Raw genomic sequence first — 138,968 nt, forward strand, 5'->3', positions numbered from 1 at the left:
AATTGGTAAAAGACTTAGAATGACGTTTTAAAGAACAAGATTTCAGAATTATCAATAGACACAAAAAAGGTACTCAACTTTGGCTGCCAGGGTGGCTCAGTCCTTAAGGGGCTACCTTCAGCTCAGGTCATGATCCTGGAATCCTGGTATCCAGTCCTGCTTTGAGCTCCTTGCTCAGCAGGAAGCCTGCTTCTCCCTCTCCCACTTCCCCCTGCTTATGTTCCTTCTCTCATGGTGTCTCTCTCTGTCAAATAAATAAATAAAATCTTCAAAAAAAAAAAAAAGGTATTCAACTTCATTAGTCATCAAAGAAAAGTAAGTTAAACCCTGAATGTGGCACCTACTGTGCTCTGTTAATGAAAAATCAGACATTAATATTAAGTGCAGTTGAGAATGTATAACAGCTATATGTGGTGTTATTTTTAAATTATTTTTCTGTACTATTTGAATATTTTTTCTTAAAAAATAAATGTGTTGGGGCGCCTGGGTGGCTCAGTGGGTTAAAGCCTCTGCCTTCGGCTCAGGTCATGATCTCAGGGTCCTGGGATCAAGCCCCACATCGGGCTCTCTGCTCAGGGGGGTGCCTGCTTCCCCCCTCTCTGTCTGCCTGCCACGCTGTGATCTCTGTCAAATAAATAAATAAAATCTTAAAAAAAAAAATTGCTTTGACATTACAGCTATGACTCCAGTACAGACAGTCTTGAGAATTCAAGCAGTCTGTCACTATTTTATGGGAATGCAGCTAATTGTTAAAGAAAATAAATTTGGGGAAATGTAAGTTTCAGTTGACCTCTGCCGTTCTTTTATTTTATTTTATTTTTATTTATTTATTTTTTTAAAGATTTTATTTATTTATTTGACAGAGAGAGATCACAGTAGACAGATAGGCAGGTGGACAAAGAGAGAGGGAAGCAGGCTCCCTGCTGAGCAGAGCCCGATGTGGGACTCGATCCCAGGACCCTGAGATCATGACCTGAGCCGAAGGCAGCGGCTTAACCCACTGAGCCACCCAGGTGCCCTTTTTATTTTATTTTTTTAAAGATTTTATTTATTTATTTGAGAGAAAGTGAGAGAGAACATGAGCGAAGAGAAGGTCGGAGGGAGAAGCAGACTTTCCATGGAGCTGGGAGCCCGATGTGGAACTCGATCCCGGGACTCCAGGATCATGACCTGAGCCGAAGGCAGTCGTCCAACCAACTGAGCCACCCAGGCACCCCTCTGCCGTTCTTTTATGATGGAGGTGGACTACTGAAATATGTAATAGCATAGCATAGAAACAGTTAATTTCTGTTCATATATCTCTCTCCTTTGTCCCTTTTTGAGCTAGAAGGGTAAGTGTGATTAGGTATTTAGAGTTACATGCTGAGAATTTTGTAATGTTGTTGGGTCTATATTATGAGAGCTGCCTTCTTCAGAAGGAAATTCCAGTCATGATGCTCTTATCAGAGGAGAGGTTTGACACATTCTGTACCAGTGTGGTGAGCGTTTTTGGGTCACCTACACTGGAATGTCCTTCTCTGAATAGGTTAGAAAAGGATGAGTTGCTTGTCCTTTGTGGTGGTCTTCTCATTTGTGCTATGACATCACTGAGAGCTGAATTTTGAAGTCTCATAGACTTCGAAAGACCTCCTAATTTTCAACTCTGAGAGAAGAAGATATCTGAATGCAGCTGTAGCAGAGAGAAGAGAGAACTGAGCAAGGCAGATGGTCCGAAGAGAAGTGAGAAAGGGACAAACGAGTTAAATTTCAGATTAGAGGCTGTCAGCAAAGGCTTTAACCTTGCCCTCACCTGACCTGCACTTGCTGTTCTCTGCACTTCATTGTGCTTGGAGTTTTCCAGAGAAATAGAGGCTCTTCGGAGAGTAGTGGCCTAGGATTTGACTTTAGGCAGGACAAAGTATATGTGGTGTTCTTGTGTGTATGTGTGTGTGTGTGTGTGTTGTTGTTGTTGTTGTACTTTATTTATGGAAAGATATATTTAGAATATATTATTTGCATCATTAAAAGAATTACTGTTGGGTCTCTTCTCTTTGAAAGCACCCAAATATAGCTCATGTAGTATATTTACAGTGTCCCACAGAAATGTTGCCAGTGTTAATAACTTAGTAGCAGTAAGAATTAAATGTTTTCTTCGGTCTCACACTTGTCCCAGATACATAGGTTCTTTTCTCAAGATATATACTAACCATTTACCAAGAAAAAGGGTAACATTTATGGTTGTAAGTTAGAGATGTTACAGGGACAAAGAGCCATAATCCTTCTTTATACATTCAGTTGCAAATCCAACATACATGTACATGTATGCATATATGTACCTACTGTGTGTCAGCCATTCAGAGCGTATTGGGACACAGTCTTGTCGGCCAGGAGTTTAGAGTCAAGTGAAAGAGATGAGATGATTACCCATATGCCTTTTATCTGTAACATAAGGCAGAACACCTGGGCAGTGAAAGAGACTGGCCTTTCTAGCCTTGATGCCCTTCTAGCCTTTCCTTGATGACCCAGGGAGACAAAACACTTTTTCATTTGCAATTGACAGAGAGCCCTTTTTGGCAAAAAGGTTGACATCGTCTGTGAGACCCTCCTGTCCTGCTTCTGCTTTTGTTCTGGAGGTGGTTCTGATCCAGAGAGGAGGGAACAGTATGAAAGTAGCAGTGGTAGGGCCCTTAGCAGTCCATAGATAGATTGTGTGGTTGTCCCCCAGGTAATTGAGAATTACTATCTACCCCTGCAGATTCATTCTTAGGGTAAATACCCCAATGAAGAATGTGACAAATTGATCTCTGAATCTTAGTAATGACCTAGTAATTTAAAGTGCTATTCAGCTCCCTCCCCCAGCTAATTTTAATAATACCAGCTAGTACTTATATGGTGTAGTCTATGTTGGATTTTCTTCCAAGGACTTTACTTGTGAAGTGTGTTTAATCTTTATGTCAATTCTGTATGATAGATACTATTTGTCCCCATTTTATATACAAACTAAGGTTAACTAACTTGTCCAGGGTTTCAGAGCTAAGGAGAGATCACGCTGGGATTTGGACCCTGGCAGTCTGGCTCCAAAATCCGTGCTTTTGACCAGTAAGCTGTGCTGTAAAAGAATGTGAGCAATATACGTCAAGCGGATTTTTGGTGTTTCTGGTGGCAGATGAAATATAAGTATATACTCCCTTTCTCTAGGGTCTTGCTACAGCTAGATGGCATGTGTATTCTTCACTCGCGGACATCGTTGGTCGCAGAAATTGAACATGTCAGTAGGAATCCCTGCTCCTAACTTCCTTGGTTGTCCTCTCTGTGATGGTCACAGAGTAATTTTGCATGTGACTTTTGTTGTCCGGTGCTTGGCTCTGCAGAGAAGATGGCATTGGCCTAGAACTGGGTGGAGAGTGTGTTTTCAGCCTGTTTCATCCAGTACTGTGACGCATGCCTTTGTTTTTTGTTTTCACTGTGATAGTTTGATTTAAGAAATGTTTATGGGAACAATTTCTAGATGCTGTTAACTAAAAAAAGAATAAGGTGGTATAATAACTCTATTTTGGATTCTAGATGTACACAGCTACCCTGAATATTCCACTCTGATGCAAGCATGATTGCTCTGCATTTCAGAATATGAAAACAATAGCATAATTTTGACTTCTGACCATTTATTTTATTTCTAGGAACCCTAAGGACTCTGCAATATGAATAATTCCCTGGAAAACACCATTTCCTTTGAAGAGTACATCCGAGTGAAGGCGCGGTCTGTCCCGCAACACAGGATGAAGGAATTTCTGGACTCACTAGCCTCTAAAGGGCCGGAAGCCCTTCAGGAGTTCCAGCAGACAGCTACCACTACCATGGTGTACCAACAGGGTGGGAACTGCATTTACACAGACAGCACCGAAGTGGCTGGGTCTTTGCTTGAACTTGCCTGTCCAGTCACCACCAGTGTTCAGCCACAAACCCAACAAGAACAGCAGATTCAGGTTCAACAACCACAGCAGGTTCAGGTAAAAGGGAGATGTTGAGGTGCATCCTGTTTAATAGATTTTATTTGCCATCCGGGTTTTGGTTAGTAGGAACATCACATCACAAATGTCCAAGGTTATTTTTACTAGGGGGAGTACTCTGGTTTTTTAAAACACATTTTATTTAACACAGAGGCTTTCATAGTATAGACTAAAAGTATTTGCAACTACCATAAACTAAAAAGATTGCAGATACTTGCCATTTGCTTTGGAGAATTGAACAGTATGGGAATTAGTGGTCTTCTGGGACTGGGTTTGGATGTGATACAGCTGTGTGTAACAGAAGGCTCTCTTTTATCTGTGTCATCCTGAACAGATCAAGAGCAGAGGAGGGGTTCATATTACCTCATTATTTAAAGCATGACATTTGGAAGTTGTTTTAAAAGGATATAATATATTTCAGTGATCTTCATTTATTTTTATTGTTCCCTGACTTAGGTCCCTTGTAGATTTCTAGGTCTGCATTTACTATTTGTAATCCTCAGGAAATAATGCTAATTGTAATAAGCTTACAGAAAGAGAAGAAGCTTCATACATTTGCTGAGAAGGTCAAAGTGCCTCTTTAGGGCTTCCTCATCTGAGACTAACAGTATGCTCCATTTACAAATGCTGCTTTCTTACCCCTGTCTGTTGTGATTCTGTTTCATTTTGTCTCAATGTTTTTTACACCAAGAGAATTGGAAAGGGTAGAACTTGATGGAGGGGCAAGGACTGCAGAGAGGTATGTTTGATAAGATAGAAAGACTGGCCTCTTTGCTTCCTAAGAAGCATTCTTAGGAATGCAGGCAGATATATTGGAAGGATCTGGGCTCTGGAGTTGCATTCCTGGTTTTAAGTCTGGCTTGACCTCCTATTTGTTGACATGATTTCAATCTTTTTAGCCCTAGATTTTTCATCTGTTAAATAGGGATAATACTATTTAGTGATACTGAATGAGATAATAAACAAGAAAACATCTGGCACGTGGAGGAATGCAGTATTGTTTTTTCATTTTTGTTCTTTTTTTTTTTTTTAATTTTTTTTTAAGATTTTATTTATTATTCAACAGAGAGAGTGTACACAAGCAGGGGGAGCTGCAGGCAGAGGGAGAGGGAGCCGCTGACCTCCTGCTGAGCAAGGAGTGGGATGTAGGGTTCAATCCCAGGACCCTGGGATCATGACCTGAGCTGAAAACAGACCCTTAACGACTAAGCCACCCAGGCACCTACCTCTATTTTTTCCATTCTTTGTAAGGTGTATAGGAAAGGTAGACTGATTTTTTGGTTCAAGAAATTATTCTGCTGTTACTTAAACCGTGGACTTCATTTTTCAAAAGGTTAAAATGGTTTGGGATATGGTCGTGTGACTAGTCTGTAGAGCATTCAGTGTGACTCTTGATCTTGGGGTCTTGAGTTCAAGCCCATGCTGGGTATAGAGCTCACTTTAAAAAATAAAAGGGAAAAAAATGGCTTGAGATTTGAGTCAAAAATGTTGTTTAAGATGGTGAATTGAGGTCACCTATTAACGCTCCCACCACTTGAGCGGGCTCTCTCTCTCACTTAAAAATAAAAACAAAGGGGTGCCTGGATGGCTCAGTGGGTTAAGTCTCTGCCTTCAGTTCAGATCATGATCTCAGGGTCCTGGAATTGAGCCCCCGCATCCTGTCTTCTGCTCAGCAGGGAGCCTGCTTACCCTCCTCTCTCTCTGCCTGCATCTCTGCCTACTTGTGATCTCTGTCTGTCAAATAAATAAATAAAATCTTAAAAAAAAATTAAACCTCTTTTTTTTTTTTTAAAGATTTTTATTTATTATTTGAGAGAGAGAGAATGAGGGAGAGAGAGCAAGAGAGGAGGGAGGTCAGCAGGAGAAGCAGACTCCCTGTGAAGCAGGGAGCCCAATGTGGGACTCAGTCCCAGGACTCCAGGATCATGACCTGAGCCGAAGGCAGTCACTTAACTGACTGAGCCACACAGGCACCCAAAGCAAAAAAACTCTTAGGGCAAATCTGTTTTCATTAATAACTGGCTTAAGCCAGAGGGATTTAATTTTTCTAAAATTTTCTAAAATTTTTCTAAAAGTTGGCTTTGTAGGGACGCCTGGGTGGCTCAGTTGGTTAAGCAGCTGCCTTTGGTTCAGGTCATGATCCCAGCGTCCTGGGATCGAGTCCCACATTGGGCTCCTTGCTCAGCAGGGAGCCTGCTTCTCCCTCTGCCTCTGCCTGCCATTCTGTCTGCCTGTGCTCTCTCTCTCCCCCTCTCTACCTCTGATAAATAAATAAAATCTTTAAAAAAAAAAAGATTTAAAAGTTGGCTTTGTAGATTTAATTTAAATAAAGATTAAATTGATACTGTTACTTACAAAAATTGATACTGTTAATCTAAAGTTACCAAAATCATAAGCTAGACAGTATTAATAAAAATACGACTGAAAATACAACTTTATATAAGACTTTGAAAAAAAATTTTTTTCTGAGTGACATCAGAGTCAAATATATGCCTTGCAGTTATAAGATTATTATGCAGGGGTGCCTGGGTGGCTGAGTTGGTTAAGTGTACAATTCTTGATTTCAGGTCAGATCTTGATCTTGGGGTTGTGAGCTCAAGCTCAGCTTGAACATCCAGCTCTATGCCCACTTAAAAGAAAAAAACCTGGAGTTACTATACACACATGTTGGTTTCTTGGTCTCTTTTATTGGCCTATCTATACTTAGTTTAAAAGGATAATTTTTTAAAATTAAAAATAGCGCATGAGGCATAGGGGAGGTAGGTCCTGTACTAGCAGATACTGTTTGCACCCAAGCTGCTCTGACTGGAGCCTGTGCTTCTGCATAGTGCTGCTGATACACGAAGAACTCCGAGAAAGTAGAAAAAATAACCTAGTAAAAAAATGAACAAAGGATATAGTAGTTTGTGAAAGAAGAAATACATGTGATCATATGCATATCAGAAGATATTTCATACTACTGGTAATTATAGAGGTATAAATTTTGAAAGTGAAATATATTTCATTTAATAGATAGGAAAACATTTATAAAGATTTTATCCAGGACAGCAAGGGTATGGAGAGGATAAATTAGTGTAACTCTGGGGCACGTAGGTGGCTCAGTCAGTTAAGCGTCTGCCTTAGGTATAAATCATGATCCTAGGGTCCTGGAATTGAGCCCTGCATCGGGCTCCCTGCTCAGGGGAGAGGCTGCTTCTCCCTCTCCCTCTGCTGCTTTTGCTCTCTCCATTACTCACTCTTTCTCTCAAATGAATAAATCTTTTTTTAAACAATGCAAAAAAAAAAAATTAGTGTAACTTCTTGGAAGTGGTTTTGGTAATACTTGTCAAATGCTTAAGTGTGCATACCTTTGACCTTGCATTTGTGTTCACAGGTATATATGTATATGGGGATATTCACTGCTGCACTCATTATAGTAGTAACACTAGAAACAAGTCGCTCAGTAAGGGAAATGGCAAATAATGGCACTGGTACAATTGTAGTATATTGTCCTATGTAGCCAGAAGAACGAGGTAGATCTACATGTTTTGACAGGGTAGGATGTTTAGCCGATTGCTGAGGGTCAAAACCAGTTTAGTATCTCTTTTTTTAACATGCAGAATGTAGTAGTTCTTGAACAATAGTAGTAAAGTTCAAAACAGTAATTGGGCTTGGGAGTGGGGTGCTAAGGAGAAGAGCTCAATTTTTATTTGTTTATTTATTTTTAACTGGGCTCCATGCTGGGCTTGAATTTTATTTTAATTTATCTTTTTAAAATTTTTTTATTAACATATAATGTATTATTAGCCTCAGGGGTACAGGTCTGTGAATTGCTAGTTTACACACTTCACAATACTCACCATAGCACATACCCTCCTCCCCAATGTCCATAACCCAACCACCCTCTCCTTACCTCCCCAGCCCCAGTAATCCTCAGTTTGTTTTGTGAGATTAAGAGTCTCTTATGGTTTGTCTCCCTCCCAATCCCATCTTACTTCATTTTTTTCCTTCCCTACCCAGCAAACCCCCCACATTGCCTCTCAAATTCTACATATCAGGGAGATCATATGATAATTGTCTTTCTCTGATTGACTTACTTTGCTCAGCACGATACCCTCTAGTTCCATCCATGTCATTGCAAATGGTAAAATTTCATTTCTTTTGATGGCTGCATAATATTCCATTGTATATATTGAACACATCTTCTTTATCCATTCATCTGTTGATGGACATCTAGGTTCTTTCCATAGTTTGGCTATTGTGGTTATTGCTGCTATAAACAAACATTAGGGTACACGTGACCCTTCGGATCACTGCATTTGTATTTTTAGGGTAAATACCCAGTAGTGTGATTGCTGGGTCGTAGGGTAGCTCTACTTTCAAGTTTTTGAGGAACCTCCATGATGCCTTTCAGAATGGTCACACCAGCTTGCATTCCCACCAACAGTGTAGGAGGGTTCCCCTTTCTCTGCATCCTCACCATCATCTGTCGTTTCCTGACTTGTTAATTTTAGCCATTCTGACTGGTGTGAGGTGGTATCTCATTGTGGTTTTGATTTGTATTTTTTGTATTTCCCTGATGCTGAGTGATGTAGAGCACTTTCACGTGTGTCTGTTGGCCATCTGGATGTCTTCTTTGCAGAAATGTCTGTTCATGTCCTCTGCCCATTTCTCGATTGGATTATTTGTTCTTTGGGTGTTGAGTTTGATAAGTTCTTCATAGATTTTGGATACTAGCCTTTTATCTGATGTGTTGTTTGCAAATATCTTCTCCCATTCTGTCTGTTGTCTTTTGGTTTTGTTGACTGTTTCATTTGTTGTGCAAAAGCTTTTGATCTTGATGAAATCCCAGTAGTTCATTTTTGCCCTTGCTTCCCTTAACTTTGGTGATGTTTCTAGGAAGAAGTTGCTGCAGCTGAGGTGGAAGAGGTTGCTGCCGGTGTTCTCCTTAAGGATTTTGATGGATTCCTTTCTCACATTGAGGTCCTTCATCCATTTTGGGTCTATTTTCGTGTGTGGTGTAAGAAAATGGTCCAGTTTCATTCTTCTGCATGTGGCTGTCCCATTTTCCCAACATATTTGTTGAAGAGACTGTCCTTTTTCCATTGGACATTCTTTCCTGCTTTGTTGGAGATTAGTGGACCATAGAATTGAGGGTCTGTTTCTGGGTTCTCTATTCTGTTCCACTGATCTATGTGTCTGTTTTTGTGCCAGTACCATACTGTTTTGATGATGACAGCTTTGTAATAGAGCTTGAAGTCTAGAATTGTGATGCCACCAACTTTGGCTTTCTTTTTCAACATTCCTCTAGCTATTCGAGGTCTTTTCTGATTCCATATAAATTTTAGGATTATTTGTTCCATTTCTTTGAAAAAAATTGATGGTATTTTGATATGATTGCATTAAATGTGTAGATTGCTTTAGGTAGCATAAACATTTTCACAATATTTGTTCTTCCAATCCGTGAGCATGGAATGTTTTTTCATTTCTTTGTGTCTTACTCAATTTCTTTCATGTATACTTTATAGTTTTCTGAGTACAGATTCTTTTCCTCTTTGGTTAGGTTTATTCCTAGGTATCTTATGGTTTTGGGTGCAATTGTAAATGGGATCGACTCCTTAATTTCTCTTTCTTCCGTCTTGTTGTTGGTGTATAGAAATGCAACTGATTTCTGTGCATTGACTTTATATCCTGACACTTTACTGAATTCCTGTACAAGTTCTAGCAGATTTGGAGTTGAGTCTTTTGGGTTTTCCACATAAAGTTTCATATCATCTGCAGAGAGTGATAGTTTGATTTCTTTGCCGATTTGGATGCCTTAATTTCTTTTTGTTGTCTGATGGCTGAGGTTAGGACTTCTAGTACTATGTCGAATAGCAGTGGTGATAAGGGACATCCCTGCAATGTTCCTGACCTTAGCGGAAAAGCTCTCAGTTTTTCTCCATTGAGAATGATATTTGCTGTGGGTTTTTCATAGATGGTTTTGATGACATTGAATGGGCTTGAATTTTTAAGTAAACACAAGGGGCGCCTGAATGACTCAGTCAGGTGAGCATCTGACTCTTGGTTTCGACTCAGGTTGTTGTATTTGGTTTGTGGGATCAAGCTCTGCACTGGGCTCCCTGCTTAGTATGTGCTAACTTCATGTACTCTTTTTCTAAAAATAAATAAATCTTTAAAAAAAAGCAAACTAATTTGCAATGAAAGAAAAGTGCTGTTTGGGAATATTTTGCTTTGAACTTGTAGGTATAGGGCAATGTTTTTGTTTTAAGATTTTATTTATTGGAGAAAGAGAGAGGCCACGAGAGAGGGAATCCAAGCAGGGAGTGGGAGAGGGAGAAGCAGGCTTCCCACTGAACAGGGAGCCTGATGCAGGGCTTGATCCCAGAACCCTGGGATCTTCACCTGAGGTAAAGGCAGACACTTAATGATTGAGCCACCCAGACGTCCCAGGACAATGATTCTTAATCTTTTCTTCTTTTTGAGACATCTTATGTCTCTATGGATAAAGCCCTTTGCTGTAGATGCTAGACCGAAAGCTCCCTGATTTGTGGAGTATAACATTATACCTGGAAGGAGAGAGATGGTTACATAAGAAAAATCTTACCATATAGTGATGAATGCAGAGGAGTGAAACAAAAGCAGGTGGGGGGATCAGGATAAGCTCAGTGTGCTCTTAACATTGAGTTAAGACCAAAGTGTTGGCAGATGAACCATCGTGGTTATCTGAGGAAAGAGCATTCCACATCAGAAAGCCCTACGGTGAGAGCCTGCTTATTTTTTTTTAAATGGCAGAAAGACGGGGGTGCCTAGGTAGCTCAGTTAGTTAAATGATTTCAGCTCAGGTCTTGAACTCAGGGTCATGAGTTGGAGCCCCATGTTGGGCTCCACACTGGGTGTGGAGTGTACTTTTAAAAAAGGGCAAAAAGGTGGGTCTAACTAGAGTGCATTGAATGACTGGATGAGGCTAGAGGGGTGACATATGTATGTACTGTCATGTACGTCTAAACAGACCTGCCTTCTCAATTCACATGGTTAAAAGACTCTTTGCCCCATGGTACAGTTGACTCTTGAACAATGTGGGGTTAGGGGTGTTGGCTCCCTGCACAGCTGCAAATCTTCATGTAATTTTTTTTAAAGATTTTTATTTATTTATTTGTCAGAGAGAGAGTGCACAAGCAGGGTTTGCTGCAGGCAAAGGGAAAAGCAGGCTCCCTGTTCAGCAGGGAGCCGGATGCAGGACTTGATTCCAGGACCCTGGGATCATGACCTGAGCCAAGGGCAGCCACTTAACCAACTAAGCCACCATCATCCCTCTTCGTGTAATTTTTGACTCCCCAAAAACTTAATAGCCTACTGTTGACTAGAAGTCTTACTGACATTAGCAGTCAATTAACAAATATTTTGTATGTTACATGTATTATATACTGTATTCTCATAATCTAGACAAAAGAAAATGTTAAATCATAAGGAAGAAAAAATACATTTTCCTTTTTCAAAGATTTTATTTGAGAGAGAGTATGCATGCGCATGTGAGGGTGTGGGGGGGCAGAGGCCGAGAATCTAAAGCAGAGTCCACAGAGCCTGATGTAGGGCAGGGCTCAATGTCATGACCCATGAGATCATGACATTTAACCAACTGAGCTACCTAGGTACCCCAAGAAAATACATATTCAGTACTCTGCTGCATCTATCACAAAAAACCTGCATATAAGTGGACCCATGCAGTTCAACACAAGTTGTTAAAGGGTCAGCTGTATTGTGTCTCAGTGTCTCAACCTAACCCCCCCCTTTTTTTCTTAAGATTTTATTTATTTGAAAAAGAATAAGAAGGGGGGGGGGGTTGTGGGTAGAGGGAGAAGCAGACTCCTTGCTGAGCAGGAAGCCTGATGCCAGAGTCAATCCGGGCACTCCAGGACCGTGACCTAAGCTGAAGGCAGTTGCTTAACCAGCTGAGCCACCCAAGCACCCCTCAATCTAACTCTTTTTTAATAAGAATTAAAAATTATGTCTGTATTACTGTTACTTAAATTTTCAGAACAATTTATTGTCTTGAGAACCTAGGCTGTTTTCTAAATTGCTTTTTTAAAAAATTATGGCAAAATTAGATTGCTTTTTAAAAACCATGTGTTAACCACCTTAGAGAGTTTCCTCTGTCAGACTTCCGCATCCGTCCAGCCTAGAAGCAGCACAGACATTGTTAGTTTTGACAGTAATTACATCCTTAGAACAGTTTTAGTGAATTGATGGGAGACAAAGGTACATGTTAAAGGTTAATCACAGAAGTAGCCATCTGAATAAGCTTCACTGTGTTCCTTTACTCTCTACTACTAACACAGTCACACTTCGGGCCACCAAATGTGTGGGTTTTTTTCCCACATTGACCAATTCTCTGACATCAGCTAGCTGTCCTACAATTCAGTTGATACTGTCTACTTGGAGTTAGTGTCAGGTCCCACAGGTTAAGGGATCTGTCCCACAAGACTGCCCTCCAGCTCATATACCAGTCAGGTCCTAGGATATCATCTGTACTTCTGATTGACTAGCTATCAGTTGGGGTTCTTACTACCCCTCCTTAGGTTTCATAATTTGTTGGAACAACTCACAGAACTCAGGGAAACACGTTTGCTGGTATATTATGTAATAAATGATATGATAGAAGATAAAAATGAATAGCCAGATAAAGATATATAGGAGCTTCTGTCCATATGGAATTGGGGTACACCACATTCCTGGCATGTTCACCAACAAATCAGTTCCCTGAACCCCATACTTCTGGGATTTTTATGGAGGCTATATCCCATAGGTACAATCCATTAGTATCTCAATTTCTATCTTCTTTCTTCTCCAGAGAATGGAGTGTGGGGCTGAAAGTATCAAGCTTCTAATCATGGCTTGGTCTTTCTGGTGACCAGCCTCCGTCGAGGAGCCCACCAAGAGTTGCCTCAATAGAACACAAGATGGATCTAGCATTTTTATTATCACTTACAAAATTATAAAGATTTTAGGAGCTCTGGCCAGGAGCCAGAGAGAATAAAATACATATTTTTTTATTATACCACAGTATCATACATCTAGGTAAGATAAGGAGGCAACTTCTAAGGACAAAAACAAAAGCATATAAATGCCTTGATAGTGTGTATAGTACTAGGAAAGGTCCAGGTTTTCTGTTCCTGGTCTGTTAGTCTGAGCTGGATAAAGGGGATTTATTTGGAACTTCTCTTTCAAGAACCCTCTTGAGTTGGGTGCTTCCTAAAGCATCCACATGGAGTTAGATGCATGTGTTAGAAAGAAGGCCTTCTTTTTTCTTTTTTCTTTTTTTTTTTTTTTAAATATTTTATTTATTTGACACAGAGAGAGAGAGAGATCACAAGTAGGCAGAGAGGGAGGCAGAGAGAGAGAGAGACGCGGGCTCCCTGCCAAGCAGAGAGCCCGACACGGGGCTGGATCCCAGGACCCTGAGATCATGACCCGAGCTAAAGGCAGAGGCTTAACCCACTGAGCCACCGAGGCACCCCGAAAGAAGGCCTTCTGATGGTGAATCCCAGGGTTTGGGTTTCATTTCGCATCCATGAAATTGCTTGTTCTTCTGCCCTTTTACAGGGCAGGAACTGAGGCTTCACACAGGGCTGGTTGGTCAGTCTGGCTGCACTAAGTGAAGGGTACTTTGGGGAAGGGGACTTCTCATCACTTGCTCCTTTTGCAATTCTTCATTTGTTATTTCAACTCTTGTCCCTCTTTCTCTTTTTCTTCTTGCTGTTGTACATCCCCTTCGTGCTGGATGGTTCGTAACCCCTCATCATAGTGTGGAATTACCAAGAATGACAAAGAGTTAATCAAAAGCCAGACTTGGCTCTGAGACAAACAGGATTCTGGTCTGTCTCTGCAACTTTAGATACGTCATCTTAAGCAAGTGATTTAACCACCGAGTCCATTTCCTTATCTACATCATGAAAATAAAAGAATTTATGTTGTAGTTACTTTGAGGGTTATATAAAATATTAAGTCCTAAACACATTCCCTGGCACATAGTAATCCTTTAATAAATAAATAATAGCTGCTGTTGTTTTCTTCTTCCTCTTCTCATTAGTGCCATTCCTACCTTGGGCCTCAGTCGCTTTTCAAATATTTTAAAAGTACCCAAACATTTATTCCCACACTGTTGGTAGTGCCATTTTTATCCTTTTTTTTTTCTTTTCCTTTTTTTCTTTTTTTTTTTTAAGTAGGTAGGCTCCACATCCAGCATGGAGCCCAATATGGGGCTTGAACTCAAGATCGTGAAATCAAGACCTGAACTGAGATCAAGAGTCAGATGCTTAACCAACTGAGCTACTCAGGCGCCCCATTCTTTTTTTTCTTCAATACATAAACTTAACAGATGCAATTCAGATCTCTAGTAACTCCCCTGAACATCCTCCTCTCCCAGAGTAAATGCTATTTTAAGGTTTTTAGCTTGGTGTGATATTTTCTGTATCCATCTGGGTATTGATTTTTAGTTATAAATATTAGACATTCCCCCTCACCCCCTTTTTAATTCCGAAAGAAAATGACTAAAGGATAGTAGTTAGCTCAAGGAATTTGTGGGAGGGCTGGAGAATGGGTCTTGGAGATTGCAGCCAGGCACAGGACTCAGGTCACATTGCTGGCCTGCTCTGGCAGAGACTTTCTGCCACACCCATGGGCACAGGTCCTTGCTCTACTACAGTCTCATTGGGATCTATGCCATCCTGCTCCATTTCTGCCATATTCCTCCACTCTCACCAGAAAATGGAGGTTGTGGTTCTTGCTGCCTCATGTTGCTCCCTTCTGAGTCCAAATTTCATGCAGTGTGTCTAATTTGGGAAGCTTTGGTCACATGCCCGCACTAGCTGCAGGAGAGGTTCGGAGAATGAGTCTGGCTTCTGCCTTAGAGAGGCAGCGCTCGTTTTATGATGTATTCTGCAAACATGGGTGTGCAGCCAAAAACGGGACTGCAGTCAGCTACTCCCTCACTGGCACATTGTGGGCCGATTGGGATCCTGATCATCACTTGGATCAGTCAACCACGTATTGCTCCTTTTCCTGGCTCTTCATGTCCAGCCTTTTACTCAAATTTAAATCTCTTCCCTTACCGTATTTCTAAGTTCATTCGTATAAGAGTTTGGTAAATGTTTAATACGTGAGTAGAGACTTTACCATTTTCAGAAGAGTGTTAGTTGAATAGGAATTCTACCAGGGCCCCTAAATTTTTGCTAGACTAGTTGTTAAAAGGTGCAGGTAGGTTCCTGCGTGTGTGATTCCTTACCTAGTGGGGTGTTCTTCTACTATGTTGAGCACTGTCCTCAACCATCCCTCCTCAGTGAGACTCAGAACATGAAATGGAATGTGAGCTACATGAGTTTCCTAGTACTGTTTTTTAAAGGGGACAAAAGAAAGGTGAAATTGATTTTTTAATCACATTTAATCTAATCTAATACTTCAACATGTAATCAGTATAATATTAAAAACCATTTTCCCCTTTTTTGGTACAAATCCTTGAAATCTGGTTATGTTTTGAACTTGTAGCACGCTATAGTTTGAACATTACAGGTGATGGCCAACTACAGGTAGAGGATATTGGACCAGCACAGCTTCAGAGGAATGTGAGGGAAGAATTGTTTACTCTATCCTGTGGAAATAAAGTAATTTTAAAAGTTGTTTATGAGGCAGAATGTGGAAATTGACCCTACACGTTCAGTTTATTTTCTTATTTATTTATTTAAAGATTTGTTTATTCATTCTGGGGGGGGTGCTGAGGGAGTGAGAGTCTCAAGCCGACTCTGCACTGAGCAGAACATCACGTGGGGCTTGATCTCATGACCCTGAGATCATGACCTGGCCTGACAATAAGAGTCAGCCACTTAACTGACTTGACTGTGCCCCTAGGTGCCCCTTTTCTCCTTTAAATGAAATACTGATTTTATTTTACACTTTACCCAGAAGAAGAAGAAAAAAAAATCCAAGAAGTGGTACTAGATACATTTTTTTGGTTTTGTTTGAGTTTCAGTGATTGGAAGAAAAGATTCCTAATATTGGTAGTACATGTGTTATTTCATGGTTTCTCATTGTTCCTTAGTTGGAATACTTAGTCCTTATGTGTTGAGCTTTGGATTACTTAGGTTATGAATGACACTGAGGAAAAAGGAAAAGATTTTCCATCTGTAAACTAATTAAGAATGTTGACAAGTCAGGGCCAATAAGACTGCTAGACTAGTGGTTATCCAGGTGAGTAGAATCACCTGGAGAGGTTTTAAGATACTTATTTTAGAAAGAGAGAGGCTCGTGGAGGGCAGAAGGAGAGAGAGAGTCCTGAAGCACACTCCGAGAGCACAGAGCCCAACACGGGTCATCTCTGCCACTCCCCCCGCCGATATCAAGACCTGAGCAGAAACCAGGAGTCATCTCCTTAACCATCCTAGCCATCCTGATGCCCCTCACCTGGAGAGTTTCTTAAAATGAAAAATGGCTAGGGCACCTGGGTGGCTCATCCTGGCTCCATGCTCAGTGGGGAGTCTGCTTGAGCGTCTCTGCCCCTCCCCCAACTCCTGCGCTTACGTGCACTCTCCCGAAGGCCCGCGCTCTCTGTCAAATAAATCTTTTTTTTTTTTTTTAAAGATTTTATTTGTTTATTTGACAGACAGAGATCACAAGTAGACAGAGAGGCAGGCAGAGAGAGAAAGAGGGAAGCAGGCTCCCTGCCGAGCAGAGAGCCCGATGCGGGACTCGATCCCAGAACTCTGAGGTCATGACCTGAGCTGAAGGCAGCGGCTTAACCCACTGAGCCACCCAGGTGCCCTGTCAAATAAATCTTAAAAAAGGAGAGAATGGCTGCTTCCCTCACCGCATGCCCTGAATTCTGATTTAGTGTAGGTAGGACTGGGGTCACTTCTAAATGTTTGCATTTTTCCCCAATTTTATTGAGATCATATAGCATGTATAAGTTTAAGGTATACACCTTAATGATTTGACTTATATATCATGAAATGATTACCACAATAAAAGTTTGGTTAACTTCTGTCACCTCATATAGATTTAAAAAGGTTAAGAAAAAGGAAGTTTTTCCCTTCGTGATGCAAGCTCTTAGGATTCACTCTCCTAACAACTTTTCTCTATACCATGCAGCCATATTAGCTACAGTCATCCTGTTGTACATTATCTCCTTAGCACTTCTGTATCTTACAGCTCTGAGTTAATACCTTTTGACCACATTCATCCTGTTCTTCCTCCTCCCTGTGCCCACTTTTATTAGTCATAAATTGATGTCTTTATCTATGAGTTTCTTTTTTTTTAGATTCCATATATGTGAAATCATGTAGTATTTGCTTTTCTCTGACTTACTAGCATAAAGCCATCAATGTCCATCTGTTTCACAAAGGTCAGAATTTCTTCATCCTTTGGCAGACACTCAACCATTTTCCTGTCTTGTTATAAATAATGCTGTGAACATGGAGTATAGATGTTTCATTGACATGTTTTAATTTCCAGAGAATTTTTATTTTTATTTTTTTTTAAGATTTTATTTATTGGGGCACCTGGGTGGCTCAGTTTACTAAGTGTTTGCCTTCAGCTCAGGTCATGATCCTGGGGTCCTGGGATTGAGTCCTGCATAGGGCTCCCTGCTCAGCAGGGAATCTGCTTCCTGCTTTCCCTCTGCTGCTCTCTCTCTCTGTTAAGTAAACAAATAAAGTCTTTAAAAAAAAAAAAAAGATATTATTTATTTAAAAGAGTGCATGAGAGAGAAAGCAGGGGGAGGGACAGAGGAAGAAGCATACTCCCTGCTGAGCTTAGAGTCCAGTGATGGGCTTGATCCCCGGACTCCGAGATCATGATCTGAGTGGAAGGCAGATGCTTAACCAACTGAGCCACCCAGATGCCTCGAAAATTTTCATTTCTCATAAATTTCCAGGTTGATGCTGAATATGCTGCTCCATGGATCACATTCAGACATACCTTCTGAAAAACTTAATTGGTAATATACTCAGTGGAGTAAGGAATCTGAGAAAAAAAAAAAGTCATGAGAATAAAGAAAACAAAACCAGCTCAGAATTGAGCTCTAATTGCAGTGTCATAGCTGTACAGAAGACCCAGAAAGCAGTCTTCCCAGGTTGAAATATAAAGTCAGAATGCTCAAGAAGAAAGTAGTGCCGTACATCTTATGTGATCAAGAGCCCAGAAATACAGTTATACTTCTCTTCTGAATAACGGGGTGGGGGGGGGCAATTAAGCCTGGAAAAGCTGAGGGGAGCTAAATGAGAAGGTTAATGATTTAATTGTGTGAAGAAAACTAAAACTGTGATTTATGAGGGATTGATAGAAGGTGGAAAATAGTGGTTTTTGAAGGAAAAAAAATCATTCCCCTCAAAATGTCCCCCTCTCCCATTTGATAATACAACTTTTCTAGGATACGCAAGCTTAGAGATGATCTTTTTCCTTTTTGTACCTATTGAGAATCATCTTAAATCTAGGCTTAAGTTTCAAAATGCTTTTTAATAATCTGTGTATATTTTTTGCTTAGTTAATCAGTCTGTCAGTTTGTTTGTTTTTTTCTTTTGAGACACTTGACCGGAGTATTAAAACCTTGAAAATTATAGCTAAACCTGTTAAAAGCATAGAGTTGATCAATCACAGTACTAACTTCTGAATGTCTACCTTAGATTTTTGTCTTTTCCTCTTTTTTAAAAAGATTTTATTGATTTAGGAGCGCCTGGGTGGCTCGGTGGGTTAAGCCTCTGGTCATGATCTCAGGGTCCTGGGATCGAGCCCCGCATCGGGCTCTCTGCTCAGCAGGGAGCCTACTTCCTCTTCTCTCTCTGCCTGCCTCTGATCTTTCTCTCTCTGTTAGATAAATCAATAAAATTTTTTTAAAAGGTTTTATTGATTTATTTGAGAGAGAGACACAGCGAGAGAGGGAACACAAGCAGGGCAAGTGGGAGAGGGAGAAGCAGGCTTCCTGCCGAGTAGGGAGCCTGATGCAGGTCTTGATCCCAGGGCACTGAGATTATGACCTGTGCCAAAGGCAGCTGCTTAACGACTGAACCACCCAGGTGCCCCCCCTCCTTTATTTAAGAGAACTCTTTTATAGCAACTCTTACTACAAAGAAATACTTGAAGTTGTACAGTTCTTTCAGTTCACTTCATTTTTGCTGCTTTTCTGAGTAAAATTTAATTTTTTGTGTTTGTTTGCTGAGTTTCCAAATTCTTACTATGACCATGTAGTTGTGATTAGCCAGATAAAAAGTTAACGTTTTTATATAAATTTTAAAATTGGGAGGTAATATAAATAACAATCCTTACTGACCTATGATAGTTATGAATAAAGATGATGAACGTATAATATTTGATTTTTTATTCAGTATGTTGACATTGGTAAAGAAATGTCACAAAGTGCTTTAACTCTTACTCCTCTAATTTTAAATTCTAACTACTTTGGATCTAAAATGGCATCAGATTGGGCGCCTGGGTGGCTCAGTTGGTTAAGCAACTGCCTTCGGCTCAGGTCATGATTCCCGGGGTTTGGGATTGTGGCCCACATCAGGCTCCCTCTGCTCTGTGGGGAGCCTGTTTCTCCCTCTCCCTCTGTCTACTACTCCCCCTGCTTGTGCTCTCTTTGTCAAATAAATCTTTTAAAAAAATAATAATAATAGGGGCGCCTGGGTGGCTCAGTGGGTTAAGCCGCTGCCTTTGGCTCAGGTTATGATCTCGCGTCTCGGGATCGAGTCCCGCATCGGGCTCTCTGCTCGGCAGGGAGCCTGCTTCCTCCTCTCTCTCTCTCTGCCTGCCTCTCTGCCTACTTGAATAAATAAAATCTTAAAAAAAAAATAATAATAATAATAATAAAATGACATCAGATTATTTGTACTTTATTCTGGAGTGAGGAGTATTCCTGTCCCCCACTGCCCCTGCAGTTCTGATTCCATATTACATATTAAACAGTTATTGTGATAACTGTTTCCATTTCTGTTGGAAGATTGAATGTTGATAAATGGTTTCTAAGAAAAATCAATTAAAAGAGATACAGCAGGAGCAGTAAGTGTCCAGCTGTTGGTTTTGGCTCAGGTCATGATCTCACTGTCAGGGAATTAAGCCGCTTGTGTGCTCCTCAATCAGCCCGGAGTCTGCTTGAGGTTTTCTCTCTCCCCGCCCCTCGCCCCCACCACCAGGTGCTTGCTCACTCACTCTCTGACTCTCTAAAATAGATAAATCTTGGGGTGCCTGGGTGGCTCAGTGGGTTAAATAAAGCCTCTGCCTTCAGCTCAGATCATGATCCCAGGGTTCTGGGATCGAGCCCCGCAACAGGCTCTCTGCTCAGCAGGGAGCCTGCTTCCCCTTCCTCTCTTTCTGCCTGCCTCTCTGCCTACTTGTGATCTGTCAAATAAATAAATAAAAATCTTTAAAAAAAATAAAATAGATAAGTCTTTAAGAAAAAAAGATACAGTAAACTTATGAAGCATATAGGCTAGGATTTAGTGATAATAGCCAGTTTTTTAGTTTACTTATAAGATTTATTTGAGAGAGAGAGTGTCGGTAGGGGGAGGGACAGAGGGAGCAACTTCAGGTAAGCTCCCTGCTGAACACAGAGCTCCATGTGTGTGCTCAATCTCTCCAACAAGGAGATCATGACCTGAGCCTAAACCAAGAGTTGGAGACATAACTGACTGAGCCACCCAGACACCCCAATAGCCAGATTTTTAAAATTTTGTTTTTAAGCAAGTAATAATAATTATAAATAATATATATATAATAATTATAATAATAATAACTATTATAATAATTATTATAAATAATAATTATAAAATGTCTATGTATTTAACTCTAGCAGTGGTTCTTTTTTTCCCTTAAGATTTATTTAAATATTTCTTTATTTATTTGAAAAAGAGTGAGCATGCAGAGGGAGGGACAGAAGGACACGCAGAAGATCTCAAGCAGACTTCCCAATGAGTGCAGGGCCTGACCAGGGCTCAATCTCACTACCCTGAGATTATGATCTGAGCCACACAGGTGCCCCTATAGCAGTGGTTCTTAAAGGGTGGTCCAGGACCAGTCCTCACCAGTACCCTTGCAGGGTTGCTTAAAGCTGTTGCTTAAAGCTGCAAAGCTGTTTTTACTATAATACTGAGATGTTATTTGCCTTTTTCACTGCCAATTTCTCATGAATGTACCAGTGGTGATTTTTAGAGGTCACGTATGATATGTGCACAGCAGACTGAATGCAGAAGCAGATACGAGAATCCAGCTGTCTTCGATTAAGTCAGCTCTTAAAGAGTTTTGCAAAAACATAAAAAAGGCAACTCTTATAAATTTTTTGTTTTGGCAAATGCAGGCATACCTCCACGATATTGCAGATTCAGTGCTAGACTACGGCAGTAGAGTGAATATTGCAATAAAGCGAGTCAAATGAATTTTTTGGTTTCCCGGTGTGTATAGAAGTTATTCATGCTATACTGTGGTCTGTTAAGTGTGCAATAGCATTATGTCTTAAAGAATGTCCATGCCTTAATTTAAAAATACTTTATTGCTAAAAAATATGCTAACCATCATCTGAGCTTTGAGTGAGTTGTAATCTTTTTGCTGGTGGAGGGTCTTTCCTCGATGTTGATGACTGCTGATTGGTGGTTGCTGAAGGTTGGGGTGAATGTGGCAGCTTTTAAGATTTTACTTCTTTGTCAGAGAGAGAGAGTACAAGCAGAAGGACTGGCAGGCAGAGAGAGAAGCAGGCTCCCCACTGAGCAAGGAGCCTGATGCAGTACTTGATCCCCGGACCCTGGGATCATGACCTGAGCTGAAAGCAGATGCTTAACCAATTGAACCACCTAGGCACCCTCATTTCAGCAGTCTTTTTTTTTTTTTTTTTTTAAGATTTTATTTATTTATTTGACAGAGATCACAAGTAGGCAGAGAGGCAGGCAGAGAGGGGGAAGCAGGCTGCCTGCTGAGCTTAATCCCAGGACCCTGAGATCGTGACCTGTTGCTGAGTCACCCAGGTGCCCCCCGTCATTTCAGCAATCTTAACAGCATTGTCACCAGGTGTAGATTCCATCTCTAGAAACCACTTTCTTTGTTCATCTATAAGAAGCAACTCTTAATCCATTAAAGTTTTATCATGAGAATGCACCAATTCAGTCACATCTTTAGGCTCCGTGTTGTAGTTCTCTTGCTCTTTCCACCTGCAGTTACTGTCTCCACTGAAGTGTTGAACCCTTTAAAGTCATCTGTGAAGATCAGAATCCATTTCTTTTAAACTTCTGATAATGTTGATATTTTAATCTCTTCCCATGAATCATGAATATTCTTTTTTTTTTTTTTAAAGATTTTATTTATTTATTGGAGAGGGAGAGAGAGAGAGAATGAGAGGAGAGAGGTCAGCGGGAGAAGCAACTCCCTGCTGAGCAGGGAGCCAGACGTACTCGATCCCCGGACTCCAGGATCATGACCTGAGCTGAAGGCGGTCGCTTAACCAAGTGAGCCACCCAGGTGCCCGAATCATGAATATTCTTGATGGCATCTAGAATGGTGAATCCTTTCCAGAGTTTTCAGTTTACTTTGCCCAGATGTTCAGAGGAATCACTCTCTATATCCAAGCATATATACCTTAGAAAATACATTTTTTTAATTATAAGACTTGAAAGTGAAAAAATACTCTCATCTTTGGGCTGCAGAATGGATGTTGTATTCGCAGACATGAAAACAACAACAATCTCGTTGTTCATGTCCATTAGAACCGTTGGGTAATCACATGCATTGTCAGTGAGCAGTAGAATCTTTTTTCTGAGTAGTAGCTCTCAACAGTGGTCTCAAAATATTCAGTAAACCATGTTAAACACATGTGCTGTCATCCAGCCTTTGTTGCTCTGTTTATAGAGTATAAGCCGAGTAGATTTAGCATAAATTCTAAGGGCCCTGGGATCCTTGGAATAATAAATGGTGAACATGAGCTTCACCAAGAAGTCACCAGCTGCATTGAGTCCCTGATATTGTGTCAGCGTTTCTTTTAGGCTTTGAAGCCAGGCATTGCTTTCTCCTTTCTAGCTATGAAAGTCCTAGATGGCAACTTCTTCAAATATAATCTTGTTTTATCTACACTAAAAATCTGTTTGGTGTAGCCACCTTTGTTAATTATCTTAGGTCTTCTAGATAACTTGGCGGTAGCTTCTACGTCAGCACTTGCTGCTTTACCTTACCCTTTTATGTTATGGAGATTGCTTCTCAAACCACATGAACCAGCATCTGCTAGCCTCAAACTTTTCTTCTGCATGTTCTTCACCTCTCTTCAACCTTTGTAGAATTGAAGAAAGTTGGGGTCTTGCTCTGAATTAGGCTTTGGCTTAGAGAAATGTTGTGGCTGGCTTGATCTTCTATCCAAACCACTTAAACTTTCTCCTTATCAGCAATAAAGCTGTTTAGTGTTATCATTCATGTGTTCACTGAAGTAACACTTTGAATTTCCTTCAAGAAGTTTTCCTTTGTGGGGCACCTGGGTGGCTCAGTCATTAAGTGGCTGCCTTCGGCTCAGGTCATGATCTCAGGATCCTGGGATCAAGTCCAGCGTTGGGTTTCTTGCTCAATGGGAAGCCTGCTTCTCCCTCCCACTCACCCTGCTTGTGTTCCCTCTCTCTGTGTCTCTGTCAAATAAATAAATAAAATCTTTTTTTTTTTTTTAAGATTTTATTTATTTGTCAGAGAGAGAGGGAGAGCGAGCGAGCACAGGCAGACAGAATGGCAGGCAGAGACAGAGGGAGAAGCAGGCTCCCCGCCAAGCAAGGAGCCCGATGTGGGACTCGATCCCAGGATGCTGGGATCATGACCTGAGCCGAAGGCAGCTGCTTAACCAACTGAGCCACCCAGGTGCCCCTAAATAAATAAAATCTTAAAAAAAAAAAAGAAGTTTTCCTTTGCATTCACAACTTGACTGTTTGGCATAAGAGGCCTAGCTTTTGGGCTACCTTGGCTTTTAGCATGCCTTCCTCACTAAGTTTAATCATTTCTAGCTTTTGAAAATGACTCTTCCTTTCATTTAGAAATGGTTGTTATTAATTGGCCTAATTTCAGTATTATTTTTGTCTCAGTGAATGGGGAGGCCTAAGGAGGGGCAATTGGCCAGTTGGTAGAGCTGTTAGAACAAACACATTTATCCATTTAAGTTTGCCATCTTCCATAGGTGAGATTTGTTGGGCCCAAAACAGTTACAACAAGTAACTTAGTAACATCACAGATCTTGTTGTCCAGTCACTATTAAAAAATATAATGATAAAATTTGAAATGTGAGAATTCCCTAAATGTGACACAGAGACACGAGGTGAACAAATGCTGTTGGAAAAAACAGTGCCAGTAGACTTGATCAGTGTGGGTTACCACACATCTTCATCTAAAGAACAAAAACAAAAAACATCATGTGGTGAGCACAGTAAAGGGAAGCACAGTAAAACTAGACAGGCCTTTCAGCTGTTATTTATGTTAATGTGACTGGTTTGTGTGATACCCAGGTTTTAATTTCTAGTGTGGCAAATATCAGTAACTATACCCATGTTAAAAAGAAAAAAAGAGGCTATTGGGAATCCTCAATAATTTTTTGAGACCAAAAAGCTTGAAAACAACTGTTCTGTAGTAACTGGTTTCATAAGTTTCCTTTACGACCTTATGTAAAGCACTGGTTCTAAACTTGAGCATGCATTAGTCACCTGGAAGACTTGTTAAGATAGATTGTTGGCCTGTTCCCCAGAGTTTCTGATTCAGTAGTTCTGAGATGGGGCCTGAGAACTAGTGTTTCTAACAAGTCCCTGGATGTTGGCCTGGGTGTTGCTGTTGGCCTGGAAACTGTATTCTGAGATTCACTGGTATAAAGAAATATTGCTTATAATGAAGGAAACCTAGGTATTGAGTACCTACTTAATTTATGCTCATAACAACTTTGTAGGGAGTTAGGTGTTCTCCCCCTTTTTATTTTTATTTTTTTAAGGTTTTTGTTTGTTTTCCTTTTTTAATTTGACAGCACGAGCAGGGGAGCAGCAAGCAGAGGGAGAAGCAGGCTCCCCACTGAGCAGGAAGCCTGATGAGGGGCTCCAGGGGCTCAGTCCCAGTACCTGAGGATCATGACCTGAGCCAAAGGCAGACACTTAACTGACTGAGCCACCCAGGTGTTCCTCCCCCTTTTTATTATACCTGAGGAAATTGAAACTTGGGGACTCCAAGCTAGAAAAGTACAGCAGCTATTCAAGTCTAACTTCAGGCCTATTCTCTTTACATAAATTCCTTTTTTATCTTTTTAATTGGTGATGGCTTTATTGAGATCTAATTCTTGTATAATTCACCCATTTAAAGTATACAGTTCAGTGGTTTTTTTTTTTTTTTTTTAACACATTTATTTTGGAGAAAGCATAAGTGAGAGGGGCTGAAGGAGACAGAATATCAAGTTGACTCCCTGCTGAGCACAGAGCCAATGCAGGACTCAGTCTCGTGACTCTTGAGATCATAACCTGAGCTGAAACCAAGAGTTAGACGCTTCACCAACTGCAGCACCCACATGTCCCCATTTTTTGGGGGGTGGGGCAGTTGATTTCTTTTAGAGAAGATGCACACATGAGCAGGGGTTGGGACAGAAGGAGAGAATCCTAAGCAGGCTCCCCTCCGAGGGTGGAGCCCGACAAGGGGACTTGATCACATGACCCCAAGATCATGGCCCAAGCTGAAATCAAGAGTCAGGGGGCATCTGGGGGCTCAGTTGTTAAGTGTGTGTCTTTGGCTCCGGTCATGATCCCAGCGTCCTGGGTTCGAGCCCTGCATCAGCTCCCTGCTCGGTGGGAAGCCTGCTTCTCCTCTCGCACTCTCTCTACTCGTGTTCCCTCTCTCCCTGTGTCTCTGTCAAATAAATAAAATCTTTTTTTTAAAAAAAGGGAAAAGATATAATCTCTCATCTGCCTTTTTACCTTCCTAGACTAGTGTTAGATGTGTGTCTGGAGGAAAAAAATATTTTTTTCAATTTACAGACTATACATGGCATCCTTTCATGGTGCTCTGTATGCTGAGGTAACAGCAACAAGAAATGAGCTGCGTTATCATCAGAAATGTGTGGTTCAGGCTATAGTAACCTTCCTTAGGTTAAATTACCAGGAATCTTGTGGGGGGTGGTTTTATTGGCTTCTTTTTTAAAACAAAAGTATCTTAGTTAAGCACTCTTTAATGCTGCATTTCAGTAGCAATGTAGGGAGGTCCCTCCAAAAGGGATTTCACAAGTTTTGTCTCTACTGTGTTTTTCACTAGGCTGTAGTAGGAGTAGTTTTGATCCTTGGTTGAGAATTGTACACCTGTGGAATGTACTTATCTTACTGATCTTTTAGAACATTGGTCCCCATACTTTTTATCACTCAGTCCATAGATAAACTATTCTTTGAACATACACCCAACTGTATTTTTATAAATTACCTACTGGTACTACTATACCAACATGCAAAAACAAAGTGGGTCACAGTTTAAAACAAGATCTGATATTTTCTTCATAGATCCACTTGATGGCCTTGCTTTCTTTGGTAGATAATTGTTGCTCTGAAATGCTGTGTGATGCTGGAGAGTTTTGCATTTGGTTTTGGGTATTGTGACCTCCTCAGAAGCTTTGGGTATGGCAGCCCCTCCTCCTCACCTTACCTAGGGAGCCTGCCTGAGATGGCTTCCTTTTGGGGCTGGATTCCTGATGTTGCCTTGTTCACTCACTGCCACATCTTGTCACTGCAGGTACAGGTGCAGGTACAACAGTCTCCGCAGCAGGTCTCGGCTCAGCAGCTCTCCCCGCAGCTCACGGTTCACCAGCCTGCTGAGCAGCCCATCCAGGTCCAGGTGCAGATCCAAGGCCAAGCACCACAGCCGGCAGCCCCTTCCATCCAGACCCCATCTCTGCAGAGCCCCAGCCCTTCGCAGCTGCAGGCGGCCCAGATCCAGGTGCAGCACGTGCAGGCCGCCCAGCAGATCCAGGCTGCAGAGATTCCAGAGGAGCACATCCCACATCAGCAGATCCAGGCTCAGCTAGTGGCTGGCCAGTCTCTTGCCGGGGGTCAGCAGATCCAAATCCAGACCGTGGGTGCCCTTTCCCCACCACCGTCTCAGCAGGGCTCACCCCGGGAAGGGGAACGGCGGGTTGGCACAGCCAGTGTCCTCCAGCCAGTGAAGAAGCGCAAAGTGGACATGCCCATCACTGTGTCCTATGCCATCTCAGGGCAACCGGTGGCTACCGTGCTGGCCATTCCACAGGGCCAGCAGCAGAGTTATGTGTCTTTGAGGCCAGACTTACTGACAGTAGACAGTGCCCACCTGTACAGTGCCACTGGGACCATTACTAGCCCTACAGGAGAAACCTGGACCATCCCTGTTTACTCTGCCCAGCCCCGTGGGGATCCTCAGCAGCAGAGCATTACCCACATTGCCATTCCCCAGGAAGCCTACAATGCAGTTCACGTCAGTGGCTCACCCACGGCCCTGGCAGCTGTAAAGCTGGAGGATGACAAGGAGAAGATGGTGGGCACCACGTCTGTAGTGAAAAACTCCCATGAAGAGGTAGTGCAGACCCTTGCAAACTCTCTCTTTCCAGCACAGTTCATGAATGGCAACATCCACATTCCAGTGGCTGTGCAGGCTGTGGCAGGCACCTACCAGAACACAGCTCAGACTGTCCATATATGGGACCCTCAGCAGCAGCCACAACAGCAAACTCCCCAGGAACAGACGCCGCCACCGCCACCGCCTCAGCAGCAGCAGCAACTCCAGGTTACTTGTTCAGTAAGTGACGACTTACCGGTAGGGCAGCCTGCTCCCCCAGGGCCAAGTGCAACACAGAACTTCCTGGCAACCTCTGGCTTGTTTACTGCAATGATGTTGGTCTTTCAGTAGTATATTTAATATTTTAGTTGAGTTTGGGGAGGGGGAATAGAAGCAGCAGGTGAAAGCTATAGAACAGGCAGGCATTCTGTCCTGGTACTTGGAGGTAGATGAAATGATCAGCAGCTGCTTTGGGGGTAGATGCCATGGATGCTTCTTTGTCATCCCTTTTTAAGAAGAATAAAGTTCTAGGGAAGGACTAATGGGACATGCCGAGTATTATCTGAGTTTAATAAGCTATTCTCTACACCACGAATGACTGAATCTAGTGGAACCCTTGTCGTTCAGTACACAGGCTATAAACTCATCACAACGGAGAGGCTGTGAAATTATTCCTTTTGAGTTATCTGTGGACACACTGTAGGTGAATTAGCAGATGTAAAATACTTCCTGGTGGGCCTGTTAAAATTAATCACCTTTGGGAGTGTCAGATAAACCACCACAGTGGGTTTTTATTTTATGTTCCTTAAATAATCAAGCCTTGGTTAATTTTCTATTATGGAAGCTATGTTGAAAAAAATGTTTAACTTTTTATTTTGAAATAATCTTAGACTTACAGAAAATAGAACTCTCTTGAAATTCCGAATTTAAAATTAGCTCTTTGGGGGCACCTGGGTGGCTCAGTGGATTAAGCCTCTGCCTTCGGCCCAGGTCATGATCTCAGGGTCCTGGGATCGAGCCCTGCATTGGGCTCTCTGCTCCGCAAGGGAGCCTGCTTCTCCCTCTCTCTCTGCCTGCCTCTCTGCCTACTTGTGATCTCTGCCTGTCAAATAAATAAATAAAATCTTAAAAAAATTAAAAAATAAAATTAGCTCTTTTTTCTAATGTTAAGCCTTTTTTTCTTTCTTTCTTTCTTTCTTTCTTTCTTTCGTCCTCTTAAAAAAAAAAAAGAAAGAAAGAAAGAGTGTTGGTGTGAGCAGGGGGTGAGGGAGAGGCAGACTTAAGCAGACTGTGCTTGGTGTGGAGCCTGACTCAGAGCTTGATTTTATGACCCTGAGATCATAACCTGAGCTGAAATCAAGAGTCGGAGGCTTAACTGACTGAGTCACCGAGGTTCCCCTAATTGTTACATCTTTTTAAGGATACCACAGAGGTGTGGATAAATTTATTCCTTGAGATTGTTAGCAAACTTTAGGGCTTCTGGTCTCATGGGACTGCTAAACGCAATGTGCCTCAGAGGGCAGGGGCTCCTGGGAATGCATGCAAGGAGCTGGTATAAACAGAGCACTATTAGACTAGGGACTGTACTCAGAAACTCAGGCTGTAAGCAGAGGCTGACAAAGCAGTTTCAGAGGCTGGTATATTATTATAGGTGACTTTTTTTTTTTTTTTTTTTAGATTTATTTATTTATTTGACAGAGAGAGATCACAAGTAGGCAGAGAGGCAGGCAGAGAGAGAGAGAGGAAGAAACAGGCTCCCCGCCGCGCAGAGAGCCCGATGCGGGACTCGATCCCAGCACCCTGAGATCATGACCTGAGCCGAAGGCAGCGGCTTAACCCACTAAGCCACCCAGGCGCCCTATAGGTGACTTTTTAATGGACTATTAAATATGCAGCTGCCAAGGCCTAGATGTAGAACTGTCATTGCTTCAGGTAGCTTATAGTCCAGTTTTGGAGTGATAATGCATGTTTCCTATTTTCTGAATTTCTTATAAGGCAGCATAATCAAGCGTGACGTGACGTTTTATGTTCCACACTCACAAAAACAAACTGGGTATTGAGAAACCATTCTAGGTTAAAAAGTCAACAGAGACGTCTTTGTGGGAAAAGTGGCATTTGATCTCTGTAGCTTCAACTGACAAAAATGGAGCAGCATCCTGACAGAGCCAGAGATGGACAGAGGGGACATGGCCTAGTACAGCATGAGAGGGGGACTGTGGGAGAGGAGTTAGTACAGGGAGCAAAGGATTTATCTTCCCAAAAGGAAGAGTTGAGCTTGACCTGATCTGTGGTAGGAATTGTTTCCATAATCCTAAGAGTTGTGATAACAAGATCAAGTATGGATGTGTAGAATTAATTGCATGTAGGTGAAACCAGCCTGGAGAATTATGATGTAGCTCACCTTTTGCTCATAGGGATGGGGAGGATATCAGTCCTTTCCTCAGCTTTCCTGGTCCTTATCGTCTCAGTCTGCAGGTCAGGCCTCTTTTCATGCTCATCAGGCTCTGTAATTTCCATTTCTGGGCCCTTAAGCAAGAGAAGATCCTTTTGGGAGTTCATCTTAGTAGGCCCTTGTTCTTCAGAGGCAGTGTCTCCTTTGGGAAAGTCTTACAGGAATGAATGTCAGGTATTACTAGAAAAGGAAAATTTGAGAAGAATACCCATCATGTGGGAAAGGTGAGTTTGTCCATTTATACCACAAACATCCTTCTGCCCTCTGTATTGGGCTTAGTGCCAGGTGCTGAGGAACAGATATGAATAGTTTCTGCCCTTGGAGTACTCATAGTCCATGGGGAAGATAATTGTGCTGTGATGTGAGTTGACCCCTAAGGAGAGCTGATGACAGAATATTGTGCTCTTCCCCTGGCATATCCTTTATGAAAGTTACCACATGCCTTTAAAACCAGACTTATGGTGAAACCTCCCTCCCTTGAGCTTACATCCACCTCTGTCTATGGCCCCGTTTCTCTACTTTGCTTTATTCCCAGAGTTCTCAGGCATTATCTGTACAAGCTGATTCTGCCTACTAACCAATTTTCTCTTCAATTTATCACTGATTCTGTTCTTGTCAAAGTCAGCAGTGACTTCTTGTGGCCAGATCCAACAGGCATGTCTGTTTTTATCTCATAACAACATGACACAATAGACCATACTTACCTTCTTGGAATTCTCTGGCATGGTTTTCATCCTATCCACCACTGTTTTGGGTTTTTTGTTTGTTTGTTTTTTTACTTCTCAGGAGAGTTTACTCGTGCTTTTATCTGAACCATATATATTCATGTTCCTCAGAACTCAGTACTAGCCTTCTTTTCTCTTTAAATAGTTTCTGTCTATGGCCGTGGTTTTCAGCACCCGCTAGACGGCTGGTGCCACTGAAGGTGATAGTCACTGGCAACATCTGCCAGGCACTATTTCAGTGTTACACAGGTCATTTAATTCACTCACCAACTTTATGAGGTATGCACTACTATCTCCATTTTATAGATGAAGAAAATGAGACATAGATTAAACAGCAAGACCAAAGCCATGGTTAGTAAATAAAAGAGTTGGGGTTCAGCCCCAGGTAGGCTGGCTCTGGAGCCCATGTCTTATACCCTGTGCTGCATTGAGACACAGAACTTTATCTCTAGACCGTGCCTTTTCCTTTAAACCTTTCTCATGCCTCCTGCAGCGTATTTTTCATTCACTTGGATTTCTTGAAGCGTCAGCCCTTCATTAGCATCACCTATTGAGAAATTCTCCTCTCGGGACACTTGGCTGGCCCACTTGGCTAGAGCATGTGACTCTCGATCTTGGGGTCATGAGTTCTAGCTGCATTTTGGTAATAGAGTTAACTTAAAAATAGATTCCTAGGTGGGTGGGTGGATGACCTGTTTTAAGAAACAAAAACAAGGGACGCCTGGGTGGCTCAGTTGGTTGGACGACTGCCTTCGGCTCAGGTCATGATCCCGGAGTCCCGGGATCGAGTCCCGCATAGGGCTTCCAGTTCCACGGGGAGTCTGCTTCTCTCTCTGACCTTCTCCTCTCTCATGTTCTCTCTCACTGTCTCTCTCTCTCAAATAAATAAATAAAATCTTTTAAAAAAAAAAGAAAGAAAGAAAAACAAAATTTCCCTTCTCAGAAAGTGGTACCATCCCTACCCATTTGTTTAAACTGGAAACCCAAGAATCATCCTTGAGTCTGCTTTCCCTTTTCACAGCCAACTCCTCAACAAGCTACTTTGGTTCTACCACCACACTTCTCAACATTTCTTAAATCTTCATTGCCATCCTAGTCCAGGCGACTAGCACCTTTGCCCTTCAATCCATTCTCCATAAATCAGAATATTTTTTTTAATGTAGGATGATGTCACTTCCCAGCTTAAAACTCTCCAAGGACTCCATTATAAAGAGGAAGGAAAACTCTGTACCACAGTATACAAAGCCCTACTTACATCTGTAGTTTTCGTCCTGGTTGGGATCACTACTACCCCACCCACTGACAAACATTTAGACATGTAAAAGAATTTTGTTGTCAAGATGCTTGGAAATGCTATATTAATGGGGGAAGGCACATAGTGAAGGGGGCCAGGCGAAAGACCAGAAGCAAAGTACTGCCCCACATGCCCTGTCGCCCACCTACTTATTTAGTCAGACTCCTAGATTTGCAGCTTAGGTAGGTGGTATTGCCATTGAACAAGATAGGAAGGGAATAGATCTGGACAGGGAAAGTGTTGAGTTCTCTCCATAGATGGTAATCTGAGGTAGTTGTAAGATGGAGACATAAAGTACCCCCTGGGTATATTAATGGCAGATCTAGCTTGGAGCTACATAGTTAGCAATCATTTCCACAAACATGGAAGTCTGAACTGGAAAAGTGGGTAAGACTCTCCAAGGAGATGGTAGTTGAACTGAGAAGTGTGCCTAGAGTGGAGCTCTTGGGTTGACAAATATTTAAGAGCCTCACACTGATACTTGTTTTGTGGTTTTTTGTTTGTTTGTTTGTTTAATTTTATTTATTTATTTGACACAGAAAGAGAGCACAACTAGGGAGAGCCCGATATGGGATTCAGTCCCAGGACCCCGGGATCCTGACCTGAGCCAAAGGCAGTAGCTTAACTGACTGAGTCACCCAGGCGCCCAAGAGTTTTTACTTTTATTCATTGATAAGGAGCTTTATGTGTCATAAATTATTTTGCCTTCAGTTTGAATGATTTGACATTCCTTACCTCTTTGGGTAGGCCCTGGCATGGAGAATTCCTCAAAGGAATTTGTTCAGAATATAGACTGGTGTGTGAGGCCCAAGAACCTATGCCTGGTATCTTTGTTGGTGTTTATCCCGCCCAGTATGGGGATTGTGATTGACACTCATGGACATTTCATGTGCCACTTTGTGTGCACAACTTGGCTTTTAGACCATTGAGGACAAGACAACTCTTCCTTTGGAGGCAGAAAGCTAGAGTAGTACCTCCTGTCTTCAGAAAATACCCTTAGGAGGGACGCCTGGGTGGCTTAGTTGGTTAAGCAGCTGCCTTCGGCTCAGGTCATGATCCCAGCGTCCTGGGATCGAGTCCCACATCGGGCTCCTTGCTCAGTGGGGAGCCTGCTTCTCCCTCTGCCTCTGCCTGCCATTCTGTCTGCCTGTGCTCACTCTCTCCCCCCTCTCTCTCTGATAAATAAATAAAATTAAAAAAAAAAAAAAGAGGGGCGCCTGGGTGGCTCAGTGGGTTAAGCCGCTACCTTCGTCTCAGGTCATGATCTCAGGGTCCTGGGATCGAGTCCCGCATCGGGCTCTCTGCTCAGCAGGGAGCCTGCTTCCCTCTCTTTCTCTCTCTCTCTGCCTGCCTCTCCATCTACTTGTGATTTCTCTCTGTCAAATAAATAAATAAAATCTTAAAAAAAAGAAAGAAAGAAAGAAAGAAAGAAAAAGAAAATACCCTTAGGAAATAGAGCGGTATTATTGAGAAGGAATTTGTGGGGGTAAAAAACAACATTATATATAGCTAGAGGAGTCATATACATCTTTCAGGTCTTTTCTTATCTTTCAATGGCATGAGAGAGAACACAACTTTTGCTTGTTGTACTTTTCCTTTTCTACCATGATTTTCTACCATGGCTGGACATAAGAATCTCTGGGAGCTTTTAGAAATACTGATGTCAGGCTCCCATCTTAGACCAATTAAATCATAATCTGTAGGGATGAGGCCCAGGCGTGGATATATTCTAAAAGCATCCCAGATGTTTTTAAGTGCACTCAAGTTTAATGGTCATTACTCTGGATACTTGATAATTCAACGTGTGGTCTGCAGACCAGCTCCCTTACTTGGGAACTTGTTAGAAATGCAGAATCTCAGTTCCCACCTGAGACCTTTCAAATCGGAATCTACACTTGAAGAAAATCCAAGCTTTTTTTTTTTTTTTTTTTTTTTTTTTGTACTTTATAGTTTGGCAAGCACTGCTTTGGGCCAGTAGTTCTGAGTAGTGACTAAACTTTAGAATTGCCTTTTTATGTGGGAAGGTATTTGAAAGACTGTAATCTCTTTAAAAAGAGATTCTGGGGTAGAAGCCAGGTATTGGTATTTCTAATTCAGGGATTCAAAAGTCCAGCCAGGGCTGAAAAGCATTGCAGGAGCCTTAACTGTTCTTGGGGTAAGGAGTAGAACTCCAGTGGTCTTTGAAAGTAGGATAACAAGTGGAAGAAAGATACTTTTTTTTTTTTTTTTTAAGATTTTATTTATTTATTTGACAGAGAGCGATCACAGTAGGTAGAGAGGCAGGCAGAGAGAGGGGAAGGGAAGGAAGCAGGCCCCTACTGAGCAGAGAGCCCGATGCGGGACTCGATCCCAGGACCCTGAGATCATGACCTGAGCCGAAGGCAGCGGCTTAACCCACTGAGCCACCCAGGCGCCCCGAAAGATACTTTTTTAATACAAGAACCACAGGTAACATTTTTCTAGCATTTTTGTGGAAGGGTCTGGTGCAAAACAATACTGGCACATTTTGATGGTTTCTCTCTTACAGGCTCAGACTGTCCAGGTTGCTGAAGTTGAACCACAGTCACAGCCACAGCCTTCCCCAGAACTTCTGCTTCCAAATTCTCTGAAGCCAGAAGAAGGGCTTGAAGTCTGGAAAAACTGGGCCCAGACAAAGAACGCTGAGCTAGAGAAGGATGCTCAGAACAGACTGGCACCCATTGGGAGTGAGTGTTTATTGGTTGGGGTGGGGTGGACTCTGGCTAAAATGTAACGGTACTGAAACAGCAGGAGGACATGATGGCAGGAAAGTGGCGTCCTTTGGCTCTGGGGTTTAGGGATCACCATCTGAAATAATATGCCGAATTTAGGACAGGCAACAAGCAGACCTGACCTGCTGCACATGAACAGGATTTATGGTGTTTGCCCAAGACCAAGCATATTTGTACACATGGATTTCTGAAGTCAACCTAGCAGATCTGCGCAGAGTGAATTCTGGAAAGAGATAGGAACCAGTGACTGTCTTTAAGGCCCTTCCTTAACATTATGTTTGTATTCTTCCTCACCTTACAGAGTATGGATTTTGCGGGTTTTTTGCTTTCATGTCTTGGCCCCAATAATAATTTTGAAGGTATGTGAGGTGGGGAGGATTGTGGGAAGGAAATCGTTAGTGTAAATAGGGCATACATGATTATTGTCTTAGTAGGCCAGTTCTGACCTTAGATGCAGGTAACTGTTTCTGTCCTAGCTCCCTGATGATCACTGTCTAACCTGAGCGCTCCCAGGGATATGAGCAGCCAGTTAAGAGGTTACTCTTGCCAGGACCCCCATTCACCTTTGGGGGTCACCTTTGGCTTGTGTTGCAGGGCGCCAACTCTTGAGATTCCAGGAAGATCTCATCTCTTCTGCTGTGGCTGAGTTAAATTATGGGCTCTGTCTAATGACACGGGAAGCTCGAAACGGAGAAGGTGAACCCTATGATCCAGATGTGCTCTACTATATTTTCCTGTGTATTCAAAAGGTAGGAAACAGACTCCAGAGGAACGTGTTCAAGCTGTGTTCCTGTTGGGTATTTGCTGGTTACTGAAATTAGTAAAATGATAAACAAGTGGTTTGTTTTTTTTTTTTTTTAATATTATTTATTTGACAGACGGAGATCACAAGTAGGCAGAGAGGCGGGCAGAGAGAGAGAGAGGAGAAAGCAGGCTCCTGGCCAAGCAGAGAGCCTGATGCGAGGCTCGATCCCAGGACCCCGGGATAATGACCTGAGCCAAAGGCAGAGGCTTTAACCCACTGAGCCATCCAGGCGCCCCTAAACAAGTGGTTTTAAGGAAGTTCTCTTTCAACTAATAATGAGTTTTTATTTTTTTAATTTTATTTTCATTAAGTAAATTAACATAGAGTGTATTAGTTTCAGGGGTGGAATCCAGTGGTTCATCAGTTGCACATCACACCAAGTGCTCATTATATCATGTGCCCTCCTTAATGCCTGTCACCCAGTAACCCATCCTCCCCCCACCTCCCCTCTAGCAGCCCTCAGTTTGTTCCCTGTAGTTAAGAGTTTCTTAGGGTTTGTCTCTGTCTCTGATTTCATCTTATTTTATTTTTCCCTCCCTTCCCCTATGATCCTGTTTTGTTTCTTAAATTCCACATATGAGTGGAATCAACTATATTGAGTTTTTTTGATGTGCATTTTTAAAAATTGCAAAAGATCGAACATGTTTGCTTCAAAAAAATAAAATAAACATCAGCCATAATCCCATCATCTAGAGAAACTTTTGCTAAAATATTTGTTATAGTATCTGAGAGCCTTTTTAAAAAATACAAAGCATTTATATAATAGATTTTATTAAAGTAAATATGGTTTGCATAAAAGTAACTATCCAAAACAAAGTCTGGTATTAATATTCAGCTCATTTTCTCATTGTTCTCTGCATTAACACAAAATAATATTTGAGAATCTAGCTAGAATATGCAACTGTAGGTAGGCTTTGAGGACATCTTAGGTGCAGTGTAACAGGGAAACTTGATTTAGGACCCGCAGTTCAGGAGAGCAGGGGTGGATTTCTCAGTGTGTGAGTGCTCTTGTGATGAAGCCCTCAGTGTGATGGAGGAACGCTTGCTGGTTGGGATTCCCCCTGTTGCCTGAGCCTAAGAAAAGTCTGCTTCCTTCTTTATTTCTCTTTCTTCCCAGTCACACAGGGCACTTGAGTAAATTGCTTTACATACTCGGTTTCATTCCATGCTCTCCCTAGTCCTGGAAGGCAGGCACAGTCATTTCCACTGACAAAAAAAACTGAGCCCCAGAAGTTAAAATACTCGCACGAGTTACTTAACTTACACCATGGCTAATAAGAGCCTGGCCCCAGAGCCTGCGTTATGGTTTTTTGCTACCACAAGACAATGCCTTGCCTGGGTGAAATAGTGTTTGCAAAATCTGTCCCATTGACCAACTCTCCACAGAATGTTACCAGAGTCATTTCACATGATCTGAAGTATACTCTGGAAATGTCATATGCAGGACCTTTTTGACCTGTTACATTGTTTTGTTAAGGAGGCAGACATGGGTAGGGAGAGATGATGATACTGGTAGCACAGTGTTTATTTCCCCTGAAAGTTTTACTCAGGAGATTATCAACAACTTTTACTGTTTTTCTTTTAGTATCTTTTTGAAAATGGAAGGGTTGATGACATTTTCTCCGATCTTTATTATGTTCGATTCACGGAGTGGCTACATGAAGTTCTGAAAGACGTTCAGCCCCGAGTCACTCCACTTGGTAAGCGTCTTCTTAGTCCTTGAATGTCTTTCCCACCTGAGTTTAAAAAAGGTCAGCTGCCGGTGTGGCTGCCTGTGATAAAGCGTGTGGGTGAGGAGGCTATAAATCCTAGGTACCAGCCTCAGCTTCTGTGCTGCTTGGCCTCGTATGCAAGGGGCGTGGCATACCAGACAGAGAATCCGTCAGGTCCCAGTGTGGCAAGGACATGGGGCACGGAGAGTTGGTGTACTCTTTTTTGTTTGTTTGTTTTAATTAAAATTTACTGATTAAAATTAGAATCACTGCATTAAGAATTATGAACTGTTTGATCTGTAGGTTACTCATGTTACATATTGGGGTTTTTTCCATGTGTTTGAACATGCACACAGATATATCTAGATGTATATATAGATACATAGATATTCTGCATATATGGAACATAATTTTTGCTTTACCCATATAACCACCTGAATAGCATGCGTCGGAAAGAACAGGAGTTTTACAGAATGTCTGAGGTGTCTGTTTTGTTTTTTAATAAACTTTCTTCTTTTTAGAGCAATTTTAGGTATACAGAAAAAATGAGCAGGGCATAGAGAATTCCATAATACTCTCTCACACACTGTTTCTTCGTTTATTTAATACCTTGTATTGGTGTGGGGTATTTGTTATAATTGATGAACCAATGTTGATATTAGTAACTAAAGTTGTAGCTTACATTAGGATTCACTCCTCCTGTGCTGCATTCTTTAGGTGTGGACAAATGTGTAATGACATGTTTCTGTAATTACAATATCATACATAAGTTTCAGGTCTAAAATCCTCTGTGTTCCACCTGTTTATCCCCCTTCCCTCCACATCCCTGGCAATCACTGATCTTTTCACTGTTCCATAGTTTTGCCTTTTCCAGAATATCATATAGTTGGAATAATTTAGTGTGTAGCTCTCTCAGATTGGTTTCTTTCACTTAGCAATATACATTTTTTTTTAAAGATTTTATTTATTTATTTGGCAGACAGAGGTCACAAGTAGGCAGAGAGAGAGAGAGGAGGAAGCAGGCTCCCTGCTGAGCAGAGAGCCCGATGTGGGGCTCAATCCCAGAACCCTGCGATTATGACCCGAGTCGAAGGCAGAGGCTTTAATCCACTGAGCCACCCAGGCGCCCCATCAATATGCATTTAATGTTCCTGTATGTCTTTTCATGGCTTGACAGCTCACTTCTTTTTCTTTTTATTGCTGAACAATAATCCACTGTATGGATGTGTGTGTTTATCCACTCACCCATTGAAGGACATCTCCGTTGCTCCCAAGTTTTGGCAATTACGAATAAAGTTGCTCTAAACATTGTGTGCAGGTTTCTGGTGGAAGAACAGACAAATCACCGGAATAGCATAGAGAGCCCAGAAGTAATGTCACACAAATATAACTGGCTTATCTTTGACAAAGGAGTAGAGGCAGTTCAGTGGAGAAGAGCAGTCTTCTCAACAAATGGCGCTGCAGCAACAGGACACTCACGAACAAAAACATGAATCTAGATGCAGACCCTACACTGTTCACAGAATCCATTCACACTGGGTCACAGACCAAAATGTAAAACACAAAACGGTAAAAATCCTAGAAGATAACATAGATAACATAGGAGAAAATCTAGGTGACCTTGGGCTTGGTAGTAACTTTTTGGATGTAACACCAAAAGCACAGTCCATGAAAGAAAATAACTGATAAGCTGGACTTCATTAAAATTAGAGACTTATGACCTATGAAAGACACTTTTAAGAGAATGAAAAGACAAGCTAGACTGGAAAAAAATCTTTTGCAAAACACATACTTGATAAAAGATTGGTATTCAAAATATACAAACAACTCTTAACACTCAACAATAAGAAGAAAGCAAAACCTGATTCAAAAAATAGGCAAAAGATCTTAAACAGATTCCTCACCAAAGAAGATATACAAGTGGCAAATAAGTATATAAAAAGATGTTTATCATTAGATACCATCAGGAAATTGCAAACTAAAATGAGATACCACTGTACCCCTATCAGAATGGCTAAAATCACAAACAGTAGCAGCCCCAAGTGCCGGAGAGAGAGTACAGGAATGCTCATTCTTTGCTGGTTGGAATGCAAAATGGTATAATCCCTTTATAAGACAGTTTGACATTTTCTTTTAAAAGTGAACATTCAAAAAATAAAAAATAAAAAAAACAAAAGTGAACATTTTCTTACCTTATGATCCAAGAGTTGTGCTCCTTGGTATTTACTCAAATCAGCTGAAAATTTAAATCCACACAAATATCTGAGTTTTAATCCTGGCTTTGCCGTTATTAAATGTATGCTACTTATGGGGGTATAACTCAGTGGTAGAGCATTTGAAAGCAGAATGTATGCTGCTTAAACTTTTTTTTCCCATCAAAAAAACCTAACTGGAATTAAAAACTTCTTTTAAAAAAATTGAGATGCAATTGATATATTAGTTTTAGGTATACAACATAATGAATTGATATTTGTGTGTTTTGTTTAATGATGTAGTTTAGTTAACATCCATTACCACAGAATTAGATGCTTAAACTTTTAAGAAAAAATTACTGGTTAAACAAATACTTTTTGAATACCTGCTGTGTGCCAGGCAAGTATTCCAGGTGTAGATAATACAATGTTGTAACGAACTAAATGGAACTTATAGTCTGATGGGGGGAGACAATGTGTAAATAACCAATTTATGAAGAACAAAGCATAGGGGAATGGAAAGCGTTAAGGGCATTGGAAGGAGGCCTTTCTGAGGTGCTGTCATTAGAACAGAAACCAAGTAAGTGATTCCCTGCATGATTTGCAGATTTTCAAGCCAAGTGTGGCTATGCCAAGTTTGCTTTTTTTAAAAATTGTATTACAGAAATTTCAAGCACATACAAAAATTAAACACAATAGGTAAGTGACATTCCCATGTACCTGCTGTCCATGGCAAATCTTGTGTCTTGTGCACACCTGCTTTTCCCCTCCTATATTATTTTGAAGTAACTTCTAGACTTGATTCATAAATACTTAGTATACTTGACATACCATGATGCCACTGTTATAATTGAAAAAAAGATAATTCCATAATGTCATCAAAGTCTACCCTACCCTTTGTTCAGATTTCTAAGTGTCTCATAAATGTCACAATCTTGTTTATTTGAGTCAAGGTGCAAATAAGGTCCATACATTGAAATTGCTAATGTGTCTTAGTATTTAGCTTTAATCTTTAATTTTCTCCTTGATTCTATTTCTTACAATTTTTTATGGAAGAAATTAGCCATTTATTAATTGATTTATTAAGTACCAGGGAGTGCTCCGGGAGGGAGGGACTGAGGGAGATGGGGGAGAGAGAGAATCTCAGGAAAGCTCCATGCCCAGCATGGGGGCCAGCTTGGAGCCTAATCCCACCACACTAAGATCATGACCTGAGCCAAAACCAAGAGTCAGACACTCAACTGACTAAACCACCCAGGCACCCTGAAACTAGCCTTTTAAATTGTCAGTCTGATTACATCCCCATAGTGTAGTTTAACATAGTTTTCTGTTCCCTGTATTCACAGTTAATTGATAGTTCATGTAAAGACTTCTTTGATCGGGTTTTGATTTTTGTGTTTCTTTTTGGCAAGGTTATGTCATAGATGTTGGTTATATACTTCCAACTGATATCCATAATGTCTGTATACATTAATTCATTAGGAGTTGCAGATGGTGTTATTCTGATATTATTACTTTTTCATTATTAGCTGAAGTACAAAGCAAAACTTTCACTTGATCACTCTTTTAATACCTAGCAGTATAGATGATGGATTTTATAGGAGAGACAGATAAGGGCTTATTTCTTTTCTTTGTTTAGCAGTTTTTATGGTAATGAGTTGGTTCACTGGTTTCATCCAGTGATAACCAGTTCATTTTCTTTTCTTTTTTTAAGGAATCATTTGTGAACTAATGAATTTAAGCATATTTAATTTGGCTCAATCCATTGCAGTTCTTTTTTGCTGTGCAAATAGTTCCATCTTTGGTCATTTGGAATCTCCTAAATTGCTTTTAAGTTCTTTGGACATGGCTCTACTTCCTTGGTTTCTGATTGGCCAAATGTTCTAGGCTGACCATGGACAGTTTCTGTTTTCCGTCTTGATATGGAATTGGTCAGTTCTCCGTGGAGACTGGTTCCTTTTAGTGGTAAATGACATTTTAAGAAGCACAGTCTGGATGCACAGGGGTGTTCATTGCTCCTGGGTTGGTCGTTGCTCATAGGCCTTTCAGTGGGAAGAACTAAAAAAAGCTAAAATAGGTCATTTCGATGCTTGCAGTTCAGATTGAGAACTGTCAAGTTTTTATATGATGTCCCTGTCTGCATCTCCCTTCTCCCATGCCAGGAGTCCTGGTTTTTAGATCCTAAACTTGGCTTTCAGTTTTGTTAAGAAGTAGTTCAAGCTAGGGAGGCTCATTAAATGGCAGAGTGAAGTAAACCCAAGGAAACAGCACATGCCAAGTACGTGTGGGACCATTTCTACCTCTGTGCCACTCACCTGCTTCAGAGATGTTTGAGGGCAGGGAAGCTTACCTCATTACCAGTAGGCCTCAAAAAGGGAGTAGAGCTAGAGCTGCCCTGAAGAGACTGGAGTGCACTTAATGGAGCTTTGGCAGGAGCAGAGAAGAGGAATGTGTTGGGCAGAATATTTCTTTCCCCGCTTCTAGGAAGTGACTTCCTTACTGCCTGCCTGGAGGATCCTGCAACTCCAGCAGGAGAGCGCTTCCATCACCGCCTTAGTGCCTGGCGCACAAACACTTGTACGTTAACTGTTGAACGAACACATGAAGGGGGCTTGGTGATCAACTCACGTCGCCTTTTTCTTTGGTGTAGACCTGGATGCACAAGGCTTTTGATCAAACTCTGGCCTTAGCCCCTGTCCAGCTCTCAGTTCGCTTACAGACCGGGTTCTTAAAGTAAAATCTGTGCTGTCGGGGAATCCTGTAATAGTTTGAATATCGTTCTCCAGTATCATTTTCCCCTTTATCCAGAGAGGGGATACGAATGGGTTTGCTTTCTAGAGGTGGAAAATGTGAAAGGTTTAGCATGGGCCAACAGGCACCCGTACCAGTTCTTTGGGCCCTTAACGCCTGAAAATACGATGCAAGCTCTGTACCCTCTTTGTAGAGAAGTATGCACATATGCAGAGTTTGTTATATAGTTTTGGGTGTTTCAATATTCTTTTGCCCCACTGTAACTGTGGATTAGAGGAAGAATTAACAGGTAAGCGCAATCATACAGGCCAGTGGTTCTTAGGAACTTGTTAGAAATGCACATTACCAGGACCCACCCCAGAAACATGGGCTGGAACTCAGCCATTTGTGTTTTATCCAGCTTCCAGATGGTTCTGCCATTCCCTAGGGAGATTTTTCTGGTTAAACTTGTACTCTTTTGTGGTCCTTGTGCCTCCCACCTCCCGTCCTACACCTCTGAGGGCCCACCTGCCATCCTCTTGTTGTAGCAGTGCTCTATTCCTCCTAGGCTATGTCCTGCCCAGCCACGTGACTGAGGAGATGCTGTGGGAGTGCAAGCAGCTCGGGGCTCACTCCCCTTCCACCCTGCTGACCACCCTCATGTTCTTTAACACCAAGTAAGTGTTCTAGAAGCTCCATGCTTAGCCACTGCTGGCATCTGCCCAGTGAAGAGGGTGGAAACTATCCAGGTAGATACAGGAATTCCTTTGACACATATTTGAGAACCTTTGGGCTACTGAAAGCCTTCAGTCCCACTTGGCTACATTGGTTTGGTGACCAGTGAGGCAGACAGCCTTGCGAGACCCCTGCCATCAGTCTTGATATGGTTCCTCCACTAGACAGTGTTTTTGGGTATGGGCCTGTCCAGATTCTGGGAGTGTGCACAGTGACTCCTCTGAGACACCGATGGCAGAGGGTAAGTCATAGTCTCCTCCTGGCACCCCTCCCTTTGCCTTGCTTTCACTTGTGGTACAGATACTTCCTGTTGAAGACAGTGGACCAGCACATGAAGCTGGCCTTCTCCAAGGTTTTGCGACAGACAAAGAAGAACCCCTCTAATCCTAAGGATAAAAGCACGAGTATTCGGTACCTGAAGGCTCTTGGGATACACCAGACTGGCCAGAAAGGTAGGGGCTGCAGAAACAGCTGCAACTTTTCCTGCCCTGCCCTTGTGCCTGGGGGGTTAGTGTTGAGTGTGAAGGTTGGGATTTGTTGGATAGGAATTCTCCATTCCCTTCTTCCCACCTAGAAACTTCAAATTCTTGTAGAAGCAGAGATGCCCCAGAAACGATTGCTGCTTTTTCCCTTCATACTTTCCCTCCATGCCGCACACCCTTTCTCCTCCCAGTAAGTCTAGTTGGGATATCTGGAAGCCTAAGGTTCTTAATCTGGTCCTGAGCTAAGGCAGTCTCATGCTGTGTTCCTGGTGGTGGGGGTGTGTTTTATAGTTACAGATGACATGTATGCAGAACAGACGGAAAATCCAGAGAATCCACTGAGATGTCCCATCAAGCTCTATGATTTCTACCTCTTTAAATGGTGAGGAAGCTTTATGGTGCTTGGGTGACTGTATGTTTGCATGTGTGCATTGTACCTGTGTACAAGGCATTCTTTAGTCCCAAACAGAGTAAAAACACACTTCCAAAAAGCTAAATAGAGAAGCAGCCTGACTGGTTTCCCCAAAGCAAGTGAAATGACTATTTTGTGACTTTATGTGGTTTCCTGTCTTGGAGAGGGGAATGAAGGTAGATGAAGGAGAATATAGAAGGGTGGCCTCCATAATGTAGCGTAGTATAGCCCTGCATCTTGCTGGCCTTGACCTTTGTCACTAGCAACATCAGTCTAGGGGGCATTTCTTTCCTTGGCTTTTACTCTCTGACCCTTGCAGTTTGGAATGTCATCTTTACAGCAATGCCAAAATCATCTTTCTATGTTATAGGTCTTATGTTACTTAGATTAAACCTTTAGTGGTTTCCATTTATTGCATAGAGAAAGAGTAATCTTAATCTTGCCAACAAGGCCTTATGTATACCCCCCCTTGCTAATCTTATGTCCTTGTAGCTCGTGGCTCTCTAGCCATACTGGCTCCTCTCCACTCCAGAGCGTCTTGCTCTTCTACCTCCAGTCCTCAGCTTAGAAATTTTCTCTGTTGGGCAAGAGTCCCCTCCCCACCCCCGTATTTGGCTAGTTGACTCCTCTCCGCTCCTCTTTTCAAAACAGCTTTATCAGAAGCATTTCCAGATTCTCTACCTGTTCTTTTGGGCTCTTTCCTCTGTAAGACTTATCACTGATTGTCATTTTGTGTTTATTTATGTAACTGTTTAATTGTTCACTGTCTCATATCTGTAAGTTCCATAAGGTAGGGAGTCTTGGATCCTGCTCATTTCTTGAATATCAGCCCTTACTGCAGGCCTGGCACACAGTATCCCTTTGATAAATCTTTTTTTTTTTTTTTTTTTTTTAAGGTTTTATTTATTTGAGAGGGAGAGACACAGCAAGAGAGGGAACACAGGCAGAGGGAGTGGGAAAGTCAGAAGCAGTCTTCCCGCTGAGCAGGGAGCCCAATGCAGGGCTTGATCCCAGGACCGTGGGATCATGACCTGAGCTGAAGGCAGCCGCTTAATGGATAAGCCACCCAGGCGCCCCCCTTTGATAAATCTTGAGTGGATGGGTGAATGTAACTGTTAGAAGACAGCATAACCTAAGTACAGCACAACTTTGAGGGAGTGGAGGTGAGCCCAAGTAAGCGTCCAGTATCACAGCCAAGGTCGAAGGCAGAGGGGCAGAGTCCCCTACGTCAAATTTGGGAATTCAGTGAACTGGGTAGAGGAAACAACATGAACAAAAACTTAGAGAGGACTTGTAGGCAGTGAAATTGGTTCCAAGTAGAATATGGTTAGACTCAAGTAGATGAACCCTGATATCCCGAGGCAGGTGGTTAGAGGAATGACAGCTGGCTGCATGTGAGGGAGGAATGGAAGGGAGGCAGCTGGTATTGGCAGTAGCCCCAAAGGAGGCCCTAGAGGTAATTGTGTGTTGACTGCATGGAATTCGGTAGCTATGCCGTCATACTTTTGAAAGCTGCTGTCTTCCCACATTTTGCATATAGCATCTGTCTGGAAGATTCCAGGGTGGGAAGGTTGAGAATGTTTTGGTTTTACCCAACTTTTAAACTGATATATTTTTCAGTCCCCAGAGTGTGAAAGGCCGGAATGACACGTTTTATCTGACGCCTGAGCCAGTGGTGGCCCCCAACAGCCCAATCTGGTACTCGGTCCAGCCTATCAGCAGAGAGCAAATGGGACAGATGCTGACTCGGATCCTGGTGATACGAGAAATTCAGGAGGCCATCGCAGTGGCCAACGCAAGCACCATGCACTGAGATCCCTAAGCCATGGTGCAAGGGAGATGATCCAGGAAAAAAAAAAAAAATGGACAGACTTTCACACTAAAGAAGAGGCCTCCGTTTTTTTCTTTTTCTTTTTCTTTTTTTTTTTTTTTAATTGGTGTAGTTATGAAGCCTTTCAGACTGCTTCTGTTTAAAATGTAAAAGGAAACTTTGCCTCCTGTGTGTCACCGTAAATCTGCCGCAGCAGATTCCTCAGCCCGTGGGGGCTCTGGGTTTCCTGAAAGCCAGATGTCCTAGAAAGTTGTTGGCTGGCTTTTTCTTTTTTGTCTGGGGCCTGGGGAAAGGGCTCGGACTGTTAGGAGAAATGTGGCCCCTTCCCTTACTCCAGAAAGATGGAATTAGTGACGGACCCTCCAGGGAATCTCCCCAGCTGGCTTCCACTCTGACTGGCGGACGTCGCTGACCACAGGGGAGCCATGGTCTTTTCTTTCTTCATGCTCAGACATAAACTTAGCATCTTAATGGAAGGAAAATGAGGGGAACTTCAATTATGATTTATTAAAGACAATTTCTATTACACCCTCCTTTCTGACAAGTGACATTTTAGATGTTAAAGTAAAAACTTTACCATGCCTTTTTTTTTTTTTTTTTTTTTTTGGCCTGACATTGAGGCCTTAAACCTGAGGCTCCTGTGCCTGATGGAATTCTTGTAACATACACTCGTGTATCATATAAAGATACCACTCTGTTTCTCTTATGTATTCTTAATCTAGTTGTTTATTAAGAATGACAAGCACGTCTTTTCAACATGCTAGTGAACATCGCCTCTTTATTTGGGAGGAGGCTAGCGGGCCAGTGGAAGCAAAGCCTTAACTGCTAGTTGAACGGGTCACTGTCTTCTGGGAGGGGGCGGCCTCGGGAACACCCAACTTTGTGGCTGCACACTTAGGGCGTGCTCTGCGCATGCGCTCGCTCAGCCCCGCCCGCGAGGTGCGCGGGCTCCGCCTGCTCGTGCTACGTCCTGACGTCAGTGACGCGTAGGGCGCAATGACGATAGCGGCGGGTTTATATTGGCGCGGCCCGGACGGCTGAGGCCTCTGCGGCGCGGTCTTCGGGCACACGCGGCTTTGCCCGGCACTGGCCATGGCCGACTACTTGATTAGCGGGGGCACGTCCTACGTGCCAGACGACGGGCTCACGGCACAGCAGCTGTTCAACTGCGGGGACGGCCTCACCTACAAGTGCGGGGCTAGCGGGCTCACCTGGGGAGAAGAGGGGCGGCGCGCTGTTTTGGGAGGCCGGGCGGGGTTTTCCACTGAGCCCGCTTGGACCTGGGCATGGGAGACAGGTTCCGGAGAATCCCCCACCCATCTCTGGGGCTCCGTTTGATAGATCTGAAGTGGGGCGGGATGGAGGAGGCATCTTGGCAGTGCTTGAGATTTCAAGCTAGAAGCTCCATTCTCTTCGGCACATGGAGTTGTCAGGGTGCCAGGGTCGCTGATGACAGCTAGGTGGCAGAAAAGGTCCCGTCTTCATCTCCACCTTGTGATTTGTCTGCCCTGCCTGTGACAAGGGCTGGGTCAGTGCCCTCTACGCCCAAAATGCCCTAAGACATGATTTGCGGGGATGGAATCTCGGGCCCCCTTAAGCCTGAGCCTTAATCCAAATTCGCTCCCCTCCCCCGTAGTGACTTTCTCATTCTCCCTGGGTACATCGACTTCACCGCAGACCAGGTGGTGAGTATGGCCAGAATTGGGGTCCTGAGCATCAAGGTTGGGTAAGATACTTCTCTTCCCTGTCTCTCTGCTACCACAGCAGATTGGGCTTGGGGGTGGATTCTGTGGAATAGTCTGATTGACATGCAGGTCATACGGGGCACCTGTTTTATGGGGGACCTGACACCACCCTGAGGCTTTTATGAGGTGCTTTCCCACATTAGCTGGCCGTATTTCCTCAGGACCTGACTTCTGCTCTGACCAAAAAAATCACTCTGAAGACCCCACTGGTTTCCTCACCCATGGACACAGTGACAGAGGCCGGCATGGCCATAGCGATGGCGGTGAGCATCGTGGGCGTAAGGACAAAAGGAGGGACCTCACTCACACTCTTCCCCAAAGACACACATAGTCATGCTGCTCCTTGTCACTTTTTCGCTGTCTTCTGTTTATCATGCAGCTTACAGGTGGTATTGGCTTCATCCACCACAACTGTACACCTGAGTTCCAAGCCAATGAAGTTCGGAAAGTGAAGGTCAGAAGGGCAAGGATCGTGGTCAAGAACTCCTGGGAATTGCACTGAGGTGGAGTGGGGTGGAAGTAGGGGATTTGTTCTCCTAATTTAGGATCCCTTTTTCCCCACTTGGGGGTTCAATTCCTGAGAAGAGCACGAGACCCTGTGTCCTAAGACAAGAGGACCAGGTGGATAGAACCTAGAGCCCACCCATGTTTACTATCCCTGGGTTTGAATTGTGATTTGGTCCTGTGGTACTTGCCAGAGGGGGAGTTGGCACAGACCCCAGGCTTCAGACTGATAAAGATGGTTCGGAAATGTTCTTTCTCACCATCCCTTCCAGAAATATGAGCAGGGATTCATTACGGACCCTGTGGTCCTCAGCCCCAAGGATCGAGTGCGGGATGTGTTTGAAGCCAAAGCCCGGCATGGATTCTGTGGTATCCCAATCACCGACACGGGCCGGATGGGGAGCCGCTTGGTGGGCATCATTTCCTCAAGGGACATAGATTTTCTCAAGGAAGAAGAGCACGACCGGTTTTTGGAAGAGGTGGGTGCTATTGACAATGCAAACCCAATCTCTGGCAGCCAAGGCTTAAGGTGCGGTTTCTGTTGCCTGAATGGCATTTCTGGGGGTCTCTGCTGACCAGGAAAGATCAATGAATGCCCAGCCAAGTCTCTGACCCCTTCGTGGGGTTCCTGCATCTCTTTCCCACCAAATGTTCTCATTGTGCACAAGTGTTTGCCAGCATGTATGCTGTGTTGCCACTCCCAAGGTGGGGGCAGTGCTCAAGGACCAACTTCAGCCTCCTCGGCAGAGCCCTTCTTCTCCACTATGTAACATTACAGCATGTTCTGTGTACCACGTCCTTCCTACTCAGTTTTCATCCATGCCACTATTACTGCTGCACTGGCTGTTGGGTTCATTTGAGGAGGGTGGTTTGGGTACAGGTGTGTGCTCGTGGTGGTCTGTAGAACCTCACCCCTGAGTCCAGGCGGGGTGTATTGGGAGGTCTGGTCTCTGGGCCCTTCTCACAGCTCCCCTCACTGCTAGATCATGACGAAGAGAGAAGACTTGGTGGTCGCCCCTGCAGGCATCACACTGAAGGAAGCAAATGAAATTCTGCAGCGCAGCAAGAAGGGTGAGTTCTAGAGACGGGAGGGTTCTGGAACCAAAGACCAGGGTTCTGATTTATGTACCTTCCCTACTCTCAGGAAAGTTACCCATTGTAAATGAAGACGATGAGCTGGTAGCCATCATTGCCCGGACAGACCTGAAGAAGAACCGGGATTACCCACTGGCCTCCAAAGACGCCAAGAAGCAGCTGCTGTGCGGAGCGGCCATTGGCACTCATGAAGATGACAAGTATCGGCTGGATTTGCTAGCTCAGGCTGGTGTGGACGTAGTGGTTTTGGTAAGCACTTTGCACAGGCAGGGTGGGGTGGTAGGGACAGCCTTCATACCAGTACGTCTCACTGGGACTTTCTCCTGGTCCCAGGACTCTTCCCAAGGAAACTCCATCTTCCAGATCAACATGATCAAGTACATCAAGGAGAAATACCCCTCTCTCCAAGTTATTGGAGGCAATGGTGAGGCAAGACTGGGCACCAAAGTGTGTGGGGCAAGAGTTAGGGGAACTAGGCTCCCCCTCAGACCTTCACACAGCCTTTCCCTGTTCTTCACTGTAGTGGTCACGGCTGCTCAGGCCAAGAACCTCATTGATGCTGGTGTAGATGCCCTGCGGGTGGGCATGGGCAGTGGCTCCATCTGCATCACCCAGGAAGGTAGGAAATGCTTTGGTGGGGCCCTCAGAGACCCTGACGTCAGCAGGGCCCTTAGCCCCATATGGCCTGGAGCCAAGCGCTCCCGTGGGAACTATACTGAGTCCTCCAGTAGGGGCAGTCCCAGGGCCAAACAGGCCCCTTGGATGGGTGACATGCTGGAAGACGAGTTCGTCATTCCTCACCTGCCACTTTCCCCCTGCCTAGCCTGGCCTCCTTGCTCCTGCTCTGCACCCTCTCTAAACTCTGGTCTGTTTGTTTTATTTAGTGGCTCCCAAGATCCCTCCAGACATAAAGTCCCACAGCCCCAAATGCCCTTCTACTGTCAAGGGTTGCTATAGTAAGTCCAGCCCGGCCCACTGGCCCGGCCCAGCTGCCCACTGCCCGGCTGCTTGGTTGACTGTAGCTGTAGCTCCCGGGGTTTGTGGTGCTGATGGGTGGGCAGGGCAAACTGAATGACAGACCATGGTTTTGGGGGCTGCTGGAGAACACAGCTCCTTCCTTTTCCTGGGGTGCTTGTAGGGCAGGACCCCCTTCCCAGGTAGGCCCTAGTTGGCCCACATTTCCTACAGTAGGCACAGCTCAAGGACCAACAAGGCCACTCTTCCTTCCACATGACCACTCCCCTTAACTTGCCTGAGCTGCCAACCCCGCTGGGAGGAAGGGATGGGCCTCTGGATACTAACTGCACGGTGACCCCCAACCCCCACTTGGTATCAGTTGGGTGGGGCTTCTCCCGGCTGCTGACTGCATGTGCCTGAGGCTGCCCTGGGCCATGCACACATGCACGTGCACACACAGGGTTGAGTGGAGGCTGTCACAGCTGTTTAAAACTGTTGAAGGCAGATGGGGCAGCAGCCATTCCAGACAGGAATCTCAGCTGGGCTGTAGTCCTGATGCAGGTGTAGCAGAACGCTCCTGGGTGCAGAGTTATGGCCCAGGTCCCATTGCGTGTCCCCACTAACTCCACCCACCCATCTGTTCCTCCATTTCTCAACAGTGTTGGCCTGCGGGCGGCCCCAAGCAACAGCAGTGTACAAGGTGTCAGAATATGCACGGCGCTTCGGTGTTCCTGTTATTGCTGATGGAGGAATCCAAAATGTGGGCCATATTGCCAAAGCCTTGGCCCTTGGGGCCTCCACAGGTGAGGCCCGACACCCAGGGAGTCTGGTGGGATTCCTTCCCCAGTGCCACTCAGGGTCTGTTCCCATCACACCCATTTGTCCATAGTCATGATGGGCTCCCTCCTGGCTGCTACCACTGAGGCCCCTGGCGAGTACTTCTTCTCTGATGGGATCCGGCTAAAGAAATACCGTGGTATGGGTTCTCTTGATGCCATGGACAAGCACCTCAGCAGCCAGAACCGATATTTCAGGTGGGATAGGAAGGTCAGTTACCCCGTACTGATAGCCTTCTACTGATAGGCTCATCCATGCTTTGAACTTGCCTATGTTGCCTTACCTTTCCCTACAGTGAAGCTGATAAAATCAAAGTGGCCCAGGGGGTCTCTGGGGCTGTGCAGGACAAAGGGTCCATCCACAAATTTGTGCCGTACCTGATCGCTGGCATCCAGCACTCCTGCCAGGACATTGGTGCCAAGAGTTTGACTCAAGTCCGGTAAGCCTGGGGAGCGGGGACATGGGTGGAGGAGCTAGTTGAGGGCCAGGTACCTACATCAGACATTTGCCCTTCTTTAGAGCCATGATGTATTCTGGAGAACTCAAGTTTGAGAAGAGAACATCTTCAGCTCAGGTGGAAGGAGGTGTTCACAGCCTCCATTCGTAAGTGACCCTTCTGTACCCATCCACCCTTGGGGCAGAGGTTTCTGCCGTGCCTCCTTCCTCCTGACCCCCACCTCAAAGCTGGTTGTTCTGCTTACAGGTATGAGAAGAGGCTTTTCTGAAAAGGGATACAGCATACCCCCTCAGTTTTTCAATAAAAGTTTGGAAAAAAAGAAAAAAGTGGTGCTCAATCTTTGAGGTCAACAGGCAGGTGTGGTGGCCACTATCACAGATACATACAACAAACATGACACTCATTTGTAGAGAAAGCCTCAGACCCTGAGGTCAGGCTATTCCTCAGATCTGGAAGGAGGTACTAATTCTAAATTCATCAAGTCCCTCCTGTGGCAGCTCACAAGGGAGTCTGGCCGGGTCTAGCCAACCCTGGCTCACAAGGGTTCAGTCTCACATTGTGGCTGCTTAGGACAGGTCATGGAATAGTCCTTGGGGGCTTTGGACTGGCACCCACAGGGCCTCCTGCTTGGCCACAGGGACCAGGTTGAGACCCACATACATATTCTAACGTGAGTTAGAGGATCTTGTGGAGAAAGCACTGAGGTCCTCTCAGAGGTATATGTGAGCAAATACATTGATCTGCAGTTTGGAGCAGGTGCCTGGACTGCCTCCTGCCTCTGAGAAGCTAAGCAGTCTGCATAAAAAGAGGATCCCCTGGTTTCTTCACACACACCCACCCCCACACAGGAGCCCACTGAGCCAGCAACAGCTCCTGACCAGCAACACAATACAAAATGGGAAAAGTGGATTAAATTATTAATTTGCTGGCAAGAAAGAGGTGTTACAGTGCCAAAGAGGAAGGGCTAATGAAAGCGCTGGAAACTCCTGCGCTCTGCAAAAAGTGCCAGGGCCCTCCTGGACAGGTCAGGTCAATTCCTGGCAGTTCATTCTGCAGCTCGTTCTAAGGATGGGAGCGCCGTCCCTCTGGGTGGAGGGATAAGAGCAGCTCCTGTTACTCGGCCTTCATGACACAGGAAGTTGAAAGTGGCACAGGCATTGGGCTGCAAAGAGAAAGCCTGCATCAGCTTGGCGAGGGCGAGGCCTGGGTCCCGCTCCGCGCTCCCGAGGGGCGGACCTTACCGTGTCCTGCACTTCCACGGCGATGCCCCGCTGCCTCAGGGCTTGCAGCACCTGGGGTTGCAGCCGTTCGGTCCGGTCTCCGGTGCCTACCACCACAATCTCTAGGGAAAGATGGCGTGGGCTAGCCTCCGGCAGCTCTGTGCAGAGGCTGGGGCGGGTGGCTTTTGGCTTTCCAGGGCTGGAAGCACCTCAGCCCTCCCCTTCTCCAGTACCTATTCGGGGCTCCAGCAACCAGAAGAGAGAGAAGCTTTCTTCAGTGATGTCCCGGTGACTTCCTACCTGTGTTGGGAGGAGACGAGTTAAACAAGCTCGCGCGGTTTTCCCCACAGAGCCCTTACCTGCGCCCCAAACGAGCAACGGAAAAGCCCAAGTCGGCGAGGGACAGAATCGGGGGGGGGGGGGGGCAGGCCCGGGACTCCGGCCCTCCGCTGCCTCACTGCTCACGTTCCACTGCACCACCGACTGCGGGAGCAGCGCGCAGGGCCCAAGCACGCGATTTCCGTTGACCATGAAGCCGCGGCTGCTGTAGCTGTCGATATACATGATCTGCGGGGACTCGCGCTGCAGCAGAGAGATGCGCGTCCGCTCATACAGCTCGTCGTCCGCCGGCGTGAGCCGGTGCCCTCGCCGTGGGGCCCTGCGGAGGACTGTGCTTGGGCTCTAACCTGCCAGGAGGAGCCGGGCCGGGATCAATGGCCGTGGGGGCGGGGATCGGGGACGCTGGGCCCGGGCTCACCTCAGCAGCTCCGCAGGGGAACAGCGTAGCACGGCTCGCGCTCCGCACAGGCCGCGAAGCAGGAACGCGGCGACCATGGCTGACCGGCGTGCGGGGATGTCGGCGCCGGGTCAGGGGGTCGTGGCGGAACCTTCCGCAGCGCGCCCACAGCGCCCCCTAGGTGCCGGAGGGCACCGCGCAGGCCGGCTGCCCCAGCGCGGGATTTTGATGGACCGGCCGGTGCCAATTGTCCCAGGAGGGCCCGTCCCCTAGCGGGGCTCCGGTGTCTGCACCTGCCGCCCGCCCCGCCCCGGGCCCCCGCAGACCGTCCTGGGGGAGCCAGACACCTGGTGGCGTGGCCGGCCTCAGAGAGCGGCCTGGGCCCCCGCCGCAGCCTAGTCCCCGGCTCTCAGCCATTACGCAGGGCTCCCGGGGCCTGGGGCGGGGCGGCGGCACACCTGGTCGAGTCCCGCACACCTGGCCAGGGCGTGGAGCCAGCCTCCAAACCCCTAATCCCAGGCTTTAGGGCGTCGGGTTCCCAGGGCGGGGCAGCAGGCTCAAGTTTCCCTTGCTTTTCCGCGAATCACGCCCCTCCCCAACCGTCGCCCGCGCGACCGTTGGCGTCGTCGCCGCGCGTCTCCCGGGGCGTGGCTGCGCGTGGATTGGCTTGTCGGGAGCGCGAGGGGGCGTGGCTGAGTGGTTTCTCCTTAAAATGGCTCCGAGTCTGCGGCCCGAGCAAGCGGAAGGGGACGCCGCTGTCGGATGATTGTGGCTCTTCGGGTGGGATCGACCCGGCCGAACGGGACCAGCTATTGAACTAGACAGCGGCTGGAGCATCGCCCTGTCGTCGCTCACCATGCTCGCGGCCCGAGAATTCCCCGACCCCTCCCCCCCGTCTTGAGCCGAATCAGAGGGCCTACGGGCGCGACAGTCGCTGGTGCCCGCGCGGCTTTCGGGGATCTCCGCGCCCCCACCGTGTCGTGGCCTAAAGGGAACGTTGACGCGTCTGCTACCCACTGGGCCGGGAGGGAGGTTCGGCACGGCGGAGGACGTTCGCAATGGATTCCCGGGGGTCCCGTCGCCGCCATTGGGCACCCCCCCCCCCAGCGCTCCGGGCGCTGGCAGAGTCACGGGACGAAGGGCCCTGGGTACGGGGGTGTCCCCGAGGCGGGTGCGCGGGTTTACTTCCTCTCCGGCCCCACGGGGGAGCTTCTCTTTTGGCCGATCCCGAAGCCCTCCCCGCTATCGTCACCGCACGGGTGGCCTGGCTTCATGAGACTAACAGGAATAATCCCACCCTGCGGATTTAATCCGGATCGGGACCGGTCCCAGGGGAGGCCCCTACCAATCTTCCTATTGTTTAGGGGCCCAGGTGAGCGCCTCGTTCCCACTACACTCGGCTTTACCGCCCACTCCTAGGTCAGTCTTCTGGTACTGGGAATGGGGGGCGGGGTGGTTCCTGATCTGGCCCCAGGGTAAGGGACCACCATCCTCCCGGGGTTATCTCCCGCCCCCCCGCCCACGGCTGGACAGCGGGCAACGGAATCCCAAAAGCAGCTGTTGTCTCCAGAGCATTCCAGCTGCGCTTGGATTTCGTTCCCTGCTCTCCTGCCAGAGCAGCGTCCTGGCCTCGATGGGGTGGGCCAGCCCCTGACCCCCAGACATACTTTATGTGGGTCGCTCTGGTCTTCGCCCCTGTCTCAGATGCGCTCTCAGGTTGGAAGTGGTGGGCATAGACATCGGAGAGCGAGGTTTGTAGTCATCTCTGGAACCTGGAGTAACATTGACAAGGGAGGTTGGTCTCAGGGCCTTTGGACAGGGCTGCAATGGCGGTGAGTCCCACAGAGCAGGGCCACCCCAGCCCGCAGTTCGCTATAGATAGCCTTTCACTTCCTGGGGAAAACCCACACCAACCGTCTTCGTGTACTTAGAGTAGCTGAAGTCCCCAGCTTGGCCTCCAGCCCCCCCCCCCCCCAGCCCTGTTAGCAGCTGTCCCTGGGTCATGCGACTGCGGAATGGAAAGTGCTTTGGAATGACACGATCACTCCCGTTGAGTGGGCACCCAAGAAGCCATCGGGAATGTCGTGTCCGCCCAGTGCTCTTTCGGCGATCCCAGCAGGGGCCTTGCAGGCCTGCCCCAGAAAGAGGTCTTGCCAGAATTCCTGCCCTTAGGATGCCTCTCCTTTCTGAACTCTGGGCACTCTCACTGCTCCAGAGCAGTAATTATGGGTTTCCTGCACTCTGCTCTGTGCTGTGTCAGGTTCGATCTCCATTAAAGAAAATAGAGGAAAAGGGGATTTAAGTTACATTGAAGTGAAAACGAGCCCTCATGGGACAGAGGAAAGAGCTTTCTCTCTGTAGTGCAGTGGGATACTCCCAACTGAGAGCAGTCTTTTAGCTGGGTCTTATGGTCACATTGTTTATTTTGCCTACAATGGCTCGTTACCTAAATTGGGCCAGAGTATCCCTGATAATGTACACAAGGTTAAAAGAAAAGCATTAAAAACTGGTAATTCTGCAAAGTATCGTGATGGTTCTAATTCCACAAAAATCAAGAGAAGAAATTCTACCAGAGTACGCATTTATCGGGAGTAAAGACGACCCAAATCGCAAAGGAGGAAATGGTTGTAAATAACCTGAAGGCGCAGAACACAGATTCCTTCAAAACGAGATTTTTTTTTTTTAAGGAGGTCGTGAAAATGGCTTTAATGCTAGGTTCCCTATTCCGATGACAATTCACTTGGAACTTCTGACGTCTGATCAAGTGTCAAATGTGGGGAATGAAACGTTATCACAAATAGGTAAGATTTCGATGAGCTAAAGAGTCGGGTCTGGGTCCCACCCGGTAGCGAGGATCCTTTCCCTGGCTGCTAATGTCGGTGACGACAGCGGAACTCTAGGCCTAAGGCGGACCTAGTGGGGCCGGGGCCCGGCAGGCGGGCCACGCAGAGGGACTGCTGGGGCCGAAGGTCGAAAGCGGCCTCCACGGTTCCCTGCGGCGCACCTGTCCACTCAGGTATCTCCTCCACAGGATATGTGCCCCAGCCAGTCTGCCCTCCCGGAAGCTCGGCCTCCAGACGCTGGGCTTCCGGTTCCGGCGGCTCCTTCCGGTCGCCATGGCGACAGGGCGCCTGGGGGTCGGAGAAACGCTAGGGGCCCTCAACACCGTCCTGGGGCCTGGCGAGCCCGTGTGGTTTAAGGAGACGCGTGCCCGCCACCTGCGCGCCCGAGACTTCCTGGCGCCGCGGCCCGCGCTGCAAGCGCGCTTCGGGGATGGACAGGTGGGCGCCAGCGGGGCGGGGATGTGCGGCCAGTGGCAGCGTCGCAGCCCGCCTCACCGCCCTTCTTCCCGCAGGTGCCCGAGCATGTGGTCCGTGCGGTCGCCGGCTTGCAAGGCCCCGGCGTGGCCCCGGTGCTGCGCTGCGAGCTGACGCCCGCGGGTCTGGCACTCCAGCTGCAGCGGCCGGCCGTCTTCGAGCGCGTGCTCGGCGCGGTGACCGCCTATGCCGCGCCCGCCGCGCCCGCCGCGCCCGGCCCGCGCGTCCTCCTGCACTGCCCGGCGCTGCGCGGCGCCCCTGGCGCGCTCCGCTTGAGCCAGCTGCGCGCCGTGCTCGTGGCCGATCATTTGGCGCGAGCTCTGCGCGCTCATGGGTGAGCGCGCCGCGAGGCCAGAACCGGCCGGGGTGGCGACCTGGGCCTAGAGCAGCTGCGGGAGGGAAGGGGGTGGAGCTGCGCCGGTCGCTCGGGCTGAGACGGCCGTCCTCGTTTCCCAGGGCGAGTGTGCGGCTGGTACCCGCCGTGCGGGACCCGCACATGCGGACCTTCCTGCAGCAACTGCGCGTGGACTGGCCCACTGCCTCCGAGAAAGCCGCAACCGGAGCCCTGAGGAACCTCCCACTGGCAGAGCTTAGCCCCGCCCCCGATGGAGGAGCCTTGCCCCCTGGCGTCCTGGGCACAGTGTGCCTGAAGGAGGTGATGCGAGAGCGGGGATGCGCAGCTGGCTATGACCCCAACGTGGACAAGTGTCTGGGTAGGAGCTGGAGCTTCTCAGGGTCGTTGGGAAGATGGGGACCGTGTGCTCCTGGCCAGCCTCAACGACCCTGTGCTCTGTCTGCAGTGACCGAGGATCTGCTTTCCGTGCTGGCAGAGCTGCAGGCAGCTGTCCGCCACTGGCCTGGGGACAGCCCTCCGGGCCTGGTTAGTGACTGACGCCCACCCTGTAGGCCTCTGGCAAGCTGCGCCTTGTGCCGGCCCGGTGACCGTCCTCCTACCCTGTAGGCCACGGTCCCAGACGCTGATGCTGACGGCTGCATGGCCCTACACGTGGTGAGCTGTGAGGAGGAGTTCCAGCAACAGAAGTTGGACTTGCTCTGGTGGAAGCTGGATGAGCAGGCTCCCCGCACACAGGTGGGTTGGGATGCTGGAGCGCCCCCTCCCTCCACCAACCCAGGACCTTTGCAAATCCATCAAGGGGCACAGGGGCGCATGAGTCCATAGGGGACACTTGGCCTTGAGGGAGACGTTAGGTGAGTGGGGACTTGCAGCTCGTGTAGTGTCCTGGGAAAAGGTGGGGTCTGGAGGCGCTTTCTAGAGAACACTGAACAGCTCGGGGAGGCTGGGCTGTGCGCTGAGGGGTGGGCTTGGGAGCAAGGCCCAGAGCTTGCTGGCAAAAGGCTGCGGGAGTCCAGGCACCAGGTTTAGGTTCTCTGAGAGATTTACTGCTGGCAGTGTCACCACCTGGGCTAAGCGCCTGCTCTCTCCCTCACAGAAGCACCTGGTCTGTGGCCCAGTGAAAGCAGCTAGTGCCCTGATGGCCCCCGAGTACTATGAGTGAGTCAGGCTGGAAGGGAGGCTACCAAGTCAGGGTTGTCGAGGTGGGGGTGGAGGGAAGACCATCTGTCCCCGGAGGTGCCCCCTCCCCACAGACCCTCGGCTCACTCTTCTCCTCGTGCAGGCTCCGGCACTCCCAGGTGTGCAAGGCGGCAGCCCTGAAGCATGGCAGGGAGCTCAGCCAAGGTGCGTGCAGGGGTGCTGGTTTGGTGCGGGGGGGGGGGGGGTCTTCTGCTTGTCTGCCCAGACCGACTGACTCAACTCCCACAGACCCAACTTGGACAGAGGTCTTCAGCATTCTGTCTGCAGCCACCATCAAGTTTGAGATGCTCAGCACAGCTCCACAGAGTCAGGTAAGCCCGGGGGCCCGACACGATCAGGGCTTGTGGAACACACGGTGTCATGCCTGCAGCTGTGCCCCCATTCCTCAGCTCCTCCTGGCCCTGGCCGACGGCAGCATTTCCACAAAGGGCACCAAGAGCGGCACCTTCGTCATGTATAACTGTGCCCGTCTTGCCACGCTATTTGAGGGGTACAAGCACAGCAGGGAACAAGGTCTGTACCCTACTTTTCCACCTGTGAGCAGTCTCGATTTCTCACTGCTACAGGATGAGGTGAGTGTCGTCCTGGGTAGCTAGGCACCTGTAGGAGGTTGGGAACCTCCCCTCCCAGCACCCTTCTCTACCCCCACCCCCCAGGGCGAGTGGCTGCTGCTCTTCAACGGCGTGCTCCCCTTCCCAGAGCTGCTGAGCCAGACCGCAGCCCTGGCGTGCGCAGCCCCGGGGCTCCACGCGACTGCACACACTGAGATGGTGAGGCAGAGAAGCCCGGCACAGACACTGCACGCTTGATGCTTTATTCTGGGCTGGGCACGAGATCAAAGAGACCGGCCAGTGACTCAGTCTCTGTCTCTAGATGTGCAAGTTCCTGGTTCAGCTCAGCATGGATTTCAGCTCATACTATAACCGCGTACACATCCTAGGGGTAAGTACACAGCACAGGGGGCAGGGTGGGGGGAGCTTGCAGGGGTGCAAGGGCAGCAAAGGAGGAGACCAGCAGGCCCCTTCTCTACTCCAGGAGCCTCGACCACACCTGTTTGGTCAAATGTTTGCCCGTCTCCAGCTTCTGCGGGCTGTGCGTGAAGTGCTCCATGCTGGCCTAGCCACACTGGGTCTCCCTCCACTGAACCACATCTAAGGCCACAGAGATCCCGATATCTAGGAATGTTTACAAAAGTCATCACCTGGAAAAAAGATACCAAGATCTTATTAGAGACGTGGAGGCAAAATAAATTGCTTCTGTTTTATACAAAGTCTGGTCCTGTTTGTAGGCAGTGGGGCGTGGTTTTGGTTGGCCTGAACGGCCCCTGACTCACCTCCAGCTCCTGCTCTGAAGCCAGGAACCCGCGGCCGCCGCCTCCCTTCACACCGGGCATGGGCACAGACGGTCACTCCTGTTCCACCCCATCTGCGAGCAGGTCCCATGCCCGGCACGCCGGCCACCGCGGGACACCTTAATCATACCAGTTGTAAACCTCAAGCCCTTGGCCTGCAAGAGCACAGCGGTGGCCAAACTCAGGGCTTACAGGCCAGCAGTCCATGTCTGCCACATCTGGGACATGGTACACGGTACTGTTCATGAAGGTGGGCTCCCCATGCCCCAGACGCCAGAAGGTCAGCCGCTGGTCGATGGAGGCGGAGACCATGAGGCTTGGGCTTAGGATCTTGAGGCCTGTCACGTGGGCAGCGTGTGCACAGGGGATGGAGTATTCCTCTAGCACATGCAGCTGGGGCACCAGCTCAGCACCCCCCACAGCCTCCTCCAGCTCCGGTGTCTCCACAGCCAGCACAAAGACATGGAGGGAGCCATCCTCACTGCCGCTGGCCACGAGATGGCCCTCACGTATGGGCAAGGTGTGCAGGCTGTTGACGCCACAGCTGTGAGCCTGGAGGGTCAGGCAGGGGGTCCCCAGCCCTGAAGGAAGAAGATGGTTGTCAGGGCCCAGCCTGCCACACGGGCGAAGGGCAGTGGGAGGTGGGGAGGGACAGCCATGGCTGCACAATGGCTACTCACGGTGGGGAAGCCCGGGGTCTGCTGGAGGCTCCAGGGCAGTGGAGCCGTGGTCCAGCACGGCAGTGAGATCCCAAAAGGCCAAGTTGCCATCAGTGGCGGCGCTACATAGGAAGAGCCTCCTGGGAGCCAGGGACAGGCAGCTGGGTCAGCGAGGGGGGCGGAGAGCAACAGGGGACACCCCTCCCCTGCTCCGCCTACACCCACGTAAGCCCGCCAGGCAGCCCCTCTCACCGTCGCTGATTGGGTGCCTCGTGCGTAAAGGAATGGACCTTGAGGACACACCGCTTGTGGTGGAAGGTTTCAGCCAGGAGCTGCAGCCGCCGCCCCGAGTCCTGCAAAAGGAAGAGCCTGGGGGGCGGAGGGTGGCCCAGCTCAGAGCCCATTCCTGACACCTTCCAACCCTCACCTCTTGACCCAAGGGCCTCTGCTCTCACCTCACTGCGCCATCACTGCAGGCTGCAGCCACCAGGGGGCCAAGGCCAGGACGGTCGAGTTCACACACAGCGAGGGACATGTACCTGCAGAGACCACACCGGCCTGCCATTAGGGGAGGCCTGGGAACAGCAGCAAGGGGCTTGCCCTTCAGGCCACCACTCTGTGCTCCCACCTCCCAATGTGCACATCACCTGGTCTCCGGGTCCACCTTGACCATCCGGTGCCGACTGCGCTGGCGGTCCCAGTACTCATCCAGCCGGTGGGACGAAAGGTGCATGACGTGGCAGGCGAGACGGCTTGGGGTGCCAGGGTCTGGGGTGACCATGAGGCTGAAGCAGTGCATCTCAGCCCGGCCCCCCGCAGATACCACATGAGCAGTCAGGCCTGGCCGAGGATCCTGAGGGCCCCCCGGGGTACCAACGCCCCACACAGCCAGGGCACGCACAGACGAGATATGATTACACACTGCTGTAAGTGCGTGGGCCGAGCCAGTGACGGTGGGGAGTGCCAGGACACAGACAGTAGTGTCCTCACTGCACGTGATCACAATGTCAGTCAGGCCCGGCCCCTCGCTGCCAGGCTCCAGGTAGTCGGGCTGCATGAAGCCGGGCACCTCAAACTCGGGCCCCAGAGTGATGGTGCCCACACGCTTCACACAAGTGATTTCACGGCCGTGCAGGCTCTCCCGGAGAATCACGTGCGGCCGGGTGCAGCCACCCAGAGCCCGGTAGAGCATGACGTCCCCATCCTTGAGATAGGCAAAGGCCATAGCCGCCTCGGTATCCGAGAAGGCCCAGGAGCGGTGCCCTCCACCACAGTTGACGATGTGCAGCTTTTCATGTGACCGGGGACTCCACACCACAAACTCATTGGCGTGGAAACCCAGGATGACCATACTCCCGTCGGCCATAATGCGGAGCCCAGCCACCCAGTTCATGCCTCGACAGGACTTCTGCCTCAGGACAGGCTGCAGCTGGCCACCTCGCACAAAGAGCTGGTAGTAGGCGCCATCGCGCCCTGTGGTATACACGTAGCCACCATGGCAGGTGACTGATGTCACACCCTGCTTCCCATGCAGAGAAGGGAGGGTGGACACAGGGCCCCACTCGGTGGAGGCGGTCTCCTCCCCATCACTGCCACTACCTTCTCCAAGTGCTCCAGCGATAGCTCCCACCTTGCCGCCAACCCCAAGATCCTTGAGCAGAGCTGGTCTGGAGGGAAACAGCAATACAGAGCCCCGGCGGTCCCCACACACTAGGAAGTCACCAGGGGGTAAGAAGGCACTGCATGTGTGCCATCTCTGCTTGCTGGGAGGCAGCAGGTACCGGCAACGTTCCTTTACAAAGATGGCTTTGCCAGAGGGCGCAGCTGAGATTTCCAGGCAAGCCACCACACCACCAGGGCCCGATGCCAGCAACAGGAGTTCCTCGTAGCCACGAAGGGCCCAGCTCAGACTATGCACTTTCCCACGGAACAGGGTCAAGTCCACAGCTGCAGTTGGAGTGTTGATGGGGACCACCTTGACACGACCCTCCCCATTGGCCAAGGCACAAAGTCCAAAGCCCTCAGGACCAGGGGCTGCCTCCAGGAGGCAGTAGGACTGGAAGCGCTTGTCCTCCAGCAGCTGCTCCCAGCACTTGACCTCAAGGTCGTAGAGATACAGGGCTCCTGTATCAGTCACTGTCAGTACTCGCCAGGAGCCAGCCAGCGTCACAGCCTTAAGGGTACCTGGCCGGCTACGGGACTTGAAGCAGAGAGCTGAGACCCCTGAACCCGGGTATCCACGCCCTACCAGGTGCCACAGACGGATGCCTGAGTCATCACCCCCGGTAACCACCCAGGCTTGCCTCTCATGGGCAGCGACAGCCCGGATCCCACGACCCTGGTGGCCCCGAAAGGCCTGAAGGATCTCCCCTTCGTGGCTCCATACCAAGCAGACACAGTCCTCTCCTGCACTGATAAGGTAATTCTCTAGAAGCTTGACCTGCCACACTCGGGCACTGTGACCAAAGCAGTGCCCAATATTCTGTACCCGACCCCCAGGCACCCGGAGGTCACCCACCTTCCAGATGCGGACACTTCGGTCTTCTGAAGCTGTGGCCAATAAGCCCTTGCTTTCCAGGTACGACATGCTGAAGATGACACCCACATGCCCACTGACTCGTCGGTCAGGGGCCACAGGCTTATTGTCTATTAAAGCAGCTGCTGGATACCAGACAAGGAGCTGATTGGAAACTGCACCTGCCACTATGGTCAGCTCCTTCCAGGTATCTCCAATCAGACAGGCTGAGGAGAGGGTGCACCTGTCTGTGCAGGGCACGTCCTGCAGCATGCACCCTACCACAGGGTCGTACAGCACTACCGAGTTATGGCCCAGGGCCAAGGCCACATTGCCCTCAAGCCAACGTGCATCCCAGATCCAGTCAGACATGTTCCACAGGCCAGAGCGCCAGAGCTCCCGGAAGCGGCCCTGTCCCCAGCTAACTTTCACAATTCGGAGTCCCTTGCTCCCAAACACAGCCACCATAGCCTCCAAGTCAAGGTCTCCATTTGGTTCTGGTCGCACCCGGAACCCATGGATAAGATAGTGGCCAAGCAGGTTCTGCACACGCTTCATCATCCGCAGGTGGCCACCAAAATCCAGGCTGTACACCAGGACATCCGGCCCCTCACCTAGACAAAAGCACAGAGTCACATCAGAACCTCACCCAAGGGCGTCTGGGTGGCTCAGTGGGTTGAGCCTCTGCCTTCGGCTCTGGTCATGATCTCAGAGTCCTGGGATCGAGTCCCATGTTGGGCTCTCTGCTCAGCAGGGAGCCTGCTTTCCCCTCTCTCTCTGCCTGCCTCTCTGCCTACTTGTTATCTCTGTCAAATAAATAAAATCTTCAAAAAAATTAAAAAAAAAAAAAAAAAAAAACCTCACCCAATGGGGCATCTGGGTGGCTCAGTCAGTGTGCGTCCACCTTAGGCTTGGGTCCTGATCCCAGGGTGCTGGGACTGAGACCACAGGACTCCCTGCTCAGTAAGAAGCCCATGTGTCCCTCTCTCTCTGCCCCTCCTCCCTCTGCCTGTGCTTTCTCTTGCAAATAAATAAATAAAATCCTTTTAAAAGATTTTATTTATTCATTTGCAAGAGAAAGCACAGGCAGAGGGAGGAGGTACAGAGAGAGAGGAGGAAGCAGACTCTCTGGCTGAGCAGAGAGCCCGATGCAGCCTCGGTTCCAGGATCCTGAGCTCATGACCTGAGCTGAAGGAAGAAGCTTAACCCACTGAGCCACCCAAGTGCCCCAATAAATAAAATCTTAAAAAAAAAAAAAAAAACCTCACTCTGCCAAACCATGAAGAGATGGGGGCAGGAAAAACTCAGGCACATAGTATAGCCTGTGAATGCATTAAAACACACAATCCTGCTGACTTGAACCCTGGAAAATCCTTGGTTTTGGCTTCAGCTGGACTTCAGTGTTGACTTTCCAACACCTACCAGGGGGTTCCAGACACTCAGCTAAACCTGGCTTCCTCAAACACTGCTTCTGCCTCATCCCACCTGACTTCTCATGCTTCCTGCAGGAACTCTCGAAGCCTCTGTCCCAAACCTGCAGCCACATCTACCTCTAAACAGAGTCTTCCCACTCTCCCTCCCCGAGAGAGAAAAGGCTGTTCCCCAAAGGTGATCCTCCCACCTTGGGGCCACAGCAGAAGCCCTCTGGATTTCCAAGAGCTTCTTCCTTGCGGCTCAGATGTGAGCATGTTCAACACCGACAGGAAAAACCAGGAGAGGTGGCCCCCACTTTGGCAGCCACGACTCCCATGACCCTTAGCTACCTTCCGGCTGCCCTGTGGGCCCCTCTCACTCTACTAGCTTACCTTCAAGCTCTCTCAATGCTCCTCACTGCACTGATTGCTCCACTGACCACTACCACCCTCTATCCAGCCCTATCCCCAAACCAAGAAGCTCACCGCTTATTCCACTCAACTTCCCACAATTTCTCAAATTCTCAGTCGCCGAGTCCCATATGCTCATTTTCTAAAGATTTTTCAAATCCTCCCCCACCACAGTGACTTTGGTCCGGGTGTCTATCACGTGTTTAGCTAGATGACACTAACAGCCCCTCACGCCCTTCTTCGCCTGCAATCTCCATCTTTCAATAGATAGGCGGTGAGCATCAATCATAAACCAGACAAGGTACTATACACACTGGAGTAGTGAGTAAGAGGAGCACAGACCCAGGCTCCAGGCCATCAGGCAGACACTAAACAGTATCACCCAAGTAACCTACATTGTTGTAACTTTGGTAAGTTCCAGGAAAAAACTTTTCAGATTGCTTTACTATAAAAGAGGGAAATCTACTCCATCGATTTTCCCTCCAGAAGACATCTGGCAATATCTGGAGACATTTCTAGTTGTAAGAACTGGGAGTTATGCTAACTGGAATCTAGGAATAGAAGCCAGGGATGCTGCCAAATGTCCTGGAGACCAGCGGTAACCAGAGAAGAGCAGGCGTGGGGGAGATGGGTGATCCTTTCTTGGCCAATAGATAGCAAGCTGAACGGCCCTGAGGTGAGCAAGAACTCTAGGTTGTGTGCTTGGAATAGGAAACAAAGGGGTCACGGATGGCCTGAGAGAATGCGGCTGAGGCGATTGGGAGCCAAAGCTGCCATGGCCTCCAATGATGGCAGTAAGGTAGAGAAACAGACAGATGCTACAAGTATGAAGTCAAAATCAACCAGACTAGCTTGGGGACTGAAAGAAATGCTTGGGCTGGAGCATCTGAGCGGCTGCTGTTCTCCCTGTTCAGCTGGAGCATCCAGCAGGACTTCAATCTGAAGGCACCCATGCACTTGGGCCTGAACTCACGAGCAGAGAAGGCTGGAAACTGAGATAACAGATGCACATGGGTGGAATGTGAGAATTGTAGCAGTTTAAAAGTCACTTTGGAAATCACAGGAGCAGGGGAATTCACTTGATGAGCTTTCTAACCTGCATTTCCCATGTCATTTCCCCATTTAAAACCCTTCACAGAATCTCTCTCCAACATCATAAAGTCAGATCTAGGTATAAAATGGTATAGCCGCAGCTCATTTCTCCAGCCTCCTCTCCCAGACCCTATCCCTGCTCAGCCTCACAGGAACTCTCCCCCTCCCCCACCAAAGTAATGAATTCGGTCTCAAGGCCTTTGGCATGCCTACCCTCTGCCAGGAACTCACCTCTTCTCTTCTCCTAGCTCATTCTTGTGATTCTTTGGGTTTCTGCCTACTTATCCCTTCCCTCAGCCTTAGGAGTTTAACCCGTGTCCGACCACGGGTTCCTACACCTTGGGCTTCCAGAGCCCCCATAGCTAGGCCACCCCTCCACACACACAAAACCACCCTCTTAGGATAGGAAGCAGCTCTCTCAAGGCTTGAAGACAATGCCCTGTCTCAGGGCCCTTAAAAAAACAGCAGCACCACCATCAGTCACCAGGCTTTCAGTTGGGCCTGGAAGCTCTCCAGGGCTCTGTTGCTTCAGGTCCCAGGCTTTCGTGTTTTTTTGTTTGTTTGTTTTTTGAAGATTTCATTTATTTATTTATTTGACACAGAGAGGTCACAAGTAGGCAGAGCATCAAGCAGAGAGAGGGAAAGCAGGCTCCCCGCTGAGCAGAAAGCCCCATGAGATCGTGACCTGAGCCGAAGGCAGAGGCTTACCCCACTGAGCCACCCATGCACCCCAGGTCCCAGGCTTTTGATGGCCTATGCTTCTCGACCTGACCTCCCCCTAAAGGCCATCAACATTCGATCTCCTGAATGCAACCATCTGAGAACCCGCCTCAGCGTCTGCCTCCCCAAGCACTGGCCCACTCAGAAGGTCTCATCCCTGGTTTCCCGCTACCCCATCCTCGTAGTCCCCACCTTCCAAGGAGGAGCCTCACCCGCCCCTGGGAGCCCAAAGCCCCGCCCTCCCCCGAGAGCCCACACCACAGACCGCCCCCTAGACCCGCCCACCTTGAGGGGGACTCACCCTCACCCTCCCCTCCTGGCCCCCGGCAGGGGCCACACACCGCCCTCCCTCCCTGCCCCGCCTCCCAAGCCACTGCGTTTTCCCGCATTTTCCCGCGGCCCCAGCGCCTTTTCCACGTCAGCTGCATGTTGCGAAGGAACTCGATAGCCACATCGTTGTTGTTGTTTTTTTTGTCTCCTGGGCTCCTCCGGCCGGGCCTCCAGCCCGCCATCTCCTGGGCTCCCGCCCACCTCGGTCAGGCTTCATCCCGCCACCCGTCCTCCTCCTTGCGGGCATCCCTTTGTTCTGATAGTCCCGCCCCCTGAGAGCGCCCAGTTTCTTCTCCGCTAGCGCGCACCAAACCTCACCCGCCAGCAGCCGATCCCCCACGCACTCCAGACCCGTGACCGGGAGGAGCATGAGCTCCGAGGTTGCCCGCGGCCAGACGTAGTCCTCGTGAGCGTCCATGTCGATCCTCGAACCGCTGCGGCAGCCTTTGGCCAAGAAGGGAGCTAGCGCTCTCGCGAGACGAGCCTTCCTCGCGCGCAGCAGAGCCGCTCTGCACCGGCCTTAGCAACAGGTAGCGGAGTCCAGGGTCGCCCACGGCCGGTGTCCAATCACGACCCTTCGCCCCACGAAATCCAGCTCGTCATTGGCGAGACCGTACTCGCCCCTCCCCCTGACGTGACGCTCGCCAAGCGCAGCCGCGGGCTCCCACTGGCCCAATCTACCTCCCCCACCCCCATGCCGACCCGACCTGTGGCTTCTCGGCCCCGCGGCTCGAAGCCGTGTAGTTTTATTTGGGGTGGGGGCAGCATGGGTCTGTACACAATAAATAACACGAATATAGGAACTGTGCCCTAATCGCGGTTGGAGGCGGGGATAGGGCAAGACATCGGCCAGGTCTTTGACCTGCATCTGGACAGGGAGACCACAGGTCCCCTGACCTGGGGCGGCGGGTGGCCTGGGGCTGCGGGCTTCGGCGACACTCCCCTCAGAGCTCCACGCGCGCGTCACGGTACGCCCGGTCCAGAGCCCACTCTGGCTGGGAGTCGGTGCCGCCTTCTTGGGCCAGGCGCGCCATCTCCTGCTGAAATAGTGCCTGCCGTGCCCTGCTGGGGTCCACGTTGATCCAGTTGTTGGCGATCCACTTAGTGCCACTTGTGACCAGGCAGCCCCCGTGCAGTGAGTAGTCATCCACGTCGCCCACCCAACCTAGAAGAGGAGGATGGTGTGACCGAGGGAGGTGACCAGAGGGGGCTCTAGGCGGCGCTGACCTGAGCATGATCTCACACAGGTGAAGGGCACGGACAGGGTGGCCCATCGGTGGGCCCACCCCACATCAGTAGCAAAATCTGGCCCCACGGCCTCCTTTGGGGCTCAGCATCTCTCTCCAACTAATGCACTAACACCACCACTGGTCTTCTGAAACCAGCTTTCTTGCTGCCAGACTGTCCACAGCCCAGGCTGGTGATAGATGTGTCCCCAGCCCCAGTGAGCTGGAAGGCTGGAGCCTCAGGGAATCAGTCACAGGGGTCAAGATAACCCAGGAGGCTACACAGGTGCTGACCACTGGAGTCACTGAGGAGGACCTTTGGGAGGCACCAGGGGCAGAAATACATGCATAAGAGTGCCGAAAGCATCCCACCGGGGTGGCCTTCTGGGCTAGATAAAGGGAAGCTTCCCTCAAGGCACTCTTGGCCTGGTCACAGGCCCTCACCTTGTCCATCAGGCAGGTAATTGTACCAGAAGACTGCTGTGCCCTGCCGGGGCTTGACACGCAGATTCCCCTTGTCACAGTGCCTCCGAGTGTCACGGAGATCTACATCATCCTGAATCAGACTCTGTGGGCAGCAGGATGGTGGGGTTTTCAAACTGTCCCCACTGTGTGGCCAAGCAGCCAAAAGCAGCCAAAGGGAAACCAGTCAGAATTGCCCAGGGGATCCCTTGGGCCCATCATCCCAGCTCTGGAGGGGTATATACTAGGATTGCCCAAGGCCCTGCCATCCCACCAGAGTTAACAGCCTGGTTGGCCCTTACCATTTCATCGTAGGTTCTGTTGTCTGCCACAGGGAAGACAGTCTCGCCCCCACCGGTGACGTTGTTCAAATAAAACAGCACTGTCATGTAGCTGTAAGGCAGGGGGCCCACTGAGCAGCTGTGGACACTCCCGTAGGCTTACCTGTGGGGAGGATAAGCTGCCCAGATTCCCAAGGGCCAGATGGGGGCAGGCTGAGATCAGTGACAATGCTGCAGATCAGTGCCAAGATATCCCTAGCCTGTCCTTCCTCCCACAAACCCAGTCTCTTTCTGTGTGTCACAGTGTTTTGTGCGACCAAGATCACAGGTGTGCTTAGCTAAATTATTGGAAAGGTAGGCTAGCAGGAGCAGCACAGCTCTGCAGAGGGCTGGCCGGGAGTAGAAGGCGCTGACCCAGAGCAGTCACATGAAGAGAAGAGGCCTGCCTCCCTGCCCAAGCAGGGGAGGGGGTCACAGCTTCAAAGGGAGAAGCTGAGGCCTCCAGCTGTGGGGGAGAATCAAGGTCCAGGGGAGGGGACGCCTAAAAAACTGGAGACCCAGTCTTGCCCCTTGCCTCAGCGCTCTGGGGACAAGTCTCAGTGTCTGTGGGCACCTTAGTTTGGCCACTAAGACAAGATGGCCACCCTTCCTGCCACTTGGTGAAGAAACTGGGGGGAGAGATGGGGTATCCTCAACCAGGATGGCCCAATGCCCTCCTGGACGCACACAGGGGACATCCCGTTAGGACAGGGCTGTATTTATGTCATGGGAATGCCTGGCCTAGTAGTGGAAGGTCACCCCAGATGGGAAGTACTTGCCGGCAGGAGGTCTCGAAGGGTACAGACTCATTGGCTATGAGCTTGGTATGGGAGCAGATGGTCTCCGGGTACACAGGCCCGCTGTCCACATGGGCATGGTAGTGGCCTCCCTCGCCATACCGCACGACCTGCAGTGGCTCGCTGAGCTCCACGATTTCAGGTGACAGGCGGGTGAGGCGTAGCACCCTGGTGGGCAGCAGGCATTCAGCGGGGCAGTCCCATGCAAGGTGGCACCCTAAAGAAGCCAGACCCCGGACCTGCCACAAGCTGTGCCCCTGCCCACCTCCCCTGGTAACCCCGAGTCCCCACCTCCACCCCCGCCACGTCCCGCCGATGGGCCCTGTAGGAGCAGGAAGGGGTTACTCAGGAGCCCTTCTCCTGGGAAGCCAGAGACCACGCTGGGTGGGGAAGATGAGATTTCCACTAAATTGGGAGCGGGGATCACTCCCTGCAGGAAGGAGGTTGCTTATCTAAAACCCCTGGCTGCTCAGCGGCAGGGGGTCCTGTGGACAGAGATAAGAAGTCATTTCTCTAACTAGCAAAAAACAAACATTCCAGTCTATTCCTAATCCCAAATGTGTGTTGCTGGCCCACAACAACGGTTAATTTGCCTTTGTTAATTGCCTGTCTTTTAAAGGGTTCTAATCCTGGTCTAACAAGTAGAACTTAATCCTGAGTTAGCTAACCAAGCCTGTCCTCTCGGCCCCAGCCAGGAACTTCTGTGAGGGCCCCACAGGCCTGCTCCCTCCCATGTGCTCACCTCTGGCGGATCGCGCGCATGACGTGGTGGGCACCTTCACCCTGGTAAAGCCACGTGTGGTGGCTGTTCCGCACCAGCTCGCTGGATGCCGCCTTGTGGCCCTTCATGTACTTGTGGAAGTCCCGAAGGTCCATGTTGGAGAACTCCTGCAGGCTCAGCACTCCTGCGCAGGGCACCCATCGTCAGTGCCCCCCAAGCCCATGTGAGGAGCCCACAGTAGCAGGCTGCACCAGCCTCGATCCCCCTGGGGGCGGGGGCCTCGGCCACTGGGGGCTCACGTGCACCTGTCCCCCACCCTGGACTCTTGGGTCAGATGAACCTGGCTTCTGTCACAGCAGGCCCTCCAGAAAGACCCAGGGAAGTTAACTTCCTCAGTTTAAACCCAGATTTGGCCCCCCAAAGGAAGAAGCCCAACCCCTACAAGATTGGCCAGAGCTGGGTGGCCAAAAGAAGCTTGAACCATATGGCCAGGACCCCCCCAAGAACTGCCCCTGGCCCCCCAGCCTGGCTCTAAAGCATATACTGGCTACCCTCTGGTCCCATAGAGGGTGAAGAAAGTAGTCAGTGCTGGGTTCTGTCCAGAGCCTTCCATGCTATCGGGTTTCATTCAGGGCTAGTGCCCTGGAGCTCCCTTATGACCTCAGGTCCCGTCCTGAGTGGAATACATCTATCTACCTTACCAGTCCTGCCTGCTGGGCTAGCAGTCTCCCTCAACAAAGAAAGCCGGGCCATTCTCCTAGACAAGAATGCTCCCTCCTGTTTCTGCCCAACCCACAAAGCAGGAGCTCCACTGGAAGAGTAGCTCGTGTCCATCTATTGACTTAAGGGTGAAACCTTTCTTTCTTTCTTTTTCTATCTTTTCTTTTCTTTTTTAAGTAGGCTCCATGCCCAGCGTGGAGCCCAGCATGGGGCTTGAGCTCATGACCCTGAGATCAAGACCTGAGCTGAGTACCTTCCCCATCTCACCCAGAACTTGGGCATGTGAGTGATGACTACACCTTAGTAACATCTAGGAGTTATTACCCAAGGGGGGTGGGGTCCTTGCACGACAGCTCCCCTACCCCAACCACCCCCAGCAGTTAGCATGACTCTAGGTGAGCAAGAGGAAGGCAAGCAAGATCTTAGTTAGACCAGAGACTGTGTCTTCTGGGGAAGACGCTGTGCCTGGCTGGAGAGAAGTAGATGGAGCAGGGAGAATGGCCAAGTTCAAGCTGGCCTCACCAGATCTATGCTCCTGCTGAACCTACACTGGCCTCTGCCAGCCAGCAACTCCCCTCCTGGACCCCACACTCTGCCTGTTAAGGTCAAAAGGGCCTCCAAGCACTGTCCCCTAGACTGTCACCAAGGCATATGGGAGGACCCAGCCTACTGCCCAGGAGTGAGGGCAAGGTTGCATCCTCGCCTCCCCATCAATGGCTCCTCTAGAAGCTGGGTGTACGGCGGGCAGGAGGCTCACAGGGACAGACTGTGGCGAGGTATGAGCTCACCATCACCATCAGGGTCAGCCTTGATCGCAGAGTACATCTCCTGAATGTTCTCTGGAGTCATCCACCGTCCATTTCCCAGACGAGTCTGGGCCAGGACCTAAAGCACAAGATGGTCCCTCAGTGGAGTGGCCGCAACGATGGAGAGCCACCAGAGCATAGACAGTCGCCCAGTTCTTGCTGTAAAGGCTAAGGGTGCCGGTGATGGGGTAATGGTTGAGGACACAGGGCAGAGCCTGAGGTCCCTGAGCTGAGGGGAGGGTAGGTAGAGAGGCCCACAGGCATCTCGGGAGGTGGCCAGGAAGATAGTAAGAGATCTGTAGGCCATCGGCATTCCTGGCCCTGTTGGGACTGTGGCCTTCATGGCCAGCACTGTCAGCTGGTTGGAGGCAGAGTGAAGCACAGGACTGTGACCCACTCAGATACTCCAGGTCAGAAAGGGGAGGCCAAGGCCTGGGTGCAAACAGGGAACAGGCACCAAGGGGAGGCCTGGCCAGGGCATGATCACCAGGCTTGTCCAGAAGACCAGGCTCAGTGGGGCGAGAGACCCTCTGTATAGGCGAGGGACCCTCCACCTTGCCAAGACCTCTGTCAGAAGCCTGGTATGAGAGGCATATAAAAGAGACACAGACTCCTGGCTACCCTCAGACCTGCCACCCCCTCCACCATGAGTTCTGTGGGTCCCCAGCCACGTCAGCAAGGAATCCAGACCACAGATGGCATTACCACCCAGGAACTGTGGTAATAAATGTCATCACCCACAGGGGGATCCTCCTGCCACCTTCTGGGGTTCCCGAGGCAGCAAGGAGCTCTCCAGGGAAGGAGAAGGGGGTGGGGCTGGAACTGGGCAGGCCACCGGAAAGACAATTCTAGGCACTCCCACCCTGGGCCTACTCCAGGCCGCAGGATCCCAACCTCACGGAGCTGCAGGCGACCATCGTGGTTCTGGTCCAGCAGCCGGAAGAGGTCCAGCTGGCTGACCTGCATCGTGCCCATTGCCTCCTCGTATTCTTCAGTGGGCAGAATCTGGCTGCGCTGTAGCCCCTTCATCTGGGCCAGGTGGATGATGAGCCGACACTCCTCATCACTCAGGAAGCCAGGGATCTCTGCCAGAAGAGGAGGTGGGGGAGGCCACGGACTGAGCCAGGCCACTGGTGCAACCGGTGCCTTCCTCTTTGCAGTTCCTGCAGGACTCCTGTGCCCCGGCACTCCCCGGGTCAGGACTTCACACGCGGCTTTACCTCTGCTCTGCACTCTGACCCCAGAACTGAGTTGTCCTGCAAAGGTTGGCTAGCACTCGGAATGTGGGGCTTTTCTCTTTGATGCTGACAGCAACCATTTCCTGGGGAGCCCTGGGAAGTTTGCTAGAGCTAAGCTGAGCAGGGGCTCCCCCCACCTCGGAGTGGGACTGAAGGCTAGAGGGCTGACCTCCACTTCTGATTGGGTACCTACTTTAAAATGGGGTGATGGTGACTGGATTTTGCTTTCATTTTTGCTTTTCAGCATGAATCAAATAAAAACCAAGTGTAAAACATTCATTGCTGTAGGTCAGTCCTTGCCGTCCACTCTCCTGCACAAGTGGGCGCTGACCATCTGTCCAGGGCTGAGTTGCCCCGTGCTGGCATGTCCGTCAGTGGGTGTCTCTTAGGGTTTTGGTTCTGAGAAGATGCCCCAGGTGTCCTTTGCTTTGGGAACAAGCGTACACTGAACATCATGCCTCTAAGTCCGAGTACAGGCTAGGCGGGCTTGGGGCTCAGCTCCGGGGGCTGGATGCCCTCACGCCAGCTCTACAAGCAGTTTGGTCACGCTGGAAAGTGAGTCTCGCACCTGGGAAGCCCACATCCCAGTGGTCCCGGGCACTCATAGACCGGAGCATGGGCCCTGCTTCCTCTCCTCGTTCCCAGGAGAGAGGACTTCCTTAGATGGGGACCAAGAGGCCCACAGAGGAACAGACTGGAGGCAAGGCCCTGTGGCCACAGTGAGCCCTCAGAGCTGCAGAGCGGTCTACCACCTCTCAGGGTCATACTCCCAGCATTAAGTTCCAGGCATTGCCATGAGGAAGGAAAACGGCTGCTCAGAGCCAGGCTTGGAAGGGTTTTTAGTGGTATAATAGCAGATCATACTTAGGTGGCACGGATTCTGCATCCTGTCCTAAGCATGTCATCAACTCCTGAATCCCTACACTCACCCTAGAAAGCTGGGCCCCTTCAATTTGCCTTTCCTGTCCCTGACACCCTGCAGGCACAGAGATGTGAGAGACTTGCCAGGGACCTTCCAGGCTGTCATACTCCAGAGTCCATGCTCAAGACCACATTCAGCTTTCCTGGATAGATGACCCAGATGCAATGACAAAGAGGGCAGGATAAAGGCCCCCACCCAGGCCGGCTTGACCTCCCAGCCCAGCAAACCCAAAAAGGGTGTGAGCCATCCACTACGGGGTGCGGGGGCGGGGGGGGGGGGACACGCAGCTCTGGACAATGGGTTAGACCAAACTGCTAATCAACAGTCACCTCCAGGTAGCTTAAAAAATAAGTAAACAAACAAGAAAAGTAAACCAGAAAAAGAAAAAACACAGGCCCAGGTTTCTTCAGTTTATTAAGCGCTGGTAATCCGCAGGCCCCAAGATGCCGCCAAACTCTACAGTCCCCTGCGGTGTGCTAATCAGATGCAAATGGCCCAGGCCAGCACACTGGGGCCTAACCAGATGGGTCCCAGCACCAGGGACCTGCACAAACACCGGTTCCTGGGGTGTGGGGACAGACCTATAAAGGTCTCAGCCTCAGCCCATTAAGACCAAGGCAGACAACGCGGGTGATGGATCAAGGACTGTGGCTGTTAGTGGCCCTGGTGGTGCTCTGGGCTGATAGTGGAGCAGGGGCTCCCCGGGGCCCCACACGGTGCATGCCCATTCCCCAAGCCATGGCCCTGTGCCACGACATTGGCTACACAGAGATGCGGCTGCCCAACTTGTTGGACCATGACACGGTGGCCGAGGCTCTCCAGCAGTCGGTCAGCTGGCTGCCCCTGCTGGCCAGGGAGTGCCACCCGGATGCCCGCCTCTTCCTCTGCTCCCTTTTTGCCCCTGTGTGCCTCGACAGGTAGGGCAGGGACTCCTAGGTGGGGCAGGGGGAGGGGAGCTTTCCTCTGCCAGGGCCTGTTCACTAACCATTACAACGTACCTCTCAAGGCTGGGTGGCGACAGGGGTGGGGAGGGAAATGAAGGATTGTCTTGTCAGGGTGTTCCTGGCTCAGGGGAACAGGTGCCCATGGAACAGAGGAGACATAGGCAGACCATCAATGGTTGGCACCCTTGGCATCAAGGGCTCTTGAATGTCAAGGTATGGCAAATGGGTAGGATGCTTTGGGTTGGGAGGGCTGGAACCCCTCTCCAGGGGGGTGTGGAAACTGTCTGCCCAAGGAATCCTGGCAAAAGGTGGAGCTCATCTGAGGGCCTTTTCTCCCAGACCAGAGATCGAAAACCTGATTCCCCAGCCTAACCTACCTGGTGAACAACAGCGCCTTTGGTCCCTCCTCTGGGGGACATTCCCAGAGCCTCAGGGTGACCATGCCAGTGGCACCAAGAAGGGGCTCTTTCAGAATCCAATGATTGGGCCTCTGCTCTTTGCGAACCCCAGCCCTGGCCAGACACTGCAGTCTCCCACATGCCTTTCAGGACAAGAGGGAGGGCTCTGCTTTCTCCCTCCAAGATGGGGAGTTAAGGCCCAGAGGGCAGGGCCCTTCGCATATGCCCTTCTCCAGGGCACTGGATGTCTGCCCCAGCTGGAGGGGGAGGTGCGCTGGAAAGCAGCCCTGGCCACACAGAACGGTGGGGGCTGTAAGAGGGAAGCCCGGTGGGGGAGGGGGGGAAGGACGACGACATGCGGGGGCAGAGCTGTTGCTAGGTGACCAGGTGTCGTTGCCCAGCAACCGCGAAGTCCCTGGCTGTGCCTGAGGGGGGGGGGGGGATTGGTGATGGAGAGGAGCGGGGGCTAGCCTGGACTCCAGGAAACCCGGTCCTGACCGCCCCGTCGCCCCGATCCTTCCATCCTTCCCACCTCCGCAGGGTCATCTACCCGTGTCGCAGCCTGTGTGAGGCCGTGCAGGCCAGCTGTGCGCCCATCATGGCCTGCTACGGCTACCCCTGGCCGGCCATCCTGCACTGCGGCCGCTTCCCCGCCAGCCACGGCCTCTGCGTCGCGGCTGTCTCCAACGGCTCCCGCCTGGGCCGCCCACGTGAGTCCCCCCACGGCTCCCAGGCCCGGCCCACGGGCAGCGCCTTACCCTCCCAAGCCACTGCCCGCAGAGCCAGAGGTACACGGGTCTCTCTGGTAGGGGAGACAAGGGACCAGCCACAGCAACGGGTCTCAGAAAGGGTGAAGAAGGAGGGGCCAGCGGGAGGCCCACCCCCACCCCCCCCCTCGTTGCCGGCCCTTCCCCCACTTGCTCCAGACGGAGCCTCACTCTGCCCCTCCCCCCAGTGCCTCGGGCCAGCTGCAGGGACTGTGAGTTGCAGGACGCCCGCTCGTCCAACGAGGTCCTGGATGCGCTCTGTGCCAGCGACTTTGGTGAGCCCCTAGCGTCCAGCATCCCTTACACCCACCTCACAAGTGCCTCCATCCCAGCTCCCAGATCGGTGTAAGACAAATGAAAGAGGGGACCCTCAAATGCTCTACCTGGTTATACAAGATAAAGGACTTTAACAAGTGTGGCATCGCTAAAACAACACACTGAACCTGCCTAGGAGGGTGGCAGCCAGGGCTTCAGGTCTTCCCCAGGACCCTGATTCAGAGTAGAGCATCCAAGAGGGTGTGGTTCACCAGGTGGAGGGGATGGGAGGTACTCCCAGAGGCCCTGTGCCTCACCCCACTCCTCTGATCCCATGCAGCAGTGAAGGTTAGGCTCTCCCGATGCAACGGGTCGTCCTCTGGTCTCTCACACTGCCACCTGGACTCCCGGCTGGAGGTGCTGAAGGCGGGCCCACTGCCTGCCTCGGAACTGGCCCCTACTCTGCGTCGCTGGCTGCAGCTGGATGCCACGTGCGTGCACAACCTCTTGCGAGGAAGGCTCGCTGGCACCTACGTGCTAGGTGGGGAGGTGCAGGGCCCTCGGCTGCTGGTAACCACGGCCTATGTTTGGAGCCAAGGCCACCGACATCTGCAGCTGGCCGTGCGTAGGTGGCACCATCACCAGTGCCCACGGTAGGGATTCCTACAGGCAGGGAGAGCCAGCCCCACAAAACCCGCGCTGCCCTGGACACACCTAAATCCCTCTCTGCTGCCCATCTCGGACACTTGCAGACCAGAGTCCCGAGAAGCCCTGTGAAGGACCCAAGCAGGGCAGAAGCCCACTGCTGTGGCCACAGCTAAGGGGCCCCTTCCTAGACTACAGTGCTCTACCCAGACAGGAAGGAGGCTGGCTCCCCTAACAGGGGAGTGTTTGCTGGAAAGGCAAGACAATCTTTCTGTCCTTCTGTCCTTCCCAGGCCTGGGATGACAGCCTGGCTAATGCCTACAAGCGGGAGCAGCCCAGGCTGCCTCAGGGCAGGTGCAAAGCCTCGGGCTAAGCTCCTCCCAGGCAGGATGCTGCCTGTCAATCCCACATAGACTTGGTTTTATCTGCCTGACCTTTACTGAGCCCAGGTCCCACCAAGCTGCAGGCTTGTGCAGAGAGCACAGGGGGTGGGGAGAAGTCCATGCCAGAAACTGCCTTCAGCTGCTTACCAACCTGAACTCTCTCACACACACACACACACACACACACACAGAGTTTTCCCCCTATTTCTGGGCCTCCAGTGTTTGTCATCCTAAGTAACTGCCTAATTGTTTTCTTGAGCCGACTTGGAAATCCTACGATAAAGCAGTCATGGTTTTAAGATAAAACTGTTTTGTGTACTGTTGTCAGTTATTCGTCAACCTTAAGTAGTTAGGAAAATGGGCTAAAAATCTTGTTGGCCTTCGGGAGGCGACCCTTGCTGCTCTTGAAGGGAATGCCAAATAAGGGGGCACCTCAGGGTGGTGGGAGGTCACTCTGAGCAAACAGACAGGTGCTGGTCCGGCTGAGTGCCCAGTAAATCTCGCCAGGCAGCCAGTCATGACCGGCAGCAGACAGACTCCGGCTGCTGACTACTGAGCCTGCACAAATCAGGCCTCTCCCACATGCAGCTCGCCTTTAGGGGTAGAGGTACGAATGACAAATAAATACCGAGACTATCTCCAGGGTTACTAAGCGCCAAGAAGAAAACCAGGCAATCTGATGCAATGGTATCTGGGAACCTCTTAAGACCAGTCTGAGGTCAGGAGAGGTCTCCGAGGAGGGAATGTGTGTGCACAGGCCCAGTGGACCAGAAGGCACCCTCTGTGGGATGGCCAGGTCTGAGCCTTCTGGTGGAGGGCACAGCACATGTAAGGTCCCAGCAGGGAGTGAGGAAGGAGCAGCAGGAGAGGAAGGCACCACCAAATGACACTTAGAGGTGAAGTGGGAATCTTGGAGACTTTTAAGAAAGTGGGCGGTAAGACTAATCTGTTGTTTAGACACAGAATGGGGGTGAGGTAAGGTGGAGAGAGAGGTGAGCCACGTGAAAGGTGGCAGTGTCCCCAGAGAGATGACAATAACTCAAAACTGGAACACCTCCCTTCTGAACTGAACAGGTCGAAGTCCTCAGCGGACTTCTGATGGTCCAGATCCTTGTGGAATGCCTACCACACTAGGCACACTTCACAGATATTATGCCAAGAACTCAGAGTGGGGCTTTGGTGGTCTAGGTCCCACTTGCCCCAGGTCTTTAGGGACAAAGGTGGGAAACAGGGAAATGTTTCCCCAAAGGGAGACTGGAGTTTGCATGGGGTCTTCCCCATGAAGTAGTGGGACTCCCTCCCCTGGAGATGGGGGCACTCTGGGGTAGAACCCAATCCCTTTGCCCCGGTTTATATCCTGAACACCCACCTCTCAAGCCCTGGCGCCTTGGGTCCCTGAGGCTGAGGGTGACAGGTTTGGGACCAAGAGTAGCAAGACAGAGGTGGCAGAGCCCACAGTAGGCCCATCCTCCTTGGGCCCTCCTGCCTTTTTAGGGTGACAGGAGATGACTAAATGGGCAGGCAGAGAAGACAGACACTGCTCCTTCTTGAGATAAGGCTTCCTTTGGGGTACATCTAACACCACAGAATTCAGGAACTGCCCCCTTTCCGACATCCTCTCCCCTGTGCTTTCCCTGCCTCACAAGTGGACTTCCTATAATCCCTAATCTCTTCTTCATGTGGCTCACCTCACCTCACATGGTGAGGTGGTTTCGTCAAGGAGCAAGTCCCAGGACTTCCTGGGTAAAACCGGGGACAATGCCTAATACCAGACTCAAAGTCAATGTAAGAGTTGGGAGAAAATGGGGGCCACAGCTGGAGGTTCTTGCTGCAGCCATCCTAACCTGCAGGTACACAGACCCATCCAAAGGCTTAACGAGAAGCAGTTTACCTTGTGCCAGATCTCTCCTGCTTCCTAGACTTTATGGGGCTTGGGTCTCTCATTCTCTGCTCTGTAGGACTTTGATGCAGCAGCTGCATGTTAGGGGCTGAGGGGTCTCAGTTATGGGTCATGATTCATTTAACCTAATATACATCTGAATTGTGTACATACAGGTCCCAAGAAGGCTGAGAACACAACCCCTTCAGGCCTGTCTGTTCACAGCAATGTAGCAGTAAAGGGGTGAGTGTCGTTCCCTTGCCTGGATCACCCTTTCTTGACAGTCACCTGGCTTGATCCCTTAGCTCCTAGAGGTTTTGGCTCAAATATCTTTCACAAGGAGGCCTACCTTGGTCACTCTATTAAAAGTGTCAACACCAGCTGAAATTCTGCCTTATTTGTCTGCAATCATTTATCACCAACTGACACGCCATATATATTTGTTTATTGTCTGTCTCCTTATTTGAATGTCAGCTTCAGGTGTGTGTGTGTGTTGTTAGTTTTTTTTGTTTGTTTGGTTTGTTTGTTTGTTTTTCCCTATTTGGTTCAATGCTGTGTTCCCAGCACTTAAAATAGTGCTTGGCACCGGGGCACCTGGGTGGCTCAGTGGGTTAAAGCCTCTGCCTTCAGCTCGGGTCATGATCCCAGGGTCCTGGGATCGAGCCCCACATTGGGCTCTCTGCTCAGCAGGGAGCCTTCTCTCTCTTTCTGCCTCCCTCTCTGCTTACTTGTGATCTCAGTCTGTCAAATAAATAAAGTCTTTAAAAAAAAAAAAAAAAATAGTGCTTGGCACAGATTTCAACCTTATGCAGCAGTAATAATCATAGTAACAATAACCTTTTAGGGCTCCTCCCACAACGGGACCAGCATAACCTATTTCCCCTTACACTGCATGCAGTGTTCTCATAGGTCTCAAAGGTCTCGGCATAATTCTCAGCCAGGGCCCTCTGCCCCAGAGGTAATGGCAGGTGCTCAGACGCTCTGCTTTGGTCCCCAGCCCCCTCCTGAAAGCCTCTAACTCACACCATCCCCCAGAAGGCAGGAACAGCCCCGGGTCTGCAGGTAAGTGTGTCACCGACACTGGATATCCAGGGCCGGGTGCACAAAGCTATCCTGGGCAGGGTCATGAGTCTGGGGAACCCCCACCTTGCTGACACTGGTGGTCTCAAGAACTTCGAGAGTCTTCTCAGCTAGCAGGGTGGCTAGACAGTACAGGCTCTAGAGGCAGGCTGCCTGGGTTCTAACCCTAGCTTTGCTCCTGAGCTAGCTGTATGAGCCTGGCAGACCAACCGCAGTTCTGTGTCTCACTTTCCCACACGGTAACGTAAGGGTGGGATCCAAACCCACCTCATACAGGCGTTGTAAGAATTAACTGAAACGATCTCATAAAGCCTAGGGCAAAACCAGAGCTCAGGAACTGTGAGCTTATGATGCTGGTTCCAAATGAGGTCACGCTGGAAGGTTTTGCCTACTTATGGCTGAATACAACCGCATCCTAAGAACCCTCGTCAGACCACAGGGTCCACTTTGGGAGTGAGATTCATCTTCAGAGGCCCTGAGATCAGCTAGGTCCTGGTTAGCAGTCTCTCCCACCCTCCCCCAGTTCTAGAATGTGATAGAATTAATGATGGCAGAAAGTGTCCAAAGATGGTTTCAAATGAAGTGTTTAGACAACCGCCTAAGGGTCGCATTGCCCAGCCCTGTAACGGAAGGATCAGCTGCAGAGTAGGGGTCAGAGAGGGGAGTGTGGAAAGGTCACCCTGTGACCCTATTACAGAGGTGGACGTTGGTACTTCACTTTGGGAAACCTTTGGGTGATAAAAGCTACTCCGAAGCAGCCATTTTCAAAACAGAAGTCACGTGGCCAAAGCGAGCCTCCGAGCGCCCCCAAACCGCAGCCCCTGGCCCTTCCCAGGAGCGCTCAGCTGACTTACCGAAGAGCAGCGGCTTGAGGCTGAGGGTTCGGATGAAGTGATCCCTGTCGGCGACCAGCTGGACCTTACGCTCGTGCCCCACCTAAGGGAAAGGGGCACTGCGGGCAGCTCGGGCCCCAGGCCGCGCCGCCCGAGGAGGGTACAGGGGCCCGGGCCCCGAGCGCGACGAGTTAGGGGTGGGGGTGCGCGCGGGGCAGACGACGCAGGGAGCAGCGTGGAGGTCGTGGGCTGCGCGCCGGCGGTCACGGGCTCGCCGTGCAGGGCCTGGAACCCGGCGAGACGGGGGTCCTCACCTTGATGCCCTCCAGCCGGGCGAGGGGACCCAGGGTCGGCGCGGGCCCGGGGCCCTGGGCGCGGTGCTGGGGCCCGGGGTCGCTGCTCTCGTCCCCGTTGCTGTAGTGCACGAAGAGCAGCAGCGCCAGCACGTTGCCCAGGTACAGGTGCACGAACACCATCAGCACCAGGAAGTAGGCGCGCGAGCAGATGCCGCGGGGCTTGCACAGCGGCCGGACCGGCGCGTCCTCGCAGTCGCCCAGCCCGGCGGCGGTCCGGGCCCGCTCGTGTCCAGGCGGCGCCCACTGCGGACTCGCGGCCTCCGGTCTCGGGGCCGCCGCCGCCGCCGCCATGGCGCCCAGGTCGCGCGCACGCCCAGGGGAGGGGCCGCGGGGATGCCCGCGCCGCGCGGCGCCGTCGCCTGGACAACCGCCGTGGAGCCCGCGCGCGCCGCGGTCTCTAGGAGACGGTGCCTGGGGATGCTGCACCCGCCGGGGCCGCCCGCGCCCGCCCCTGTGCGGCGCTCAGTCTCCCTTGCGCCCTGGACCCCGGTCCACGCTGGAGTTTCTCTTCCCGGGGTGGGTTACTGTCCGGAGGAGATGCACGCACCCCAGGGCGGAAGCCGGCCCCTCCCCCACGCGCAATGCCGGGGCACACAAGAGCAGCACCATTAAAGGAAACCCCATTGATATTTTCTCCGTCCCCTAGTTAAGATGCACTTCCTCTTCCTGGAAAAGTATGCCCTGCATTTTCTTGCTCTTGAGAGTGGGGTGACAGCGACGAGGCACTGCCGAAAGATGACTCAATAATGCGGCCGTCTGGAGCCTCCGCGGAGGCCGACTACTGCGCATGTGATCCTGTAGGACCCGCAGCTTTCGGCACTGTCGCTTGCCAGCTTAGACTGCCAAGAATGCCTTGGGAGTTCCGCTCTGCGACCTCACAGGGAGGCCTATAGGAGTCAGGCCTTAGGAAGGAGCGGCTGGATGTCCAAGGTCGCATACGTGCATAGACCGTGGGATCCAGTCTGGAGTGGTCAGAGAGGGCTTCCTGGAGGAGCCCTGGCACCAGGAAGCTCAAACCCCTAACAACCTGCGGTACTCAAAAACGTTTCTTGCCTCAAAGTTGGCACAGGGAAAGAGGGAGAAAGGCACTTTTCTGTGAAAGGGGGACTTTGCTATAATTGAGACACCATTGCCTCAGAGGATACGTGGATAAGACTGAGCGCATTCAGGGTGGTGTGACTGTAGTCGCCTCAGAGGAAAAGAAACTCAAATTATCACCAGGTATGGAGAAGGGAGGACATACCAGCGGCCCAGTGCCAAAGCCTGGGCATTTTCATGCTCCCTGCTGTACTAGGGCTGCGTTATCCTCAGGCAGTGATGCATGGGCCCCAGGGCAGAAGCCAACCCCTTCCTGTGGACAGGCAGACAAGAGCCACACCGCTGAGTCGGTCTCACTAGTGGTTTTCCCCTTACCCTGTTAACAGCCCCTTCTCCAGCCCATTTTCTTCCAGAAAAGTGGAGTCTGCATTTTCTGGTCTCCCCAGAGCGGGCCAGGGGCTCCAAAGGCAGGCCCATCTCCTTCTCTTGGAGATTCTACACACAGGGGCGGATTTCACCAGTGCCCGAGCTCGTGGGGAGCACGTGGGTAGCACGTGGGTGCACCCACTCATCCAGCCACCCTCAGTGACCATCTTGTCAATCTCCTTGGGATACTACAGAGAAACACTGCCCAAACAAAGGAGACATTCTGGACATGTCTAGTGGGGAGGAAGAGGGGGAGGTGATAATGGGAATCATTAGGGTTCAGCCGAAGTCGGGATGTTGACCAACCGGCACCAGCCGTCCAGTATTCTGCTTCAGATCTAGTGGGAAGCCACAGGTCTGCAGGTAACCAGGTGAGCTTGGACTCCCTGTGCATGGAAGTGAATTCTGAAGCCGCTGCTCTCTGAAATGAATTCTGAAGCACATACATACATATATACATTCATACATACATAGAATGGCCACAAAAGAAATGTTTTGGATTCAAATGGAAAAAAGTCCTATTACCAACTTAGCAGTGTCCAGCTTTCCTGCAGCTTGTCTTTAAGCCACTCTAGTTAGGTCCGAAGTCTCTCAACATCCAAGTACACAGCACAACCGGAGCAAGTACATTTCCCCCAAATCATATTGTTTTCCTAATTTTTTCCCCTATTCTTCTTCTTTTTTAATCTCCTAAATTCTTTTTTCTTTTTTTTTTCATTTTCTTAAAAGATTTGACGCAGAGAGAGCATGAGCAGGGTGGAGCAGCAAGGGAAGAAGAAGAACCAGGCACCCCACTGAGCAGAGACCCTGATGCGGGGCTCGATCCCAGGACCCTGGGATCTTGACCCGAGCTGAAGGCAGAGGCTTAACTGACTGAGCCACCCACTCAGGTGCCCTCTCCTAAATTCTTTTTTTTTTTTTTAAGATTATTTATTTATTTGACAGAGAGAGATCACAATAGACAGAGAGGCAGGCAGAGAGAGAGAGAGGGAAGCAGGCTCCCTGCTGAGCAGAGAACCCGATGCGGGACTCGATCCCAGGACCCTGAGATCATGACCTGAGCCGAAGGCAGCGGCTTAACCACTGAGCCACCCAGGCGCCCTCTCCTAAATTCTTTAATGGGAAAAACACCAACCGATTCACAGTTTTACCAAGGATGTCATGGTTTCTGGTACCCATGAATGAGACCATTTCCTTTTTAGCCTTTTTTTTTTTTTAAGATTTTATTTATTTACTTGACAGACAGAGATCACAAGTAGGCAGAGAGGCAGGCAGAGAGAGAGGGGGAAGCAGGCTCCCTGCAGAGCAGAGAGCCCAATGTGGGGCTCGATCCCAGGACCCTGGGATCACGACCCAAGCCAAAGGCAGAGGCTTTAACCCACTGAGCCACCCAGATGCCCCCCTCTTTAGCCTTTTAATTAAATGTCTATTATTAGGAGTGGCTGGGTGGCTCAGTCGTTAAGCATCTGCCTTCGGCTCAGGTCATGATCCCAGGGTCCTAGGATCCAGCCCTGCATCAGGCTCCCTGCTCAGCGGGAAGCCTACTTCTTCCTCTTCCACTCCCCCTGCTTGTGTTCCCTCTCTCGCTATGTCTCTGTCAAATAAATAAAAGTCTTGGGGCGCCTGGGTGGCTCAGTGGGTTAAGCCGCTGCCTTCGGCTCAGGTCATGATCTCAGTGTCCTGGGATCGAGCCCCACATCGGACTCTCTGCTCAGCAGGGAGTCTGCTTCCTCCTCTCTTTCTGCCTGCCTCTCTGCCTACTTGTGATCTCTCTCTGTCAAATAAATAAATAAAATCTTTGAAAGAAGAAAAAAAAAAAGTCTTAAAAAAAAAAAAAAAACACTAGGGGCACCTGGGTGGCTCAGTGGGTTAAAGCTTCTGCCTTCGGCTCAGGTCATGATCCCAGGGTCTTAGGATAGAGCCCCACATCGGGTTCTCTGCTCTTAGGAGAGCCTGCTTCCTCCTCTCTCTGCCTGCCTTTCTGCCTACTTGTGACCTCTGTCTGTCAAATAAATAAAATCTTAAAAAAATATACCTATAATTATATCACCACAAATCCTCATGTTCCTTATTTTTCTAAACCCCTTTCTCTCACATTCCCATCTCCTGTACCCAGGTGACTAATCTCCACTGCCACGCACAGCTCCTTCTCTCACTCATCACCAGACAACAGAAGGCAAGCCTGCTGGGGCACGCGGGAGGGGGTGTGGAATGCTGTTTAGTTCTGCTCCACCTGCTGTTGGTTGTGGGAATCTCACAACCACATCATAAACTGGAAGTTGGCCTTTTAAAACCTATGGCCTTTTTGCTGCCTAAGGGCCATAATGTTTCTCTTTTTTAAGTAGGCTCCACACCCAAAGTGGGGCTTGAACGCATGACTCTGAGGTCAAGAGTCCCATACTCTACCAACTGAGCCAGCCAGGCACCACATTTTAAAATTTATTATTTTGGGGCGCCTGGGTGGCTCAGTGGGTTAAAGCCTCTGCCTTCAGTTCAGGTCATGATCCCAGGGTCCTGCGAGCAGTGCATCGGCTCTCTGCTTGGCGGGGAACCTGCTTCCCCCTCTCTCTCTGCCTGCCTCTCTGCCTACTTGTGATCTCTGTCAAATAAAATAAAATCTTAAAAAAAAAGTTTTTTAAATTATCATTTTTTTAAAAAAGTAAGAGCCATAGAGCTTTTCACCCTCAGGCTGCCTCACCTCACAGGGCGGGGGAAGGGGGAGTGGAAGTCCCACCTTAATTGCTAATGCAGTCACATCTGGGCCTTGTGCTGTGTTCTAGCTTCTATTACCAAAACTGGACTAATGGGGGCGACTGGGTGGCTCAATCGTTAAGCATCTGCCTTTGACTCAGGTCATGATCCCGGGGTCCTGGGATAGAGCCCCATATCCGGCTCCTTGCTCAGTGGGGAGCCCGCTTCTCCCTCCCCCTGCTACTCTGCCTGATTATGCTGTCAAATAAGTAAAATTTATTTTTAAAAAATTGGGACTTATTTCCAGGGTTTTTAAAAAAATATTTTATTTATTTACTTGACAGAGAGAGAGAGAGAGAGAGAGATCACAAGTAGGCAGAGAGGCAGGCAGAGAGAGAGGGGGAAGCAGGCTCCTCGCTGAGCAGAGAGCCCAATGGGGGCTCAATCCCAGGACCCTGAGATCATGACCTGAGCCAAAGGCAGAGGCTTAGCCCACTGAGCCACCCAGTCGCCCCATATTTCCAGGTTTTTTAAAAAGATTTTGAGACAGAGCAAGAGTGAGAGAACAAGTAGGGGGCGGGGGAAGCAGGCAGAGGGAAAAGCGGAGAGAGAGGGGGAAGCCGACTGAGCAAGCAGCTCAATGCGAGACTCCACCCAAGGATCCTGGGATCACAACCTGAGCTGAAGGTAGATGCTTAACTGACTAAGCCACCCAGGCGCCCCTTATTTCCAGTTTTTTTTTTTTTTTAAGATTTATTTATTTGACAGAGAGAGATCACAAGTAGGCAGAGAAGCGGGGGTGGGGAGAGCAGGCCCCCCCTGAGCATAGAGCCTGATGTGGGGCTCTATCCCAGGACCCTGGGATCATGACCAAAGCCAAAGGCAGAGGCTTTAACCTACTGAGCCACCCACGTGCCCATTATTTCCAGTTTCTTTTTTTTTTAGTTTAATTTTATTTATTCGACAGAGAGAGAGAGATCACAAGTAGGAAGAGCAGCAGGCAGAGATAGAGGGGGAACCAGGCTCCCAGTGAGCAGAGAGCCCGATGTGGGGCTCAATCTCAGGACTCTGGGATCATGACCTGAGCTGAAGGCAGAGGCTTAACTCACTGAGCCACCCAGGCGTCCCTTATTTCCAGTTTCTAACAGCAAACACTTTTTGTTTTACCAGCAGTGGTAACCTTGGGCAAATTACTTCGTATTTTGAATGGCTCAGTGATGTGCACTGTGACAGCACCTACCTCACGGGGCTGCTGTGAGGGAGGACTAGGTGGGTAGAGGCTTAGGCACTATTAGTGTGATTGTCTTGTGGGGACAGAAACCGACCTAGGCCAAGACCAATAGCTGTCCTCAGTACCCAAAACAGGGCCCAGTACAGGGACAGTGCTCTAATTGCTTTACCTGGATACAACATGGAAAATCCCTCCTCTAGACTTTACTAGAATATGCTACCTTCTCTTGTTCATTTTATTATTATTATTTTTAAAGATTTTATTTATTTGACAGAGATCACAAGTAGGCAGAGAGGCAGGCAGAGAGAGGGGGAAGCAGGCTCCCCGCTGAGCAGAGAGCCCGATGTGGGGCTCGATCCCAGGACCCTGAGATCATGACCTGAGCCGAAAGCAGAGGCTTTAACCCACTGAGCCACCCAGGCGCCCCCTCTTGTTCATTTTAAAGTATTTTTTATTTTTTTATTTATTTTATTTATTTTTTTAAAGATTTTACTTATCTATTTGACAGAGAGAGATCACAAGTAGGCAGAGAGGCAGAGAGAGGAGGAAGCAGGCTCCCCACTGAGCAGAGAGCCCGATGTGGGATTCGATCCCAGGACCCTGAGATCATGACCTGAGCCGAAGGCAGCGGCTCAACCCACTGAGCCACCCAGGCGCCCTTAAAGTATTTTTTAAAAGATTTTATTTATTCATTTGACAGACAGAGATCTCAAGTGGGCAGAGGCAGAGAGAGGATGAAGCAGGCCCCCTGCTGAGCAGAGAGCCCGATGCAGGGCTCGATCCCAGGACCCTGGGATCATGACCCAAGCTGAAGGCAGAGGCTCTAACCCACTGAGCCACCCAGGTGCCACTTAAGTATATTTTTTAAAGGTTTCATTTATTGGAAAGAGAGAGACCACACACCATGGGGAACAGCAGACCAAAGGAGAGGGGGAAGCAGGTTCCCCACCAAGCAGAGAGCCCATTGCAGGACGGAATCCCAGGACCCTGGGATCATGACCTGAGCCAAAGGCAGACACTTAACCGACTGAGCCACCTGGGTGCCCTCTCGTTCATTTTTAAGATCCCCAAGGGTATAGTGCCAAGGCCATGGTACCCTGCCCACTGATCTACAACAGTAGCCCTTTAGTCCTGGGATGTTCACTAGTGATGAATTCCATCTGTGCCCCATGCTCTGGAGGCTCTGAGAGGCTCGAGCCTGTGGATCTTTTGCACACAATGGTATGCCCAGGTGCCATGCATGGGGCTCAGCACACCGGAAGGCCAGGGATGAGCAGCTGTGGAATTGACAGGCAGTGTCTAGGGCCTCTCTGGCCTTGCTTGTCCCGTGCATGCTGAACACAGCTTTGGAGCCTTAACCTCTGAACTATGACTAAAGTTGCTGCCACTCTTGCCAAAAGTGGGGACCCCCTCAATTCAGAACCCAAACTCCACTTCCTGTCCTCGACCCTTGGGATTAAACTCCACACACTTGGGTTTCTGTCCAGAGTCCTGGCTTTGTTAACTCCAGAGTCCCTGTGAAGCTCCCCCACCCTCATACTGTATAACCCTAAGCTTCCACGTCTGCTTTGGAGGGACTCGGGGCCTCTGCAGGAGCTGTGGGGCATTCCCACTGGTACTCGGCCGCAATCTCAGGATCTCCTTCTGGGGGGAATGGTATGGCCTGCAACCCAGGGAGGGAGAGGAAAGTAAAAACGGGCAGGATATTCAACTTCCCTCCGTAGATGCCCTCTCCTCAGAAAGCCAGACACAGCAGGCAGGCAGAACAGAGGCCCCTGGGACCTTCACAGCTCTCTAGAGGAGGGAGCTGATCAGGAGGACGGCCCTCAATTGGTGCACATTGGCCAGAATCCCCTGGGGTGTTGGTTCAGGAGGTTACCTGGATCCTTGGAAGGAAGACTCTACACAATTTTATAATCAGAAACTTTATTTTGAATAAACCACTCAACATTGAGCAGATGACGTTGCCTCAACTTTTTCTTTGAAGAAAACAAAGATATTATGGTAAATTCATGAAAACACTGTGCCTTCCTTTATCTTCTATCCTTTGTAGGGCAGAACAATTCTGCCTGACCTTTCCCATCTTCCTGATGATGTTGGCCAAGGACAGCCCCTGGGGGCACAAACGGAAGCTCTCCACAAGTCAGGGGCTGCAGACTACAGTCTGGGTACCAGTGCACCATGTGGTAGCTGTGCAGGCCAAGAACTGCCCAGGATGTCCAAGGTGTGACATAAGGCACAGAGCTGCAACGCCTCTGCATGGCGGTGACACAGGAAGGACCCGACGGAGTGGGCAGCACAGACACCCAGCCCCAGGTCCTGTAGCAGGCCCGCTCCTCCTTCAGTGAGCTCCCCGCCATTCAATTCTGGGCTCATGTGCTGCACTCCTAACTTGTTCTCCCACTCCACCCCACAGTCCCTCCCTTGAGGAGGACAGGAAGAGACAAAGCCTGGGTTGGGACTGGAGGGGAGACAAGGAGCCTGCAGCCAGCCGTGTATCCCATGATCCCAAGAATTATAGCTGCCCTCTGTCTTCAAGAGTGATTCAGTTTACAGCTAACATGGTCCCTGGGAAACTGCTGACTGAGGTGAGAATGTCTGAGTATCAAGGGACTTCTCTGGAATATTCACAGACCTCCCAAGCAACTGTTCCAGGAGGTGAAGGAGGCCCTGTCGAGTACAGACAGCTCTGCCCACCTCAGAGTGGGGGCAATGAACCAAGCCACAAAAACTCCAGGTATCACAGATGTAACATTTAGAAGGCTCACAGAACCAGGTTCAGGACAGGCAGGACACCACACCAACCACCTGTTCCTTTGCACTCAACTGTGCAGAGAAGCTGGCCGTCTCCCCTGGCCAGCCCTTCCAGCATAGTAGCTGGGACCACAAATCCAGGACCCTCCTGGCCTCAGACTTCCAGACCCCTGAGAAGCCACTCTGGAGGAGGAGAACACACTCCTGATAACATGAAAAGCACTTGTGCAAACAAGGCCCCTGAGTCTGGAAGACCTGTGCCCTTGGGTGAGCCATGCTGAACTCTGACCCTGAAGTGCACCAGAGACAGTGTAGCAGCACAGCGTCAGGCACGCACAGCCGTGTGTGAACCTGGTTAGTTATATCACTGGAACACTGGCACAAAAGAAAGGACCAAGGTAAAATGAACTTATTTTGGGGAATAATTGCTTTTAAAAGTAGATCTCGATCTTTAGGAGACAAGAGGAAACACTGTGCTGAACTCATGTCCCCACCTATACCGTTATGGTCTCTGGCCTCAGTGGCCAGACCCAAAGAAACCTGGAAGAAAGATGAGGCCACACACAACGCCATCAGAGATGACGACACCCTATGACAAGGCCCCTTTCTGTATTATCTCCTCACTGCAGGGTAAGGCAGGTACACCCGACCACAAAGGGTCCCCAAGGACCAGGCAGAAGGCATGATGTGATTCCCTGCGCTCCATGCCCGTTACACAGGCCATCTCAATTCCCCACCGTCTGCCACCCACGCTTTTCCCTTGAGACACCAGTTGTGGCCAAACACAGGAGAATCTGGAAAACAGAGACCACCCTAGGGCCCTCTTGCTGGAGACATTCTGAGGCAGGGTGGGCAGGCAGCATGTTACATTCTAAGTAAAATAGCTAGAGGGTAAAACACTCCAATGCCAATTTATTTTTAAAAAGGGTTCTGTGTAATTCTATGGTTTGTCTTTTTTTTTTTTGTATAATTATACAACCTTTGAAAATTACATAAGTTGTAATGATCTAATACTATTAATAGTCATTCAGAAAAAACTTTCCCTCCCTCCCAACAACCATCCAGGGGGAATTAAAAGTCCTGAAAAGAGGCCAATTCAACATGGCCTCTACCCTGGTAGAAACAAAAAGCGAAAAGATGAGAAGAAAACAGAAATGGACTGTGTGTGGCCAGTGTCTGTTAGGAGTGGGGCCCGGGCTGTTGCCTGAGGTGGTGAAAGGCAGAGCCTGCAGCATGCAGTTCGGCAGCCGGGAGGCCTCGCAGCCACATCGTCCTCACTCCTGCGCGTCCGTGTCCCAGTCTAGGTGTCATGGAAGTCCTTCAGCAGGGTTCTCCTCCGCTGCTCTGCTATGTGCATCTGGTTCTCTAAGTCCTGCACCAGGGAAGCAAGATGATGCTTGCACCGCCCAGTCCCGAGTGCACGGAGCAGCCAAAGCCACACCCACCATGTCAGGGGCTTCAAGGGGACAAAGGCACTGCCCTTCCCACCCTTCCCTACAGAGCTTCTGGTCCACATGGTGACAACCCTGTCGCCTGCTAACAAGCCGGTCCTCCCAGACCTGCAACAGAGGCACCAAGAAGGAAGGAGACACTTACCCCTCTGTCATAGCTGTCTGCGCGCTCCACCTTCCATGACAGGTTCTCGATCTCAGCCTCCAGCTGAGCCTGCTGGTATTCAAACTGTATGGGCAGAGCAGGAGAGTCAAAAGGAGAGGGGCTGCAACCGGGCTAGGGCCTGCAGATGGAGGGGCAGACGCAGCACCTGAGGCTCGTATGAGCTACAGATAGCCCTGAGCCAGTCCTCAGAGAGCAGGGCTAGCTCCTATTGCCAGAGCCAGAATCCAGTCAAAAGGCTACCTGAAGAGCGCAGCCAGGCGGCAAGGCCACACTCACCCTCCAGCCCGAAAGAGAGGGGAAAAAGTTAAGCCACTGAAGACAGTATTCCCCACATACAGGCAACAGATGCTGCAAAAACAAGTCAAAATGGATATTCACAGACATGGGTGTTCACGGAGTACTTCCTTTTTCCAGCCTTTCTGGAAATCAAGTCTTAAAAATATTCAAACCATTCGACTTGGTAATTGTACATCCGCTGTACATTTATACACGAAGCGTTCCTCAACATCTTATAGTAATGAAAACAGCAACAACGAACGCCCGAACTGATGGGACGGCCATGTGATGAAACATTTATGCACAGTTTAAAAATGGTATTTAGTAGCCTGGTAAATAAGGACAGCGGCAATAATAAATGGTCATAACAACAAAATGGCAGGTATATAATTAACAGTAAGTGTAGAAATAATTTTAAAAGGCTGAAAAACGCTAACAGTGGCCATGTCTTTTTGGTGGGATTACGGATGATGCAAATGTTTTTCTGTTTTCCAACATTTAAACAATACATGCGAACTACTTTATCATCAGGGGACATGACCCATATCTAAGACAGAGAATTAAACAAAGATGTAAAAAAGCCCACTATAAATTAGGAACGTGCGAGCTGGGCGTCCTCCTAAAGCATGGGTGCCAGCCTCCCACGTGGCCACAGAGTGTCCTGTAACTACGGCCATTCAGGAGCTTTGGTGTATCTGCCTTGATATTACACAAAATGCCAGGGCCTGAAGTCTATTTTAAAGAAGTCTAAAGGAGAACTGAATTTTTTTTGAGAGAGAGAAAGAGAGTGAGCGAGCACATATGCACACAGGGGTGAAAGAGTGAATCTTAAGCAGGTGCCGTGCTGAGCGTGGAGCAGGGCTCAACCTCACCGCCCTGAGATCATAACCTGAGCCAAAACTAAGAGTTACCCAGGCGCCCTAGGAGAGCTACCTTTTAAAACGGACAGTTTTGCCCTCCCAACAACCCGGGTCTGGTCCCCACTCTCCTGGAAAGTACGGGTAGACAAGGGTGTCTCTGAAGCTCAAGGGCAGAGCACAGGACTGCCTGGCCTTACCAGCTTCTTCCTGGGTCCAGATTCCATGTAGTAGGCATATGGGTAAGTGTACTGCAGGGTGTACCGGCACTGGAACAGAAGAGAGAAGGCGCGTGCACGTGTGACCCAACCCGCACGCGTCCCTGGTGGCTTTCATGATTCTTACCCTACCACGCAAGTGAGCCTGGCTCTACAGGTACAGGCTTGAAAGAAATGACGCCAAACCAATCAAGGATGAACTGGGGGACAACATGGGAAAAGCTGAAACAGAAATGGTCACAGAACACATGGTTCCTTTTTCCAACTGTGATTTATCACCAGCAGCTGCCTCAATGGCTCTTCCCTCGAGTCGGACATCAGAGTCCACACATCTATCTCAACACTTGTCCAAAGATAATCTCTTAGTTTCTTCGGAGTGACCGTGGATAGGACAAAAGAAGAAGGGCTCTAGTTTCCCCTGCACTTCCCTCCCTGTGGCTGAGGTAGCGGAACTCTTCTTGGAAATCCCCTGGCAGCCAGCAGCAGGCTGGGTCCTCAGTGGGCACAGCCCAGAGAACTGTGGGCCCAGAAGCAGAAGCATACAAAGTGATACGAAGTGCTGGGCTCCCCTGCCCCCAAAACTGTCTCCCACCCTCCCATCCTCAGATGTCTGGGCCTGACAGGGCCAGGGATCAGAAGAGGGAGGGGGTACAGACCTTGGCCAAGAGCTTGGCAGCATTCTGTAGGTACTGCCAGTCGATCCATGTCCCCAGATTATTCATGACTCTCTCCTGAATCTTCTCATGAATCCGCTGATAGGTCTGTGCCTCCAGCTGCAAGCTCTTGTTGTGGTTTTCCCACTACAGGGCACAGAGAAAGGTGCGCAAGTCCAGATGGAAGTTCAGAACAGACACCTTGGTTGGCACAGCATAGCCAAAGCTTCATCTAACTTATGGGGACCGTGTGTCCTTGAGAGGGCAGGAGGAGGACTTTTTCTTCTTCTTTTTAACAATTTATTTATTTGGTAGAGAGGGTAGAGGGCATGCCCGCAGGGCAGGGTGGAGGGGCAGAGGGAAATGGAGAGAAGCAGACACCCTGCTAGGTGCAGAGCCCAATGTCAGCTGATCCCAGGACCCTGAGATCATAATCTGAGCCGAAATCACTAGTCGGCTGCGACCACGCCGCTCAGGTGCTCCAGGAAGGGGACTTCCTCAGACCATATACTGACCCTGTCCTAAGCAGCGCCTACCATTCAGATCACTCTACCATCTAGGGCAACAGGTCTTCAGCCCTGAGGACGAAACAAAGCTGGGTACCCACTGGTCTACTCTGCTTAGAAAGCAAATGCGCCATACTCTGTGGGCTTCTGAAGGGTCTTCCTAGGAGGAACTGTCCTCTAAATCTGCTTAAGATGGTACCAGATGTAAAAGACTACCTGATGCTCCCCTCATTGTCCTTCAACCCATGATTCAAAGAGCGCTCGCTATTGGTCATGGCTGCCCTGTGGAGCCCATAAGCCACATTTATGGAAGCATCACTCAGGCCCACTACAGGAGCTCCTCTCCCTGACTTCTGTGTGCATGTACCGCACACCAGTCCCTGGGAGTTCTCCCTCAGCACGCCAGTGGGAAAAAGCCCACTCATGAGGGGCAGTTTCCAGAGAAGACGCCTACCCTCTCAAAGTAGAACAAGTACTTCTTGAGGGCCTCCCTGGCCTGTGCCTGCTGGCTCTGGTTGACAATGTCGGGGTTCTCCTTGTACCGACTGCACTCATAATACTCGCTGCCATGGGTCTTCCAATCTCCTAGACACATCCAGCAGAAGTCTGCAAAGAATAGAAAATGAGGTATTTACACCCACAAGGTAAGCCGACATTCCTCCAACAGCAAAGCGGTGGGAAAGACAGATCCTGTGAAAGGGTAGAGGTGTGGGGGTTGTTACCTGCCCACAGCTTCCTATGGGTGCCTGTTTCCAGGAGGAATGTGCACCTCTCCTCTTTGACACATAACACTGTCCCTATAGCCCTTCCTTGCCACTAGGTACAACAGCCAGCAGATACTCGCTGTTCCATAAGCACATAAGCTTTGTACCTTCTTAACCCAACACGGGAGGGTGCTGACTGTGCAAGACCACTGGTGTGCTGTGTCAGGGCCATTGAGAGACGCAGAAACTTGTCCAGTGAGGCCCATCCGGCCATCCGGAACACAGGTTTGCCCTGACTACCTCCCACCCTCACAACGCCTGTCCTAAGAAGATTTTGTACAAAAATTAGGAATAAAGGCTTTCACCTATTTTGTCATTTCTTAAAAAAAGAACACTTCTATAAAACCAACAGCTACCCAATAGTTCCTACACAGAATTATGAGTCTGCTTCTACACTGAGGAAACCAAAAGATAAAAATAAAGATCGACCAAAAATAAAAAAAATCATAAAAAAAAAAAAAACCAAAAACCAAAAGCTCACCAAATATTAGAATTAAAAAAAAATAAAATAAATCCACCAAACATCCAACATTTACTGCGGTCTAATGGCAGGTGGCCAACCACAGTTCCGCTGATGGCCAGATCTCTAGCCTGTCTGATGTATATCCTATCTCTGACAAAGACCCCGACAGGGTTACGGTAAACCCTGTTTTCCAGGATTCAAGATGGTTCACTGACTTCTCCAAAGGACCTCTTATATAAAATCTGGGGAGGCTAAAGCCAAACTCAGAGACCCAGAATTCGTTCTCTTCTCCTGGGAACCTTCACCAAACAGCAGCAATACTGCAATCCCCTTAATCTTGCTGCTTGCTCCTGTCTTAAACACTACTGCAATGCTCAGGGTTACCTGTAGAGGTGGTCAAACTATACAGGAATGCAAGGGGTGGCGGCTAACTCTGGGTGTGAGGGATGGGAAGACTGGGGAGGGATACTCAGGGGACTTCCTGGGTACTAGGAGTATGATGGGTAGGTACCGGGGTGTTCACTTGCCATTTCTCTTTAAACCATATGCATGTCTTATGCACTGTCCTAAGTGGATGATACACGCCCCTCTCACTCAAACACAGAGTGGGATACCACTGAGGAAATATGCCACTACCCACAGCCTGACTTCATGCTATACTTCACTGTCACTGTTCCCTTCTAATTCCTTGTCATGTCCATTGTGATTATGGTGGGCTCTTGGGAAAACAGAGGAATACCATTAGATGAATCCTTACAAAGAGAAACCCTCAGGGCCTTCTGTTCAGCACTGAAGCTGCGATGTAGGAGACCTGTTTGTACATACTTTCTACTTGAACAAATGTCTTTACTGCATCTGACAGGAAGGAAAGCAAAGCCAACAGGTTCCATGTAATAAGCTACTCCTGATAAAGGCGATCTGAAAAGCTGTATCAAAAGCCCTTGTGGAAACTTTGTAAAACCTCAAAGGAAGACTCTTCTGTGACTCCCGCCAATAAAACAGCCTGTTCTGAAAGGTTATCTGTAAGGTAGCACAGATAAGCCCCAATTACTTACCTGCCTTGGCAAAAATAAAAAGAGCACGCTAAATCTTCTCGGATGACTGAGGATCATGAAGGTCTAAGAGTCATGCCAACTGTGACTTCTATCTGTGTCAGCAAGATGGCAGTGAGATTGTAAGAGCATCAGAAGAGATAGATAAAAGACTAAGAGCTGCTTTGGGCTGGGTACTGTTAAGTGACTGCGGCCGCCCTTTGTCACTTCACTACAAAAGCACTCACTAAACAAGCCGTGGAGGCCCAGCACAAGAAACGCAGACTGTGCCCCTGGGCCTCATGCACCACACCTGGAACTCACCGTGTTTACACTTGGAGCATTGCTGTCAGAGGGAAACAGAAGAGAACATGTTAAGGGAACGCTGACCAAAGGCTCCAAAGCACATATGCAAAGGGTACGGGCTTCTGCTCACCATGTGGTTGCAGCCTCCGTTCTTCTCAATGCAGATGTTGCACTTGGGACACTGAGGAGACAGAAGGGCGCCGTTAGGCTCACACACCACCAGGCTGGTTCTAAGACAAATTACACAAAGCTCCTGGCACCCGTGCCCAGTAGCTCATCGTGCGAGCCCTTCTGGGGAGGAGCATCTCACTTAAATGTGGCGGGTCGCTGAGGCTGGAACAGCAATTCAAGGAAATGAGGTCAGCACGTTTGGCTCTGAAACACTCCAAGCACTGGCTGAGCCCCACTAAGTCTTCCACCATCTGTCTCTGCCACGAGGCTGCTCAGATTAAGCACAGCTGAGTCAGCACAAAGCTGCCTGCTTGGGAAGAATGCCAAAGCAACACAAGCACTGCCCCCTGGACCAAGTCCTGTCAGCTTGCCTGGAAGCCTGCTCCTGCAAGAGGCCATGGGAGCAGCCACTAGCACTCACTTGCTCTCACTGAGAGATGCCCAACCTAGACAGCAATGCAGAGACCAGTGTGATGCTCTGCTCTCCCACGGCCACGAAGCAGACTGTTTAATGAGGTCATGGTCACGGCTGTGCTTTGAGTGCAGCAACTCAGCACATGACCAGCTCAGGGTAGGTGCTGAGTCACCCAGGGCTTGAGGGGCTGACGGCCATGTTTTCCCATGGGAAATTTCAGAGTGAGAACAGGGCATGCCTGGGCTTGCAGCAGAGCCTTGCTCTTTACTATATGTTGCGATCAACCACCTCTCTTCTAGGGCTGTTAAAGGCCAGAGGCACTCAAGAAACCCAGGTTTTTCTAATTAGTCACCCCATGGGTCAAACTTTTCCAGGTAGTTCAGCATTTTATTAAAAGAAATGCACCCAACACATACTATGATAGTCCACTGCAAACTCTGCCAAGTCTGGGCAAAGGTCTGCAGCCTCCAGCAAGGGCCCCGGGGCCCTGTTCTGCTCTCAAATGTCCAGCCTCCTGGGCGAGGCCCTAGGCAGCATTAAGGAGGGCAGGTCCATGACAGGTAAGATACAGTCCTTACGTCTTTAGTGTGAGCACTAATGTAGTTGGCTGTTTCAGAGTCGTCTGCACACTTCGTGAGCCATTTCCGGATTGTGGCGCAGTCTGTGGGGGCGTGATACATCTGACGACACTTGAAACTTAAAACCAGAAAAGAAAAACATTCAAATAATTGTTAGGTCAGGGTCCCATGTTTTTCCATTTTCCTTCTATCCAAGCCAACAGATCCTGAGTTAGAGTTTCTCAAAGAAGTCTCGTCATTTTTCAAGGCCTTTGAGATCCTTACTTACCTAGAACTATACTGAAATACTGTATGAATTTCTCTTCAATCAAAGCACTTCTAAGTCACACTCCTAATAAACCTCAATAAAATGCTTCTGTCTTGGGGCACCTGGGTGGCTCAGTGGGTTAAGCCGCTGCCTTTGGCTCAGGTCATGATCTCAGGGTCCTGGGATCGAGTCCCGCATCGGGCTCTCTGCTTGGCAGGGAGCCTGCTTCCTCCTCTCTCTCTCTCTGCCTGCCTCTCCATCTACTTGTGATTTCTCTCTGTCAAATAAATAAATAAAATCTTTAAAAAAAAAAAATGCTTCTGTCTTAAATATCCTGTGCGGTGTCAATTCTCCCTTAAAGGATGTGAAATTCAGAGTTCAGCTTCTCAAAGGGCATGGTGGGGTTCTTTGAGATGGATAACTAAGTTGGGATCCAAGGCAGAACCAAGATCAACTTTTTTGCGAGCCCTGACTCAGCTCCCAGTCAGATGTGCACAAGATATACACACGACAGAACCCGTTCAGTCGGCAGGGCCATGATACACCTGACAATGCCTGAAGCTTAAAATCAGAAAAGAAAGCACTCCAACACTTGCCTGGCTAGGTTTCCATGTTTTTAATTTCCCTTTTGTCCAAGCTAACACAATGTCTGGACAGTAAATGCATGAAGGCAAACCGTCTAACCCATGCCCCAGGGAAAGAAGTTTATAATGTGGGACACGGGCGTGTCTTTGGCTCAGGTCATAATCTCAGGGTCCTGGGAAGCTCTCTGTTCAGTGGGAAGCCTGCTCCTCCCTCTCCCTCCACATGTGCTGTCTCTGTCGAATAAATAAAATCTTTAAAAAATAATAATAAAGTGCGATACAAAGGATGGAGAGCAACTACATTAGTGGTTTGTGTTTTGTTTTAAGGTAAGCTCCATGCCTAGCATGGATCCCAACATGGGGCTTGAACTCACGACCCTGACGTCAAGACAACAGATGAAATCAAAAGTTAGACACTTAACTGACTGACCCACCAAGGAATGCTAGTGGTTCTTAATCTTTGGTGAGCCCCAGAGTCCCTCAACAATGTTTTGAAAGGCAAGAACACATGCACACACACTAATTTTCCACATAGTTTCTCTGAAGCCCCACCATGAATCATCTTAGGGAGGCATGATTAGAGAGAGACATAGAAGTGGACCTAAGTTATGGCTCTGCCATTGCCCTGCATCTACATTTCCACCCTATAACATAAGGGCAATAGTACCAATTGTACACAGTTGTGACAACGTATGTAAAGTGATCAGAATTATGTCTTCCCCAAGGTAAGTCTTCAGTACACTTTAGCTATACCTCCACCTACTGAATGGAGTAAACCCCAGACATAAACTACCTTTATGAATTATAGTGTTATAAAATCAGCCTACAAAGGCCAAGATGGAGAAAGATTCAAACACTGAAGGTTGTAGCTTTCAAACACAGTAACACACGATTATCTGTGCAGGCAAATACAAACCCACACAGACACATCTCAGTGCCATGAGTCTCATAATAAAAACCATAGCACATTTTCTGAGAATCTATGCCACTCTTGTTTCTGGACTGAGCATGATGAAACATCCTGTGGAACGTGAGATGCTGGGTATATACCTGGCCCACTTGGAGCAGAGCTGCTGGGTTAGGCTCACAGACCCTGTCCTTTCTCAGACCCACCCTCACCCACAGCAATGGCAGTTGTGCTTCGGAGGACAAGGCAGAAGCCCAGGGATGCTCAGTGCCCGCACTCACTCTTACCAGAACACCTCGTTGCACCGATTGCACTGTACTCGGCGAGCTCTAGGCTCCTGTACCCGAATAACCATGGGGCAGTCTGCACCAGGGCACAGCTGGAGCTGGTAATGACTCTGTGAACACACCAAGGAGAAACAATGAGGACATCCCCTAGTAACTGCTTCCACATCAGACTTCCCTGAGAGCGCAAACACCTTCTGTCCTTCCAGCCGATGACTTCTATCAAGGGGCTATAGGAATTCAGGAAGCATGTCACAAAGAACAGCATTAGGCAGGCAGATATTGAAGACATAAGAATATTTAGCTAAAACTAGGCAGCAACTCACTAGAATGATCTAAAGCTAGATTATCATATAAAACTGTGTCTGTGAGATGAAAGTGCACAGGCACCAAGGTCTGGAAAGGAACATAGCCTAGGGAGCTGTGCATCTGAAAGTATTATTCCTAAGTGACATAAGATGGAGAAAGACAACCACGGTATGATTTCACTTCTATGCAGAATCTAAAAAAAAAAAAAAATTAACAAAACTCAAAGATACAGAGAACAGAAGAGGAAGGGGGAATAGGGTGTGTGAAATGGGTGAAGGGGTTCAATTATATGGTTAGAAGGAACTAGATTTACTTTGGTGATCACTTTGTAGCATATACAAATACTGAGTTATTATGTTGTATCCCTGAAACCAATATAATGTTACACACCAATTTTGCCTAAAAACAAAAACAAAAGCTCTGAGAGGCTCAATGATCCTCATGCATGTACCAAAGGCGGCAAATAGCAAAGGGCACAAGGCATTGTTTATCCCAAGCCCATGCACGAGAAGACCCTGCCTGTCAGTCAATCTTGTCAGCTCAGGCACAAGCAGCAAAATGATGAAAACTATGCTGCACTGAGGCTGCAAGCCCGAGCCGAGCCTGAGCCCAGAGGAGGGAAGGAAATCCCAAACTGACCATGCTGGAATCCCGAACAAGTTTTCAAAGTGCACAAGAAGCAATACCCCTTCAGGAGGCCTGGGTGGCTCAGTGGGTTAAAGCCTCTGCCTTCAGCTTGGGTCGTGATCCCAGAGTCCTGGGATCGAGCCCCACATCGGACTCTCTGCTCAGCGGGGAGCCTGCTTCCCACCCCACCCCCGCCTGCCTGTCTGCCTACTTGTGATCTCTGTCAAATAAATAGATAAATAAATCTTTTAAAAAAAACCCAATATCCCTTCCCTGTGCTTTATCATCACCCAGTGAACCAAATGCAACAGCAGCTCCTGAGACAGCCCTGACTCATATTCATCCCCTGACATACAACAGTTTGTTTAAGCAACTGTGTGGAAGGGGAGGAGGCCTGACCAACCATTCTACCAGAGAAAACCAAGACTTGGGGTCAAATCAAGGGTGGAAGGCTACACAGCGAGGACTAACAGACCTGGGATTCACATCACTGTCAGCCTGACTCCAGGCCCTGTGCTCCTCACTACCACTCTAGTGGTTTCTCCATTTTGTAAAAACCACGGAGCTCTTTCTTCACATTGGAGCACCGAATGGCCGCCTCATCTACAAAGTGACTGTGGTGAGCATGAGATGCAAGGTAGGCCCAGGAAGACAGATGTGCAAAGATAGGGGCTGGTCATACCTCCACGTAGTCCCTAAAGAGGTAGCGCCTGTATTTGTCTCTCAATTCTTCATTGGGCAGCAATGGAAACACAAAGTCCTCTGGTGTTCGGAGTGGACAGTCCTGAGCCATGCAAGAGACTCCTGTTGAACAAAACAACATGACAGATAACTGCACTGCAGAAGACACGATGGTAATGTATTTCCCTTCACCCAACAAATTCAGATTCTATATAGGAAATCCTTGAAGCCACAGAATTTATTTTAAAAAGAGAGAGAGGGGGGCGCCTGGGTGGCTCAGTGGGTTAAGCCTCTGCCTTTGGCTTAGGTCATGGTCTCAGGGTCCTGGGATTGAGCCCCGCATCGGGCCCTCTGCTCAGCAGGGAGCCTACTTCCCCTCTCTTTCTGCCTGCCTCTCTGCCTACTTGTGACCTGTCAAATAAATAAATAAATAAATAATCTTAAAAAAAAAGAGAGAGAGACAAATTAATGTATTTGCAGTGACACAACTAAAATTTATCTCAAATTCCATATATACCACAAACAGCACCACTAAAAAAGCAGTATCATCTAAAAAAATCTTTTATGGTTCTCAGCTGGTAGAGTAGGCGACTCCTGATGTTGGGGATGTGAGTTCAAGACCCCCATGGAATGCAGAGGTTAATCTTTAAAAATCCTATATGGTTCTTGACTAACAATTTTGTTTTGTGATATTTAATATTACGTGCAAGTGACCACCACCCAACACAATGAGATTCTGCAGATACCGTTAGGGGGATGCTAATTGAGTTCTGATGCCATCAAAGTCATAGTACAAAAAACCACTCCCATAACCAGTCGCCAAACCTGATTTGTGTTATGCTACCTAAATAGCAGGATTCTCTGAGGGTTTCTGAGTTATGGCTCCCACTTGGGGCATCAAGATGTGGTAGGCAGCTTAAAGGAGAGTTCTCCCAAAAGTTCACCTTGCACACACACCAACATTCACACATATGCCCAAATAATAGCCTTAATCCTCTCAATCCTCAGGACTAGGGAAAATCGTGCCACTGTGCAGCCTGATGTTTTTAGAAACTAATGGTTCTGACAGTAAAAACCCTTATCAGGCTCAGAAGAAAACATGCAGCTGACCTGAGTACCTGCAAGGGCAAAGCGGAAGATAAATACTTCATGGCAGCCTTTTACAAATTCTGCCGCAGACTCACCCACACCCACGCCGTCCTTGACAAGTACTGAGCAGTGCTGCTCCCAGCAGCTACGGCAAAACTGGTGCTGACAGGCCAGAGAAAGTAGGTTTTCCTTGCGCACAAACTGCATACACACTGCGCAGTGGTGAGGGGGGTGGGCCGTGGGAACCTGAGGAGAAACAGAGTCAACTGAGTGAAGAGGAGCCTTCAGATCCTAGGAGACCACAGGGGCGCCTGACGCAGCTAGGTGCATGGGAGGCGAGCCTGACCCTGCAACACGTGTCAGAACTCAACTGCAGTGTGTGGGCTCTGTGGGTCCCACAAGTTTTAACAGAAAGCACCAGTCAGGAAGGCTTCCTGAAGGTGGCACATGAGCTGGGCTTGTATAATCACTAGGATTGAGAGAGGCAGAGGAAGGCTGAAAGGAGAACTTACAGTAGTTTATAATGTCAGGCTGAAAAACTCTGGATTTCCAAATTGCCAAGGTATTTAAAGGTCATTCAATCCAACTTCTGCTTTCAGAGGCCACTGGGTTTCTTTTACAAACCGCACCATTAGGTGCACAAAGCTCCCACTACAGAGGTTCTCAGAGACTGAGCTGAGCATGTGAAGCTTCTAGCAAACCCAAACAGCAGGTTTACTTATCAAAGACAGTGCTTTTCCCACACAGATATGCCCGAAACACAAAGCTTCATGGTTTTTACTAACTCACAACTCATCCTTAACACACTGCAAGATATCACATACAATTAACCTAGAGGGATGAGGAAGGCCTAGGGAAGAAACCTTACAGGATGTGGGCAAATAGCTGCAAAGCTTGAACTCCAGAATCCATGCCGTGCTACAAGAACCAGCAAAGACAATGCGGGACCCCTGGCCCAAGCCACAAACTGATGGAGAAGTCCACTATAGGTTTACATTAGGTTCTGGTTAGTTCACTGGGAATACAAAATGCAACTGGAGGAAAAAGGCTGTATTCTCATGTTTATCCAAAATGCTTCTGGAAATTTTCTCCTAAGAGCTACAGAAGTTGTGTGCTAATTTGAACCCTGATTCTCCCTCCAAAAGAGCGCTTTCGACATGGCCTTCACTCACGTGACAAATGTTTGTCAAACTCCTAAATACAAAGGACATTGCCATGCATTGTAAGATACGGTTCCTAACTATAAAGCACACAGTCTGGGAGGGGAGCTGAGAAAGATGAGTGAATCGCCACATCATGCAGGTAAAGGTTTCAAGACATGACTAGAGGTGTTCGGAGAGAAGAGATCACAGGCTTTGTGAGAGGTGGGTCTTTAAAGATGAGTTCCATTCCCACAGCAAAGATGGGGACAGGATAGGCCAGCAGGACTGGAGTACAGGCTGTGTGTAAGTGTAAAGAGGAAGGTGAGGCTGGAGAAGGCCCCAGGACTGGCAATGATTTATTCTTCATCCATGAGGAAACTCTTTAAAATGGAAACGGAAGATTTAGGCCCATACTGGAACAAAAATCTCAAGCATGTTGTACTATAAACAAAGCAAGATGGTTCTCACTAACACCATAAGCCACAGCAAGAGCCATGTGTGTCAGGAGAAGCCTTGCTCAAGTGGGAGACACTCACATGTTTTGAGGGACTAGGCTGAACTCGAGCCTCAACGAGCAGCTGAGCAGAGTTAGACTTGTATCTACGAAACAAAAAAGCAGAAATAAAGGGATTCAGAAACAGACAAACATTTTAACCTCTGAATAAAACCAGATGAGACCAACAAGTGCTATGGTTACACTTAAGTGCCTTTGTCTCTACTTACCTTCTGACAGTATCAAGCTTCCTTTTACCTTAAATACTTTTCTCTCTCTCAGCTTTTTATTTTATTTTATATATTTTTAGAAAGACCTTATTTATTCATTTGACAGAAAGAGAGAAAGAGAGCAAGCACATAAGTAAAGGGAGCAGCAAGGGGAGAGGGAAAAGCAGGCTCAATCCAAGTACTCTGGGATCATGACCAGAGTTGAAGGCAGACACTTAACCAATTAAGCTACCCAGGAGCCCCATCTTTTTCAATTTTTTTAGCCCTCAACTGGTATGAGAGTAATAACCCTGATTCAAAGACACCAAACTGTAGGAAAAATACTTACGAAGTCTGAAGTCTGTTTTCAACTCCTTTCCGGAAATATTGCTATCTTCAGAATAGGGAAGACTATCTTAAGACAAAGAAAATGCAGGGGCACCTGGCTGGCTCAGTTGGTGGAGCATATGACTGTTGATCTGGGGGTTGTGGGTCCAAGCCCCATGTTGGGTGTACAGATTACTCAAATAAAAACTTTAAAAAATGCAAAGCATAAAGAAAAACTCTGACAAATTATATTACATTTAAGAAGTTCAGTTCATCAGAACACACCATAAAGTGAAAAGCCAGGCTATAAATGGAAGATAATTCAATACATATATAATTGGCAAAAGACCAATATTCAGAATAAGTAAAAAGAAAACTTCCTCCAAGTCCATTTGAAAAGACAAAATAACAATAAAAATGGGCAAAGACAGAACAAGCATTTCGCAGAAAAGAAACCACGAATGCCCCTTAACATGAAACATACTAATCTAGGACACAATTATATGTCATTTATATCCACCAGACTGCAAAACTTCAACTCTGTCAGTATCAGGAACACTCATATACCACTGGTGGGCATGTAACACAGTACAATCACTTCGGAACATTTTGCCAGTTAGTAAAGCTAAGGAACAGATATCTTCACTTTCTATACTCAACAGTAGGAAAACTTATGACACTAGGAGTCACGCACAAGTTTTCAGAGCTGCATTACTTGTAATAGCAAAAAACTAGAAGTCACAATTTTTTCTTTTTTTTAAGATTTTATTTATTTCTCAGAGAGAGAGACACACACACACAAGCAGGGAGAGCAGCAGGCAGAGGGAGAAGGAGACTCCTGGCTGAGCAGGAAGTCCAATGCGGGACTCAATCTCAGGACCCTGAGATCATGACCTGATCCGAAGGCAGACACTTGACCAACTAAGCCACCCAGGCATCCCTCACAAATGGTTTTTGACAGGAATATGGACAGGATGTCATAAAATGCAGCCTTGTTTTAAAAACTGAAGAACACATACAGTATGATTCCATGTCTATAAAGTTCTAAAAACATACAAAACTAGGGGTGCTGGGGTGGCTCAGCCAATTAAGCATCCAACTCTTGATCCCGGTTCAGGTCCTGATCTCAATGGTCCTGAGTTCAAGCCCAGTGCTAGGCTCCATGGAGACTACTTAAAAAAACAAAAACACAAAACCACACGAAACTAAAGGTTATATAATTTAAGAATAACTGAGAAGGGATGCCTTCTCAGGTGGCTGAGAAGGTGGCTCATTTGTTTAAGTGTCTGCCTTTGGCTCAGATCATGATCCCAGGGTCCTAGGATTGAGCCCTGCATCAGGCTCCCTGCTAAGCAGGGAGCCTGCTTCTCTCTCTCCCTCTATTGCTCCTCTTGCTTGTTCTCTCTCTCTCTCTCTCCCCACCCCCTGTCAAATAAATAAATAAAATCTTAAAAAAATAAATAAATAAACAAGAAAATGATCAATACCCAATTCAAGATACTGGTTGCTTTGGAGAGGAAGGAAGGGGGTGTGGCCAGGCGGACACTGCCATCAGAGGCTTCTAAGTAAAGATCAGAGGGTTTCTTATTTTGGGCGGACACTTAAGTATTTTTACCTTATCATTCCTTAACCTACACACATCACACATGTGTGTACACATACATATATTTTTGAAAAAGAAACAATAAAAACTTAATTCCTTTCTGGAATGAGGTATGGCATACATACATTTAAAAATAAAACCAGGAGTGCCTGGTGACTCAGTAGGTTAAGTATCTGACTCTGATCTTTAGAGTCCCACATTAGGCTCCATGGGGAGTCTCCTTGGATTCTTTCCCTCTCCCTCTGTCCCCACCCTGCTCACACACACTCTCACTCTAAAATAAATAAATATATAAAGCTTAAAAAATAATAAAAATAAAAACAATTATTATGTGGCAATCAAAGTAGCACACAAAGCCCAGGAAAACACATTACCCAGAATCCAGGAATTTGAGCAGGGAAAAACGTCTCCTACACATGACTTCCTTATTCCACCTAGTCAAAATGCCTCCTTCCTCTGCTTTTATTCCTACTTTCTCACACCATATTCTTACTATCTTCAGCCATCTTGTCCATTCCCATGTTAGGCTACAGAGTTTGAACAGCGAGAGATACCCCACTGCTGGAACCTACATAGATTCAGAATTCTGGGTAGTAGAAACAGCAGTGCAGACAGTGAAAGAAAGTTCACTTGAAAGTCTATCTAAATGTATTCAGCTCTGGGGGATAGAGAGTGAGAGAGTGTAGTCAGTGAAATCACAAGCGCACTTGCTCCTTCCCGAGAGGGCTGAGCCGCTCCAGCAGGTACAGCCATCCCAGTTATGTCGTAGCCTGGAGAAGGAGAGGCAGGACCTTCCTCTGCAGATAAACAGATCACGCCATACAAAGGAAGACTCACAGGTGTGTGAAAGGGCAGGGACAGGACCAGTGATTCCAACTAGTGACAATTTTGTTCTCCAGGGGTTACTTGGAAACATTTTTTATTTCAAAGGCTTGGGGTGTGAACTTCAGTGTCCCAAATTACTATGGAGGTTGGGCACCTTTTCATGTTAATGGCTGTTTGTGCTTTCTTTTGTGTGAAATGCTTGTTCTGTCTTTTGCTCATTTTTTATTGTTATTTTGTCTTTTCAAATGGATTTTGCCAGAGATTCTGCCAAACCTCTTACAAGTCACAGAACAGTGCCCCCACAACAAAGAATTATCTAACCCTAAATGGCATGGATGTCGAGGGTGAGAAACCCTACTCTAGACAGAAGCACACGCCTCTGCAGGCAGGGCACCGGGACTCCTCCCAAGAAGGGGCAGCAGGAAGAGGAACCCCTCCTCCTGACCACTCCCAAGACATCTTGAGACTCTAAGGTCTATGCCTCAAGAGGTCTAGCTCTGGTGGTAAGCTGGCCTATCTTTTCTGAAGAACACTTGCCAACATCTCCATTTGCTTCTTTTGGATTCAAAAGAATGTTTCATTTCTCACTTGATATATCCAAAAGAAACAAATGGAGATGTTGGCAAATGTTATATAGAAGGGCACTGATTACAAATTCACAATGGCATTAAAAAATCGAACTAATTTCACTGACAACAGGGGTTTGGAAAAAGCATGGGACGTCTACGTGATGAAATACTGAGCCAGCAATAAAACTGAGATAGAAAGAATATGATGCAGTCATGGGAAAATGTTTGCCAGGTATTGAGAGAAAAAAGGATATTCAATATGATCCAATGTTTTAAATATATAATATGCACATTGTAAGTATACTCCAAAACATCAACAATAATCACTACTGCGTAGATGGGCAGAGAAAGAGGCTATGGGCAATGCCACCTCTCTTCCCCCAAAATACCTTACCTGTCCAATATCTCTGCAACTTGCCAGTGGAAATTAACTAATATAAGTTTAGCAACTGAATGAGATACCTAGAAAGAAGAAAGGGGAAAAAAAATCAAATTACAACTGTTGTTTCTTTCGGAGAACTCCATATTTTGAGAAGTGCATGCATTCATGTCTACGGCAGGCCCAGGTTTGATTTCCAAATTCTTCCTCTTGGTTCTCTGCTTCATTTTTTAAATTCAGACTCTTATGGGACGCCTGGGTGGCTCAATGGGTTAAAGCCTCTGCCTTCGGCTCAGGTCATGATCTCAGGGTACTGGGATCGAGCCCCACACTGGGCTCTCTGCTCAGCAGGAAGCCTGCTTCCTCCTCCTCTCTCTCTGCCTGCCTCTCTGCCTACTTGTGATCTCTGTCTGTCAAATAAATAAATAAAATCTTAAAAAAAAAAAAAAAGGACTCTTATAATCTTAGTGATAATATTAATATAATCTTTCCTGGATCTCTTTGACTTTTTAAATTTTCATTAATGACACTTCTAAGAAATTAGTCTGATTTGAAGCTGAAGTAAAAACACCCTGTTATAGTAACAACCCACCATTTGACTGAAGCAGAAGAGCTGTGTGTTCCCTGATGTGGCCTATGTTCCCTCAAGCTGCTGTAGGAGGTCACACATGGAAAGTGCACCTCTAATTAGGCCTGTCACTTGCAAAAAATCTTCAGGCTTGCACTTCTTGTATAAATCCAGCAAATCAACAAAACACCCCTGCTTAAAATCTCCAAATTCCTGGCAACCAATGAGCCCCGATCACAAGTATGATTTAAAAGCCTATGGACAGCTTTTGTGGCCCCTACATTTTTTTTTGTGGCCCCTACATTTTAAAGCACTCTGGTTGTGGCTATCAAAGAGCCCCAGAAGGTGCTCTGAGCTAGCAATTCTACTTTTGTAAATTTTTCTGAGGAAATCATAAAAGATATGTATACAGCAGTGTTTTGCAAGAGTAAAAAATTAAAAATAATCTAAATGTCCAACAAAAAGGAACTAGGTAAATAATGTATGACAGATCCATGCAATGATTTAGTATGCAGTCATTGAAAAGGATGTTACAGAAATAAGTTATTGACATAAGAAGTTCACATTTTAATTTAGGGCAAAGAAGCCAGTAGTAAGACAGCAGGTACGTGTTATAGTCACAGTATCTTGGTTAATAGGTAAAGCAGACTAGTGCACCTGGGTGGCTCAATCAGTTAAGCATCTTACTCTTGAATTCAGCTCAGGTCATGATCTCAGGGTTATGAGATAGAACCCTGTGTCTGGCTCTGCACTGAATGGAAAGCCTGCTTGGGATTCTTCCCCCGCACCCCCCCGCCCCTCCCCAGCTCACGCATGCTCATGCTTGCTCGCTCTCACTCTCTCTTGCTAAAAAAAGGGGGTGGGGAGGGGAAGAGGACTAGTTACAGAAAGGAACACCCTGAGGTTGTCAAGACTAGCGTAGGGCCACAGAAGATACGGTTGTGTTTGGAGGTCTAAATCAGGCTTTCTAGAGAGAGCAGCGCGGAGCACGAGGTGCTACTGAATCAAGGAGAAACAAGGAGCACACTTCAGACCAGAAAGCCAAGAGGACACGCAGAACCCTGGTCCTCTGCCCCACTGGACTGAGTCTTTACACAGAAGCTACCAAGGAACCATAAGGCAGCTGGTCCACAGGTAAGAACTGCAGAGGGAAAGACACAGTGACCAACATGTAATCCCTGGCCCTAGAGCTCAAGTCACTCCTGAAAGGAAACAGGAGCATACGTGCTAAACAAGGACATGTCCCAGTGTATACTCAGCATTAGACACTATGTCAAAGTGCAGTGAGTGAATGCCTTTTTGTCCTACAGCCCAGGTACATCTTGAGAAAACCAAGTTCTCAAGATAGCGCATTTCACTAAAGGTGGGGGTCTCCACGTCCCTTCCACGCAAGGTAACAGCCACCTGACTCATACATGTTGCTATAGTATTTTCCTGTTGAGGACCATAGAGACTTTAGGTCTCAGATTCCTGAATTGTAACTGACATTTCTTCTAACTGTAGCCATAACAAAGGTATTTATCTATAGCAAACCACTATCACAAAATGAAAACAGAAACAAACATATGGCTTAAAGTTAAGTAACTGCTTTGAATATAGCTTCTGACTATGATTAAAAAAAAAAAAACAACAAAAAACACAACTGCTAGTGATGCTGTTTTGGATGACCTCCTAACAGAGTCTTTTCTATCACCTCTTACCTAATGGGGCCCAATCAGTCCTACACCATTTTCTGTCCTGACTTCTAAATGTCCTGGCATATTGTGGCTATTAGGTCTTGACAAAGGCACCTAACTACCCAGAGTCCTCACCATGTCCAGCAGCTACCCCTACCTTCTCACCACAGATGGCTTGGGTGGAGCCTGGGAGCTAAAAACAGGTGTTAGGCTGCTTCTCACAGATCCACAGAGCCTAGAACTGGACTGGACAGAGGGTGACCACTCAACAGATGCCAATCATTAAGTGACATCATGTCTTTAATCCGTGGATTTTCAAAATGGAACTCAACTTTTCTTAGGAAACAGAATTTTAGCACTCTACCTAGTCTGATCCTTTGATCTGAATAGCACTTAACAGCAGCAACAAAACCTCCGAATTCGCACACCACATGCAACCCACCTATGCAAAACACGACCCTCTGTTGAGACAGAAATTTTATTAATGACTGCAAGTCCACTAATGACCAACTGAGAGTATCCTAGCAGAGTTGAGTTTTGGTGAGAGGAGATTATGTGAAGAGAGGGTACATCTAGCACTTCATGAAACTGATAGTGGAGTGATACGAATCTCTTCTTCCCCACAGCCAAGAATACATCAATACATACAAGATAAGAGGCACACGTTTGTCAGCCATATGCACCTCCCACCAGCCTTCTGCAGGAAGTGCTACTGTGATCCCCACATCACAGATGGAGGTGTGAAAATGGCCCATATTATGTCCACAGTATATCACTGAAAATCAGGGACTTTCCTTCAATAATCCATTATAAACCTGAAGGAACTCAGAGACCATTAATTTAAGCAAAATGCAATATGAATGCAGTGTGACTGTGCCTTGCCCTATAGTAGCAACATAGAATCTACAGGGAAGTGAGGTTCTAAGAGGCTCTCCAGCAAAAACAGCACAGGGGTAGAGGAAGAGGACCTAGAAGAATTTATGCTAAAAGTAGCAGACCCATGGGACACCTGGGTGGCTCAGTCATTAAGTGTCTGCCATCTGCCTTGGGCTCAGGCGATGCATGATCCCAGGGTCCTGGGATCCAGTTTCACATCTGGCTCCTGCCTCTGCCCCTCTCCCTGCTAGAGCTTGTGCTCCATGCGCTGAAAAATAAATAAATAAATAAAATCTTTTTTAAAAATTAAAAAAAAGAGGGGGCACCCGGGTGTCTCAGTGGGTTAAAGTCTCTGCCTTCGGCTCAGGTCATGATCCCAGGGTCCTGGGATTGAGCCCCGCCTTGGGACTCTCAGCTTGGCACCCCCCCTCCCACTGCCTGCCTCTCTGCATACTTGTGATCTCTGTCAAATAAATAAAAATCTTTAAAAAAAAAAAAAAGTAAAAAAAACGTAGTCCCAGCAGGGAGGCCACCTCATCCTTGATTTGGGGTCACAAGAGAGAACTGGGGACGCCTGGGTGGCTCAGTCAGTTGAGCATCTGCCTTGGCTTGGGTCATGATCCCAGGATCCTGGGATTGAGTCCCACATCCAGCTCCCTGCTCAGGGGCGATCCTGCTTCTCCCTCTGCCCTCCCTTCCTCCTGCTCGAGCTCAGGCAAGAGCTCTCTCTTTCTCTCTCTCACAAAAATAAATAAAATCTTAAACAGAACAGACTGTACACATGTCCCAGTAGTATCTGAGGAAGCAAACACGGTGATTTGGGGGCAGAAAAAGATGTGTGGGGGGTGCAGGGGTGCCAATATTTAAGTCTTCCACAAGAGGGCCAGAACAAACCTTGGGGATGATATTAAAGCATTAAAAATAAAAATTTATCTTTCTCAAAGTGCAAACAGCTGAACGCTCTCAAGAAAGAATTTCCTGAGTATTCACACCATTACTATTTGATGCTCACAGGGCTCAGCAATCCACTCTGAATCTATTAGAGTCAATAGTTCACAGCTGGGGAGTCTTCCATTCTTCTGTACGTTTTCAATTGTGGAGAACAGAATCTTTTAGTAGAATCAAGATGAATCTTTGCTGGACTGTTTTGCTCAAGAAATGAACAACCTATCAGTACTACTGTCTGGATCTCTCCAGTCTATATCCCTCAGGAATACCTTCCTGAAACCCTGATGTAAAAGTAATAATACTAAACAGCTCTTACAGAGCTCTCACATCCGGCCAAGATCAGCTCCCACCCTGTTTAAAACCCATTAGTGTTTTCCAGTACTGATGAGACAAACCTTAAGCCCTTAGTGGAAGAGTTATCATCAGAACCACTGTGCCCTGGAGTCCAGCATTAGACCAAATGATACTAGCACCCCATACACTCAGCCAACTATTCTCTACCAAGGATGCCCTTTTTTGTAGCAAATAGTTGGAAATTAAAGAACATACTTCTGGGGGTGCCTGGGTGGCTCAGCGGGTTAAGCCTCTGCCTTCAGCTCAGGTCATGATCTCAGGTCCTAGGATTGAGCCCCACATCGGGCTCTCTGCTCAGCAGGGAGCCTGCTTCCCCCCTCTCTGCCTGCCTCTCTGCCTAATTGTGATCTCTCTGTCAAATAAATAAAATCTTAAAAAAAAAAAAAAAAAGAACATATTACTGTAGAACCTATGTGTCACAGAAGAAATCACAAGAGAAATTAGAAAATGTTTTGAGCTACATGATAATGAAAATACCACAGTAAGAACTGGGTGAGATCCTGCTAACATGATGCCAGAGGGTAATTTATAACTGTAAATGTTTATACTATGAAAAAAATATAAAAATCAATGACATCAAGTCCCCTTAAGAAACTAGAAAAAGACCATACAAATAAATCTTTAAAAAGGGGGGCCACCTGGATAGCTCAGTCAGTTAAGTGTCCAACTCTTGGTTTCAGCTCAGGTCGTGATTTTGGGATCAAGCCCCATGTTGGGTTCTGAGCTCAGCAAGGAGTCTACTTGAGGATTCTCTCCTCCTGCTCTGCCCTGCCCCTCCCCGCCCCATCCCCAAAACAGGTGCGAGAGCTCTTGCATATAAATAAAATCTTATTTTTTAAAAAGATTTTATTTATTTATTTATTTGACAGACAGAGATCACAAGTAGGCAGAGAAGCAGGCAAAGAGAGGGATGAAGCTGGTTTCCCGCCGAGCAGAAAGCCAGATGAGGGGCTCGATCCCAGGACCCTGGGATCATGACCCAAGCTAAGGGCAGAGGCTTTAACCCACTGAGCCACCCAGGCACCCCGCATATAAGCAAAATCTTAAAAAAAAAAGAAAAGAAAAGAAACTAGAAAAAGAGGACTAAACTCAAAGCAAGTAAAAGGAAAAAATTAAAAAGATCCAAAGAGAAATAAGTAAAATTCAAACCAAATAATACTGAATAATAAATCCTGTAAGTTGATTCTTCCAATTTTAGTATATGTGCTGCCGAAGCGAGCACCTGTAAGTTGATTCTTAAAGAAGATCAACAAAGCTAATAAAAACCTTAGCCAGAACATTTAAGAAAAAAGGGAATACAAATGACCAATAACGGGGGTAAAAAAGGGACTGTCCCTACAAACCTTACAGATACTAAAAGAAAAATAAGGGAACATTATAAATAATCTATTTTTTTTAAAGATTTTATTTATTTATTTGACAGACAGAAATCACAAGTAGGCAGAGAGGCAGGCAGAGAGAGAGGGGGAGGCAGGAATCCCACTGAGCAGAGAGCCCATGAGGGGCTTGATCCCAGGACCCTGAGATCATGACCTGAGCTGAAGACAGATGCTTGACCAACTAAGCAACCCAGGCGCCCCATCAATAATCTATTTTTAATAAATTTCATATCTTAGGTGAAAGTAACAAGTTCCTTGAACATTACTTAGCAAAACTGATACAAAATGGAAAAAAATAAACTGAATAACTCTGTATCTATTAAAGACATGGAATTCATAATCAAAAAATTTCTCACGAAATTCCATGCCCACAACTTTTTACTAGAGAACTTCATCAACGCTAATCTTAAACACTTTCAGAAACTCAAGAAAGTAATACTTCTTCCAAATTAATTTTATGAAACTAACATAATTCAGATACAAAAAATCTGACGGGGCACCTGGGTGGTTCAGTGGGTTAAGCCTCTGCCTTCAGCTCAGGTCATGATCTCAGGGTCTGAGCCCTGCATTCCGGCTCTCTGTTCAGCGGGGAGCCTGCCCGCACACGCCCCCCCCCACTCCCTGCCCTCTGCCTACGTGATCTCTGTCAAATAAATAAATAAAATCTTAAAAAAAAAAATCTGACAAAAATATAACAAAAAGAAAATTACAGACCAGTATCCCTTATAAACAGACACAAAAATCAATCCAAATATTTTAGCAAATTAAATCCAGCAATATAGAAAAAGTACAATATGGCATAATGAAATGAGGTTTATCCAAGGAATGGAAAGATGATTTAACATTTGAAAGCTCCTATTATAATTCACTTAATTAACAAAATAAAGGTGTAAAAAATGATCATTTGTGTTATAGAAAACCCACTTGACAAAATTCTATATTCATTCAAGATAAAAATTCTCAGCAAATCAGAAAAAAAATGAACTGCTGAATCTGATATAGGGCATCTATGAAAAGCATTATATTCAATGATGAAACAGTGAATGCTACTATGCTACTATCAGGAAAATGACAGATGACCACCCTCACCATTTAACATCACATTGGAGGTCCTAGCCAGGGCAGTAAGACAAAGTGGGGGGAGGAGGGAGAGACATAAAATACCTTAATAAAAGACTGGAAAAAGAAGCAGCAAATTGGTCTCTATTTCTAGATAAAATGACTATTTACTCAGAAAATCTTAAACAAATGTACAAAACTACTACTAGAACTAATAAATGAACTTAGTAAGATAACAAAGTCAATATACAAAAACCAAATGTATTTCTATACAGCGGCAAACAAATGAAAACTAAAATTTAAAACAGGTGAAGTGTTAATAATATACTTAATTTAGACTAATACATCTAAATATTTTCTAACATGTAATCCACAAAAATTATTCATGAACTATTTTATTTCATATCCTTTTATTCACGTAAGTCTTCAAAGTTCACTGTATATTTTAAAATTATAGCACATGCCAATTCAAACTGGCCACATCTCAAATACCCAATGGCTACAGGGGGTCATAGCCACTGGACAGAACAACACAGCTCCAGACTGAACACAGCAATTAAAATTAATCAAAATCAAAGCAGGGGTTTTTTTGGGGGGGACTTACACTATCTGACTTCAAAACTTTCTATGAAGCTACAGTAATCAAGACAATGAAGTATGTATGGGCTTAGAAACAGGGAGATCAATGAAACAGAATAAATCCAGAAGTAAACTCAGACATCTAAGGTTAATTTTATACAGAGGAGCCAAGGAATTCAGTAGAGGAAACATTCAACAAATGGTTCTGGGATAACCAAATATCATTATGCAAAAACAAACCACGGAACTTAGAGACTTCACAGCACGCAAAAAGGAACTCAAAACAGTTCACAGATTTAAATGTAAAAATCTCTGCATCCTTGGTTTAGGTAAAGATTTCTTAGATACAACAATGAAAGCACTATCCTTGAAAGAAAAACTGATAAACTGGACTTCATTAAAATTAAACTTTTAGTCTTCGAAAACATTAAGAATGTCTTGGAAGAGATGGAAGAGACAAGCCAGAGACTAGGAGAAAATAATTACAAATCATGTATTTGACAAAGACCTTAATTCAGAATCTATAAAGAACTCAGGCAACTCAATAGGACAAACAACCCAATTTTTAAAAAATGGGCAAAAGATCTTAATACTTTACCTGAAAAAGTTATGAAGAATAAACATGCAAAAGAAAAGATCCTTAATGTTATCAGTCATAAGGGAATTGCCAATAAAAATTGCAAGATACCACTTCATACTCAACAGAATGAATATAATCCAAAAGACTATCCATACCAAGTGCTAGCAAGGATGTGGAGAAACTGGAACCCTTATACAACACTGGCAGGAATCCAAAATAGCATTCATCTCGGAAAACAGTTTGGCAGTTTCTTAAAACATTAAACACACACTTAGCATACAAACTAGCAATCCCACTCCTAGATATCTATCCAAGAGAAATGAAAACATATGCCCATTTAAAGCCCTGGACAAGAATGGTCATGGCAGCATATTTTATAATCACCCCAAACTGGAAACAACCCAATGTCCATTAACTGATGAATGAATAGATAAACAAAATGTAATATATATCCACACATGGAAAATCATTCAGCAATAAAAAGGAAAGCACTACTGACACGTAACGTGACATGGATGAACCTCAAAAATGTTGTGCTCAGTGAAAGAAGCCAGACACAAAAGATTACATACTGTACAATTCCCTTTATATGCAGTTTCTGGAAAAGGTAAAACCATAGGGATAGAAAGATGATCCCTAGTTGCCTGCAGCTTTGAGTGGGGACTGGCTAACAAACACAAAGAACTTTCCAGATGATGAAAATGTTCTTTCTATAACTCAGGTTGTGGTGATGGTTACATCGCTGCATAAACTTATTAAAATTCATCTAAAGGTACACTTTAAAATGGGCAAATTTAATGGAATATAAATACTTTAAGAAATCTCTATAAAAATAAAATTGGTTGGTTGATGGCTAGATATATATCAAAGCAAATGTAGCAAAAGGTTAGCACCTGTATAATCTTGTTAGTAGGTATATGGATGTCCACTGTACAATTCCTTAAACTTCTTTGTTTTAATTTTTCAAAATATAAGTCAGGAGGGACTTTTAACATAATTGCAGTGACTTGCATGAACAAATGTCACAATAACAAAATGCTGATCTTTATGCTACTGTATCAAATAGTCATTTTGACCTTTTACTTACTCCTCAAAATGAAAAATTTCCCTACATGGTTTGACCAAAGGTTAACTGATCATACAGTGTGAATTTCAGCATAAGCAGATATAACTTCCACAAAGATCTATAATGCCAGTAACTTTACAATACTCTGTGGCTCTCTCTCAACCTCCCAGACCAAGTCTTCTTAGTGTTCCAATGGACACTGCTCCTACTCTTTCTGCTCCTTAAATGTTGCCATTCCACAAAGCACAGCTCTCAGGCCTGTGAGTCGTCAGAGTTGTGGCTAAGCCTTGCTCAGTGTGAACAGAAGCCCCAAAGGTAAGAACTCCTCTCTTATTTTTCCTAGGAGCTGGGGAAGGGAATGTGACTGATCAAGGTGGGGAAGGAAAGGCAAATAGTAGTAAAAAGTTCATCAAAGACTGAAGGATGCCCTCAAGTCTCCAGTGGTCCAGAGTCAAAAGATTTGGTAAGAGCACAGAAGCCAAGAGCAGCCTTATCTTCCCTGCCTTTTCCTCCCCTTTCTCTCCAGACCCTCAAACCTGACCAACAATAGTTCAGGAACCTCTGGGAGCTTTCCTTCCAGCTTGAAAAAAAAAAAAAATGTGGGATCACCTTCCGTTGTCATTTACCCTGAACACTGCTCTGCATTGCAAATCCAGTCTGGCTTCTTTTGCCATTGCATTTATAATCCAAACACCCTCGAATGGTTTCCAGTTCTTTGTTTCAGGAAAACCTTAGCTATATGCATGTCAGAAAGGACACTGCTGCTGGTCATCAGTATTTCCCAAAGGCTGCAGACAAAAATCTTCACTCATCTTCTACAATCTATATTTGGGACAGATGCTTAAAAGTTATTTCCATGATATGGGTCCTCAAAACATGTTCGGTAGTTACCGCTTGTGCACTGATAACCTAAAGAAGTAGACAACTGCTGGGAGAGTTAAGCTCTTCTTTCTGTTTCTTATAAACAATGTAGTAAGTGTGTATACAATTCCGACCCTAATTCATAAGTAGGGCCTGGGGGATGGGAAGTAGGGACCAGTGGGAAATGCAGAATATGGGCCAACGGTGCTAAGATGTTTCCCACAGAGATGTAATAAAGGGTACATGAATGCTTTAGCTGCAGTAACCAGCAAGGAGCTCCTCACTGGTTAAGAGTATACAAGTCCACCACCTCTGCATTTCATTAGATATTCTGGAGGCAACTGCCTTCCATGCTCTAAGGGCTTCAGAGACTAAAGAAATGAAACAGTGTAAACATCCAACTGTCACTTAAAGTCGAGACCACCCTGACGAGATAAAACTTCTGAATCTGCATGGCCTCCAACCCACTCACTACAAGAAAACAGCAGCAGGATTTCAAGGCTTTAGATAAGCAGCAATCTGGCTACTGGCTTATACTTCAGCAATTCTGCGGAGTGCTGTCCCACCCCATGTTTCAACTTTACTGTGCATATTTTCTCCATAGGTCCCTAAGCAGAAAGCAGACTGTGATAAAAACAGTTTCAAAAATCACAGGTCCCCAAGCCCACCTCAAGTTTGTTAGTAAACAAGAACCACAAATTTCTTTGTAAGTCTCTATCAGAATTTTATATTAATCATTGAAACAAACATTTCTTGATCTCCTGACCACAAAGAACTTAAAATACTAGAGTGAGATAAACCTTGCTACTGAAGAAAATCATAAGAACATACAACATTTTGGACCCTTTCTAATATACAGCCAATATCCATCTTTAGAAACAATGTTTTAAGAGTTTCGGGATATTTAATAGTTACTACTTGACATCCCAGAGCACCTGGATAGTGTATGTTTAGTATTCCAAAATAATGTATAGGACGTGCTAATTTTACGTAAGGATCAAGGCACATAGTGAGTAGCTTCTGCTCTTGACAAAAGTTTCCAGAGGAAACGCATGAGCACGGTCAGTTGCTTCTTCCTCTTTTTAGTCACCTATAGCTGCTTGAAGCTGTCCAGCCCTTGGGGACAAGTTAATAACATGGCTTGCAAATAGATCCTTCCCCCAGAAAAAAGAAATCCAGCAGCCCACCAAAACTGTCACCAGCCCTTCCCACACTTACCAGTGCCATAGGGAGGATGCAGCTGATGGCAGTGAGCATCAACGGCCTGAAAAAATACAGGTGGTAGTTTCAATTTTTATTTAGAATTCTTACTTGCCAACTGCCTGAAAATTTTTAAGGCTACACGAATGGGTCTCCATGCCTCAGCCTGTGTTAAGCCACTTCGTGGTCCAATCACATTTGTTAACAAACACTAGTAGTAATTCACTAAACAGCAGAGATGGAGGAAAGGAGTGAATTGCGGGTGAGCTTCTGGATCTGGGGTAGAAAGGGACATGACATAGGAAAGCTAGCCTAAGGAGATCAAGATGGATGAATTCAGGTCTTGGAGGGTAGGGGGTGAGGCGAGAAAGTACTAAAAGGGATAAGAGGAAGAAACAAGGTTAAAGTACAGAGACAAAGGAATAGGTGAATTATCACCCTAGAATGGGATGAAATCAGCAGCAACGATGGTGATAGCGGGGTCCCACCAGGGCTCTGACTTGCGGCAAGGCTCACCCCTACGGTCTAATTTAAGTGGTGGGCCTTCACTTCTCCCATACTTCACATCTACATATTCTCAGTTTCTAGGAGGTCAGCTCTCTGGCTCCTGATCACAACTTCGCTTCCTTTCACTTTTTTTTTACAGGTCTCCATGGTGGGAGAGCTGACTTGTAATCAAGGCACCCACGCTATTCATGTTTTGAAAAATCTGATTAAATTTGAAGATTTCTCATATCTAACCTTAACTCACTCTGTCTCTAAGCATTAAAATAAATACCAAAAAAAACCCCAAAGACCTCACTAAATAAAAACTTTATGCAAAATACAATAAAGCAAAAATATGAGTCATCCATCCCTGACCACCAGGATACTTTTTATTATGAAAAATTCCAAACATCTATAAAAGTGAAGAGTATGATGAAAATCATGTACCCGTCACCCAGCTCCAACATCAACTCATGGCCACTCAGGTCCACTCTATCTATACCTCATCTATCCATTACCTGCTATAGTATCACGGAGTAAGTCCCAGCCTATCTTTTAGGAAGCACATTTTAACGAAATTCCTCTGGAAAGTACTTAGTACAAAGGGCTGGTTAAGCCCCTACGAGAATTTTAAGAGTTTTCCAGGGGGTGCCATGTAAGCAGGATGACCACCATTTTTATGAACCAAGGTCACATCCAATAACCAAACCAAAAGAAATGCAGACAGGAGCTGACATCAAATGAACTGCACATTGTAGGACTAAAATCCAAATCTCCTACCATGTTCATGCAGCCATAAGCCCACCCTGTCCAAAAATGATTTCAAATAATGCTCTGCCTCTTGTAGCTACTGCTACTGTGAGGAGGCATGTAAGAGGGAATACCAAACACTAGCTTGGCAGTACCACTCATGTTCCCACTCTTCTCTAGAGGATACCTCAGAGGCTAGCATATCTCACTGATAAAGCCATGGACTCCAAGAACATTTTTCAAAGACAGAACTACCAATTGTTGGCCTTAGCTGTGCTTAAAACATGTAACGCTATTTTTATAACCTTTCTGTTTATATAAAACTCCATCGGAAATGGAAGCTCCTTGAGGACAGAAATTTGAAACAACTTCCTTTTCTGCCATACGCAAGCACTTGGAACAATGCCAGCACCAGTACTAGGCAAGCACTTGGAACAATGCCAGCACCAGTACTAGATCCTGTCACTGCACACCCACACTCTCCTCCAGAACCCAGACAGGCACCAAGATCTTCTGGCCTCTAGGGGATGCAGGAAGAGGCCAGATACAGCTCCCAAGGAAGGTTAAAAAGAAAAAAGAAAAAAAAAAAAAAAGAATTTAAAAAAGGAAGGACAAGAGGTCCTCTGAGTTTGCAGAGGGTTCTGAAGGGCAGAGATGGTTACAGGAGGTTTGAGGAGACAAAAATCAAATAAGGGTTAGAGAAGGGGGAAACAGGAAGGAGTTCAGGCTGGAGTCTGAAGAAGCTACTTTAAGTTTTTCAACAGACCAAGATAATCAAAGTGGCACTTTTAGTGGATATATCAGAAAATATGAAATACAAGTAGAAAAAGATTTATTTATATCTCCTCTCTCACCATTCTAAAAAAAGCGATGGCAGAAACTAAAGGCAAAGAGATCTTAGAATTATTTTATGGTAGAGGTCAGACTATTTCCCCTCCCAGTTCTCAGCATCTATCTAAAAGTTAAAACAGCGGAAGACACTCAGGAAAGAAACATTTGTTTATTGGGAATCAACAATAGTTAGGAACCTATCCCAATTACCAATGAACAAAGAAAATCAAATGGCTCATAAAAAGCGCTTTGATGAAAAGGAACAATACCTGCCACACCATCCCACCCCAGCATGCCAGTCTTCCTAACCAGGAGAAATCTCCACCAATTCTTCTGGTTGTCACCAACCTCATTAAGCATGCCCATAATTCTCTAGCAGATTTAGCGCACTTATACCACTCCCTACCACCCCTTCCAAGGCCCAACCTTTTTATATTTAAATTACTACTTTCAGTTCCTTCCATCAGTTACCTTTGTAACTTTAAAATACTGTTTACAGGACCAGAATTACTCTTTCTTCCTTGTGCTTCCAAAGCCACTATCCATAAAGAAGGATATTCTTCATACATTAGGCACAAATACATTTTCTATTCAGTCACCACCAATTACTCATACTTGTGCCACTTACGTGTTTGATTTGTGTTTGGCTTACAACTTTCTGCATACAGTTTTTCTGCTTTGCATAGTTGTTCTAATTCCCTTGCCCCTTGTAAAAAGTTCTATGGTTTCTTCACCGTATTCCAACTGTCTTCCAGCTTCTTCATTTTATCTGTTGCTTGGAATCTATCCATTCCCATTCCCAAATAAATTTTTCCTGGATCCCACCAAATCTGTGTCCAAATCTGGGATGGCTACTTTCCAGGGTAAAACAGAGCTCCTGTTGCACAGGTAACATGAGTCTTTTCATTGGACTACTAGGTTAGTTCACACATTTCTTGAAATTTTTCCTTTTTTAAAAAATTTTCATCTGTAAATAACTGCTTCAGAAAAGGTGTAAGGAAAGAAAATTTCAGGAGTCCTTGCACATCTGAAAACAAGTGTATTTTGCTATGACAGATCTGGTTCAAAACCATTCTCCCTCAGGGCTGGGAAGATTGCTGCTCCACTGCCTTCTGGTTGTCACTGCTGTGGATGACACATCTGATTCCCATTGCTTTTAGAAGACCCAGTGTATCTCATAGAAACTGTTTATGGTTTCCTCTCTATTCTTGTTTTTCTGACATTTCAGTCACAATTCTTAGCCGTGGGTCTTTCTTTATTCGTCTGAGCACTGGGTAGAAACTTTAAATATGAAGAATGCTCCCTTCTTTTGATCCTGGAAATTTTTTTCTTATACTTTTAAATATTTCTCTCCTTTCAATTTTTTTTCTCACTTCCCAGAAATTTTGGCAGATGATGGTTCTCTGGATTGATCCTCTATGTCTCTTTCTTCCACATCATTTTTTGCCTGTATTTTGGCTTTATGCTGAGATTTTCTCTTGACTTAATCTTCTGATCTATCTATGGAATATTTTTTAACTTGGCAAACATAATTGACAGTTTCTTCCAGATGGCAACACTGATTGTTTCATGGATGCCATATCTTCTTGAATATCTAGCAGATTACTAAATAGTATGCTTTTAAAAACAAGCAAAACCATCTACTGGTCTGTTTCAGCTCAGATCAATTTTCCTGTTTCTTTTCCATTTTGCATGTTTTCCTCAAATGACTGGTGATTCTTGGTTAAAAAACAAAGGGCCACCAAAAAAAGGAATGAAGTAGTGATAAATGCTATAACTTGGATGAACCTTGAAAATATCATGCTAAGTGAAAGCAACCAGACACAAAAGGTCATATACTGCATGATTCCAATTATATGACATATACAGAATAAGTAAATCCATAGAGACAAAAAGCAGATTAGTGGTTGCCCAGGGAGAGTGGGAAATAACTGTTTAATGCGTACCAGGTTTCCTTTTGGGTAATGAAAATGTTCTGGAACTAGACAGAGGTTATGGTTGCACACTGTGAATGTACTAAATGCTACTGATTTTCAACTTTAAAGTGGTTAATTTTATAAGAGTATTACAATTTTAAAAGGGGTGGGGGATGTCAGGAAAATGAATCCAACTCTGTGTACATGGACAGAACCTGTCAACTGTCAACTGACAGGCTTTTCTTTAGGGTGCTTAATCAGAGGCAGCATATACCCAAGACTCAAGAGCCCCCAAAGTGAGCAATGATGTCAGCCGATCTCACACTCTCTAAAGGCCCTATTTCTCCCCGGGGGTATCCTATTTCTTAAAAATATGCACATTATTTTGCCTAGAAACCAAGTGGGGGCAGGGCTGACTATTTTACAGAGAACTTTCTAATTAATCCCCTCATTTGCAGTTCGTTTATCTCTTCCAGCCTTTGTCAGTCAAATTAGAGCTCACAGGTCTCTTCAAAGATCTGCAGTCTCTTCAAAGATTTGTGGGACAAAGGAGCTCCTGTGTGCAAGGTCTCCACAAGCCACCCCCCTCAACCTACTCTTTGTTGTATTAAGAGTTTAATAACATGAATATGCCTTTACTTTCATTTTCATAATATTTCAAAATAGAAAACCATCCCTGAATTTACCTCATGCTCTTCAGCATCATCTTTCTCCCTGCCCTCCCCAACCACTGTTTTACTTTCCTTCACAATGGGTTTGCATTTTCTAGAATTTTATATCATTGAAATCATAAAATATTTGCTCTTCTCCCCCCCTGGTATCCCTTATGCAGCATACTTTTTTGGGATTTACCAATGATGCTTTTGTAAGCCATTCACTCTTTTTATACTGCCGAGAAGTATGCTGTTCAATGGGCATACCACTACTTGTTCATTCACCTGTTTCTGGATATTTAGGTTGTTTCCAGTTTTTGGCTATTGCAAATAAAACTGCTACAGACATCTGAATACCAAACAAACAAAAACAAATGGAGGGATACAAAGGTATATAAGGACAGCCAACGATCTTGCAGCAGAAGCCAATGCTAACATGCTAGCGGGGGAGGGGGGGATGTGTTCTGCGCCATAAAATTCAAAACTCTTAAAACATTCACACTGCAGATATTATTTGTCATTTTTACAGCTATCATTATCACCATGATCCTAAGAAACCACTTTTATCTTGATATCGATGACACAGGAAGTTATGTTTAGACATCAGAAATATTACAGGAAAAAAAATACAGGAAACCTATCAAACTTGCCAGTATAGTTGGGTGTCTTTATCCTACCCCTACTCCAGTTATGAAATCAGTACACTCTGAAGGCTGGACACATCCTTTCGGCAGCCAAAGAAAATGCACCCTTTCCTCCTCGCTTTGATAACCTGAATTGTTTCACAATTTTTTTGTACTCCACATGAATTCTCCACATAAATATAATGAATACCTTGCCTCATCTCTAAAATAAGATTTTATTTTATTATGTCTGCATAAAATTCAGGCTTCTGCATCAGAATTGACAAAACTAATTCTGAGATGCACCCCAAGCTGGGAACCATACATCTACCAGGTATATACTGTCTCTGCTTAGACTTCAGCCAGCTTCATGGAACTCCTTTGATAACTGTGTCTTCTATTTACAATGGGAACCTAGAGAAGTAGAGGTCTGGGGTTAAATTCTCAACTTCTGCATTTGTTGACTTGGCTTAGACAGTCGGATCAACAACAAGAAACTCTCAAAGAGTTGCCCTGGCTTACAAGCAAGAGTTTCTAATTAGCATAAATACACAGCAAGACACATGTACAGAGCGGTACAGAGACAGGAGTGTCCAACTTTGACTGGGGAACAGGGAGGGCTTCGGGGGGGAAGGTAGTCAAGGGTAACTCAGCTTCCCAGCTTGGTGGATGGTGGTATCATCAATTAAGACAGAGAATCCAGGGGCGCCTGGGTGGCTCTGGTGCCTGGCCTCTGCCTTCGGCTCAGGTCATGGTCTCAGGGTCCTGGGATTGAGCCCCACAACGGGCTCTCTGCTTGGCGGGGAGCCTGCTCCCCCCCCCCCCCTCCGCCTGCCTCTCTGCCTGCTTGTGATCTCTGTCAAATAAATAAGTGAAATCTTAAAAAGAGAGAGGGAGAGAATCCAAGCAGCTAATTTAAAAAAAAAAAATTTTGTTTTTTAGAGAGAGTGCACACACGAGCACAGGCAGACAGGGTGGTAGGCAAGAGGCAGAGGGAGAAGCAGGCTCCCTGCTGAGCAAGGAGCCCGATGTGGGACTCGATCCCAGGACACTGGAATCATGACCTGAGCCGAAGGCAGCTGCTTAACCAACTGAGCCACTCAGGGGTCTCCAGGCAGCTAATTCTGATGGCACTGGAGTTATTTCTTGTTAAAAGGAGGCAAAGCTATCTACAGACTCTGGAAAATAAAAGCCTAAACTAAGGGATAAAAGAAATGAGAATGACTAGAGCATATACTGGCCAAGAAAGAAGCCACTAGTCAAAGACAGCAAATTTTCCAGATGGAGACCACTCTTTGTTCATGATCCTAAGAACAGTTCTGTTCTATTAAAATCTCTAAACCAACCTTTTGCTCACTTTCCCTGTATTTTTCTCCATTTCTGGTTGGTAACTTGAGGTTTTCACAGTAAAACCATTTCATGTGTATAAAGATTTGTGACAGTTCTAAGAAAAGGGAACATAAATAAGCTTCAAATTCTGATAATTCATGTCGATTTGAGTAATCAAGCCACAGGACAGACACATTTTAGGAAGAGCAAGATGAGAAGCTTCCTGTATCTCATCTGTACCTTTCTCAAATCCTTCCTTATAACTCTTTCCTCTTTTGGGCAGAGAAATCTAATCTGTGAAATTTTTCCTAGAGCAGTAGGGGCAAAGGCAAAGTAAAACAAAAACAAAAACAAAACAGAGGAGACTGGAACAGAGCACAAGTTAAAGTAAGGAGATGCCCCAATAATAAGAACCCCCAATTATCCAAGTACTTCACATTAAGTAGTTCTATCAATGCAGGCCTAAGACCAAACACAGCAGTCAACCAAAAATGTAGGAATAACAGACAAGCTATATTCCCCTGCATCCTTTTCCTGGTCCCAATTCAAAATTCATTTTGTGTTATTTTTACTTTTCTTATCAGTGAGCCCCAGGAGAAGGGAACCGGAGGCTCTGCATGAAGACAAAAAAATCCAAAGTACATGATCCATCTACCATATGCACACTAGAAACATCATCAGCAATATGCCACCCAGAACCTTCCTCAATGTGGCTTTTAGCCTGCAACTGAAAATGCACATTCCTAAGAGTGTGTTCTAAGGAACTGCAATAAATATGTGAAAGGAACAATCCCACTGTTCTGCACTTGCCCTGCCATGACTTGCCTTCCACCATAACCATTTGTTTGAACATTCATGTGCCAGGTACTTTACATGCATTATCTCATTCACTGCAGCGAAGGAGGTCTTTTTATCATTATTTTACAGTTGAGAAAATTGAAGCTGAGAGATGTTAGGAACTTGCCCAAGGTCACATTATATTAAATGGCAAAAAAGGAAATGGAGCCCAACCATCTGACCCCTAGCCCTGGCCAAGGGCCAAGGGCCAAGAGACTCAAAGGCCACATTTACAAAAGTGTTCACAGCCAACATAACCAGTCCGCAAGAACTGTAACACATAAGTACTTACCTAAATGCCCAATGGAGAAAGTCTGAGCAAATTAAGCCTCAATATGATGGTGTGATACTCAGCCATTTAAAGTAATTTATGAGGATGAAGTAAAAATGGGGAAATCGTTAAAATACAGGCATACCTCATTTCACCATATTTTGCAGATACTGTTTTTGTGTGTATGTGTGTTTTCAAAAACAAACTGAAGGTCTGTGGCAACCCTGCATCAAGTAAGTCTATCAGCACCATTTTTCTGATAGCATTTGCTAACTTCCTATCTCTGTGTCACATTTTGGTAATTCTTGCAATATTTCACATTTTTTCATTATTATTGTATTTGTTATGGTGATCTGTGATCAGTGATTGCAACCTGCTGAAAGCTCAGGTGATGGTTAGCAATTTTCAGCAACGTTATTTTAAAATTAGGATATTTACATTATTTTATAGACAAGTTGCTACTGAACACTTATCAGACGACTGTATAGCATAAATACAACTTTTTTTGCGCTGGGAAATAAATTCATTTGACGTGCTTTATTGTGATTTTTGCTTTATTGCAGTGGTCTGGAACCTGCAATATCTCTGAGGCAAGCTTGTATATAAGAAAATAGCAGAATATAAAAATACATGTACAGAACAATTACCAGAATCTAACATCCATCAGGGAAGGAATCTATTATGTTGTTCAATGCTATTTTTTCAGGGCCTGGCACACAGTAAGTGCTTAATAAATATTGGTTAAATGAATGAATTGAAGCACAGTAATATTATGTATAAATTTGGGTAAGACCTGCAGGACTATAAGCAAGGAAGAAAACTTTTATTTTAGATTAAGGAATTATGAAGGATATTTCTTCTTTAAATACTATAGTAACACCTCAACAATAAAAGGTTAAATATAAATAAGTTAAGGATTAGAACACAAATGTAGGATTAAAAGCACCCCTTAAGGGGGCACCTGGGTGGCTCAGTCAGCTGAGTGCCTGACTTTTTTTTTTTTTTAAGATTTTATTTAAAAAAAACAAACAAAAAAAACAAAACAAAGATTTTATTTATTTGTTTGAGAGAAGAGCATGAGGGAGGGACATACAGAGGAAGAGGGAGAAGCAAACTCCCTACTAAGCAGGGAGCCAAAGGACCCAAAGGCAGACACTGAAGGCAGCTGAAGGCAGATGCTTAACCCACTGAGCCCCAGGCACTCCGTGGCTGACTCCTGGTTTTGGCTCTGATCATGATCTCAGGGTCCTGGGGTTGAGCCCCCTGTTGTAGGCCTCGGCAGGGAGTCTGCTTGGGATTTTCTCCCTCTCCTTCTGCCCCTCCCCCTGCTTGCGTGCTCTCTCTCTAAAATAAATAAATCCTGAAATAAAATAAGACCACCCCTTGATTATGCATCGTTTGTATGATAATGTGAAAGTACAAGAAAAAGACTAGAATGAAAGCTGCTCTTGAATCTGATTAAGAGCTTATTTTCTGGAAGGCGGTAAACGCGTGTGGTGCCAAGTGCACAGTGAGCAAACAAAGTCAACGATGACAATAACCTTACTAAACTGGCAAGACAGGCACAACTGTAGCACTAGTTGTACTTAGGCAATTCTCAACGTCACTCTGGACATTTTTCATCTCCCTTTTAAAAATAAATCTGTACATCAGTAAAATGCACATCAGATTTCCAGACTAAACATCATGAAGTATGACACACCCACTAACAACCAACTATTTGAAACACAGGAATTTAATCTAGATTCTATTGAGATACAGGCATGCAAAGAAATCTGACATCAGGTCATAAAAATAGAAATCAGATGGCTGCTCAGCATAAATACTCAGTGTTACCAAGCCCAGCTTGAGGATACTCCCATTAATAGTAATAAAACAACAAGTACTGTTAACAAATATATAAATAAAAATGGTCTAAAATCCCACTATATCAGGATAAAATAAAGTTGACATGATAAGTAAAATTAAAGTCTTTTCCAGATATTATACAAAAACTTGGTGCCACTTAAGAGAAAGACTAAATACAAGGTATTTTGTGAAAAACATCAATTGCTCATGTTATCAGTACCAAATGTATAGAAATGAGATTGTTTTGAACATGAGACTATAAAGACTTCTGCACTTGGAGTCAGAAGCATTGAAAACTAATTATGATTCATCCACAAAGGGGAAAAACGATCCACAGAAGAAGAATCATAAAAGATTTTCCAGCTACATTTTGCTGAATATCAAACACTAGATTTTAAAATAAATTTAAGCAAAAGGGTGGCAGAATGAAGTATTCTATGTAAGTTTCCCCTCTACTGCAGTTAATACAATTCATAAAGCAAGAACTGTAGTAAAAACACTCATTATAACCAGCTTATTTCTCCAATCCTATCTGAAGAAACACAAGGCTTAAGAAGTGAACAGCGTAGTTCAGCAATGAAGAAGTTTAAAAATCCAATAGTAAAGACACCCCAGGCTGCATTCACAATCCTCCACATTTTACTCCCTTTAACCTATACTTTCTTCTTAGTCTCCTGCTCTAGCTCAGAACATAACTTTCCCATCACCATGCTTATCGACCTGTGGGGCTTGGACTTGACTGCTGTGACCTGCACTGCCCTTCTACTCCAACTTCAAGGTTCTCCTGCAACACAAAGCTCAGAGAGCTCACTTTTGCTCCATTAGACTGGATCTAGCCCAAAGTGGACTACTACTTCTCCTTTTTCATGCATTTGGGTGGGGACCTGAACCACATTCCTCCTCTCCTGCCCACACCCTTGGCACACTGCTGAGAGGAAGAGAGTAGCATGGGGGAGACTCCTCTGGCCCATCACTAATGAAAGCCAACCTGGGCTATCTGGGATGAGCCCCTTCTTGAGCAGCTTGATAGCAAATGCCTCAGGAGTTTCACAGAACAGCAGTAACAAACAGGATTAACAAACAGGATTCACTGAACAACAAAATTCTTCTTGGCTAACTACTACATATTTTGCAATAAAAATGTCTGTTATTACCAGAAAAGGACTCTTTCATCTGTAAGATAATCAAATAATCTTCCTGTGAGTGTCATATGAAAAGACAGGGTTTGTTTTTGTTTTTGTTTTAAAAGAAAAGACAGGGTTTTAAAGTTAGCTTTGTTTTCCTTAAAGACTTTCCTTAAGACATAAAGACCTACACAATCACGACAAATATTTGTCATAGATTTTCTCCCTCCTACAATATATCTCACCTGACAATCATCTAATCTCTGACTACAGTTGATACTTGAATAACATGGGTTTGAATCACACAGAGCCACCTGTACACAATTTTTTTGCAATACAGTACTGTAAATGTCTTTTCCTTATGACTTTCTTAACATTTTCTTTCACTAGTTTACTTTATTATAAGAATCTGGTATGTAATACACGTAATATACAGGATATGTGCTCACTGTTTACGGTATTGGTAAGGCCTCCAGTCAACAGTAAGCTACTAGTATTAAGTTTTTGGGGAGTCAAAAGTTATATGTGGATTTTTGGCAGTTTGGGGATTGGCACCCCTAGTCCCCATCATTGTTCAAGGGTCAACTGTATCCTATCTGTATAAGACGATAGCTAATTCTAAATACAAAGCTTCCATTTTGTCATTATCTGAACACAGTAGTCTCCCTACCCCCCCCCCCCAATAACAGATACTCATTTTCTCTGTTGTCTATCCTTAGCCCTTAAATCTGATTTCTTGGACACTTTCCTTTCTCAATTAATGATCTTACTCAAGAACTTGTTTTACAACATGTATAGGAAGTTACCCTGACACCAGGGGCCCTCACTAAACCAAAAACCCAGTGTCCCAGACAATAGGAATTTTAATATTTGAGAGACATCAAATCTCAAAAGACAACAAAAGGCTTAATTTTATGCCAGACAATGCCCCATCCATAGGTAACTGCCAACACACAAACAAAACAAGTGAAACAGACATGAGAATCAGTGAAAAAGTCAAGCCAGTCCTCAAACTTAGCTTTCATTCATAAATGACTGTTCCATATGGCTCTAACTTTAAACCACATACACATCATATTTCCTACCAGCCAAATAGCACCTAAATCATATGAAAGAATTAAATATCTCAATATGTCACAGAGTTGTACAAACAACACCAGGATCATCGGGGGACATCAGTAGTAATCTGGATGATCACCACTGATCTCTACTCTCAGATAAACATGCAATAGGGGAGCTAGAATAGCCAAAGCATCAATAAACAACATTCTGTAAATGCAGCACTTAAAATTATTCCCTCTCATCTCATAAAATATTAATCACAAAAATGAAAACGTTAGTTTTTAGCCAGCCTGAAAAAGGAAGACTGTATGTGATTCCCTCTCTAGTCTCAACCAAGCTGTTTTTGCCTACCCTCTTCGGTCAAATTCCCAAACTACTTAAAACACCACTGAGTCCCTTTATGCATAGCCAAGCCACCAAAAGAGCCAGAACCCTTGCTCCCCAGCTCCAGAAAGAAAATGGTTATTAGCATGCTTCTCAGTGAGACCTAGGGAAGGGGGAAAAAAATCTATCTGCTACCATGATCTAAATTTTCATGGACTGTTTTTTCCCCTTTGCCTCATTTTCTCTTTAACCCCTTCCTTGTGTTTCAACTTTCTTTCACCTCTTTTTATTTCTTCATCTCTATACCAAGTTTGTTTTGCTCCTTCTTTTCATGATTTTGAGGGTCAGAATGATGCCTTTTCCTGACAGCAGAGAAGGATGTACAGTAGGGGACTACGGAATCTGGCTCATATGAACAGCATCACTACTGTCATCAACAGCTGACAAAATTCACAGTATCCAAGAAATTATTCAACACCTACTATGGATGAAACACTGTGACAGGAATGATGGGGGAGAAAAGGTATAAAGCAGTTTCTGTCCTCTATGCAGTGACAATCTAGTCGGAGATCATGCGAAAATACATGAAAAGGTTAAACAATGTAAGCGGTCCAAAGACTGCAGGATGTGCACTAGTACATACAGGAGCTGTAATGTTTAGGCACCGAGAACAAAGGACGGTACAACCACTGTGTTGCAGGAATGTCAAGAAGGCTACCCAGGAAAAGTACAAGCTAGACTCTGAAGGCACTCGAAGGGAGGAAAGGGAGGGCTTTCTATGGGGAGACTTTCCAGGGGCCTAACCCTGTATCAGCTTAATAGCAAGGAAAAATGTAAAATTGGTAAATTTTATGTTATGTATGGTTTACCACAATTAAAAAAAAAACAAAGACAGGTATCTGGGCCCACCCAGAAGGGTAGGAAAGGCAGCACAGAGGAAACAGGGTGCTTATGCATAGATGAAACATCTGATGAACTTAGCCAACACACAGCCACACACCTGACAATACCTTTTCTAATTTTAAATACCAACACTGTGCATAACCTGACAATATGGTTAAAGCAAAAGAAACTAGTTGACCAGAGAGGTGTGTGCACTGTGAAGAAGAGATATGATGTCTTTTCTACCACAGAAATGTCCTCTGGAAACACAGGTCCCAGCAGCTTTACTAAAGCTATGGGGCAGAAATCCCAAATCCAGAGGTTCCGATGGGTCTCCATTCTTCAAAGTTTTCTACTGACCACAAGACAAGAAGTCTGCAACCCTTCCAGGAAGGAGTCACCAAAAAAGCTGTAGATTTCAACTTCCCACTAGCTGCTAATAAAGCCCTGAGTATCCAAATCTAAGGTATTAGTGAGCCTCTGCTGACCACCTGGGGGAAAAAAATCCCTAAACTAATAGATAAGGCAGCTTTTAGAGAAATCACACATGGCATACCTTAGTTACTTCCATTTAAATACCAACAAGAAAATCATTTGGTTGAAATCATGCCTATGTTCCCCTGACCTTCGATTTAGGCAGATAACAAGATCCATATAGCAGTTCTTGAAGGAAGGGCAGTGAAATAAGAGAAATGTCCCCACTTTCACATAATGGCCAACATTAGAGGAGAAAGAAACATGCTGGGAAATTGTCTAAATGAACATAAAAATAATTATTGTACATAGTGTTTTAGGTGAGTGTACTAGGTACTAGTCTTACATAGCACAAAACATACATGGTAAGGACAAAAGTGGCCTGAGGTGCAAGATTGAAAAGCAAGCTAATTTCAGTGGTAAAAATGAGATTCTTGCTGGAATAACCAACTCTTTAAAATTTCCATAAAATACCTCCCAAATCAAGGAAACACAAACTAAAATCTCTTCCAACATTAGTACATGAAACAATGGAATTCAATTAGCCCAGGGGCACTGATGACTCAAGGCACATCCTGGGTACCTCTCAAGACATTTGCCAGAAACTCACACACGGTGGTATAGAGGATGGTGATTCTGAGGCTAATCATATCTTACCTCATTAAGTTTCATAAGACTCACTTACCGAAACCATGTTAATCTACATAATTCTGCTTCTATGTACTTCCAGTCTATCCTGAATCTACTCCATCGTTCCTAATTTTTAGTAACTTGGGAATTTGAGGGCCTTAAATATGCATATTTTAGAAAACAAAGTAAAGCATCAAATGGGTCCAACTAATCCAACACATGTCCTAAATTTGGTTTCACTACAGCACCACTCATTCCATCAATCTGGAGGAGACATCAGTTAGCAAAAGCTTGTATTTAGATTTAACTGGGGGAATTATACTTGGAATTGACATCACTGCTCACCTTTAGGACAGAGGCTAAGCTGGTCATGTGTTCATTGAGGGCACCCTCAGATTCCTTGTAGGTCAAGCAGGTAAACTGGTACTCCTCAGGATCAAAGGCATCGGCCCCCTGCTGCTCCACATCGCTGGCTACTCCGACGTAATAGTCCTCTATGTCCCCAGGGTCCTCATCCTCTTCTTCCTCCTCACAATTTGGGTCATAGTCCTCTTCATTGCTGTCAGACCCCTGGCTATTCATGTCCACAGACATCTTAGCATCCAGCCAAGTTGCAGATCAGGAAAGCAGCTTTTTCCCCTCCCCCCAAACTTTACCACTTTCTCAAATGCATTAGTGTTTTTTGTCTTCTAAGGAAGGAAAAGAAAAAAATAAATGTTACTTACTTTCACTATGAGAAGTTATAACAGTATCCATTGAAGAATCAAAATAGTATAGCCTGGACCTATTACCATTATGGCCTATTCCAACTCTCGTATCATATAGGAAACATCATCATCATCTCCCTGCCCAGGCTTATCTAAGCGAAATTCTTTTCTTGAGGAGCAGAAGCACCTAATAATGGTAACTTCACATGAAGGGCCTGGAATGAAAGAGTCAGGAAGGCGGTCTACTCCATGTCAAAGGGTCAAATTTCCAAGGACTTATCCTTCCCATAGGAGTCCTTAAGAAAAAGGCACATCTCACAGCTGAAGGCCCACCAGGGAAGCAATCATAAGGCTGAATTACCAAAATTTAAAATCTCTTAATCCCTAACTGATTTTTTCAGTTTTAAAGGATTCTACTGATTCCTTAAAGGGGTATTCAACACAAAGAAATTGATCCAATTGAGAAGGAAAGCTATAAATATACAGAGAAGATTTTGGCAAATACCCATTAACTTTTCTGTACAAGTACTATTTCAAATGATCATCTGCAAGAAACAATATTATACAGTAATTTAATTTTTTTAAGATTTTATTTGTCAGAGAGAGAGAGAGAGAGAGAGAGAGAGAAAACCGCACAAGCGGGGGTCGGGGGGCAGCAGCAGAGGGAGAAGCAGGTTCCCCAGTGAGCAAAGAGCCCTATCTGGGACTCAATTCCAGGACTCTGGGATCATGACCTGAGCTGAAGACAAGATATCTTAACCCAGGCATCTCTTAAATAGTGATTTAAATGTAAAAACTCATAAGACTTTAAAATGCAAGAGCATCTGGATGAGATGGTATATAAATAACTTACATAACTAAATCTAGATTAAATACAAAAGTATACATGAAGTCTATTTGAAATAGATAAGCTTTCAAGGGGGTGGCTTGGACCGCTCAGTTGGTTAAGTGTCCAACTCTTGATTTGGGTTCAGGTCATTATCTCAAAGTCCTGAGATCCATAGGGAGTCTGCCTGAGATTCTCTCCTCCCTCTGCCCCTCCCCCTGGTCTCATTGGGCAAGCTTTCTCGCTCTAAAAAAATAAATACATAAAAAATCTGGAAAAGAAAAAAAAAGAATCTCTCAAAAAAATCAACCATCATTAAGACAAAAAATAAAAATTAAAACACATTAAAATGAATGCGTTAAGGAAAAAAAAAAGAACATGTAGTGAATAGGTAAAGGACCACAGAACCCCTTTTAATATAAAAATATCAGTGAATCAGTGGGGCACCTAGGTGGCTCAGTGGGTCAGAGCCTTTGCCTTCGGCTCAGGTCATGATCCTAGGGTCCTGGGATGGAGCCCCGCATCAGGCTCTCTACTCGGCGGGGAGCCTGCTTCCCCCTCTCTCTGTCTTTGCCTGCCTCTCTGCCTACTTGTGAACTCTGCCTGTCAAAGAAATAAAATCTTAAAAAAAAAAAATTATATATATATATATATATATATATATATATATATATGTATATAAAACTCTGCCTGTCAAAGAAATAAAATCTTAAAATCTTAAAAAAATATATATGTATATATATATATTTTTTTTCCCTATCTCTCTCTCAGTGAATCAGGGCGCCTGGGTGGCTCAGAGGGTTGGGCCTTTGCCTTCGGCTGGGGTCATGGTCTCAGGGTCCTGGGATCTAGCCCCACACTGGGCTCTCTGCTTGGTGGGGAATCTCTCCCCGCCCCCGACCCTGCCTGCCTCTATGCCTACTTGAGATCTCTCTGTCAAATAAATAAGTAAATAAATAAAAATCTTAAAAAAAAAAAATCATCAGTGAATCTAAGTTTGACATGCTAACCATAAATGCCCAGTTTTCTAAAAAATCACATTAATGAGAGCAGTACTAATATTTTCAGTTTGACTTTTAACAAATTGTTTTATATGGCAGAATCACCTAATTACAAATGAACTATAGTACTTTTCCCGCAGGAGAAAGTTAATCTTTAAATTAAAAATACCTGCAATTCTTGAAGATCTTTCAAGATGTCACCCCAAATAGTCTGTCATATAATTTCCATCTAAAATGAAAAGAGAAAATTCTATTTATATTTTTGACATTGGTACCCTGGTTTTGCAAATTTATTTTTTAACAAGTGAAGACATTTAAAAGGATAAGCAGCAAGGGAGCAGAGTAACTATGAAATTATTTTAAGTCCCACAGAAGCATGTATACCATTATATTGAGAAGAGTTATTAACAAGAGGAGTTCAATGGCCTTCTAAAAAACAAAGTGCTCAAAGTAAACAGTCAATAAGAATTTAACCTAGAATACTGGTGATGTAAATAGATACCCAGTTCCCTCCCTCAGTTTGAAAACCCACCACCTTATGCCTATGGTTCAGATTCCCTAAGTCACTATCACAATTTCAACCCTAAATGTTGCACAGAAGTGGACAAAGTAAATTGCAACTGACTTAAAATGAAATTTTTAGTATAAAATAACTTCCACGGTGATAATATAACAAATATTGCCAGTATTTCAGATCTCACTCATGAAAGAATTATTTTGAAATAAAGAATGTCCCCAATAGGATCCCCACTAGGCAATATTAATCCCCCTTTGTCACCTCTCTTCTGACATGCTCAAGGGTCATCTGACCTGCTCAGAGATACAGAGCTCACTATGCAAGACTATATAAGTACTATTTGCTCACTCAATTAGAAATCTTATGTCTATTTCTTTATACTACAGGATTTCTCAAAAAACTAAAACTTTGTAACTTCCAAAAAAATACTTCAGGGACGCCTGGGTGGCTCAGTTGGTTAAGCAGCTGCCTTCGGCTCAGGTCATGATCCCAGCGTCCTGGGATCGAGTCCCGCATCGGGCTCCTTGCTCGGCAGGGAGCCTGCTTCTCCCTCTGCCTCTGCCTGCCATTCTGTCTGCCTATGCTCGCTCTCTCCACCTCTCTCTCTGATAAATAAATAAAATCTTTAAAAAAAAAAAATACTTCAAACATGGACAAGTAAATATAAACCAAATGAAAATCAAGGTCTAAACAATGATTATGGAAGGTTATTTCTAAAACAGTAAAGAACAATTGATTTTTTTTAAATCTTTTTTTTTTTTTTAAGATTTTATTTATTTGACAGAGACCACAAGCAGGCAGAGAGGCAGGCAGAGAGAGAGGGGGGAAGGAGGCTCCCTGCTGAGCAGAGAGGCCACACAGGGCTTGATCCCAGAACCCTGAGATTATGACCTGAGCCAAAGGCAGAGGCTCAACCCACTGAGCCACCCAGGCACCCCTTAATGTCTTTTTTCTTTTACCTGTATTTTTATTAAAGATATTGCTTACTGGGAAAATAAAATTCATAAATACTGCTCCCATCTACAGTATTTCACTACCAATATTTGCTCTCATTTAATGAAGGCCAATTTTAGGTTTGACTCATTCTCATCTTCACAACCCTACAAAGTGGCTATAATTCCCTTCTTACAAATGAGGAAGCCACAGTTCAGAAAGGTTAAGTAACTTGCCAGGATCACAGTTCCAGCAACCCAGAATTAATACTTCCACCAGATCCACTGGCTACAAGGATTTATAATTCCCCACCACCCTTCCAGAGAACCTAATACTATCCACAAAGCTACCTCCAGAATCACAACAAACAGAAGACCAAGGTTTCCACTTTCTCTGGCTTTCTCCCCAGGATTTGAACTTAGATGTTGCCCAAAGGCTTCTTACTAACTAAATACTCAAAAAGCAGGGGAAAACTTCATACTCCCCTCTAAAAAAGAGAAAGTCATTTCATACTTGGTGAGAGTTCTAGGTCCAGATTTAAATAAAAACTTAATTTTTAATCTTTTCAAAATTAAATATCCCTAATTATACTCAAAAGAGTGCTGACATTGTTTGAAGGGGCCTGAATGTCACTGCCTTATTAAAAGAACTAATGACAATGCTCTGATTTCCTTTGGATGTTAAATATTATCCCTCCACCTCAAACAAAAAAGGAGTAATATAAATTACTTTTCCCCCAGAACCAAAGTCACATGTTGAGGAGACGTGACACCCTCCCTCCCTGGGCTAAAGGATCTAAACTGAAGACTTCTCTCTCAGTTTAAAGTTGACAAGAAAACTTTTTGGCAAGTCTGAAGATGTTTACTCCAGACATAACATTTGGCTCTGAATGGTCATTTAATAAGGATACATCTCTGAAGAAAACTACTTAGCACTTTAAAAATATGAACCGGGGCCCCTGGGTGGTTCAGTGGGTTAAGCCTCTGCCTTCAGCTCAGGACATGATCTCAGGGTCCTCCAATCAAGTCCCGCATCAGGCTCTCCGCTCAGCGGGCAGCCTGACCACCCCCGCTGCCTACTTGTGATCTCTCTCCTGTGTCAAATAAATAAAATCTTAAAAAAAAAAAAAAAGAACCAATAACTTAGTTTCAAAACCTGACACTATACTAGCCTGTCTAATATGGTAGCCACTAGCCCCGTGTGGTTATTAAAATTTAACTTTAAAACTAAACAGGGGGCACCTGGGTGGCTCAGTGGGTTAAGGCCTCTGCCCTCGGCTCGGGTCATGATCTCAGGGTCCTGGGATCGAGTCCCGCATTGGGCTCTCTGCTCAGCAGGGAGCCTGCTTCCTCCTCTCTCTCTCTGCTTGCCTCTTTAGGCAGGTGATCTCTGTCTGTCAAATAAATAAACAAAATCTTTAAAAAAATAAAAATAAAAATAAACAAAACCCTAAAATTCAGGTTTTCAGTCGCATTAGCCCTAAGTCAAATGCTCAACAGCCACGTGTAGCTAGTGGTTACCCTACTTAAGAACAAAAGTATAGAATATGTCCATTGTGGCAGAAAGTTCTACGGGACAGAGCAACAATCAGTACAGAGGTGAAGTCATCGGACAACACGGTTGTCTCTCCCGCGGCTAGCACAGCTCCTGGGCCGCACGTTTCTACCGAGGCGCAGGGACAGCCGCGAGGACACCGAACCCACGCGCAGGGGGACCCTTCGCAGGCGAGCGTTAACTAACTGCGCGGGTGGCACTGCGAGGGCTCCGAATGATAACTAGAGTGTGGGGCCCCGGAGGCGGCGCGTATCCCCGGCGCGCCGGGTGGGGAGGGCCCAGAGGCGCCGGCGCCGGTCGGTGAGAGGCACTGGCCTCCGACCTCTCCGGGAGCTGGGAAGACGGGAGGAGAAGGAAAAACCGCGAAACGCCAGGCGCCCGCCGCCTTGTCGTAGCCCTCAGCCGCCCCTCCGCGAGCGGCGTGGGCGCTGAGACCGGGACCCAGCGCCCGGGGGCACCGGGACCTCGCGGGAGGCGATGAAGGCGGAGCCCCGGTAGGGCTAGGGAGGCGCGCGACGAGGCAACCCCCCCTCCCCGGCCCGCCGGGGTAAACAAGGCCGCGACCCGCGCCGCACACTTACCGGGAGCCGCAGCCCGCGGCCGCTGAGCCCGGGCGGACTAGACCGGGTCCGGCCGGGCCAGAGGTTTCAGACACAGGCGCAGAGGCGGCGGCGGAGACTACGGGC

The 138,968-nt window shown here is 46.8% G+C and overlaps 8 protein-coding genes and 1 long non-coding RNA gene across 18 annotated transcripts in view; 5 read left to right on the forward strand and 4 right to left on the reverse strand.

Annotated features, from left to right (window-relative positions):
* The window catches only part of LOC309850708, a 2,373-nt gene extending 2,089 nt beyond the window's left edge, over positions 1–284 (forward strand). Inside the window, exon 2 of the long non-coding RNA XR_014304412.1 lies at positions 1–284. This exon is cut by the window's left edge and continues 278 nt beyond it. This is a non-coding gene — a long non-coding RNA (uncharacterized lncRNA).
* Positions 285–2,233: 1,949 nt separating this feature from the next.
* QRICH1 (glutamine rich 1) lies at positions 2,234–46,379 on the forward strand. Its single transcript, XM_082704009.1, has 9 exons — positions 2,234–3,986; positions 26,706–27,743; positions 34,502–34,679; positions 35,319–35,473; positions 37,115–37,229; positions 42,732–42,840; positions 43,199–43,350; positions 43,672–43,762; positions 45,413–46,379. The coding sequence occupies exons 1-9, from the start codon at positions 3,678–3,680 to the stop codon at positions 45,603–45,605; spliced, it is 2,340 nt and encodes a 779-aa protein (XP_082560135.1). The 5' UTR covers positions 2,234–3,677; the 3' UTR covers positions 45,606–46,379.
* A 211-nt stretch (positions 46,380–46,590) lies between these two features.
* On the forward strand, positions 46,591–51,544 carry IMPDH2 (inosine monophosphate dehydrogenase 2). Of its 2 annotated transcripts, XM_082704320.1 has the most exons (15): positions 46,604–46,813; positions 47,260–47,308; positions 47,530–47,631; positions 47,748–47,822; positions 48,145–48,351; positions 48,856–48,943; positions 49,017–49,216; positions 49,301–49,391; positions 49,491–49,586; positions 49,852–49,923; positions 50,584–50,727; positions 50,814–50,958; positions 51,057–51,200; positions 51,281–51,364; positions 51,465–51,544. In XM_082704320.1, exons 1-15 carry the CDS (start codon positions 46,716–46,718, stop codon positions 51,484–51,486), a joined length of 1,617 nt encoding a protein of 538 aa, XP_082560446.1. In that variant the 5' UTR covers positions 46,604–46,715; the 3' UTR covers positions 51,487–51,544. The 2 variants fall into 2 exon arrangements, with proteins under 2 accessions (XP_082560447.1, XP_082560446.1); XM_082704321.1 differs by lacking the exon at positions 49,852–49,923 and having other exon boundaries at positions 46,591–46,813.
* Positions 51,545–52,114: 570 nt separating this feature from the next.
* NDUFAF3 (NADH:ubiquinone oxidoreductase complex assembly factor 3) lies at positions 52,115–55,062 on the reverse strand. 3 transcript variants are annotated; one of them, XM_082704835.1, is made up of 5 exons: positions 53,196–55,062; positions 52,904–53,096; positions 52,672–52,738; positions 52,460–52,560; positions 52,115–52,380 (listed from the first exon to the last, which is right to left on the reverse strand). In XM_082704835.1, exons 1-5 carry the CDS (start codon positions 53,270–53,272, stop codon positions 52,264–52,266), a joined length of 555 nt encoding a protein of 184 aa, XP_082560961.1. In that variant the 5' UTR covers positions 53,273–55,062; the 3' UTR covers positions 52,115–52,263. The 3 variants fall into 3 exon arrangements, with proteins under 3 accessions (XP_082560961.1, XP_082560963.1, XP_082560962.1); XM_082704837.1 differs by having other exon boundaries at positions 52,904–53,124; positions 54,842–55,005; XM_082704836.1 differs by having other exon boundaries at positions 52,904–53,124; positions 53,633–53,775.
* Positions 55,063–56,083: 1,021 nt separating this feature from the next.
* DALRD3 (DALR anticodon binding domain containing 3) lies at positions 56,084–59,316 on the forward strand. Of its 5 annotated transcripts, XM_082704277.1 has the most exons (12): positions 56,084–56,455; positions 56,530–56,825; positions 56,948–57,204; positions 57,292–57,371; positions 57,453–57,581; positions 57,943–58,004; positions 58,129–58,190; positions 58,275–58,357; positions 58,436–58,618; positions 58,703–58,816; positions 58,920–58,988; positions 59,082–59,316. In XM_082704277.1, exons 1-12 carry the CDS (start codon positions 56,291–56,293, stop codon positions 59,199–59,201), a joined length of 1,620 nt encoding a protein of 539 aa, XP_082560403.1. In that variant the 5' UTR covers positions 56,084–56,290; the 3' UTR covers positions 59,202–59,316. The 5 variants fall into 5 exon arrangements, with proteins under 5 accessions (XP_082560403.1, XP_082560402.1, XP_082560400.1 ...); XM_082704276.1 differs by having other exon boundaries at positions 56,190–56,455; positions 56,948–57,371; XM_082704275.1 differs by having other exon boundaries at positions 56,194–56,455; positions 58,920–59,316.
* On the reverse strand, positions 58,840–67,176 carry WDR6 (WD repeat domain 6). Of its 2 annotated transcripts, none has more exons than XM_082703768.1 (7): positions 66,855–67,176; positions 60,704–63,185; positions 60,512–60,595; positions 60,309–60,425; positions 60,078–60,196; positions 59,380–59,978; positions 58,840–59,247 (listed from the first exon to the last, which is right to left on the reverse strand). In XM_082703768.1, the coding sequence occupies exons 1-6, from the start codon at positions 66,952–66,954 to the stop codon at positions 59,518–59,520; spliced, it is 3,363 nt and encodes a 1,120-aa protein (XP_082559894.1). In that variant the 5' UTR covers positions 66,955–67,176; the 3' UTR covers positions 58,840–59,247; positions 59,380–59,517. The 2 variants fall into 2 exon arrangements, with proteins under 2 accessions (XP_082559894.1, XP_082559893.1); XM_082703767.1 differs by having other exon boundaries at positions 60,704–63,180; positions 66,850–67,082.
* Positions 67,177–67,266: 90 nt separating this feature from the next.
* Positions 67,267–81,599, reverse strand: P4HTM (prolyl 4-hydroxylase, transmembrane). Its single transcript, XM_082704475.1, has 9 exons — positions 81,247–81,599; positions 80,954–81,035; positions 72,483–72,673; positions 71,571–71,667; positions 70,084–70,246; positions 69,324–69,509; positions 68,527–68,617; positions 68,207–68,330; positions 67,267–67,701 (listed from the first exon to the last, which is right to left on the reverse strand). Exons 1-9 carry the CDS (start codon positions 81,577–81,579, stop codon positions 67,481–67,483), a joined length of 1,488 nt encoding a protein of 495 aa, XP_082560601.1. The 5' UTR covers positions 81,580–81,599; the 3' UTR covers positions 67,267–67,480.
* Positions 74,243–76,908, forward strand: LOC309850563 (secreted frizzled-related protein 5-like). 2 transcript variants are annotated; one of them, XM_082704630.1, is made up of 4 exons: positions 74,243–74,665; positions 75,631–75,878; positions 76,046–76,132; positions 76,453–76,908. In XM_082704630.1, the coding sequence occupies exons 1-4, from the start codon at positions 74,382–74,384 to the stop codon at positions 76,767–76,769; spliced, it is 936 nt and encodes a 311-aa protein (XP_082560756.1). In that variant the 5' UTR covers positions 74,243–74,381; the 3' UTR covers positions 76,770–76,908. The 2 variants fall into 2 exon arrangements, with proteins under 2 accessions (XP_082560756.1, XP_082560757.1); XM_082704631.1 differs by having other exon boundaries at positions 75,631–75,800.
* Positions 81,600–90,320: 8,721 nt separating the features above from the next.
* The window catches only part of ARIH2 (ariadne RBR E3 ubiquitin protein ligase 2), a 48,713-nt gene continuing 65 nt past the window's right edge, over positions 90,321–138,968 (reverse strand). The window contains 18 exon segments of the mRNA XM_082704392.1: positions 90,321–90,800; positions 91,025–91,108; positions 92,379–92,447; positions 93,053–93,196; positions 94,010–94,161; positions 96,138–96,159; positions 96,250–96,300; positions 97,284–97,401; positions 99,309–99,418; positions 100,924–101,045; positions 102,107–102,257; positions 103,690–103,753; positions 107,574–107,641; positions 118,723–118,734; positions 118,736–118,768; positions 133,090–133,433; positions 135,448–135,507; positions 138,864–138,968. The exon segment at positions 138,864–138,968 is cut by the window's right edge and continues 65 nt beyond it. Coding sequence (XP_082560518.1) covers positions 90,729–90,800; positions 91,025–91,108; positions 92,379–92,447; positions 93,053–93,196; positions 94,010–94,161; positions 96,138–96,159; positions 96,250–96,300; positions 97,284–97,401; positions 99,309–99,418; positions 100,924–101,045; positions 102,107–102,257; positions 103,690–103,753; positions 107,574–107,641; positions 118,723–118,734; positions 118,736–118,768; positions 133,090–133,338 — 1,521 coding nt within the window. The 5' untranslated portion in view covers positions 133,339–133,433; positions 135,448–135,507; positions 138,864–138,968 and the 3' untranslated portion in view covers positions 90,321–90,728.

Source organism: Mustela nivalis (genome assembly GCF_964662115.1).
Source record: "Mustela nivalis genome assembly, chromosome: 1".
NCBI classification, from domain to species: Eukaryota; Metazoa; Chordata; class Mammalia; order Carnivora; family Mustelidae; genus Mustela; species Mustela nivalis.

What these genes read in the sequence shown, in the direction of transcription:
- WDR6 (XM_082703768.1), bottom strand. Translation starts at nt 66,954, where the DNA reads ATGGACGCTCACGAGGACTACGTCTGGCCGCGGGCAACCTCGGAGCTC. An exon ending in AAGGTGGACCCGGAGACCAG is followed by an intron (nt 60,596 to 60,703) that starts GTGATGTGCACA and finishes TGGTCTCTGCAG; the next exon opens with GTACATGTCCCTCGCTGTGT. An exon ending in TGCAGTGATGGCGCAGTGAG is followed by an intron (nt 60,426 to 60,511) that starts GTGAGAGCAGAG and finishes TCCGCCCCCCAG; the next exon opens with GCTCTTCCTTTTGCAGGACT.
- IMPDH2 (XM_082704320.1), top strand. Translation starts at nt 46,716, where the DNA reads ATGGCCGACTACTTGATTAGCGGGGGCACGTCCTACGTGCCAGACGAC. An exon ending in GGGGACGGCCTCACCTACAA is followed by an intron (nt 46,814 to 47,259) that starts GTGCGGGGCTAG and finishes CCTCCCCCGTAG; the next exon opens with TGACTTTCTCATTCTCCCTG. An exon ending in GCATGGCCATAGCGATGGCG is followed by an intron (nt 47,632 to 47,747) that starts GTGAGCATCGTG and finishes TTTATCATGCAG; the next exon opens with CTTACAGGTGGTATTGGCTT.
- LOC309850563 (XM_082704630.1), top strand. Translation starts at nt 74,382, where the DNA reads ATGGATCAAGGACTGTGGCTGTTAGTGGCCCTGGTGGTGCTCTGGGCT. An exon ending in GCCCCTGTGTGCCTCGACAG is followed by an intron (nt 74,666 to 75,630) that starts GTAGGGCAGGGA and finishes CCACCTCCGCAG; the next exon opens with GGTCATCTACCCGTGTCGCA. An exon ending in CACTGCCCGCAGAGCCAGAG is followed by an intron (nt 75,879 to 76,045) that starts GTACACGGGTCT and finishes CCCTCCCCCCAG; the next exon opens with TGCCTCGGGCCAGCTGCAGG.
- P4HTM (XM_082704475.1), bottom strand. Translation starts at nt 81,579, where the DNA reads ATGGCGGCGGCGGCGGCGGCCCCGAGACCGGAGGCCGCGAGTCCGCAG. An exon ending in ATGCGCGCGATCCGCCAGAG is followed by an intron (nt 69,510 to 70,083) that starts GTGAGCACATGG and finishes GCTGCCCACCAG; the next exon opens with GGTGCTACGCCTCACCCGCC. An exon ending in ACAGAACCTACGATGAAATG is followed by an intron (nt 68,331 to 68,526) that starts GTAAGGGCCAAC and finishes TGCTGCCCACAG; the next exon opens with AGTCTGATTCAGGATGATGT.
- QRICH1 (XM_082704009.1), top strand. Translation starts at nt 3,678, where the DNA reads ATGAATAATTCCCTGGAAAACACCATTTCCTTTGAAGAGTACATCCGA. An exon ending in AACTCCAGGTTACTTGTTCA is followed by an intron (nt 27,744 to 34,501) that starts GTAAGTGACGAC and finishes TCTCTCTTACAG; the next exon opens with GCTCAGACTGTCCAGGTTGC. An exon ending in GCCCCGAGTCACTCCACTTG is followed by an intron (nt 37,230 to 42,731) that starts GTAAGCGTCTTC and finishes TATTCCTCCTAG; the next exon opens with GCTATGTCCTGCCCAGCCAC.
- NDUFAF3 (XM_082704835.1), bottom strand. Translation starts at nt 53,272, where the DNA reads ATGGTCGCCGCGTTCCTGCTTCGCGGCCTGTGCGGAGCGCGAGCCGTG. An exon ending in TCCCCTGCGGAGCTGCTGAG is followed by an intron (nt 53,097 to 53,195) that starts GTGAGCCCGGGC and finishes AGTCCTCCGCAG; the next exon opens with GGCCCCACGGCGAGGGCACC. An exon ending in AGTCGGTGGTGCAGTGGAAC is followed by an intron (nt 52,739 to 52,903) that starts GTGAGCAGTGAG and finishes CTCCCAACACAG; the next exon opens with GTAGGAAGTCACCGGGACAT.
- DALRD3 (XM_082704274.1), top strand. Translation starts at nt 56,291, where the DNA reads ATGGCGACAGGGCGCCTGGGGGTCGGAGAAACGCTAGGGGCCCTCAAC. An exon ending in GGGACAGCCCTCCGGGCCTG is followed by an intron (nt 57,372 to 57,452) that starts GTTAGTGACTGA and finishes CCTACCCTGTAG; the next exon opens with GCCACGGTCCCAGACGCTGA. An exon ending in AGCAGGCTCCCCGCACACAG is followed by an intron (nt 57,582 to 57,942) that starts GTGGGTTGGGAT and finishes TCTCCCTCACAG; the next exon opens with AAGCACCTGGTCTGTGGCCC.